The 122,360-nt window shown below is 44.2% G+C and overlaps 3 protein-coding genes and 1 non-coding gene across 7 annotated transcripts; 2 read left to right on the forward strand and 2 right to left on the reverse strand.

Annotated features, from left to right (window-relative positions):
• Nucleotides 1-658: 658 nt before the first annotated feature.
• Nucleotides 659-42,328, forward strand: LOC128351898 (lipase member M-like). 3 transcript variants are annotated; one of them, XM_053311914.1, is made up of 10 exons: nucleotides 659-689; nucleotides 4,260-4,371; nucleotides 6,826-6,943; nucleotides 11,648-11,846; nucleotides 15,303-15,412; nucleotides 17,896-18,032; nucleotides 22,227-22,373; nucleotides 28,712-28,783; nucleotides 38,161-38,232; nucleotides 41,461-42,328. In XM_053311914.1, the coding sequence occupies exons 2-10, from the start codon at nucleotides 4,267-4,269 to the stop codon at nucleotides 41,692-41,694; spliced, it is 1,194 nt and encodes a 397-aa protein (XP_053167889.1). In that variant the 5' UTR covers nucleotides 659-689; nucleotides 4,260-4,266; the 3' UTR covers nucleotides 41,695-42,328. The 3 variants fall into 3 exon arrangements, with proteins under 3 accessions (XP_053167889.1, XP_053167890.1, XP_053167891.1); XM_053311915.1 differs by lacking the exon at nucleotides 38,161-38,232; XM_053311916.1 differs by lacking the exons at nucleotides 659-689; nucleotides 4,260-4,371; nucleotides 6,826-6,943 and adding an exon at nucleotides 11,108-11,167.
• On the reverse strand, nucleotides 24,451-24,561 carry LOC128352666 (U6 spliceosomal RNA). The gene has a single exon (XR_008320564.1). It is a non-coding gene; the product is annotated as a U6 spliceosomal RNA (small nuclear RNA).
• Nucleotides 42,329-50,735: 8,407 nt separating the features above from the next.
• On the forward strand, nucleotides 50,736-121,394 carry LOC128350741 (lipase member N-like). 2 transcript variants are annotated; one of them, XM_053309374.1, is made up of 11 exons: nucleotides 50,736-50,776; nucleotides 54,638-54,757; nucleotides 83,359-83,482; nucleotides 88,260-88,377; nucleotides 98,882-99,080; nucleotides 104,834-104,943; nucleotides 106,301-106,440; nucleotides 107,109-107,249; nucleotides 115,684-115,755; nucleotides 119,459-119,530; nucleotides 120,646-121,394. In XM_053309374.1, the coding sequence occupies exons 3-11, from the start codon at nucleotides 83,363-83,365 to the stop codon at nucleotides 120,877-120,879; spliced, it is 1,206 nt and encodes a 401-aa protein (XP_053165349.1). In that variant the 5' UTR covers nucleotides 50,736-50,776; nucleotides 54,638-54,757; nucleotides 83,359-83,362; the 3' UTR covers nucleotides 120,880-121,394. The 2 variants fall into 2 exon arrangements, with proteins under 2 accessions (XP_053165349.1, XP_053165350.1); XM_053309375.1 differs by lacking the exon at nucleotides 115,684-115,755.
• Nucleotides 58,637-69,870, reverse strand: LOC128350575 (uncharacterized). The gene is made up of 3 exons (XM_053308975.1): nucleotides 67,051-69,870; nucleotides 59,209-59,259; nucleotides 58,637-59,095 (listed from the first exon to the last, which is right to left on the reverse strand). Exons 1-3 carry the CDS (start codon nucleotides 69,862-69,864, stop codon nucleotides 58,637-58,639), a joined length of 3,324 nt encoding a protein of 1,107 aa, XP_053164950.1. The 5' UTR covers nucleotides 69,865-69,870.
• Nucleotides 121,395-122,360: the final 966 nt, after the last annotated feature.

Raw genomic sequence — 122,360 nt, forward strand, 5'->3', positions numbered from 1 at the left:
CAAGTAGGAGCCACAAAATGGAGGACACACTATTCAATGAATACAGACCCGATAGAGCCCTATGGCACATCCGAACTGGTTCGAAACGATCCGAACTGGTTAGGACCGAACCGGTTCGGATTGTGTTCTAATTCGAACCGGTTCGGATTCGGAAGAGCCCAGTCTGGTTCAAATTCGAACCGCTGAACCGGGCTGGTTCGAATTCGAACCGGTTCGCACAACCCTAACTGGAGGTACTATGCAGGGGGTGGGTAGGGCCAGTTACTCTCCCCCTGCTAAATAAAGAGAATCACCACATTAAAAGGTGCCTATTTGCCAAGCTAGCAGGGGTCCATCCGGTGGGACAAGGTCTTTGTATCTGCAAATTCTTTTCCCTTGCAAAGAAACTTGAACTTTACTCTAAAGATAAAACACTTTTTGAGAGCACAAGGAGTCATCACTCAGGATCTATATCTCTATGACGTACTTTCAGTATTACTAAGTTGAAGTGGTAGCTGGAAAAATAAGGAGATAGGAACAGATGTTCATTGCCAAATCAGGTAATGATTACAAGGCAAGGGTAATATGACTGGTGCTGCATATTTGTCTCGTTTATCTTCTGCTGCAGATATAAATGTTCATGACCCTTAAAAGTTTCCATCCTCCGAGCATTTGAACTTCTCACTGAAGCAAGCAAACTCCAGCACCAGGTTGGTGTTATATTAAATTAGACTTATACTGAGGGGTGTGCAGAGAAGTGCGCAGGGAAATGCTACAGAATGTTTGGACAGTTATTCTTTTGTTACATTGAAAACAATTGCCAATCTTTTGGGGAGCATTTTAGAGGTGAAAGAATTGCTGCTAGCCATAAGAAAAAAAAAATACAGCTTGTCTTACTTTTTCTTTATTGTTTTTTAAGGTGATGGCAAAAAAAATGAGAAGGGGATTCTTATTAACAGAATTTAGAGAGCTATTTAGGTTATTGTGAATTCTTGGCATAACAGTTGGGAAACTATGTTAAGGAGTTAGTTATATTTTAAATAATAATCCATTACAAAGCTTCAGATTAGACACTGTGGCTCGGAATGCATCCCATAGGTTCATAGGAAAGAGCCATGTAGGGATGGACATCTGCATTAACTGCTTTGAGAAAAAAGTGGTCACAAACTCCTTTAATATTAAACTGGGTTTGTCCTAAGATTGTGTTGTACACACAATCCAGATCTGCATACAGATCCACAGATCCATTTCCCCTCTTCTTTCTGGGGTACAAATGCACCTTATATGTACAGACGGTCTGGCATTTATTTATTTATTTATTTATTTATTTATTTATTTATTAACATGTATATCCTGCTTTTCCTCCAAGGAGCCCAGAACATTGTACATGGTTATGTTTATCCTTACAACAATCCTGTGAGGTAGGTTAGGCTGAGAGATAAGTGGCTGGCCCATAGCCACCCAGTGAGCTTCATGGCTGAATGGGAATTTGAACTCGGGTCTTCCCGGTCCTAGTCCACCACTCTAACCACTACACCATGCTGAGTCTTGTGCTCTGTTTTCATATACAAAAGTCCATGCTCAGATCTGAGAACACCAGAAACATAAGAATGCTGCACCAATATATTTTTGTCCTGATAATGCTTGTAGGACATGCAAGTATTTAAAATGTTGCTTCATAATTCCATTCCTTTTTGTTATTAAAATTTGGGGTTTTTTTTAAAAGTCCCTGACTCATTAAGATTGCATTTGTTTTTCAACTAATTTCAGATGTTTTTCATAGTCCCACTCATTTTCATTTCCCTTCTATTGCATCTGTTTCCACTGAGTTTGCATGCGATTTCCAAATGCTCTACTACCCATACCAGGGAAACAACGTGGCAGATTTCAGACAGAGGAGGGAATGTAGTTTTATAGACAATTTAAAAAGCCATATAGCTACTGTATAAAAAAAAATTGAGCTAGAACGGGCACGGCAGAAGAGTGACTAGGAGAGCAGCTTTCACACAAAGCTTCAGGAACCACACTTCACACAGTGTAGGGGAGAGCAGGTAGGCAGGCACTGGCAGCAGACTTGCACGGAGTGAGTAAGTGAGCTGACTTTGTTTCCAGGCTTTAGCACAACAGTTTGGCATGGCAGAGAAGGAGCAGGCAGGTGGGGAAATTTGGAGATGTAGCACCCAAGTTTTACCTGCTGGTGGAGAGGCCAGGTAGGCAGAATTAGGCACCAGGCTTTGGCAGCAGAGCTCAGTTCAATGGAAGAGTGCACAGAAGGACAGACTTGAGTGTCAGAGTTTGGGATGGCAGATGTTCCCATAGCAAACAGCTCTGGGGAGAGAGAAAGCAACAAAGTATTGAACTTGACAACTTCTGAATACCCCTGAGAGGCACACTTTGAAAGAAGTTAGGCAAAGTGGCATGGGCGTAGGGTCCATTGGACAAGAGGAAACAAATGTCCCCTGGTCCAGAGGGTCATGGGTCCCACAAGGCTTGGGGTGTGGCCCTCCGCCACCTCCCTTTTCTCACCAGGCACTGATGCCCTGCATCTGGGGTGTGCACGCTCTTTCTGAGTGTGATGGGAAGAGAAGAAGCACATTGGGGCTGGGCTTCCTTTCTCCTCCCTCCCCCTGTGCTTCGCTTCCTCATCCCAGGCAGAGGTCTGCTCCTCACCGCCCTCGATGCTCATGGCTACCGCAGCCATGCTGCCCAGCCCTGATCCACTGCCGCCCCCTCCGGCAGAGAACAGTGACCCCCAGCAGCCCCACACTCAGCCTTTCTCCATGCCCTTAAGCTAGCGCTGCTGCTGGAGCTTCTGGCCACCATCCTACTCTTCACAGAAGGTGAGCCAGCGGAGGGGAAGGTTTGGGGGGTAGGTGCCCTCCCCTTGCACCTGACATCAGATGCAGGGGTGTGTGGCTTAGGTGCACACACGCAAAGTGCACACAATAGAAGCCCCATAGCTTCTATTGTCCCCCAGCCGCTGGGAACCTCACTACACCCTTGCAAAGTGGCAAAACAATTAGCAAGCAACCTGGGGAGACAGAAAGAGTTTCTAAAGGGTGTTGAAGCTGGCATTTTTCTGAACAGCAGAGAGGTGGGTGGGTGGGGAGGGAGGGAGGGAGGCAAAACAAGCTTTAGGAGACATTAACTTGGGCAGGATGCCCCTTTGAAACTGGAAGTATGAGGTGGCATTCCATCTGCCTCAAAGGACAGTTTATGGTATTCCAAAAGTGGGTGGTGGGCAGGAGAGGCACTCCAGGACCATGACCCGTCCCCGCCCACAGGTCTGGCCACATCCAGCCATGTGCCTTGAGTTCAGTAACTCAGTGGTTAAACTCTGCAAGGTCTGCTATGAAGAGTTCGATGGGATGAGCCAGAAAGCACATCACCATGTTCTCCACTCCACACAATCCACCCTACAACTTATGGCTATTGTACCTATCGACCACTGTCCCAACAGCTTGTGCCCATTTGGCCTGCCCTCTGGAGCTCCAGAAGGGGCATGGTCCATGTGGAGGTGAAGCTGCTATTGAGAGTGGTAAGCTCTCCTTCCTCCACTCCCCATGTGACCCTTTTCTTCTGCACCCTACTGGCCCCTTCCACTAGCCCAGGGGTTCTCAACGGTGGGTCCCCAGATGTTGTTGGACTTCAATTCCCATAATCCCCAACCAAAGGCCACTGGGGCTAGGAATTATGGGAGTTGGAGTCCAATAACATCTGGGGTCCCAATGCTGAGAACCCCTGCACTAGCCCACTTTCCAGTGCATGAGAGAATTGGTGTAGATTTCCATGCTTCTCCTCAGGCTTGGGTTAGGGATGTGAAAACCAGCTTGACCACGAGCCAGTTTGACATCGAACTTGGCCAGCTTGAGGCCAGCGAACTCCCCCTCGGGCTGAACCAGACTTGGTTCAGTGCAAATTTGAACCGAATCTGCCCCCCCCCCCAGGCCAGTTCAGGGGTTCCAAAACACACACACACACACACACACACTCACTGCCTCGGGGGGGGGCACTGCTGCAGCCGCAGGGGGTGTCTCCGGAAGTTCTCACTCCACCCACCGGCTCCCCCCAGTCTCCAATTGGCCCAGTTCAGGCAGTTTTCTGGCCATTTTCAGCTGTTTTCAACCCATTCTGGGCCTCTTCATGCTTCTGTTGTATATTTTAAGTGGAAGCCGCCACAATGATTCTGTTCCATACTGGCTTATGAAATCAAGCAAATTGCATTTCATTATATTGCTTATAACACTACTATTAACAGATCTACGTACTATATTACCCAGGAACAGGATGTGGCCATTTGTTATTGTGATATGTCTGTTCCACGGATTTGCCTATTCCAAAGAACAAATAAGAACAAAAAGAGCTACGGATCCAGAAGCGTTTATGAGTATTGTAAGTTGCCTACTGGTATTTGTTTAGTATTAATGAGATGCATGCCATTATTTCCATTAGTGGGATGGAGACATGACTCCACATTTTCTCCCACATCTTCCCAGTGGCATATAGCTAAAGATGGAATATGATATGATGTCACTAGACTCTGTGTTTTCCTGTTCCCTTTAAGCAATAACAGCTGGAAAGAGTGGAGAGAAAATACATTTGGGGGAGAACAAAAATATGCCAGAATAAAACACTGCTTAACCATTGGAGGAGAAGAAAACCATTGGGGTGGAAGGAAAACAGTTGGGGGGAGAAGGCAATTCAGTTGGAGGGAGGTGAAAAGATATAAGAAACTAAGATTGTTTAAAGTTAAAAAACAAGATAGTTTAAAATTATGTATTTAAATGGAAAAGCTAGCTATGTGCCAGGATCTCTGCAGCATGCTGGGAAATGTAGCCCTCTATAAGCCCAAAGGTTGTATACATAGATGTCTACAGTGGAGGTGGGGTAAATAGGACACTTGCTCCGACAGGAACTCTGAATGTAGGGAAATATTTAGCTCCCCCGTCGCTAGCCTGCATGGAACCTAGAATGAGATCTCTGAGACCATCCAAACAAAGAGAATAGTAGTAGATTTCCCAGCTGAAAATTGAGTTCTCAGACCTATAATCTATTATCTGGAGAAGTGCCTGGGCCAGCAGCAGCTGTGTGAGAATGCTGCTTGTCCCATGTGCTCTGCCTCTGCTCTGTTTGGCACCACTAAATCCCACAAGATCTGGACACCCATTGAAAGAAATAAGGTTGCATAACTCTCTTCTGCAGTGAATTTTCAGTTTCTGCCTTGGGACACAGCAGTCCAGTTCCTGGCTCACGTAGACACCCAGGTCCTAGTCAAGTGTCCCCATTCCTCCTCTTCCCACCCTTGCCTTAGGCCCCACCAAAGGCCTTCCCTACAGGCTGTTCTGGCTCTTGGCCTTCCTCCATCCCCAAGCAGAGCTGAGAAGAAGAGAAGCACAACAATCTGCAGCCACACATTTGACCTCTACTTTAGTTCCCTGCACAGACAGCAGGTAAGTAGTCCTGGGACTCAGAGTAGAAAAGGAGCAGTGTGGTGGTGATGGCTATACTCATGAGCCCAAAATTCATTGTAAATGGGTGGGAAATTATTGTTTTTTTAGGGTTTAAAAATTATTATTTGTTTATATGTTAGTATTGTCAAAAGCTGCCCTGCCATTTGCTCCACTAACTTTAGAAGCCACCAGTCACCACAGACAGCACACCTGGAAACCCACAACTGAGTGTAACAAAAAGTGAAATCTGAACAGTTTACACAGATTGGCAAAAAAACTGCAATGCCTTCATGTCAGTTGTTGAGTTGTAAATGCTTAGATCCACTTTGCAGTGCAACAGTAAGCAGCGGTAAATATAATATACTTTTTTTTTTTTAAAGCAAGCACTAACATGAAGCAAGCAAAACTGAAGATGAGAGATAGGGTGGGTTACATGTAACGGAAGCAAGGAAGTACAAAAGAGTTGCCAATTTCCACTGGGCATGCTCCTACTCCTGCAGCCATTTCCATGTCATTCGAACGCAGAAATGTTAGGTAGAGAATATCGATAACCCACCTCAGCCCAACATTCTCAAGCCAACTTCAAATGCTGGTTGAGAATGGCAGACGACTGCCAGGCTGAGGTCAATTACCAACTGTCTCCACCTTATATTTCCAGCTTCTGACAATGTTGAAATAGCGGCAGGAGTAGGAATGTGCACCCAGCAGGAACTGATGGCTCTTCAGTCCTTATTTATTATGTGTAAACCTGCCCTTATTAAGTTTGGTGGAGGGAGTTCGGTAGAATTAGGGAGGGAACTCCTTGGGTGCTATGGGGAGGATCTGCACCCCTGATGCTGAGTGTGAGGATATCATGTTATGTGAGTGTGGTGATGTCATATAGCCCTGCTAACTGAGCATAGAGGCACCTTTTGAAGTGGTGCCTTTCTTATACTTAGTAAAGGGAGAGCAAGTGTTCCTATTAACTTGAGAACTGCATTCCTCCAGTGACTGTTGCTGGTGTTTCCCTCGTGTGGGTGCTTAGATCGTGAGACTTTTGTGGACAAGGAATCACTTTTTTATTTTTCTATGTAAAACATTTTGAGAACTTTTTTTTGTTGAAAAGTGGAATAAAAATAATAATAATGCCATACCTTTTCTTTAATTACATATTTTTGAATTTGGTGAATTCAGAAGAGCTGAAGAGCTGTCTTGCAGTGGTGGTCATGTATGGTTACATGTAGCTTGACTCTTAACCCCAACTTTCCATCAGTCTTCTAAAACTTTGTGCTTTATGTTCTTCTAAACACTATTTTCTTGCAGACACATTAAACATCACTCTGAAATCCAGATGAGATTATGTTGCAGTATAAATCCATCAAGGACACAATTTTATTTTCTTTCTTTTTTAATGTAGAATGAACTCATTACCTACCATGGCTATTCCAGTGAGGAGTACAAAGTGCTGACAGAAGATGGCTATATTCTTAGCATTAACCGAATCCAGCTTCGCACTAAGGATCAGGGGAACTCAGGTATGACTTTGTGGTGTAAAGTTGGAAGAAGACACGATGTAATATAAACGTAGTAGTATATATTACATGATGTAATATAAAAAGTCAGCCCGAAGAACATTTTCCAAACTAGCTTTCAGAACTGATCTGATTCCACTTATAGTTCTTTATTAAACTGCATTATCAAATGTTCGATTGATTGTAATTCCAAGGTTCGCCTGGAGGTATCCAAAGGCTTTTCTTGTTGTTTTTGTAACTCCAATTGAGCTTTTTCCTAGATCTCTTTATTGTCCTCCTCCCATCCATTATGTGGGGTGGGGGGAAACATACCAGGTGGCTTCAAATCATCCAGGAAGGCTCTAATTGGTGGAAGATAGGCAAAGTGGCATGGCTTCTCTTTCTCTCTCCATATTGAAAGCTTGTGTCCTGCACAGCTCCCTCTACAGATCACTCCTCTCTGCTTGGCTGCTCTGTATGATTTTCCACCTCCTCCTCCTCCTGGGAAGGGGAAAAGCAGCCAGACACCATCCCTGCCTGAGCAGGCCCCATTACAAGCCTGGGGACCAGTGCCAATGGTGCCAATGAATGTTGGTTCAGCCCATACTTCTTGTTGCACTCTGTCCACTCAGGTTTTCATGTTTGTTCTCTGAACTTGTTACTGATCTCAGCTGTACATAAAATAACATGAGCTGAGTTGGCTTGTGCAAGAAATAAAGTTGTACACAAGCAAAAGAGTTCCTAATTTCACCCAACCTCCCTCCAATTTTTGTGGTTTGTCAAAGCTTACCTTTTGCACTACTAATGCTAGAAGAGGAATTTTAAAGTTCAGAATTGCCTGCTGAACAACTATGTCAGTTTTTTTAATGGATCCATGGGAAAATGGCTAAGGTATAGGGAGCAGAATATGAAAAGCACACATGAAACCACAGCACCATGGTTGGGTGTCTCCCCCTCCCCCACCATACTTACAATTCAAGATTTACTAACTAATAGTAAAGCCCACAGACACTCAGTTTCTTTGGGGAAAGACTCTTTCAACAGTCTATCTTATGTACCAGGGCCTTTCAAGGGTCTGTCAGAATCTAGCCTCTCGCCCTTGCTTGTTATGGGTGAGGCTTACTTGCCCCGCTTCTTTAGAGGCAATGGGGCTGGTTTTTTTGGCTGCCAGGTATTGAGGGGCAGGCGCCAGAGTGCAGCAGTCTGAGTTAAGAGAAGCGACTTCTCCCTCCTGCCTTAGGACTTAGTGTGGGCTTTGCTGGTCACCCTTTGGGGGGCTGGGTAGGAATTTTTTTGCTCCATTCAAATTGACCTGGTAATGGGGTCCTTTTTGCCTATCCCATACTAAGCTCTCTAGTTAGGTTGTGTGTCCGTGTGTGTGTGTCCATATCCATGTGTCCGTGTGTGCCTGTGTCCATGTATGTGTCCACTCCATCAGCTTTGTAATGCCTGCACCAACATGAACCAAATTGGGTGCAGTTGTCATGAGTGGCATAGTTCATGATGATGTCATCCACCCCTGTTCAAGATAGCAGATGTGTAAACATTTGAGGTGCAAGTGGGCTAACTTGTGAACCACCTAACCAATTTGAACCAAATTTGTTACAGCTGTAGGGACACATAGGAACATCACAATGGCATAGTTTGCGGTCATGTCATCCACCCCAGTTCAAGATTGTGGGCTTGTGAACATTTAAGGCTGAAGGCTAACTTGTGAAGATGGTATTTATCAATTAAGTAATTATCAGTTAGTGAAAGGAAAGTAGGCAGATTCATTCTCACCAGAACAACTTGTTTATCAATGAAATGTTGGCAGGTATATGATTGCAATTAATGGGAGTGTATATGGTACTGCTCAATTCTCTTCAGTTTCTTTAGCTTTTATGGATGGCACTGTTCCCTTTTTTAAGTGTAAATGGTGTTGTTCAGTTATGTTCTTCAATTTCTGTGGCTTTTATGGCACTGTTCCCTTTTAAAAACATTTATATGGTGTTCAGTTCTGGTCCTCAAGTTCTGTGGCTCTTATGGATGGCACTGTTTCCTCCTCCCCCCACTTCATGTAAATGATGTTGGTACCCAGGTTCTGTGGCTTTTGTGGATGGCACTGACTGTTCCCAACTAAGCCCGGCTTTGCCCATCACCTGCTCTGGCTAGCACCTACCCCAGTACCAAGAGCCACCAGCTGCCCCGTCCTCATGTGTTCATTGCTAGCTCTTCAACTGCCTTCTGCTTTGACTGGGGAAGGTTAATGAAGCATGCGTCCATGGAAAAAGGTGGTCGCAGGTTGCCTATGGCTCTGTTAATTAGCCACACACCCTGAGGAGGAAGAGAAAGCAGAGAGTGACATCCTGGTAGGCTTCCACCAGAATTTGATTTGTTGAAGTCTATAAGTTCAGTTGTGAAGGCAGGCTTGGAGTCCAGTAAACATGTTGTGAATCCTTCTTGTGTGTTATGTCTGTTCTCCTTTGACTTCAAAATGCAGGTTCTTAATTGGCCAGTTCAGATGATATTTTAAAGATGTGATTAAATTCCTCTATATGTGTATAAATAATAATCCGAATTGAAAAACATGCATTCTCTACCCAGGACTTAAATAGTAGATATAATGTAGGATTTAAAATGTGCATTAGTCACTATCATATGATTAGATGATTGTCTGGATTGCTAAGTGGTGTCCCTCCCACCTCACATAGAGTTCAAATTATAAAAACAACAAACCTCAGGATAAGATCATGCACTCTGTCCACATTGGTCTGTTAGTCTGAATTTGTGTTCCAAGTGGATATTTAAAAAAAACACAACACCACAGATATACTAATCACAAGTTTAAGTGTATTATTTGAACTGGCCCAATGAAACCTTCACTTGAAATAGATGATGAAACACTGATACAATCAAATCTTAATATAATTATAACTTTCGCCTGGTTAGTGCTAGAGGATAACCTTCTTGGTGGACTGGAGTAGCTGAGCTGTAAAAAATCACATAAAAATCCAAAATCCATTATATTTTCAAAATGCATTTTTTTCATATTAAAATGTGCTTTTTCCACATATAAAATGGAAGGGCACAATCCAGCTCTTAATCTGCAGTCCTACACATACTAACCTGAGAGCAAATCCCATTAAACTAACAGGACTTGGTTCTGTGTACACATACTTATAATTGTACTGTTAAGTTCCATTGATTAATGCGAGAGTTAAGAACATGCTTAAATACCCCCTGTTAAAATCAACAGAACTTACATATTATTACCTGAATTTCTGGGAAGCTGACATTTTATTTCAGTCCTTCATGGAATAATGACTAGCAACCCATGCCAAATAAGACATTTCCAGTCCTCATCAAGAGAATGCTCTAAACATTAGCCAGGTTTCACAACTTGATATTTCAGGTTTTAAAATGCTATGTATTGGGACTGAAACTCACATTCTGTGACACAGTTTGAATACTGTAGCTGACAAAAAGGGGTTTACTTGCTTTAAAATATTGCATATATTTTGAAGTCCAGATTCAGAATTTGAATCACCTTGGTTCAGACTGGATTACACACAACACTGCTTACATCCTAATATGACCATGGGCTGGTAGGGATGACACAATCATTTCCCACGCAGTTGGAAAGTGGATGCTCTGAAAGCACACTCTTCATGATGTCCACTGTGGATAGACTTCCCAGCATGTTCCTTTATCACATGGGGTGGGGGCTGGGGTCAGTTAGAGAGAGATAATAGTTGGTAGTTAGTACTGAACTTGACCGGGACTTCTCAAAGGACAAGAAAGTTGGGGGATTAGGTAGAGGCAGGAGTAAATCTGCTCCCTGTTCAAGAAAGATCCGAGAGCTCTCAGGTGGAAGACAGGTTGGAAACAAGGTGACGAAGCAAGGCACCCTAATCCCAAATGGAGAAAAGACACAAGGAAGGAATCCTAACTGTTTGTATCATCTTAAAAACATTAGCACTGCTGTAAGATATGTCATAATGTTCTGTATAAACCTTGAAACCACTTATTTACAATCAGTACCTGAAACCATACACTTTAAGAACTTGTGCAACAATTGAATAAACTTAAGTTAAATAAAACCAGTTATTTTAACATTAACAGGGTGGAAGATCATTTTATTTCCTCTCCCATATCACCAGAAGTGATGCACCATGCTACAAAACAGCAGATAAGAAGGAGAAGTGTTATTTTGGTCTCAGCTCTTTCCAAAACAGACCTGAGTGATGGCAGCAAAGATACCTAGAGGTAGGGCTATAGGCCACCTAAGAGGCAAGATACCTCTAAATAGCAGTTGCAGGGGAGCAACAGCAGGAGAGAGGGCATGCCCTCAACTCTTGCCTGTGGGCTACCCAGAGGCATCTGGTGGACCACTCTGTGAAACAGGATACTGGACTAGATAGGCCTTGTGCCTTCCAGCAGGGATGTTCTCATGTTCTTATGTTCTAGGGTGGTCTTCACAGGATTGTTCATTTGAATTATCCCTCTACATGCATTCCAGTTACTTGACTGAGCTAGTATTTAGAAAGCATGTGGAGGGATCCTTTGTATGAACAACCTCCACACACTAAATGAGCATGCCAGGAGGGTGTTGTGACCTCCACAGAGGAGTTCAGGATGAGGGCAGTCTAAGCCCATCCTCTTTTTGATTGAACGAGAGGAAGAGTATCATTGGAAGCAGCCTCACCTGAATGTAATAACTTTTTTAAAAAAATGTTCTTTTTTCAGATTTGAAACCTGTGGTGTTTCTCCAGCATGGTCTTCTGGGGGATGGAAGCAACTGGATCACTAACTTGGCCCACAACAGTTTGGGCTTCATCCTTGCAGATGCTGGCTATGATGTTTGGATTGGAAACAGCAGAGGAAACATCTGGTCCAGAAGTCATCAAAATCTATCTGTAAACCAAGAAGAGTTTTGGGCTTTCAGGTCTATTAACTTAACATTTCAGTCTTAAAATTTACAAAAGCTTTACAGGATATGAAGCATTACAGTATGATTTGGTTGCAACTCTAAACATCTTTAAACTTATCTGATTGTCTAGAGGAGATCAAGCACCAGAATATGTGGTTTTTTAAAAGTACATCCTTTATCTCATTGGCTTCAGTTCAGAATAGGCTGAAAGCAATATTGCATTATGCTTCTTGATTTCTTTCACATTGTTTTAAATATGCACATTGACATAAGATAGCAGTGGTGATGTTGCCAAAAATTGTAATTATCCAGGTCAGATAGTATGGTAATTTGAAACACTTGTACATGTACCTGCATTTTGAAATGGGTGTCATTCTTTCAATAGGTTATCTATGGCTCGGATTACAATCTGAGCCAGAGAAGTATTTGCTTCCGCTCCAGCTCCTTCATTTAGCAATTGCTGTGAAGATTTCTGAGGTGGTAACAAGCTCCTCTCTATATATCGGGATGCTGCTATAGCTGCATCCCATATACCAATTCCATATCAATGACATCAGGTGTTCTTGGAAAACTACATTGTCCAGGGTTTCTGGCAGGGATGTGCAAATTTATTCATGGCTGAATCAATTAGACTCAAATCTGGTTGATTTGACTGATTTGACCTCAAATCGAATCACCTTTGAGGGCATTGACCAGATCTGAGGTAAAATCAAATCACCCTAGAAGATTTGAGCTCAAATCTATTTGGCGATTTGAGCCTCCATTTTGTTCTGTGTGTAATTTTTGTAATTATTTTGTAATTATTTCTGCCCTAGGGAATAGTGGGGATTCAAAATGGCCCATAAGACTTCTTTATAGTGAACCACACTGTTCCCTATGAAGAAATCATTCCAACCCAATAATCTACAACACATTAAAATTCCTAAATATCCACCCCTTTGCCCAATTCATTTGGGGGTTGGGTGGTAGTTGGCAACCATGGGGCCCTACCACCCAACCTGTTTTGGTGTCGCTAGCCACTACCTATGGGGAATTATGGACCACTTTGAATCCCAATTATTCCCTATGGAAGAAATAATGATATTTAAACACACACACACACACACACACACACACACACACACACACCCCAGGAATCTAACACTAACATTGCCAAAGACAGGGAAAACTAAAAAAAATCCTTTAAATATTATTATTATTATTATTATTATTATTATTATTATTATTATTATTAATCATATTGATATACTGCCTGGTATATGTATCTCTAGGCAGTCACCTGATTGCCCTACTGCCTTGTGGTATTTGAATCAAATCGAATCAGAATCAAGGCCAGCAGCTTCAAGCTCAAGTCGAATCAGGCTGATTTGATTCAAACTCAGATTGATCACAAACTTTGATACTTGTACATCCCTAGTCCCTGGTGCCTGCCATCCCTGCCATATACTGCAGCATCAGAAGGCAGTTTGTAGTAACTGATTTGGATGCTGCTATATTCCCAATAATGTCATGGGGATGGGGCCATAGCTTAGTGGTAGATCATATGCTTTGCATGCAGAAGGTCCCAGATTCAATCCCTGTCATCTCCAGGTAGGGCTGGGAAAGACTCCTGCCTGAAACCTTAGAGAGCCATTGCCAGTCAGTTAAGTAACACTGAGCTAGATGGACCAGGGGTCTGAGTCAGTATAAGGCAGTTTCCTATGTTTCTGTGTCATTCAAAGTCCAGCAGGGAACAAACAGCATCCATAACTGGGCTCTAAATTAACCAAGCTCCTTGCTGGGTTTTTTTTTAATGGTTCAGTTTACTGAGCTCAGTTCTAAATCCAAAATGAGTAGCTGGCTATCATCACATGAATGTCACATCCTTTAGTGGAATATCAGAGCTTCCTTAACTTTTAATGATGGTTCTACCAACAGATTTGCTTCTTAATTGTATTTTGTTGAGTGATTATTAATTCACATGCACATAGGCATTTATTGATCATGTCCAGGTTGCTAGAGAAGCATACACAGGACCTCCCAAGTTATCCTCACAACAGTTCTGCAAGGTAACTCAGGATGAGATAGGACAATTTACTCAAGACTAGGAGCTTCTTTGGTAATGAATGATGAAGTTGCCTGAAACCCATGCCATTTTAATTAGAGTGGCTAGAACAAAGCCACTAATTAAAAACATGGGCCACCCTTCCCACATTCTGTTTGTCAATAGTGTCAATGACATCTCTCTTGCGGTCGCTGCATTGGCTACCTATTTGCTTCCGGGTCCAATTCAGAGTGCTGGTTCTCACCTTTAAAACCCCTCAGGGCTTAGCACCTGTTTACCTTCAGAACCACCTCTCCCAGCCAGTCCTGTCCCATCCTGTGAGATCTTCTCAGGTTGTCCTTCTTTTGGTCCCTGGTCTTAGAGAGGTTCATAGTACTAGGGCCGTGGAAGGGCTTTATCTGTTGCTGCCCCTCTACTCTGGAACTCTCTTCGCCCCCAGATTCGGTCTGCCTCCTCCCTTTCAGCCTTTAAAAACTTTATTGAAGATATTTCATTTCTGTCAGGCATTTGCCCTTTAGTTTTGTTTTGTTTTGTTCAGTTCAAATCTTGGATGCTGTCCTTGCTTTGTACACTGCCCTGAGTCTGTGGATTGGGTGGAATATGAAATCTTTTAATTAATTAATAAAAATAAATGAAGTGATCAGCTGTAAGTAAAAGGGCAAAGGGACATCTTCCAGAATAAGTTAGAAGAAGTTGATGTAGCTTGCTGAGGATAGGTGGCCAGCCTAACCCAGTACAAGCTTGCCTGATCCATTCAGCCTGCTGAACACCAAAGCACCACATAAGCCATGTTCAGACTTTATGTTGTATGTGCATAGAGGTGTCTGGACTGTATATGTGAATGACTGTATGTGAGTACTTTTGTTGAATGACTCTACATTTATTGTAAAAGTGGACTTGGTACAATCCCCCAGGTACAGATAGCAAGTGTACTAATGTAGTTCTTTTGAACATAATTTGTGAAAAACTGTACATAACATACAGATCTGATTTGTGTATAGTGTACACAGATTGTATGTAAGTCGAACATAATGTAGAAATAGGGCTATAGTCTCAATACCAACCCAAGTTCACCTTACACCATGGCATTGTTCAGTCTAATTTCACTCTATCCCAACTTTATGGCTCACTTCCTGGCCCCATCAGCAAGCACTCCACAGCAAATAGATTCACATGTTCTATTGCTTCATATTTGCATGTTCTTCTTGCCATTTAACTTGGCAAGAAGAACAAACAAATGAATAAGAAAATAATTCATCGTCACCAATAACACCGCCCTAATAGTTGAATTAGGGCCAGTCTATATTTATGTATGTTCAAACACCATATAAGGGTTTGCTTTTATTAGCTGACACCAGTGTGTATGATTTGATGCCTCACATTAACGTCACATGCCAATTCAATGTGGTGGTTCCTTCCCTTTACAGTTTTGATGAGATGGCCAGATACGATCTTCCAGCTATGTTGAACTTCATTCTGCAGAAAACTGAACAACAACAATTATACTATATTGGCTACTCTCAGGGTGCTGCAATCGGTATGTTTAGCAATAAGTACTCATATGTGATATCCTTTTATAAAATATAGCAGTGTGAATTAAGAAACTCTCTTATAGTGGAAGGTTCAAAATTTAAATCTGGGCTTTTAAAATTATTATACCAAGAATAAATGCCAAACTCATTTCAGGTGTAGTGGGGTGAGTCTTGCCTGAAGGGTTTGATAGATTTCGCTCAGGGATTAACAGGGTCAGAAAGAAGGCATGAACAAAATTTGGTAAAATGAAAATCAATCAATTCTTGGTCAACACCACAGATTTTTTTCCTGTGTTCCATTCAACATGCTAAGAAAATTGTCTTCCCTGGTCAGACTGTAGACATGCTACAGGCACATGGTACAGAGAAAATAGAAATGCACAGCCATTTATTGGAAAACATTGAGCTCATAGAGGGTTTATGTGGGGAACTTAACCTGTCAAATATATGGGGACTAAGGGGCTTTTTTCAAGAAAGATAGAAGTGCAGAATATTGTGTAGCATGCTGACATCTTCATATAATCTCAGGAAATAAGAGATGATAAAGAAGTGGAAAGGGACTACATATGCAAGATGACAAAGGAAAACTGATACTGAGTGACAAGGAGAATGGTGGCACTTATATATACCCTGGGAGAGATGTGCTTTCTTTATAAACCACATACTGGATATCTGTTTAAAATTGTATATCTCACCTTTCTTCAGTTGAATTCTAGGTGGCTTAAAACATCATACAATAAAACATACAATGAAAAATTGTAAAAATTATAAAAATAGACTAAGGCTAAACCTAAACATTGTCAGAGAGATCACATTTACCACCAACATCCATCATGAGAGGTGAGAGAAGTCTTGACAGAAGAATCAAGTTTTGCAAGCAACAACAACAAAAAAGTGTTAATATATGGTGTGAGTTAGAACTCCCAAGGGAGATAATTCCACAGAGAGGACCACCACAGAGAAGGCTTCTTCTGTGGGGCCACCAAACACATCTTAGAAAGTGGCACATACAGAAGGGCCTCCCTGCAAGTTCTTATGGGATTGATAGATTCATGTGGGAGAAGTTCTCTTAGACTCAAGCCATTTAAGGCTTTAAAGTCAACATCAGGCCCTTGAATTGTGCCTTGAAAATTACACTGGCAGCCAGTGAAGCTGCAACAGAATAGGTGTGATATGGTCTGATGGCCTTTCCCCCGTCACGACCCTTGCAGCTGCATTCTGGACAGGTAGAAAATCTTGAATGCTTGTCACATAGAACATTCCATAAAACATGTTACTGTAATCCATTTGAGATATAATGAGGGTATGGATATCCAGGGCCAGGTCTGACAACCAAAGAAAGATAATGAAAACAGATTCAACCCCAAAGCTGGGCCAGGGACTAGATCCAATAAGAGATGTGGAGAATTTTCTCCAGTGGACATTGTCTCTGAATATTAATGGTTTCAGGGTGCTCCCAAGCAAAACTTTTATCGGAGTTCCACAGGTTGAATTATCTCCAAATGTCTGAGTTCCTTTGAAGGTGAAATTTCAGAGATGTTTATCAGATAGTTTTGCTACATCACTCAAGTCCTATTCAGACATCATGCTGTATGTGCATTCAAGTGTCTGTACACATGTACATGGTTTTGTGTGAATTACTGTACATGCGTTCATTTTAAAAGTGAACCTGGGCCCCAGCTCCTCAAATGCAGGGTATAGATAGGAAATGTACCACTATACAGCCCCATTTACACATCATGTGCAATGCACATAATGATTGTATGCAGATCCAGGTATTCATGTTACATACAATGCACATACAATGCACTTACAATGTACATACAATGTACACAGGAGCGTAGCAAGGTTGGAGTGAGCCCAGAGACAAGATTTTAAAATGCCCCCGCCCCCCACTGTTCTAGTAGCTCCAGGTCTTAACACTCACATCAATTTCGGAGGATGAATACATCTGAAGGAAGCCCGGGTGGGTGTGCGGCTGGGGGAGTCAGTCATGTGACTTGCCTCTGGGGGCCCCCCCAAGGCAGTGGGCCCCCAGACAACTGTCTCCCCTTGCCCTATTATAGTTACGCCCCTGAATGTACATACAGTAATATGATTCCTACCTGTTCCATGAATTAGAGGATCAGTACCCTGGTTCATTTGTAATATGAATCATGTATAATCATTCACTCAGAAACATGTATATGTGTACAGACACCTGTATGCATGTTGTCTGAATAGGGCTTACATTGTGCAAAGACTACAAATAATATTTGTGAATAGAGATTTTCATTATATGTAAATAGACCTTCATTTGTAATGTATTGATGCAATGTGCATATAATGTAATGTTGTATGAAAATGTTGTAATGTATGTGGCCAGCTTGCAATGCTGCTGCTATGCAAGTTGAAAGCTGCAGAAAAACAAAACTTCTGATTTATTTAATTTAATTTGTTGTTGTTGTTGTTGTTGTTGAAGTCAACTTTTCCTTTTTAATTTTCCTAGCATTCATTGCATTTTCGACAATGCCAGAGTTGGCTAGAAAGATCAAAATGTATTTTGCCTTGGCTCCTGTTACTAGAATCAAATATGCCAGCAGCCCTGCTGTAAAACTTATGCGCCTCCCAGAAAGATTGCTCAGGGTATGTTTTGCTTCTTCTTAATAATACCCAGTCATCCAAATGAGTAATAAACTAAGCTTGCTAAACCAGTGGTGTATCGGGGGGAAACGGCGCCCAGGGCAAGCTCTGGCCCTGAAATTGTGTCCCCCCATCCCCCCGGCCCCCACATACCTGTGAGGGCACGGTGGCACCCCCCAGGCAGCAGATCGCTGGCCTGCGCAGTTGGGAAGTGACGCCGGGCCAGAAGGCAGGCTCAGCGTCGCTCTGCCTGCACTCCTCGGCGGGCGATCCGCCGCCACTCGGGCCACGATACAGCCCATCGCCGCCAGCCACCAGCCACCGCTGCACTCAGTGGGCAACCCGCCGCCGCCACCCGCCACCGCCAAATCGCCACCGCCCGCCCGCCGACACACTCGGCGGGCAATCCAGGGGGGGTGGGGGGGAAGCCACTTTTTGGCACCCCCCCGCATGACCCAATGGGGTGGTGCCCAGGGCACGTGCCCTGCCTGCCCCCCCTATCATTACGCCCCTGTGCTAAACCCTCTAAGTTTCACTAGGGTTTTGTAGGCCTTGTTGAGTGTGTCAAGTCATATGTATGTAGCCAGGGTGGCTGAATGAAAAAATAAATATGTGAAATGCTTCAAAAGGCAACACCAATGAAAAAGAAGAGAAAGGAGAGATTGGGGACAGTTAGGAAGCCAAGGAGAAGATAGAGAGAGATGAAGGGGCAGAGAAGAGAAAGAAAGGCAGGAAAAGAAAAGAACGGAAGACAGAAAGGAAGGAGAAAGGTGAGGCTGGGGACAGTTAGGAGACCAAATAGGGGAAGGAGAGAGGAAGAGATGAAAATGAAAGAGAAAGAAATAACAATAAAAGGAAGAAAGGAAGGAAAAAACAAAAACAAAAAGAAGAGAAAGAGTGGACTTTTCTTTCTCTGGCTGTTCTAAAACAAGGCATCTGATATCCAGCTGTAATTTTTCAGAGTGGCTTCTGATAGAACTATAGAACATGGAATTCAAATTTCCGTAAATGTAGTCTTCATTTCTTAATTGTTTTCCATTCATTAGTTTTATTCCTCTTTCTCATTATTGTTCTATATTTCTTCTTGCCCTAATATAACTCAACTAGTAGATGCACTTATTTATTTCACTTCTTATTCTTTGAGTCCAAATTGTTCTTAAATGAATTCTATTCCAGGAATCTGTCACACATATTCTATTCTGAGGGCAATTTAAATTAAATTCAGTGTCAGATAAATTGTAAGGCCATTCTAAATAAGCAGGTCCTAGAAAAATATTCCCCTCACACACAGGAAGAACAGACCTAGGACTCCTACTTAGGTTTATTCCCCTGCAAAGTGCTACATGCAGTTTTAATATTTACATTTACAAAGGTAGTCACAGCATTGGAAGATGATTTTCTTTCTCTCATACCCAAACATATATTACAAAACTATGTTTGTAGTCAATTCAGATTCACACCCTTTGAGGCTCTAGGCAGGAAGAGGGTTGAGGCAATAACAAACTGAATGTCTGCCTAAGGGAAAGTACCTTCACCTGTCCTACCCCACCCTTCCCTATGAAGCTCAATTAAATCAGATTTCAAAATTTCAGAAAGTATAACCTATTTACAATAATCACGGAAGGTGCCTTCATCAAATTTTGGTGGATTCCCTACTGTGTCACATGTTCTCCTGTATCCTTGAGGGTCAGAAGACCTGTGGGTGATTATCTAGGGGTACAGCTAGTGGGGGAGAAGACCCCTTCTTCGAGTCCCTTGCAGTTGTTTAGATTCACAACCCTATTTAGATGCTATGCAGAGGAGGACTGACGAATAAAATCTATCTGTCTATTCAATATTTATTTATTGAACTAAGATGGAAACACTCTGAGGAAGAATATTTGTTGAAGGATAATCTGTAAGGATGTGCAAAATGTTTCAAAGTTGAAAAGTTTTGAATCGAATTTAGGCCATTCCAAGTGTTTCGAGCTCAAAACAAAACACTCTTTAAATAAGGGCCTGTTTCGAGCTCGGAACAAAACAACAACCCCATTTTTGAGTCAAAAACGTTTCAATATTTCAAGCGCCTGTTGAGAGGCCTGTTTTTCTCTTGCTGATTTGTTTTCTAGCACTAGCTTCTGTTTGGCTTGTGATCTCATACAAATCAAGTTTTGTCATGGGCAATTGTACCCCCATTGGCGGGGGGAGGGGGAAGGAGGGGAGACCCCAAAGGAGGAAGTTGAGCTGTGCTTGCTGCTAAGAGTGCTGATATGACAGCTGTTGCTGTGCTATGAAGTAAGGAGTCATAATTGTGTGTGAGAAAGCAATTTGTGCCAATGATGTAATTGCAGTGCAGGCACAGTGGCTGGCAGTGGATTCTCGGCCAGTTATTTATTGATTGATTGATTGATTGGCCATTTGGGCTGTGCTTGAAATGTGTGTTCTGTGTTTGGAGGTAGGGGTGTGCATGATGTTGGAGCTAGGACCCTGGCATCATCGTCTCTCAGCTGCAATGTCTCATAATGACCACAGGTGTGTGTGGTTAGGGTCATGGATAAAAGTGTTGAACTCCTCCCCTCTTTGTTCTTCCAGTGTTAGTCTCCAGCCTTAGTTTGTTTAGAATCTCAGCCTTAACCTCAACTTTCCTATCCCTTTGTAACTTCTAAATAAATCTTTGTGGAGAACTGTCTCCAGACCTCTTGCTTGGCTGAATTTTCACCAAACTAGTTTTGCTCTGCTAGTTGGGGACTGAGCTGCCATTCTTCCCCTACACATGAATCGTTTGACATCAAACCGGTTTGCATAAAACCAGGCTGGTTCAGCTCCATCATAACCTGAACTGGGGCCGGTTCGGTCCACAATCGAATTGAACCAAGCCTGGTTCGAGCAGGGGAGCAATGAAGAAAGGTAGTCTAAGGTGCTTACCGGCCCAACCCAGCTTCTGGCACTGCTGCCTGCCACCCCCCACCCCCCACCCCCAGTGCAGCCCAAGTGCTGGATCCCTCTTTAAGCAGGCCACCTGCACCATAGCGGCACAGTTCGAGATCCTATGGGGGCTTGTGGGGAAAGTTAAACATTTGTTAAAAATCACCCACTTGCCCGTTTCTTTTGTGGGTTGTGTGGTAGGTAACAACCATCATGACCTACCACCCAACCCACTTTGGTATCCGTAGGAGCTAACCTTGGGGATCAATGAGGTGTTTTGCATTTCCCCATTGCTTCTTATGAAACACTCAAAAGGTTTTGAGGTTTGTTCGGTGAAAAGAACCAGTTTGACTGCTGTTTCAGCTAAACATTTTGGCCATTGCATTTTGCTTTGAACTTGAAACAAAATGCAAAATCCCTTTTGTGTACTTCCCTACTAATCTGAATAGAAAAGGAAAGGGATGTGTTGGATATGATTCAAAATTATTCTGTAATATTTTAATCTATTTAAATTTTTGAATGGAACTTAAAAATATATGTTAATCTAATATAATTTATTTGTCATAGTATATTAAGGGCAATTTGATTGGGGGAGGTATACCTTAAATTTTACATTTATATGGAGCTGTAATACAAAAGCTGACACATGCATGAAATAATCACGTAGAGTGAGTTCAGAAGACACTTATTTTATACAAAGGATCACGTAACAGATGATGGGAAAGACCCTTGCCCGTGTCCTTGAAGAGCCCATGTCAGTCAGAGTAGACAATATTGGATCAGACTGACCAATGCTCTGACTCAGTATATGGCAGCTTCACATGTTCACACTTCATGTGAACAAATAGCTGCCAGGGATGGGGGTGGAGGGACTGTGACAGCACACCCATCCTGACATGCCTGAAGGATATTCTGATGTACTCTCAGGACAGCCAAGTGAGCGGGGTGTTCATCTGAATCGCCCCTCTACCCAGACTCCAAATACCCGTTTAAATGTGTAGAGGGATGATGCAAACACCACCTTCACACAATTAAGAGATGTCCCAAGAGTATGTGAGGATGTCCTCCTTATGTAGTGGCAGGCATGTTTTCCATGAGACCCCATCTTTATAATGTGCACACCCAGCATCTCATCTGAACCTGCTCAATGTGTTGTTTGGCTCTCATTGAGATCACAGAGAAGGTGCAGTTAGTCAGATGCATCTGCAGGGGGAAAGCACACATGGCAGAAGACATCAGGTAAACAAAGCAAGGTCAAATTACTTCAGATAACAAATCTCTTTGCATTTTCAGGCTTTGCTTGGCAAAAAAGAATTCCTCTCCCAAAACCGATTAGTCAAAAATATTATTGCTCGCTTCTGTAGCCAGTGGCCCTTTACTAGTATTTGTGGAAATATCTTCTTCTTTCTTGGTGGATATAATGTAAAAAATATGAATATGGTAAGTATGATCAGATATATTGGTAACTGGAAGCTCCGATGTTAGATTCTATTTCTGTGTTAATTTTACTTTTATTTTTTCATATAATGGCATCTGGATAGGGCAAGTACAAAAATATCCTATGATCCGTGTATGTGTGTGCGCGCGCGCACGCACACGCACACACATACATCAAGTATCTCATTCAGCAGAAGTCAGTGTCCATTTGCAATCTAGAAACAAAATTAAAAACATAAAACTCTTTGAAAGAGGCTGAGATGAGGATAGGGAGGATGGAATAAATTTAAAATGGCTTACAAACATACTTACCAGTGTCTAAATGAAAGTGTAGATCCTCTGAAAATCCTCCTACATGCCTCCTCTCCCTCTCTTTGCCTCTACCAGCTAAGGTGGGACAAGGCAGTGTCCAGGAGTGCTTCTAACCCCCTTTCCTGACAGAAGGCAACTGGAGAAAAACATATTTTTGAAGAGCAAAATTCAGAAGTTCAGTTATCATTTCAAGTAATTCAGAATACAATACCAACCCATATTTCAGCTTGTCTGTCAGAATAATTTCTGAAAAATAACTCCCTCTGGTGTTCAGTTGTTTCTATAGGTTAACAACCAAGGTTTAGTGTCCTGGGAACAAATAGAAAATAATTAAATGAATCAACATAGGTCAGTGTTCTTCATTGTAAGACCCCCTGACTATTTGTTTATTGAGCCTGTGTGAAGCTTCAGCCAAAGCTGAATACGCTTCACAGGTCCAACAGGCAACATGACCTTTCTCATCATGTGGTGCTACACTTTGCCCAGTGCTGGGGGGCTTCTTTAAGGGAAACAAAGCCCCCTGTGCCATCTTGGAGGGCATGAACAAAGTGCTGTGAAGTGCAGCCCTTGCCAGTGCTTTCCTCCTAGAGTTCCATCTCTCTTAAAGGACCCCCAGCACTGAGAAAAGTGCAGTGCTGTGCTGAGGACAGTAGGGATGTGCACAAAACCAGTTCGTCCGGTTCGGATCCGAACCGGGTCCGAACCAGGAGGGGGTGGTTCGGTTTTGGTTTTGTCTGAACCACCCCCTGGTTCGGTTTGGATCCGAACTAGTTCGGATCTGAACCGAACTGATTCAGATCTCAAAAAGTAGCTAGGATGGTAGCTGGCACCCAGGGGCACCTATCACCCAAACCCCAAAGCAATCGGACACTCATACGATTTTTTATGAATTTTGGGAAAATATTTTTATTTTTTCTCATATGATATAATGGGACTCGAACCAGCCCATTATTCCTTATTGTGGAGCACCCATGGGTGCCAACAACCACCCAAACCCTGAAGCAATCAGACACCCCTATGATATTTTATGAATATTTGAAATATTTTTAATTATTTTTCTCATAGACTATAATGGGACCCGAACCAGTCCATATCCCCTATTGTGGAGCACCTAGGGGCACAAAAGCGGGGTGGGTGGTATACAGGCAGGGGTGCCTACCACCCAAAAAATCCCAAGGCAATTGGGCACTCCTCTGATTATTGGTGAATTGTTAAAGTATTTTTGAATTCCTCATAGAGAATAATGAGGATTGCAGCAAATGTATAGCTTCACGTCAGGGGGAAAGGGGTGTCATAGAGTGGAGTGTGGTGGGTGGTAGTTCCTAGGGTGGTCAAGGAAGCTACCTGAATTATTTGAAAGGAATTGGGGGAAAGGGTGATTTTTGGTTAATTGTTGAAGTTTACGCGTCTTTAAGGTTTTTCCTCATAATAAGTTATAATGGAGCTTTCAGCAGCCCCATAAGTGCACTTGGGGGGTGCTGGGGTGCAGAGCGAGTGGTGGTGTAGTGCACATAGGGTGCCAACCACCCCCATGGGTTTCTAACCCATGGGGTACAGGGTTCTCTTATTTCTGAGGTATTGAGTGTGGATTCTATGATAGCAAATGAGATTTTCAATGAGACACCATGAATCCACTCTAACTTCCAAACAAATCTATGTAATCAAGACACAACCATGACAATAGACAAAACAATAAAAGCTTGAAAATCAGATGTATCCAAACAACCGTAAGAAAGAAGATCAGACCATAATAGTAAGGTCTAGGATAAAGAATATGAAACACTTCAAAAATTTGCATGTCATCTTTGCACAGGGGCCATGTTAAACTTCTCCATATCTCTTTATCTTCTTTGTATCCCTCCAGTTTTAGTCCTGAAAATATTGTTCTCCACATCACACATCAGATGTACATTTCAATATGTCCAAACTGAAAAGATAAATGCAAATAATTGTCCAAGTCTGAAAAGATTTTTCAACTCTCAAAGAAAAATAAGTTATTTAAGAAAATAAGTAAATAAGAAAAATAGTAATTTTCAGAAGTAATATTGGTAAGGTATCCAATTACAATAAAGTCAGTTTACTGGGAATTTATAACAGTCTAATCCCCTCGTGTGGCAAAAAATTGAAATTACGACTTGCAAAAAGTTCCATCTATGTTCAAAGTAAAGGAGAGGGGGAAGACTAAACACAGCAAAAACAAGATCCAGTGAGATAATTAAATCCTGCACCCAGAAAATGTCCAAACTCTTTACGATGAGATCCTTCTGATTTAGTACAAAGAACTTATCTCCATGAGTAATAGTATTGTAGTATCCCCAGTATTGGTGTGGATTACTGCATGCAAAGTATCTCCATAGTGTTCAACAGTGGAGAATCACACTGCAATGCGGGGGGGGGGATTTTCACCAATCTGTCCTTCCCTCGGAAGTGAGATTTAATAGGGATGTGCAAAACGATTCAGGTACAAAATGATTTGTACCTGAATCTGGCAAATTCGGGTGAGTTGTAGACAAAACAAATCACCACTGTCCTCAATTACCCAGATTCGGGTACAAAACAAATCACCCCAGATCCAGATATGAAAAATTTGGAGTTTCAGACCTCCACTTTGTGGTCAAAGTGGCTAGGGTGGTAGTGCCTGATGGTTGGAAGCTACCACCCAAATTTCAAAGAAATTGGGCAAAGAGGTGATTTTTAAAGAACTTTTGAACTTTTGAAGAACTGTAAGCTTTTTCCTATAAGGAATAATGGGGATTTCAGCAGCCCCATAACTCCACTTGGGGCGTACCAGGGTGGCCCAGATTGAGTGGTGGTGTGGTGCACTTTGGGTGGCAACCACCCCCAAACCCACAAGCCCATGGCGTACTGGGTTTTGTTGTTTCTGAGGTGTTCTGAGAGTAGATTCCCTGGTAGCAAATGAGAGTGGATTCAATGTTGGTCATCCCCCTTATTTCCTATGATAAAAATCTTAAAGATGTGTAAACTTCAAAAATCATTTAAACATCATCCCTTTGCCCAATTTCTTTGAAATCTGGGTGGTAGCTTCCTTGCACCCATTGGACACTACCACCCACCACAACCCACTCTGTGCCACCTTGGTGCCCCCCATGTGGAGCTATAAGTTTTCTGCAATCCTCATTATTCCCTATGGGGAAAAGGTTAAAGATGCGGCAACTTCAAAAATTCTTTAAAAATCACCCCTTTGCCCAATTTCTTGAAATTTGGGTGGTAGCTTCTATCCATTGAGCACTACCACCCACCCCACTCTTTTGGCCCCAGGATCTTTTTAAAAAATCTGAATCAATTCTGATTTGGATTCAGGAAATTCGGGTACAAATAGAATCTGGGGTTATTGGGGGGGGTGGTCAGATTCAGACCCAAAACAAATCAGGGGTGTTTTGATTTGGGTACAAATTGAAATGAAAAAATCGATTCATGCACACCCCTAATATTTAACATGCAGAAATATGCCCCTGAGGCTCATGAAGCCCTCTGGAACATTTTTTTCTTCATGTTACATCGTACTTTTAAGGGAGTAGAGAATGGGGGGGGGGGAAACTGCCTCCCTCATGCATAGTACAGTGCCAGATTACTAAACACTGCAGAGGCACTTTGCATGCAATGCCTCCACAGCTGCCCATTGTTGAGTGCTGTCCATTGTCTACATGCCCAGGTCATTCATCCTCAATACTCTCTTCTTCATATACAAAATAATTGGCATCAGTTAGGGATATACAGTACCTGCACATGCACATGTACGCGTGCGCACGCGCGCACACACACACACACACACATACAGAGAGAGAAACCAAAAGAGCAGAAGAAAACCAATCAGATTTATCAGAAGCGAAGTGTCTAGCCAAAACATTCTAAAAACTCATTCCATATTTTCTTTTCCATATGTTTGTAAAATGTTTTTCTTCTATATTTATTATTTATTTGTTTGATTTCTATACCGCCCTTCCAAAAAATGGCTCAGAGCAGTTTACACAGAGAAATAATAAATAAATAAGATGGATCCCTGTCCCCAAAGGGCTCACAATCTAAAAAGAAACATAAGATAGACACCAGCAACAGTCACTGGAGGTACTATGCTGGGGGTGGATAGGGCCAGTTACTCTCTCCCTGCTAAATAAAGAGAATCACCATGTTGAAAGGTGCCTCTTTGCCAAGTTAGCAGGGGTTAAGCAATCCACTCTTTAAAAGCCCACTTTGCCATTTCTCCCCATCCAGTTTTGACTGTCTGGAGTGCTGGTCTTTGAGCATTCAGTCTTATAATACCAGGCATTTGGCATAATGGTAGCATGATCTTCCTTAGTCAATGAAAAATATTGTATTAGTATTTTAGATTTGTATCTTTATTTTTAAGAGTCCACATTTTGGAAGTACCACCTGTCTGAAGATTGAGAAAGACTTTGTTAATCTTTTGGGTAAAACGTCAAGACTACTTGCTCCATTTGGATTTCAGGAGTCTGGAATGTGCTTAAAATTTACAAAACAATGGGCTGGATTACTGATTGTACTTCATTGACTGAGGAAGATTTCAAAACTTGATTTTAGCACCACAAGTTTCACATTGTTTAATGTATTATATTATCTCAGCTTTGTGTTGCTTGTATTACTATCTAAAGTATTGCCAATTGTATCATGTTTGTGTATACTCCTATTCCATTGATAATATAGCTTGTTTCAGTATCAGTTAGAAACTTATTGATTGTCTGTTCAGGACTGTATCTTCCCTTGAAAATTCTCAGATGCTTCCGGAATGAGGTCCTGAAATACACTTTGATGCCAATCCTAAGTAAAATGAATGTACTTTAACCACTTCTGGTCACTTTCCACAGGCCCATAATGTGAAAGTAACACAAGGATCCATATTCATCAGATATGACCTGATGAAAAAATTGTCCAGCAAACAAGTACAATTCAATCCAATACAAGGGTGTGGGATACACTCTTGTGTCATATCTGGCTGTATTTCTGGAGGGCCTTCCTAAAAATTGAACAACAGGTTCCCTTTCATTCTTCTTATAAGAAATCTTTGGTTTTGCCTTTAGCAATAGCAGTGGCATTTCAAATTGCCCCTTTTCTTCCTGGCAACAGACCCGCAATGGCCCAGGTAAAGAACCAATGCCATGGTGTTGGACCCTTTCCTCAGTGCAATACTGGGGGGAAATGACTGCCCCCTATAGTTACAGGGCACTGTCTTTTCTTCCATGTAGCAGAGAAAGGATGCAATGTCATGAGAAGGCAGTCTGGGCCACTTGCAAGGAAGAAAAGTAGTAATTTGAAATGCTGTGGCCATCAGCAAAACTGAAGAATTCCTAGAAAAAAGAGAAGGTGCTTGTTGTTCAGTTACTGGGCAAGCCTACACCCCAAATTATGCATTGAGCTGATCTAACGTATCAAGTCAATTTGATGCGGCCAACCCTCAAAGAATCATTAACCCAGTGCACAGGATCAGGATCTGAATGGATCCGATACTAATTATTTTTCTATGCACATCTCTATTATTTAGATATCTCTCTCAGTGCCTGATAAAGACTCAACTGCCCAGTCAGATTCTTAGCTTCACCGATACCTTCTGAAATTTAAATTCAGTGTTTCCCCTTCCCTTAAGTAACAAAACAGAGGAACTATAGTCTTAGGTGATATGCTAAGCATTTTCCAAATAAACACAAAAAAGGAAAGTGGGGCAGGGCTAGACTGAAACAGAGCAGCCTCAAATGTGATATTATGTTGCAAATGAGTGTGTTCTCAATTTTTATCATCATGGGGGTTGTCTTTTGATTGTACTTTCTGGAAAGATAGCAAAACAAACAAACAAACAAAAACCAAAAAAAAGAAAGAAAGAAAGAAAGAAGAAGAACTAGCTGTCCTAAAGCAAAAAATATGTGTTTTTCCCCTACGATAATTCCTCTTTATCTGTGTAACTCTTTTGAATACTTACTATAATGTTAGTCCTTTTATTTTTGTTGAGAATCATCCTTTCTTATGAGGAAACTGAGTCTGTTCTTTCTTTCTTTCAGAGCCGAGTAAATGTGTATGCTGCTCGGACACCAGCTGGAACATCTGCTCAAAATATACTGCATTGGAGCCAGGTATATGTGCCCATGGTTATATTATTATTAATTGGTAAAGGGTTACAATTTGGAACAGTGCTCTACAAGTGCAGAGCATAGTGGAAGCAAACAGACTCCTACAGAAAGCAGCATAACCACTTCAAATTCCCCCAAAGCTACTGCATAACAATTTTTTTGTTTGTTTTAGTCAGCGCCCACTAAAAAAAAAATCCTCCAGTGCATTGCCTTCTTTGACATGGTATCTGTCTTTTACACCTCTGGGCTTCGTGCATGCATGGAAATCACATCGGGAACTTCCCAAGTTTCTTCTCTTGTTTCAGCAAGAACCCTGCCCCCATCCCTTATGCGGCTGCACCTTTCTTTACCCTTTCAGTCATTCATTGTCTGAGCTTCAGTCAACTTCATTGGGCACTTTTCTGAGCTTTCCTTAAAATTAAAAGAAGATTGCTTTCCTAACTGTATTCTATTTTTATTCTTTGGGTAGTCTTCACTTTGTGTTTTGCATTATTTGTTACTTTGGTTCTCCCTGCCATTTCACCCCTTCCCACTTCTTCCCGTCAGTAGACATACCACCAAAAGTTCTTTCACTACGAGCTTACCAGCTTCTGTCCATAGTTTTTTCCAAAGGTGATGGGGAGTCACCAGACTATGTGCCTACCTGGCCTCACTCCCCAGATCCAGAAGAAACTTTTTTTTAATGCAAATGATCACCTCAAGCCTAAAGACTGAGAATTGACTAATGCCACCCTGTTGCCCGAAACCTGACAGACCATACTTGGTTTCAAGGCCCCATGCCTTAAGATTGAAAGGTACAGCATCCTCAGAATCAAAGACAATGTTATGACTATCTCTATGACTGCTGTCATCAATCCAGAGACTAAAGGATATTAGCATTCTTTGCGCAATCTTACTATTCAGACTATACGAGGATGACCTGTACCAAGATGTGGACAGGACAGGCACAGTCATGCTCAGTATCAAACAGTTGATTGGTGCAGTGAAGACAATTGGCCCCATACGGATGCCTACAGGGATTCCTACGTCTGCCAGTCTGATAAGAACCAAGAGGAGGGTTTATGAGATATAGACTACAAAGCTTACAGAGGATCCCATAGATGCCCTTTTTGAGGTCTCCTACCTATATTGGCTTTTGCTGTTTTGCTTTGCATCGGTAGCACAAACATTGGTCCCCAGATCACCGCCATGGGCACGACATAAAAAATACATCCTCTAACCCAAGGTTACCATCTCTTTGATCTAGGAATCTAGGAAGCTGCCTTCTGCCGAATAAGACGATTAGTCCATCTAGCTCAGTATTGTCTACACAGATTGGTAGCAACTTCTCCAAGTTTGCAGGCAGGAGTCTATCTCAGCTCTGTCTTAGAGACACCACAGAGGGAACTTGGAACCTTCTGCATGCAAGCATGCAAGTGCTCTTCCCAGAGCAGCTCCAGCCCCAGAGCAGGCCCATCCCCTGAGAGATGGGGTTTGAAGTGCTCGCACATGTATTCAAATAGTCATTCAAATAGTCATTCAAATGTGGACTAGGGCAGACCCTGCTTAGCAAAGGGGACAATTCATGCTTGCTGCCACAAGGCCAGCTCTCCTCCTATCTAGGGACTCTATTTCACAGCCACGGCTGCCTCAACAACCAGCAACAGCCCTGGTGTCAACTCCATCTGCACCCTTGGATGCACCTTTAGAAGTACTGTCCCCTGTGCAAACAGACACCGGGAAGCCTCATGAGGAACACCAAGAGGAAGAACAATCAGGCTCAGATCAGGATGTGGAGGACTCGGATGAGGATGGTCCATTCCCAACACTCAAGAGTTAGCTTCCTGTGGGTGATCCCTGAACAATCTTTCCTTCAAAGTGCACACCCTCTTTGGTGATAAGATAGACAAAACTCTTCAAAAGGTGCAGAAGTTGAAGAGCTTTCAGCCATCCACTTCTCACTCTATGAAGCAGAAAAGATGGACTCACAACCAGTCATCTAGAGCTTCATCACAGCAAAACTATTCCGACCATTCCTTTTGTAACACACATTACTTCTCCAACAGGAATCAGCCCTACAAAACAAACAAGGCAGTTCCTTAGAAGCAGAGAACCTCCACCTATTCTAAAAAGCAGTTACTCCAACTGTACCTGACATACACATGTCTGGCCTCGAATCTGTCTTCTTGGAGATGCATTACATATGACCACTAGGTTTTGACCATAGTCTGCATTAGGGATGTGCACAAAACCGGTTCGCCCGGTTCGGTTCAAATTCAAACTGGGTTTGAACCAGGAGGGGGTGGTTCGGTTTTGGTTTTGTTCGAATCACCCCCTGGTTCGGTTCGAATTTGAACCGGTTCGGACACCCAAAAATTGGTCAGATGGTAGCTGGCACCCAGGGGTACCTGTCACGCAAACCCCAAAGCAATTGGACACATTCTGTTCTCCAATAGAGATAGAATGGCGGGAATGGAGATAATGTGAAAGTGTGTTTATACAATGTAGTGGTTTAGTTCTCTTCAGTCCAGAATAGGCTGGAGCCCACCATCATGCTTCAGGATGGTAAACTAAGAGGAATGGAAAAAACAAGCACCACTGTGCGAGCCTCTAGAACTCTTTCCATAGCATTTTCTTGTAGAAGAGTACCTATTTCCTCCTGTACCAGCCTGGTAAGAAAAGTGGTGACAATCCAGGAGAAAGCTGACCTTTCTGTAAATCCTAGGGCATAACCTATGCAGACTAGGGATGTGCGAACTGGGATTGAGATTTTCAATGAGACACCATGAATCCACTCACTCTCATTTGCTATCATAGAATCCACACTCAGAACACCTCAGAAACAACAGAACCCTGTACGCCAACCCATGGGGGTGGTTGGCACCCTATGTACCATACACCACCACTCACTCTGGGCTACCCCAGAACCCCCCAAGTGCACTTATGGGGCTGCTGAAAGCTCCATTATAACTTATTATGAGGAAAAACCTTAAAGACGCATAAACTTCAACAATTCACCAAAAATCAGCCCTCTGCCCAAATCCTTTGAAAAAATTCAGGTTGCTTCCTTGCCCCTTCCTGGCACTACCACCAACCCCACACTGCTCTAGGCCACCCCTTTGCCCCCGACGTGAAGCTATACATTTGCTGACACCTCCATGCTTCTTTATGGAGAAAAACCTTAAAGACGCGTAAACTTCAACAATCACTTAAAAATAATCCCTTTGCCCAATTCCTTTCAAATAATTCTGATAGCTTCCTTGCCCACCCTAGGAACTACCACCCACCACACTCCACTCTACGGCAGCCCTTTCCCCCCGACGTGAAGCTATACATTTGCTGCAATCCTAATTATTCTCTATGAAGAATTCAAAAATATTTTAACAATTCACCAATAATCAGAGGAGTGTCCAATTGCCTTGGGGTTTTGTGGGTGGTAGGCACCCCTGTCTGTCTACCACCCACCCCGCTTTTGTGCCCCTAGGTGCTCCACAATAGGGGATATGGACTGGTTCGGGTCCCATTATACTCTATGAGAGAAATAATTACAAATATTTCAAATATTCATTAAAAATTGTAGGACTGTCATATTGCTTCAGGGTTTGGGTGGTTGTTGGCACCCATGGGTGCTCCACAATAAGGTATAATGGGCTGGTTGTAGTCCCATTATACCCTATGAGAAAAAATAAATATTTTCCCAAAATTCATAAAAAATCGTACGAGTGTCCAATTGCTTTGGGGTTTGGGTGACAGGTACCCCTGGGTGCCAGCTACCATCCTACCAATTTTTGGGTGTCCAAACCAGTTCAAACCTGTTTGAACTGGTTCGAATCGAACCACCCCCTGGTTCGGTTCGAATATGAACCTACAGCTCGAACCTGATGGCTGGTTCGGTTCGAATTCGAACCTCCGAACTACCCTGGTTCCTATTCGAACTGGTTCGAATTTGAATCGGTTCACACATCCCTAGTCTGCATAGGTTATGCCCTAGGATTTACAGAAAGGTCAGCTTTCTCCTGGATGGTCACCACTTTTCTTACCAGGCTACTACAGGAGGAAATAGGTACTCTTCTACAAGAAGAGGCTATGGAGAGAGTTCCAGAGGCTCGCACAGTGGTGTTTGTTTTTTAATTCCTCTTAGTTTACCATCCTGAAGCATGATGGTGGGCTCCAGCCTATTCTGGACTGAAGAGAACTAAACCGCTACATTGTATAAACACACTTTCACATTATCTCCATTCCCGCCATTCTATCTCTACTGGAGTACAGAATGTGGCTGACTTCACTCGATCTGAAGGATGCCTATTATCACATCTCCATATTCCCCAACATCAAAAATATCTGCATTGCCTGGTAGGAGCAGATAGAGCACTTCCCCTTGGGCTAGCCTCTGCCCCCAGGGTATTCAACAAGTGTATGGTGCCTGTCACAGCACATCTTCAGCAATGCAGTATCAAGATAGTCCTGTATCTAGATAATTGGCTCATATTGGCAGAAACATTAGAAGACACATCTGTGGCTGTTCAAAAGACTATTCGGCTCTTGGAGCAGTTGGGTCTACAGGTCAATAAATCTTAATTAACTCCTACAAGATGGAGCCAATTTATAGAGTTTGATTGAATGTACAGCAAAGTCTTCCTACCAGCAGCGTGTATCCAAGCACTGATTACCCTAGCCAAGAGGATAGCTTCAGGAGAATCTCATTCAGCAAGAAACATTCAGAACCTCCTGGGTTACATGGCCGCAACTACATGTGTTCGCCCCATGTACGCAGAACATATATAGAACAAGAAGGAAAATCCTTGTTTTGTTTTTATTTCATATAAAAACCTCTTAGAATCAACAGCAAGTGACCATACTGAGATACAAACATCTCTGTGTGGTTACTTGGTGTTTCCCCCCTACTTTTAAAATGCAAAATCAAATAGTTGGTTTCAACACAATCAAATTACCCATTCCTACCTCTTATGAATTACAAGCTTCATAAAATGGATCTATCAAAGGTGGATAATACATAAAAGGGGTCTATCAAGGGTGAATAATGCAACCTAATGAAGTTTTAGGTGAATGAAACTGGAAAGCAATGTTGATCCTCCCACTTAAATTATTCTTTATAGCTTATCCTTCCCCATTCCTTTAAAGGAAAGGAACATCACAAAACAGATTATACATAATTGCATTGAGATAATAATTTAGATTATATTTGTTCTGAATATTTTGGCCTACAATGCTTGAAGGCCAGATGATATAATTGGCAGCACACCTGGTTTGGGAACTTATGTTTCCATTGGATTTCTAATAAATAGAAGGGAAGGAAGAAATTCAGAGGGTGAGGGATAGGTGGGACAGGGAGGAGTGCTTAACCCTTTCCCCATCTACCACTTCTTCCCTCCCGCCCTCCCTCCCACCCACCCTCACCTCAGCTGGAATTACCAGATTTGTTTGCAATCGCTGTGGGGAGGAGAGTGTACAGTAGAAGCAGCCAAAAGGAAAATGGTTACACCATACTCTTCCTCCATCATTACTCTCCTGCAGATTGTACCCTACCTCCAAATTTTATAGATGTGAGATGGAGTTTTGGAATTGCCAGCTCTGGGCATCAACTAAAAATCTGGTTTGCTCCAAAGTCAGGGATGAACTGAATTCTCATAGCATTTTATGACTAAACTTGATTATCATACTTACTGCTTTCTCTTTCTGATTGTGGTGGATATTCTCCAGAAGTCTCACAGTCTGTTATATAATCTGACCTGCCCCAATTGTGATGGAGGACAGGTTTAACAATGATTTGATAATCAAGGAATGTTTATCATCAACAAAGTGGGAACTGTGGGGAAATTAAAGTTCTCATATGGACTGTGTCCTAAGCTGCCCAGCTCACAGCTCAGGGTCCTTTCCTTATAGAAGAATGATATTCATTATGATATGCAGACTGGCATATAGATAGGCTTCAGATGGAACAGATAATCTTGATCAATTTATCCTGAGGACCACCTTGGAGAATCAAGAGCAGTTATTTCTTACAGACTTGTATGCCCCATGATATTACAAAACCACATAAATCAGCTTTCAGGTATTAACATAACTAGAGATGTGTGAAGCAATTCGGGTACAAAATGATTTGTACCTGAATCTGGCCAATTTGGGTGATTTGTAGACAAAACAAATCATCCCTGTCCTCAATTGCCCAGATTCGGGTACAAAACAAATCACCCCAGATTCGGACCCAAAACATTTGGTGATTCAGACCTCCATTTTGTGGCCAAAGTGGGTTGGGTGGAAGTGCCCGATAGGTGGAAGCTACTACCGAGATTTCAAAGAAATTGGGGAAAGGGGTGATTTTTAAAGAACTTTTGAAGTTGATGCATCATTAAGCTTTTTCCCATAGGGAATAATGGGGATTTCAGCAAGCTTATAGCTCCACATGGGGAGCACCAGGATGGCCCAGAGTGGGTTGTGGTGGGTGATAGTGCCCAATGGGTTCAAGGAAGCTACCACCCAGATTTTTTAAAAAAATAAAAATTGGCAAAGAGCTGATTTTTAAATGATTTTTGAAGTTTACGCGTCTTTAAGCTTTTCCCATAGGGAATAATAGGGATTTCAGAAACCCCATAACTCCACTTGGGGGGCACCAGGGTGGCCCAGAGCAAGTGGTGGTGTAGTGAACATAGGGTGCCAACCACCCCAAAACCCACAAGCGCATGGGGCACTGGGTTTTTTTTGTTTTTGAGGTGTTCTAAGAGTAGATTCGGTAGCAAATGAGAGTGGAAAGGAAAACATCGATTCATGTACATCCCTAAACATAATATGTGTGTCCCATATTACCTAAAACTTGGCAAAAGTCAGTTTCCAATCCAGATTAGTTTGGTGAGCACCATACAAAAGTAACTGAACTCCTCAGAGCAGAATACAGCTTATTTACTAATGTATAGAGCATGCTCTGACAGCATTCAGATGCCTAAAGGTTAAACCTAATTTATTATCTTTAATCTAATGCAAACATTGTTTAGCAGGCTCTTTCTTGCAGAGTTTAGGAAACACCTTAGTTAATTAACAACACCAGAACTGGCTAAGCAGTTCGTACCTTTACTTGAGAACTTTACTTGAGGGGCAGATTACCACAGAGGCAATAAAGGCCTATGGCGGCAAATCTTGTGGGAGTGACAGAGTTTGGGGTCGGAGAAAGTTAAATCTTTTTTTAAAAAAAACCTTTCAGAACTACTGCTGGGCGGTGGCAGCAAGTGCTCCTAGCAGACGGCGGCGGAGACCTCCTCACACTGCCAGAGACTCTCCATTGCAAGGTGCTCCCCCTCCCCCTTCTGCTCCAAGGTGGCAGACGCAGGAAGGGAGGGGAGTGAGGGTGGGAGGCGGCTGCAGCTGCCCCTTTGGGCTTCGCCCCAGCCCAGCTTCATTCTACTGAAGGGAGCAGTCGGGCTCAGTCCTGCCTGAGCACCCCCGCCATGTTCTAGTGAGAGTGCCTTGTCCCACCTGCAGAGACAGAGAGCTGAGCTCTGCCACCCCACCCAGTTCCTCAGCCCTTCTGAGAATCTGCCTGCCAAGCTACTTTTGCCTCCTCCCTAGCTGAGCCTTCTATCCACGCACATTCCGTGTGTGTGTGTGTGTGTGTGTGTGTGTGTGTGTGTGTGTGTGTGTAGTGGGGCCTCTGAGAGGAATAATTACAAATAATCAATGAGAGAAAGAGAGAGGGAGGGAGAAGAGAACTGTGTCTCATCAAAGCACAATAATAATCCTGATACAGGCAGGAAGGTATGAGTGGGTATGAGGGAGAGAGAGCTGAACTCCAGAGAGTGTATGTGAGAGAGAGCATTGGATGATCCCCATAAAAGCCATCAGAATGCACTTTATTGCAAATAGGGATGGAATAAGGCTGTGAACCATCAAGGCTGAATCGCAGAGAGGACCTCCCCCCCCCCCCACACACACACTCTCTGGAGGTGATACTGCAAATACAATTGCTTCTTCTCCAGCAATGCCATTCTATGCCTTAGACCTATTTGCGCATAGATCATGATTCCCTGTTTCGTTCTTCAGTGGATATAGGCAAATTTCATGCTCCATCATCTCAAAACCTCCCCAATGATAAAGAAAACACTGGAGATTTTATTTAACCTTCTCCTGCCCAATCAAGTGTGGTCTGAGTGCATAAGGGACAAATGCCACTTTCAAGTTAGCTGGTTTGTGTGTGGGGAGGGGAAGACTCTCAGAGAATGAAGAGGGGGAGAAGGATCTCTCTTGGGGTCAGATCAGCTCTCATCAGTGGATTTGAAAACACACATGTGCATGCACACACACCACCACCACCACCACTGAGGGGCTTGAAAGGGCTGGAGACTCAAGCCAGGAGAAGCCTGGATCAGCAGAAGAGAAGGGATAGAGGGGATAATGGGGCGGGGAGGGGGGGCAGCCAGGAGAACATGTTGGGTTCTTTAAATGGAACTTTGGTAGAGAGGAGTGGTGGATGCCAAAACCTGGCACAAAACAGCAACCTTCCAGCAGGTTTCATCCAAGAGGAAAGGCTCCATGCCATCTGTGACTGGGTGAGGCTTGAAGCTGCTGCCGTGACACTGCATGCCCAGACTCACTCTGGCTTCCCTTGCTCAGTCCAGTGGCTGCAGGCATGGCGGTGGAGGGGAGAGGGACTTGATCTCTCTACTCTATTTGGAGCATGCAAGCACTTGGCTGAGCCCAGAGACTCTTTTGCTTCCCCTCCAACCTTACATAGGGCCCCATACTGGTGCCGCCGCAGCCCTGCAAGAGAAGGGGGGGGGTCCCCAGAGCACTTGTGGCTGAAAAGAAAGAAGGAAGGCACATTTAGAGAAGGAGAGAGAGATGGGGCAGGAATGAATCTGGTTTGTAGGGAAGATGAGTGCAGCAGTGCCAGAATGAGGTTAGGTTCAGCCACACAGAGATCTTTAGCCTGTGTGAGCAGGCAGTGCCCCAACTTTGGGAGGTGGGTGTCCACTAGGAGCTCTCTCGCCACTGTCCTTGCTCTGCCACTGTTTGAAATATATATATATATATATATATATATATATATATATATATATATATATATATATATAAAACTCACGCCTGCCCCAGCGGTAAATCTTGGCTGCCTATGGGCAGCAAAAAGCTTAATCCACCACTGGAGAGAACCCTTCTACACATAAACAACTACTGTCGTATTTACTTTGAACAAGTTCCAGCTTCATTCATGAAATAATGTTTTCTTCAAGCAAGCTGTTTCTGTTCCAAATAATAACCGAGGTGAAGCTTTTAATAGTTGACATAAATATGCAGCAACTTTACCTGAGATTCTGTTCTCACCCCAACTCCATTTAATGGAAGTAAGTGTTTTTCCTCAGTCTACCAATATAATATTTAATCTTTTCCATTAGGTTTACCATTGTAGATTGTTCAAAGGTTATGACTGGGGTGATGAGGCCAAAAATAAGGAGAAGCACAATCAGGTAGGACGATGTACATTTATTGAAAATATAATCTTTCCAAAAGAAAAGCAAGGAAAAGAAGGTGGAGAGAAAGATATTTATATGTATGGAATTGCCAACTAGATGTAGAGAACAGCCTCTTTCCACTGAGGGCCAGATGAGAGTTTACATTCTTGGTGAATGGATCCAAGTTCTGAATTTTCTGTTTTGAATCCTGAAATTAGAAGCAAAGTCCTTCCCATTGACTGTCCCTACAGGCAGTGAAGGCTGGAGATCTTTGAAGACTCACTTGACCTTGCCATTTCTCTTCTCCTGGTGAGGAAAGAGTCTCTATCACGGTCACATAGTTACTTGCAGCAGTTCTTTGCCAGCAGGATGAAGCCAGGAATGATTAACTTTCTCACTTGCTATCTCTGGCGCAGTGTGAAATGAAATAATACATAAAGTTTGCTCTCGGCTGACATGATACAGAAATTAATAATCAAAAGGTTTGGCTTTGGAATACCACTCAGGAAAGGAAGTTTTGACATCATTATATATCTCTAAGTGAAAACATCAGTTTCGTTGCTTCTACTCTCAAAGAAACAAGTAAATAATTAAGTACCACTAGGGAAAGATTAAAAACATAAAAGCAAAATGATGCCTCAGAGTAAATGATGTATTATAGTAGCTAAGGCTGGGTAAAGGGAGCCTTTTTAGGAGAATTGAAAGTGATATAACAGAGCCATAATTTTTCCCCTTTCCACACATACATACTATTGTCTCTGTTCTAACAGGGTTTGCAGATTTTCAGATCACTGCAAAAACCTGCAACACCTTTGACCAGTGGTAATAAGGATCAAAAAAGGGACGTACACATCACAGATAATGATGCCTGAGTCCTAGGGTTTGCAGAAACCCCTGTGAATGTTCCCTTTTCTTATAGGAACTAATTTGGCTTCCCTTGAAAATTCTCAGATATCTCTTGTTGGGGGGAACCCAGAAATTCATTGTGAATTCTCCTTTGAAATTTCACTGCTTACTCTAACATATATCACCTCCAGCACTTTCAAAACAAGTTCTCACCTTCTCTAACTTAAGGCTCTGATTCTGGGCACACTGACACCCAAGTAATTCTGGGGGACTTTATGCACAGAATCAGGCTATATGGGCAGGGCAACTCTAGAACAACCAGTTTGGGGGAGCAAAGGGGTGGCAAAGAATGTTATCAGGGGAGCAAGATGTTTGCTATACATAAATACTTATAGAGGTGAGGTAATTAATATTTTTAGTTTAGCTTATTAATGAAGTTTGATTTTCCACCTTATTAATAAAATGGAATTCTTCTTAGAAAATTACATCTTTTTTGGATTAGATCAAACCTTCCAGTCTGCTTTCCAGGCTAGATTTCTCTTCCTGGCCATGTGGCAGAGAAGACTGGCTGAGAGATAGGCCAGTGTCAGGCCAGCTGAAACCTGCAGGGGAGATGACCCTGAGCACCCAGCAAAGGAAGCGAAGGGGTTGACATGGCTCTTGGGAGGCTGGAAGGGTCTTCTACCTACCTGGCGGCACTGGCTTCTGCTGCTTGTTTTGAGGTAGAGAAGGGAGTGAATGAGGCATCTTTAAATAATGGACCCCTTGTGCACACATAGAAGGACAGAAAGAGAGCTCTACATGTCCACTGGGCAATACCTGGCATGACTTCACACATCACAGTGGCAGGTAAGTCATTGGGAACCACAGGTTCCCAGCAAGCCAGTGCTCCTAGTATGAACCAAAGGTTCTGCACATTTTGTGCTGTGTGAACCCGCCAATATCGGGTTGAGGAGCAGCATGTCACTCTGCCACCAAACTGCAAATCCTGGTTACAGCTGCTGGGTTGACAAAAGGAAATGCTGCTCATCAACCTGAAATTGTCAGGTTCATATGACATGAAATGTGCAGACGTTCTACAGTTTCAGACATCAGGTATATTTCAATCATCATTTCAGTTTGAATCTGCGTAATAGCAGTTTGATCAGCTTGCATGATGAGGGCAGAATGGCATAACCAGTTGTTAATGGCATAACTGGACTGTGCAGCTCCAGCAGCAAACAGGCCAAACTTCAGCTGTCATATGGGGTTGGTGCCCAAAGTTATATTGTTGCCCAAAAGGCAGCTCCAGAGGCTGCAAATAAGAGTGGAAAATTGGTGCCCCCAGAAGGATGTCCTTATCTTAATCCTTTCCTCTTGTGCTATTGTATTGCTGAAAACACTGCCAGCTGGGGTTGTTTTTGGCCTTGCAAGGGAAATGATATGCATACCCATGCCTTTACTCTTGCAAAGGAAAAAGCATCTGGAAGGTTTTATACCAGCAAACAAATAACAGTTGGGGACAAAGGAATGGCTGCCATGTGTAGTTCAGTCTTAAGACAGTCAAAATGCATTCACCACTGAATACTGCTGCCAGTGGCAGGGTGGGGTTAAGTGCAGAAAACTGGGTGTGCCATTGGACACCAGCAGCCAGCAGGGTGTTTGGGTGTGTTTTTTTAAACATATGTAATTATTGTACATAACATCCCAGATTATTTGGGGAGGTAAGTTGTGGTGCAAGGTCCCAGGGTGGAAGTGAACTGTACTGGGAGCCCGACCCAGATGTAGAAATTGGTATTACAAGTTTTGCCATTCGAGATTTAGCAACATACAGTTGCTCAGAGCTTGAGAACTGAGAAGGTGAACATGGAGCTGGAAGAGGTTTTGTGGTATATAAAAGCCTGATTCCTACATTATCTTCAGTCTATGTACATACAGTTCTGTCCACATCTACACTATTCAAATATTATGTTCAATGCACAGTAATATACTTTCAATTTGTCCCCTGACTCTGAGGGAGCCTCTATCCAAATTCAGTTTTAAAATGAATGCATTTACAGGCATTCAGACAAAAACATGTATATATATACACCTATATGCACATACAAAATGATGTCTGAGTTGGGCTTCTAAATATGGCTAAAGAGTTATTTTGTGCAACATAGAAGCATAGGCATTATTGGTGGGAAACAAGAGAAAATAAATATCATGCTGCAGAGATCACAAATGGGACAAATTAGTGAAGTTTGGTTTTCTAATAAAAATGTGAGTGCATTGATTCAGAAGAGCAGGTAAGAGATAATCATAATGCAAAAGAAGAAATGTGAGTTAAGTATACATCTATTTACTTAATGAATTTTTAAGAGGGGCAATGACTGAACATTATCATTTCTTTCTATGTTATACGTGCCTTTCTAGTATATCCCTCCTGTCTATAAAGTGGAAGATATGACTGTACCAACTGCCGTATGGAATGGAGGACAAGACCTGCTTTCAGACCCAAAAGATGTTGCTATATTACTCTCCCAAATTAAAAATCTTGTTTACAGCCGTTCAATTCCAGAATGGGCCCATCTGGATTTCATCTGGGGCCTGGATGCACCTCAACGCATGTATAATGAAATAATTGATCTGATGAAACAAAATGCATAAATCAGTGCAAAATCATGGCAATGATTTAACAACAGTTTCATGATTTTATTCACCAGCTGCAGTTTCTTGAATTGTTCTTCTTTTAAAAACTGGCCAGTTTATCCAAATAAATTTAGCAACCCTTTTACGAGAAAGCGGCCTTTGGTCATATGCTACAGACTGACGTAATTGACCCAAATCAATTCTCTTGTTATCACAAGGATGATTTACAAACTGTCATCAACCCAGGCAGAATTACAAGTTACACTCAATATGGAGCTCGATATGGAGCAATGTTTGGTACAGGGACTCTATGTAGGGAGACCTATAAGAAATCATCATTAAAAAGGGGAGGGGGATTAAAATGACTGAGATGCAGCAGTTTAAAGAATCTCCCTTGAAAGTGCAGTTTTCACATTTCACAACCATAATTTGCACTCCCATAACATACCTCCATTTTTGTTTCAATTTCGATTCTTTCAAAAATATAAGGGAATTGCATGAGTGTTACTCTTCCTAGTTTGATTGAAAGTCTGTTTTATATTAATAATATAACATTTATATTAATATATTAAAAGGATATTATCATCCCCATTTTAATCAATTATAAGTTGTGCATTGATTCTGTTTGAAAGACAGCTTTCCTTTGTTACATTTCTCAACTGTTTACATTTTATATTTTCTGGACAAAATTGAACCAGAATATTTTTTACAATTTGCTCAGAGTCTATCTGTGTGTTGTCTATACAAATGGAAAAAAATGAGTACAAATCATGAAAAATAAACAATTCTAGAGGTCTAGAAATATAAATGGAGTGTTTACATTGACAGAAGTGGTTTCCTTGACCCAAAATAGCCCTTTTGAACCACCAAATAGGGATGTGCACAAAACCGTTTCGCCCAGTTCGGTTCAAATTCGAACTGGGTTCGAACCTGGAGGGGCTGGTTTGGTTTTGGTTTTGTTTGAACGACCCCCTGGTTTGGTTCGAATTCAAACCATTTTCAAACCGGTTCAAACTGGTTTGAACCAGTTCAAACCTCAAAAAGTAGGTAGGATGAAAGGTAACCTTGGGTGCCACCTACCACCCAAACCTCAAATCGATTGGAACTCCCTATGATTTTAAGTTAACTACTGCTACTACCACTAGTGCTACACCAACATTGCCAGTAACACACACCATAGCCTGAGCATAGCACACAGCCAACAGCTGCTGCCAGCCAGTGCCTACAAGCAAGCCAAGCCAACAAGAGCCAAGTAGATGGCGCACGCCAACCCGTGACGATGCAACTGCAAGGGGAGGTCACAATTACAGGCAGGAGGAGGCGAGGCAATTCTAGCACAGATTTGAAAGTTGAAATCAAGAACTACCACCAGACTAATGTGCCTGTCTCCATAGTGCAGTGAGTGCAGCTGACTGAGCTGAGTTATGTGTGAGGAAGGATGATAGTTAGTTGGAGCAGACTCAGAGCATTGAGCATTGGCAATGGCATTGGCAAGCAACACAACACTCACCTGCTGGTTCAGTAGTACTACACTACAGTTCTCTCTCAACTAATAGTTGTCTTGTCCACACTAGTAGTGTCTTCATTTCTTCATGTGTGCAGTGAGTGCATGCCTTTTGCCTTACTTGGGGAAAGAAACGGTTCTCTGGTCCAACACATATTTGCTCTAAGACACAGAGAGGCCCAAGGCAGGTGGTGGCACCAGTGTGAGTGCATGCGTGTTTGTGTTTGCCAGGTGTGTGTCTGCTGCTAGCTAGGAGGGGGGAGGGGGAGGGAGGGAGGGAGGGAAGGGGGAGGAAGGGGGAGGGGGAGGGGAGGATGTACCAGATGGGATTGAAGGGGGAGCAGGTATGCTGCCACATGTATGCACACACGTGATGTGTGTGCTTCGGTGGGAGACCAGATTCTCATCACCCTGCCAGACCAGGGGGCAGGGGAAGGAGGTGAGGTGGGTGTGGAAGGGAGGATGGAGGGTTATGAAGAGGAAGGAGGGAGTATGAGGGGAGGGATGGAGGGAGGGATGGAGGGATGAGCGGGGGAAGGTAGGGTTGGGGGAGGGGAAAAACGTGTAGACACACAGCACAGACAGAGAAGACAGCACACTACAGCAAGCATCCACACACAGAGACAGTGCTAACATCCATCCACACAGACAGACAGACACAACAGAAAGAAACAGCCTGCACCACAGTCCACACACACACACCTTTCTGTAAGCAGCAGCACAAGCGCAGAGACACAGACCCAATTCCCTCCCCTCTCCCCAAATAACCCAGACAATCAAGCAATAATCATCAATCAATATGTTGTGTTGACAGCCAGTTCATTTCTATTATGATGGTTTGGGGTTTTTTGCCATCAGAGTCAACATCAACAGTGACCATAATCAACAACATAAGATAAGAATTCATTCAGGAAGGAAGTGGAACCATTAAAAAGACATTAAACTCATTTTGCATGTAAACCAACCCCCCCCCCACATGATTTCTTAGGTAACATTTTTTAGAAAATCAATCCATTCTGCAGTCATATATTATTTCCTTTGTTACCAGTATGATTTGTAATATTTTTTGAGGGTTGATTTTAACATGACATTTTTAAAAAATTTTATTTACATATTTATTTACATATTTACAGAACGTATACCCACCGCTGCCACTGAAAGTCTAGTACTATTAGGGCTGTGCTACTTTAGGTATGTGTGCCGTGCCCACGCCAGGTCCCCAAATGCTGACAGGTGGAGATAAGGGGCTTATGGTCAACATTAGGTTTCTTTTTAGGTGGGCGTGGTATAAACGTTTGGCCAGTCGCAGCACTACTACTAGTTGAACTTGTGGTGTGTGGGCACTTCACGCTGAGACTTGGCTGGGCCAGGAAAGCAGCGTGTATCCCACTGAAACTGGTCCAGAGGTCAGTCGTGAAATGCACACTGGTGCCAGCTGGAGCCACACACAGCCCAGCTGACACAAGCTCCCTGCACCGGCGGTACAGGGAGGGGACCATGATCTGGCTGAACGTGGTCCTTGAGGGGATGATGTAGTCGGGCACAAGGTACTGGAGTATCCGGTGGAAGCCGGAGTTCTTGACCACCTGAAACGGCTGGTAATCGGTGGAAATCATCTCCCCTATGAGGCGGGTGAGGTGATGATGATCCACATGAACCGTACGCTTGCTGCCCGACACCTGTGTCCACTGCTGGACTGGCAGTGTGTCCTGCTTTTTGGCTGGCGCAGGCACACTGCCCTTGTCCACCCTATTGGCAGGTGCACAAGGCACACTAGCGCTGCCAGCCTGGCCAAGGAGACCTGGGTGGTGACGCTCCATGTGCCTCCAAATGGGTGTCGTACCCAGGTGCTTCGCATCCTTGCCATGGCTGACCTGCAACCTGCAGTGGACACAGTGAACATGGTATGGGGCATTTTCAGGGATCTCAAAATGCTCCCAGACACCGCTGCCCTTGGCCTCCTGCGCCCTGGGCGATGTCTTAGGCCTCTTTTTGCTGGGTGGCTGCAGTCCTGTGGGTGGGCGGCCACCGCTGCTTGCCCACTGCTGCCACCCAACCTGCCACTTCCTCCTTCCGTGCGAGAGGAAGGGCCAAGCTCCACTGGCAGAAGAGAGGCAGGCCTCTCCTCCACCACCTCAGCATACCCTTCCTCGGAGTGGTGGGCTTCATGAGGGGGAGACCCACTGAGCGGCAAAACTATAGGGGGAAGGGCCCCAAGAGGGAGGGAGAACCTGGCTGCATGGTTGCCAGCCGTAAGATCCTCACCGTCCTCTGCCTGCTCTCCCGCACCAGCAGTCTCCTCCACCACCACTGGCGGTGCCCCAGCAGCTGAGGGACCCACCACAGCCCTAGTGTCTCTGCCTCTGCCTCTGCGATTGCCGGCAGCAGGCTGGGGGAAATCGAGCCTACAGACAAACCCCTCAGCTGGGGCAAAGTATTGTGCAATGGGGAGGACCAGGGTATCCTCAGGCTCCCCGCGTCCTCTCCCTCCTCTCTGCACCACAGCTGCCTCAGGCACAGCCTGCACCTGGCCTCTCCCACCTCTGCCTGCCATCCTTCTGCGAGGCCTGCCCGCAACACGGCGCTCATGTTGGCCACATAGTACAGTTTTTCTAAAGGTGGGAGACTGTACGAGGAAGGCCGGAAAGGGGCAAAAAAATAATTTGGAAAGGGGGGGGCAAAAAAGCCAATTAATTGTGAGGCGGCGGGAGGGAAATTTGATGGAAAAAAGCAAATTGGGGGAAGGGAAGACTTTTTGCTGGGGGGGGGGAGCCAATTGAGGTGAGTGGGAGGGGAATCTTTGGAACTTGGGGTCAGGTGGGAAGCGAATTGGGGATGGGGATGGATGTTTAAATTTGGGGAAAAGGTGGACCCCTGGGTGGGTGGGTGGCACGGGCAGTTACTAGGTGGCGTAGTTGTGGGGGGGGGCAAGTCTTTTTAGTATGGGGAAAATGGAAGATAGGGGGAGGGCACAGCACCTACTGGGGAGGGACACAGTCAAAGCTTGGGGTGGAACCTGAAAATCAAATGAAACCCTTCTTTAGTGAACGGTGTGTGGATTGGGTTGGGGGGGGATTTTAAGTAATACTGCAGCTGCAGTACCATACCAAGCAACCTTGCCTATTTTAAAATAGCACTTTAACAAAACCCACCCACTCCACCCAAAGCAAGCAAGCAAAACACAAAAACATCATATATCATAACAACAATGACGGGGGGGGGGACCTGTTAAAACAAGAAACAACCTGCAAGAAAAGCAACAACAACAATTGCTTAAGCAACACAACAGTACATCTCATAGTGTCCCTCCCCACACCCAAATGCATTTAAAAAAACAGGTGTCCCTATTTAAAACTGCCAACTAGGGAAAGGGGACAACAAAAGGTGCACACACATGCGCACGATGCACACTCACCCCTCTTCTTCTGGTCATTCTCCTGCCGCACACTGCTGGTCACAGACACGCCAACCAGCCACCCCTGGGCTGGGACACAGACAGGGCGGCCACCACGGGGCACAGGCAGCCAGGGTGGATCAGGGACATTTGGAGGGGCAGAAATGAGGAGCCAACACTATTTGTGTGTGACTCAACTCACCCCAAGCAGAGACAAATAAAATAAAATACTTTGAAAAAAACCAAAAACCGATGGCAGGGACCAGGTGAGGTCGGTGGTACTGTGTGGCTGCAGTTGTGGGAAGAAGGGATGAATGAAAGAAGGAGAGAGAGAGAGAAGCAGAGAAAGAGAGAGAGCAAAGTTGGAAAGAGTGAAGAAGTGGAGACTCAGAGAGAGAGAAAATAAGAAAAATGGAGAGAAAGGAGAGAGAGAGATGGAAAAAGAGAGAGAGACAGAGAAGAGCAGCACGGAGGGGTGGTGGTGTGATGTAGCAGGGAGGGGGGATTCAGGGGTTCAGCAGCAGCAGCAGGCCCAAGAGCCAAAAGCAGGGGGGGGGGGTGTTGGGGGTATTAGTGTCAAGGGGAGGGGAGTGTGTTGGGAGGGAGGCAATTGGCAGCAGGCCCAAGAGAACAGAGGGGGGTGTTGGGGGTATTAGTGTCAAGGGGAGGGGAGTGTGTTGGGAGGGAGGCAGGGACAGCAGAAGTGGGGTGGGGTGGGGATCAGGACCCAAGGGGCATGAGAAACAAGCGGGCAGGAAACAACACAAGACAACAAACAACCAGATGAAACCAAGAAAATAATGAGTGCAAACTACTAGCAAGAGAAAAACAAGTGGTGTTCAAGGATCAAAGGGGGGATGGCAGCAACAGAACAAAACACACCAAGAACTCTTGCAAACCAAAAATTGAAAAAAGTTTAAAGCACAGCAGCAAGCAACCCAAAATCCTAAACAAAACCAGGCTCGGGCAGGCAGCAGCAACAGAGGGTGGGTGGAGGTTGCATGGGGGTGGGGAATCTGGAGGGGAGGGGGGAGGGTGGGAGCAGAAGTGGGGTGGGGTGGGGATCAGGAGGACCCAAGGGGCACACAAATCAATAATTAAATCACACAGCAATAAATATACAGTATAAATTAACAGCAGCAACAACAACAAGAAGCAATAATCAGGAATCAAATCAATCCAAACAATATATAATCAAGTCAATGAAATAAAACCTGTGCACAGGCAGCAGAAGAAAAACAGAGAGCAGAGAGGGGCAGATGTGTGGCACACAGGAGGAGGAGGGTGAGGATGGGTCATACAGGGCAGCGAGACCAGGCCGGGCTGCAGGGCCTAGGCCCCGAGCCAGGGACTGGACTAGCCTGGGAGGGATAGGTTGGATATTGGATAGGAGATGGGATGGCAGCAGGAACAGGGAGAGACTAGAGGCAAAAGTCAAAAACAACAATAATTTTTTAAAAAGCTGAACAACAAGGAACAAAAACAAAGCACAGATAAAAGTAAATGAAACTAATGCAAATGGATGGAGGTGGGGTGGGGGGGGACCAAATGATAAAGGACGAGGAATGAAAGAATAAATGGATGAGGGGAAAAGGAGGACAACAGAACAACAAGAATATGGGGAAAGAACAAAGTATAGTAAGTAGTAACAGAGACAGACACAGGGCAGAGAGTGGATGGACAAAAGAAAGACAAGACAAGAGCAGCAGGAGGTAGGAGGACACACAGTCAAGGGACTCACAAGCAGACACCAGCAGCAAAGCAAGGTCCAGAGATGATAATCCCATAACTGCAGCCAAAGAGAATTTTCCAGGCAAGAGGCTTGGCTTAAATAGGTTTGAAACTCCCTCCTTTGGGAGCCCCCACCTTTGCACTCCCTCCCCCCCCCCGGCCATTAGGGTACCAGCTCTCAAACAGTGGCACAGCCAACAACCTACCAGAGCGCAAGACTCATTCTGGCCAATCAAAGGATCAATAGCCCAGCCAATGCAATGCCTGAAAAACAGCCTCACAAAATGGAGGCCAGGAGCAAAAGTTGAAAAAAGGGAGCCACAAAATGGAGGACACACAATTCAATCAATACAGACCCTATAGAGCCCTGTGGCAAATCCGAACCGGTTCGAACTGGTTCAAACCAGTTTGAATCGAACCGGTTTGGATTCGGTTTGGATTCGAACCGGTTCGGATTGAGAAGAGCCCGGTCTGGTTCGAATTCGAACCGTCAAACCGGGCTGGTTCAAATTCTAACTGGTTCGCACATCCCTACCACCAAAAAAATCTTCCCCTGTAAAGGTAACATTACTGCCAATGCTGCCCTCTTGTATTCTTCACCTAGCAGATTTTCATTAGTTTTTGGGGAGGGTCATCCTGCCATTCTAAGATTCGCTACCCTTCTAAGAAATCAAAAGGCTTTTGTCACCATAAAATGCTCATGTAATCTTATTACTTTGCCTCTACTAAATATGCACATTGTGGAAAGGGAGAGGAGATGCACACATACAAGGAACAGTCCTCACTTTTCCCTTCATGTTTTGGTATGCTGCCTACTTGCACCCCTTGTGCACACATCTGTATGTCAACTAGGGAATACTTTGGGTGACTTCACACATCATGGTGGCAAGTAAGTCAGTGGGAACCACTGGTTCCCAGCAAGCAAGCACTCCTAGTATGAACTGGAGGTTCTGCACATTTTGTGCTGTTTGAACCCATTGTGAAGACATTTTGTGCTGTGTGAATCCACATCTTGTCCTGTGTGAACCCTGTGTGAAGGGTTGATGAGCAGCACTTCACTCTTCCACCAAGCTTTAAATCCTGGTTACAAATGTTGGGTTGACAGAAGGAAGTGCTGCTCATCAACCTGAAATTGACAGGTTCATATGACATGGAATGTGCAGGACTTGTGCAGTTTCAGATATTGGGTACATTTCAATCATCATTTCAGGAATAAACACATCTCATGCAAATTATCTGTGCTTAGCATTTAAGGATATTGGCTGACATGATGAGGAAAATGTAGGGATATGCATGAATCAAAATTTGAAATTCAATTAGAATTCAAATTGAATTGGTTTGAACCCCGGCCAGTTCAATTAGAATGTGAATTGATTCTATTTGAATTTGAATCTATTCGACCCTGATTTGGTGTCTTTCTAAACCAATCAGGGTGCCTGAATGCTTAAAAAGGCACAAAAATTGATTTAGATTCTAATCCGTCTGATTCAATTTGTATTCAAATCTGGCCAATTTGAATTGGAATTGAATTACCCTTTTTAGGAGTGATTCAGTTCAAATGGATCATATCACCTAGATTCTAGTCTAATGAATTCAAATTGATTCAGACATCCCTAGGAAAATTACACAAAGTAGTTGCACTGAAAGTTAAGATTTAGACAATGCCTAACTTGTCTTTTTTGAATGTCAATGTTGCAATATTAGAAGGCTCTTGCAGTTTTTTAGAGAAATCAAATAACAAAATGAAATCATTGCAGATCTGATCTAATGCTGTCTTTCTAGACCTTAATAGTAGGATAAGCCCTGAAAACAACTTTGTGACATGAACTCAGTGGAGTTTGCAGCTAAATATGCTACATGTTTATGCACCCCTCTCTCCTACTCACCAGCTACTTGGTTTCACACTTTTGAAGTCAGAATAATTTTTGTAGGCTGCTGTCACTTCAGCAAGATACATCTTGACTCACAGGGGTTGGTAGGTGAATTCCAAGCCAAACGTCAAGCTTGCTCTTGCTCAAACAGTACCATCACCTGCTGCAATGCACAAATTGTTTATGCATGCACAGCTATTTAGATTGGTTGTGAATGTTCCAGGTTACTGTGGCCTGGTGATGGGCCAATAAGCTTCTCAAAGATACAAAAAACCCCCAACAAAAATTGGCTCCACACACAACTCACATCTGGCCACTTGGCTTGAGCAAAGCATTGGGCAATGTACCCCAAGGTCATAATAGACAAGACTGCAAAGGGCCATCCCCAACCTCTCATTATTTCAAGAGAAGGCAAACAGCCAGCAAGTAGACCTACTTCAAAAGGCATGAGGAAAAGAATACTCCATTTCACAAGAGAGAGAGATGGAAAGCACTTTCCACCACAACTCAGATAAGAAAGCAACATTTCCCAACCCACAGTGCATAGCACACTGAAGGATGAAGGTGTCTGCTGCTGCTGTGGATGACCACTCTCATATGGTAAGCTTCCTAGGGCAAGTTACAATGTGGGGCTTTGTTAGGTGATGGTGGGCAACAGCAGTGGATATATTCCTCCTTTTCCACCACCACTATGGGACTGGTGTTGAAGGAGGAGCATTAGTCTGCAGCCCAGATAGGGTTCCTTTTTTTTACTTTAAAAAAAAATTCATTAGAACAAAATTTACAGTGCAGAACAAAATTGATCCAAACACTAACAGCAAAACAGTGAGCCAGTGTGGTATAGTGGTTAGAGTGCTGGACTAGGACCAGGGAGACCCGAGTTCAAATCCCCATTCAGCCATGATACTAGCTGGGTGACTCTGGGCCAGTCACTTCTCTCTCAGCCTATCCTACTTCACAGGGTTATTGTGAAAGAGAAAGCAAATCCCGATTCATCAATACATCCATATATATTTATATCCGTATATATATGGTCGGATATATTGTCAACCATTTGAAGGAGTGCTGGCTCTCTCCAATGGCAGATTAAGGCAGAGGAGGCATCTCCTTACGGCAGCAAAATTTGAGGAGCAGCAACTTTTGGTGTTCCTCCAATTTCGCCATGCCTCTCTGGGGGCAGGGAGGGCATGAGGTACAGCAGGGGGGGCATGAGGGGAAATACCCCCTCTTGCCTCTAAATATTGTTGCTGCTGGGGAGGATGAGGCGCGGTGGGGGGGTGAGGCTGACTGCAGGAGGGGGTGAGGAGGGAAGTGTGCCCCCTTTTAAACCGTTTAAAGCACCAGGAGCAGCGGTGGCCTGTCTCCAGCCCTTCCAGTAACATCCCGCACACGGGGGGTGTGACTCTCTGCTCAGGCTCAGAAGCTGAGTGAGATCTCCCCTGTTTTTTCAGGAAGCGTTTGCTGCCTAACAGCGTTTATTTCCTTTTCTCTCCCTCGCTGGCAAAGGCAATCTTTAGAGGCAAAAGGGGGGAATTTCCCATCGTGCAACACCTCCCCACAGTGGCAAAGGCCAGTTATCCTATGGGCGGCAAAGAGATTAATCTGCCCCTGGCTCCCACCCCTCTCCAAAGTACTGCTTAGCATAGGAAAATCTAATTGGGCACAATTGGAGAGAGAACAGTGTACACTATTGGTGGGTGGGGACCCAGTGCTTTTCAAGAGGCCTGGTACAGGGTAGGGATGTGCATGGAACCAGGCGGGGGTGGCTCGAAGGGGTGGGGGGTAGAACTCATTTCTACCCCGGGTGCACACTTGCACACGTCAAACAGGCTCGTGTGTGATCATGGCCTGCGTGCGTCTCCCAGTACTTACGGCTACTTACGGCCAGAGAGGGGAAGGGGTGGCAGGGAGGTACACTGCCGCCCCAAGGGATTTTACAGAACTCCAGCACCGGCAAGGGGAAAAGCAGAGGGGGGGTAGGTGCACCCTCCCCCGCCCTTAAAGTCCTACCACCCACCCTCGCCGAATGTTTGAACTGATCAGTGTTCGAACCTGTTCAGAGGCCTCTAAAAGAGCCTCCGAACAGGTTTGTGCACATCCCTAGTACAGGGTTGGTTTGTCCCCGACTACTGCTACCTGCAGGAAGGCAGCAGTGGGTCCATATTACCAAGGGTTTACATAGAAAGCTGCCATATATTGAATCAGACCATTGGCCCGTCTAGCTCAGTATTGTCTACACAGACTGACAGCAGCTCCTCCAAGGATTCAGACAGGAGTCACTCTCAGTCCTATCTTGGAGATCCCAGAGAGGAAACTTGGAACCTTAGATGCTCTTCCCAGAGTAGCCCCATCCCCTAAGGCGAATAGCTTACAATTCTTTCACATGTCTTCCATTCAAATACAAACCAGGGTGAACCCTACTTAGCAAAGGGGACAATTCATGCTTGCTACCACAGGACCAGCTCTCCTCCCATATCTATCTCTGTGAACATAAGTCAAAAGCTACTTATATCATTTATTTTTTTAAAGGCGTGTTCTTCTGTAACAAATTGGATTCTGACTTGCATGAACTATTTGGGCAATGACAACTTCTAGACATGTTTGTCTAGTGGTTGTAGAACAGGATTGGCTAGAACAGCTGGTAATAATAGTGGAAATATTTTACGGGAAGGTTTTTGCAGGGAAAGCTACAAGTACTTCTTGTAAAGTTTGGCTAGAGGGTGTCAGTAAACCAAACAAATTTATAGTTTGTAAGAACTATATATTTCAGTTCGTGAGATCAGAAGATACTGGGCAGTTCCTTCCACATGGCCGCATCAAAGGCCCGGTTTGTTTGGCTGGCCACTTGGGTGGACAAAAGTGAAATAATCATGCTTAAATATGAAGCACTTGGAGAAAGGTTGGAGGAAAAACTATGGTAGATTTGAAGACCATCAAACAGAAACTTGGCAGCCTGCTGTGACCAATTTGGGTTACATTTTGTGGATAAAATTGCTCATATCCGTTCTGACCTGGATGCTAAGATTTTTGCAGCATCAGAACTGAATGTTGCCAATGCACCGTCTGTTTTTATTGTATTCAGGGATGTATCTATAATTGAGCAGATGGGTTCAAAGAACCCAGGGCCCATAATTCTTGAGGGCCCCCAAACCCCTCCCCTCCAAGGGTCCATTGGGAAGAGGGGCAAACATGGCCCCCCTTCCCCTAGTTACAGCCCTGATTTTATTGGGTAGTTTTCAGACTGTTTTGCCTGAGGAAGTGGACAGGCTGTTTGGAAGGCTGAAGCCTACCATGTGCATTCTAGATCCTTGCCCTTCATGGTAGGTGAAGGCTTCTAGGGAGAGACTGGGTCCATAGGTGGTGGGGTTGGTCACCCTCATCTAAGGAGGCAGTTATTAGGCCCCTCCTAAAAAAGCCTTCATTGAACCCAGATGACTTAAATAACTTCCAACCAATATCAAACCTCCCCTTCTTGGGCAAGGTGTTGGAGAGCATTGTGGCATTGCAGCTCCAGGCAGTCCTGGGTAAATCTGATTATTTAAATCCTTTCCAGTCTGGCTTCCAACTCTGATATGAGATGGAAACTGCCTTGGTCACACTTACGCTAGGAGATAGGCAGAGAGAGTGTGCCTCTGTTTTTCTTCCTGGACCTCTCAGCGGCTTTTGATACCATCAACCATGGTATCCTTCTGGGCCATCTCTCTGGGTTTGGACTTGGTTACACGGTTATACAGTGGCTCCATTCCGACCTATAGGGTCATACTCAGAAGATGGTGCTGGGGTATTCCAGCACCACCCATTGGCCTGTGGTCTATGGGGTGCCACAGAGATCTATTCTGTCCCCCATGCTGTTTAACATCTACATGAAACCTCCGGGAGAGGTCATCCCTAGGTGTGGGCTGCGGTGCCATCAGTATGCTGATGACACCCAGCTCTACCTATCTTTTAAGAAAGGCAGACACCAGGGAGGTAGTGGATGCTCTGAACTAGTGGAGGGAGGACTGGGCCCTTCCTTTCTCAATTCACTATTTGTTTTCCCACACCACCTCTGACTGAGGCAATGGTTTATCACCACCACCATGAATGGTTGATAGAAGGCAGGTGACACACAGTAGTCCAAAGAGTGCTTCCACAGCACTCTGTTATATACTGCTCAGGATTATATTTTACATTAGAGCTGCAGGCCAGTTCAAAAACTGCTTCTGAATGTTTCCTCAGTTTCTATTGGGCAAAAGAAAGACATGTCTCAAACTTTTATAGAGAATTTTCTACAATTAATTCTCCAATTCTTTGGATCCTAGACAATGCATCTGGCATGATTACTTGTGTGTCAAAGCATCTGGTATAATTACCTGCGTAATTATAATTCTGCATGGAGTGCTTATTATTGGTCCAGCATTTCCTAACACCGTTGATTTGCAAATGGTCCCTATGATTTCATTTAATTACTTGTCTCAAAAGAGCCTGAAGAACAACACTGAGGCTTTGATTGACATTAACATTTGAAGAGTGATTTCCCCTCCTTTGGCAGTCCTTGACCCAAATCTAGCATCAACAACTAAGGTAGCAGCCATAAATAAGGTAAGTAGGAACCTTGCTTTGGGCAAATTTGTTTTTGGACTTAAATTTGTTTCCTTCTTTAACAATGTTAATTGAAGAGAGTATGGAGAAATACTGGGGAAGTGAGGGCACTGTATTCAATAAGCATGTTTTATTTTTATTTTTTTAATCAAGATTTTATTACTATACAGAGAATACAAAAGGCAAGAGAAAAAATTGAATCAGAGAGATAGAAGACATTGCTAAGCTTCTATATACTGTAGTAAAATACAATTGAAAAAATACAGATTTACTGTCTATACCATAAGAATTGATCATGTAATAACAATCAGATTTAGGACTGGTTTATGTATTCTTTCAGATACCAAACCGAGTTTCAACCAACAGACATTAAATCAATAAGCATGTTTTAATAGCAAAAATATATTTAAATGTCAGGGCAGTGTAGCAGTAACTTTTTAAAAAAATGTATGTGAGTACCCATAAGAACTTTGAAATGCATATGGGCATATAGTAAAAAATAAAATAAAAAATTAACCCTTCGATTTAAGATACAGTTCAGGTGCTTATAATTTTCCATTATGCTCTAAAAAGCATGGAAATTGGGCACCTTAAGTTCAGCACCAGATACACTTGATGAATATCCCTGCTAAATGAGCAGAGAGACACTTTTCAAGTGGTGATGCTCTTATATTTAACAGGGGGAGAGCAACTGGCCGTATCCACCCCCAGCACAGCATCCCTTCAGTGGCTGTTGCTGGTGTCTCTCTTACATTTCTTTGTAGATTGCGAGCCCTTTGGGGACAAGGGACCATCTTATTTATTTTTATTTTTCTGTGTAAACTGCTTTGGGAACTTTGGTTGAAGAGCTGTATATACACATTTAGTAGTAGTAGTAGTAGTAGTAGTAGTAGTATCCCCCAGATGCAAGATTACAAGGCACAGTGCTTCCTTACAGTGCCACCTACTATAGTAAATCTCCAAGCATAAATTCAATAGCTCTACAATCCATTCACAATCACTTGCTACAAATGAACTTGAAGGATTTCTGCCTTAAGCATTTTGACATAGTCCACGGCAACCAATGAATAGACTTCTAAGAGAATGTACCTTCAATACCATGAAGCAAATCTGTTTTCTCATAGCATCCAGCAATAGGGATGTGCATAGAACTGGATTGGCTGGTTCGGTTTGAGTCCGACGCCGGACCAAACACATACACCCAGTCTGAGGGTTCGTTGAGCCATTTTCAACAGAAAATTCTTTTTCCGGTTAGCATACTGATGGGGGGGGGGTGCAATTTCTTTGCACAATTTCTTTGAAATTTGGGTGGTAGCTTCCACCCATTGGGCACTACCTTTAACCACATAATCGAGTTCTGAATCTCTGAATTTTTTGGATCCGAATCCAGGCGATTGATTAGTTTTGTGCCCAAATCTGGGCAATTGAGCACAGGGGTGATTTGTTCTGTCTACATATTGCCTGAATCAGCTAGTTTTGAGTACAAATCCTTTTGTACCCAAATCAATTATTATTATTTCTTGTTTACATAGTCAGACAGGTGTTATTGACTGGTTTGTTTTATCCAGACATCGAGTCCTTCCCAAGGACCTGGGATGACTGAATTTTATTGTCAATGTTGTTGCTGTTATTATAGATATCGTCGCAGAATATAGACTGTTCCCAGTAAAGTTGCTTTTTGTAATTGGCTGATGGTGATTTCTGTGGCCCCTATGGTGTTGAGGTGCTCTTCAAGTTGTTTTCGAATTGCACCTAGGGTGCCAATTACCACTGGGATTATTTTGGTCTTTTTCTGCCACAGCCTTTCAATTTCAATTTGTAGATCTTTGCATTTTGTTATTTTTTCTATTTCTTTTTCTTTTATTGTATCCAGACCCCCAAGGAGATGCGGAGACATTGTTATGGTGGTAACGGTCAGATTCTTTATTGAGGTTTAGGCTACAGATGTATTGGCTGGGATTGGATAGTCCCTTAGCAGTGCGGTGCCTAGCGGGCAGGCCATGCCGTGGCCGCCCCCACCTAGAAGACCGTGGCGATAGCACCTTGTTTCCAGGCCGCACCTCTGTTCTGTAGTGGAGGGGCCGTTCTTTGCCAACCTAAGGTCAGGTTTTTTAACTATCGGAACGACACCCCACCGATGCTGCACAGCCATACGGAGAGGATGTCGCCTGCAGAGAGGTAGGTGTCAAGCAGTATCCCTGATCTGCCAAGCCTCAAGGGATCAGCTCCACCTCCTTGATTTACCGTACCTAAGGTGCCACACCCATTTAATTAGCTGCTGTCAACCGCACTGTACCTGCCATAGTGGCAGTTAGCTTAGCTTAACGCCCTGCACCCCCACAGCCCCAGAATCACTGTGGCCAATCCCAGCCTCAAGTCATCTATAAAAAGCCTCATGACTGTGGCCAACAAGTGGACCCCATCACCCCGAAAGAGTGCTGGCTGCGAGAACACTATGTCATCGTGGGGAATGCATCCGCCCCCCTTGGCTGCTAAGAAGCGAGCCATAGCCGCATTGACTCCCCTTCTAGCCCTGTCCACCTTGTTTGGTTTGAGTGCTCCCCTCCAAACTCTGCGCTGTGTGATGTCTGACCAAATAATGACCACCCCTGGGCACCAGGACAATACCACCCCGAGGTCCTGCTCAGTCTGTCGTGCAAGGGAAATACCTGACTGGCTAACCAAATCGTTCCCCCCGTAATGCAAGAGCACGATATCCGGGGCCGGATTTTCCTCCAAGAACTCCCGCAGCATCAGCAGCAGCTGTGCGCTTCGCATCCCCCTCCTCCCGAGCCATTGGATGCTGGCCCATCACTCGAGGCCGAGTTGTGTTCCTGAATCTGTGCTTTGAGCCCACTTGAGGGCCCAGAAAATAAAGGAGTGGCCCAAGACAAGGACCCTGGCCCACCTCGCTGAAGGCCTTGTCCCTACGCAGGATAGAGAACAAACATGAGATAGGAGCCAGAGGGGGAGGGGGAATGTGGCCCCTACTGCCAACCACACACATATTTGCGGTAGACCACCGACCGCCAGTGGCCCACCCTCTGTATTGCAGCTCCTGAGTAACCAAGGCCCGCAGCAGCTGATGCTGTGCCAATCATAAAGGAGTGTGAAGACAAGCGACATGTGGAAACACCAGCCACATGAAAGGCTTTCCTCATCACCGACCAAAACTGGTACTGTGACAGGTGGCTGCCATTGGCGTGCATAAAGAGGCACCCCTCAGCCTCGCCCCAGACCGTCATGAAGGCTCTCAGCGCCCTCACCAGACAGGGGAGGTGATTGTCAGTCCTGTGCAGCGTGACCAGTTGCCCCTTACCCCACTGGTCTGTTTTTGAGAAGCGGAGGCGCAGCGATACCTCCATTGTGCCGATGGCTAGTTCCCTCCTCTGCACGACCCTTCCCGCCGTGCCTCTCACCCACTTGGGGAACAGTTATCCCACCCTAAAGGTCCCAAAGAAGGTCACCAGTGCTGCCGCCCGGAACAAGCCTCCTCGTAGGGGGAAAAGCATACTTTGCCCAGGCGCTGCACGGCACGCTGCAGCGCGTCAGGCGTAATGGGCAGGCGCTGGTCCGGCTTTGGTGGTGACTCCCTGGTCCAGCCCTCCAGCGTGTGCCAGACTCTGAAGTCACCCGAGTGGTCAGACAGCCCCCTGGCCTTTGCATAGAAGACCAGTGCTGCCAGGTGCCCAGCCATGGTGCTCACTGCGAGCCCACCCACTCGGAGGTGCACCAAATATTGCTTCAGGTGCTCAGGAGGAGCTGGCCAGTCCTGGCTAAGCCCTGCCTGTGACCTGAATTGCTGGAAGGCCCCTACCCTCCTGCCATAGGCTACTTGCGTTCTGGGTGCTATCGAAGCCTCAACTGCCCTAAGCGCCTCTACCTGCCAAGGGTCCATAGCCAGCCAGGCATCTTCTTGGGCCTTGGGAAAGCGTCAGGAGCCAGTTGCCAGAAGCGCTGCATCTGAAAATGAGACAGAGCATCTGTGAGGTCGTTTTGCGCTCCCGGCACATGCTGCGCTGTGAACAGTATGTTGTTGCGCACTAATGCCAGTACTAGGCCCATAACCCTCAGGGACTTGGAGGTCTGTCTGTTGACGACCTGCACTGTTGCAAAGTTGTTGCACCAAAAGCGCACGGCTGAGTTGCGGAATTGATCAGCCCAAATGTGTACAGCCACCACTATGGGGAAAAGCTCAAGGAAAGTAAGGTCCCTCGTGATTCCTCGCTCCGCCCAATCTTGTGGCCAGTGCTCTGCACACCACCTGTCCCGTAAATATAGGCTGAAGCCGAGGCCCCCAGCTGCATCCGACTGCACCTGGAAGTCCGCTTCCAAGAGCTGTGAAGCACGCCAGAATGAAACCCCATTGAAGGCCTCAAGGAAGCTCAACCAGAGCCTCATGTCCTCTCTCATAGCTGTAGTCACCCTGATCCGGAAGTGCGGCAGCCTACATCCAGCCGCAGCATCACAGAGACGCCGCAAGAATGGGTGGCCAGGCGCAACTACCCGGCAGGCAAAATTGAGATGCCCGATCAAGGATTGGAGCTGGTGTAGCGTCACCTTTTTGGCCTGCGCACAGGCCAGCAAGCGTGGGGATGGGTGGCTCCTTGAAGAGTCCTAGGACGCGGCCCAAGGCCACCTCCTTGTTAATCTCCCACGCCACCACCTCCTCCCTCCCACTCACTGATTTCAGGTTGTTAGATAAGCTAAATTCGCATGGGAGCTGGCACGCAATCCTAAAACCTTCCATGAAGCCAGCTTCCAAATACTGTGCATGTTCCCTGTTCGGGTAGTCGCACAGCAGTCTCTGCAGCACTGCTATCTTGATTGGGGTGGGGCCCCTTTCCAGTGCCACCCCCTTGTGCAGCTAATGGCCCCTTGCCACCGCCTGCGCGGTGGCTTCCGCCACCTCCCCTAAAGGCCCTCGTCCGCTGGCAGTTAAGCCCGGGGTGCTGGCCCCCACAGAAACCGCACTCATGCCTAAATTTGCATGGGGACCTGGCACACTTCCCGCTCCTGTTATACTCCCAGCACACCAGGGGACTTTGAACCCCCTGCGCGCCCGCGGGTGAAGCCACTGACGCCGCTAGGGTCTTGGAAATTAAACGGCCGCTCTCCATGCGCTTGCCTGTAAGGGGCCCAGACGGCATCATAATTCTGAGCCAAAGCTTAGAATGCTGCTTCTCCCATGAAATCCCTGGATAGTTAGCGGCGTGTTCGCGGAACGCTTGGTCGTAGGCCTCCCATAAATTGCCTGCAAAGTCCATGAAAGCCCTGTGAATGGTGTCAAAGTACTTAATGAGGGCAGGACCCCTTTCGGGGTACTTCTCGGTGATCACTCCCATGTATTTAGTGAACCCGGACACCCAGTTGTTCCAGTTACGCTCAATGGGCTTCCTTTTGGCCCTCTCCTTATCCCTAACCTGCTCGCCCTCCTTGCCTACGGGCTCGGGCTCTTTGAATAGGAGTTGGAATATGTCTATGTACTCCCCCCTCCAAATGCGCTCCTTTACATGTGGGAGCAAGTGGTCGTCAAGGGGAACCGGACCGCCGTCGAGGCCACCCCTGCTGCTGGTGGAGGGTGCTGGTGGAGAAGTGGTATAAGCCCCGGCCTGCCCCGCTCCCCCTTGCCAGACCTGTTTGCATGTCGCATGTGGTGAAGCCCAATTCATGGGGCCTGGGAACCAACCGAAGGGCCATCTTGGAGGACTCCAGGGCAAGCCCCCAGGCCAGACCCCTTTAGGACACTCACCACCCTGGCCATCCTGGAATTCAGAGGCACCTCCTGCCGCAGATGGTGCTGCTGTCCTAGTGTCACCACTGCGCCCTTCAGTGCCCCCGCTGCCATTTGCGGCCAACACCGATGCCGTGGCCATTTCGAGCGCTGCTAAATGATCGGTAAAGCCCTGCATTAGCTTGGTTCGCTTTGCTGCCCTTGTCATCCTATGTGAGGGAGCGGGCAGGGGCGCTCCCCTCCTTTTGGCAGCACCACCCCTGATGGGCCCCCATTCTCCTCCTGCAGCACCTCCCTTCCACCTGCTATTGCCTCCAGCCACGTGATGAGGGCCCTAATGGCCCCCAATTCCAAATCACGCTCATCCTCCGAGAAGGAGTCTGGCTGGACTGGGTGTCTCCTGGGTGTCGCTATGGGTCATTTCCCTTTGCTGGCTGGCACCTTCTTGGGGCCCATGGTGCTAACCCCACCTTATGTAGAAGGTGCGGGGGTGGGGTTTAAAGGGGTCGAGATGGTGCTCAGTGTGCGGAGTGGGGTGTGTGGGCCCTATGCCAAGAGTGGAGCCAAGAGGGGGGACCCTTACCCGCTATAACCCGCCCCCAGGACGAAAGACGCTTGTGAAGGGGAGGAACCCCAGCCTCAGCCCACCACCCCGGAGGCCTTATCCCCGGCCTGGACCACCCCGTAGACTGAAACCACCAAACCTGAGCCGGGTACAACCCGGCTTGCTGCTCGGCCTCTGCGGAGAGTGATCCTCCTGGTGATCCACTGGGCAGGGAAGTGGTGGACTCAGCAAGGGTGTGTGCAGGCCTTGTAGCCCAGCCTTCCGAGGGCCCGATCCACCTGAGCTGGGCAGCCCCACAGCCCACAGGCAGCAGAAGGGTGGCACTACAGCCCCCAGGCAGTGAGGAAGCAGAGTAGGGGGGGCAGCGGGCGGGCACCTAGCCCCGGCGCCCTGCCAAGGACCGGCAGCCCTAACTGGGCCAAAAATGCACGGCCCCCAAGCATGGAAGTCGTAGCTGTGGTGGACAGGTGCAGCCCAACTCTCCGCCGGCCCTGCGCAGCCCCGAAGAGGGGGTGGAAGAGAAGGTGCCACGCCGCCAGCCGCGCCAGCCAAGACCAGGGCCATGCGACCAAGACAATGGCACCCGCCGACCCCTCAAGGCAGGGGGCCTCCAGCCCGCGACTTGCCTTGCCCCCCGCCGGGCAGCTCCTCCATGCAAGCCACGTGCTCGTGGCAACACCGGAGCCCCTGACCAGCACGTCCGTCCTCGCTGCTGTTGCGAGTCGGACTGAACCAGCGCAAGCACGCTGCCGGCTTCTGGCCTCTGACTCCGCCCCCAGAAGTGGCTTGGGCCCATTGGAGGCTGACCCCAGTCCCCGCATGCTCCTTTCCCAAGGTGGGGGCTGGGACAAAATAGCCGCTCTGCGGGAAGGGCGGCGAGCGGCTTCGTTCTGCTATCCCCTGGCATTGCTATGTCGATTATTTTAACTGGTTTTTCTTTTTTCTCGACTACAGTGATATCTAGTGTATTGTGTGGCAGATGTTTGTCTGTTTGTAGTCAGAAGTCCCATAATATTTTGGCATCTTCATTTTCGACAACTTTTTCAATATTATTATTATTACTAGTGTTTTTAAGCCCGTTAAAATAACGGGCGCTAGTAGGGTTGTGTAGATATGTTTGTTTGATCTGTATTTCCTCCACAGAAAGGGATGTGGTCTTTTCTCTGTTCTTGGTTTTGTTTTTTTTGTTTTTTAGTAATTCTTTCTAAGTGTTAATTTTCATATTTCGTTTATTTTTCCGATATGTATTTCATTCACTTTCTACATAGTTAGCAGGCATGCTCTTGAGAATACTGTGTTGGAGAATACTATTGTCTAAGTTTTTATATTAGTATCAATGTTCAATCTCACATACATTATATTTGTAGATGATATTTTTTTAATTTGGTTTTGTTTTTTATTGCTATAGAATTTCTGTATACACCACATTTCTTGTGAATATTCTTTATGAGTTTGCTAATAGTTTGCCTGGGTCTGGGCCCTCTAGGACCTTGACCACAACGTCTGTAAAACTCCTGACTCTTGATATTGCCACATATAAGTGTCTGTGGCTGAATTCTGTCTCTGACATAGGCTAATTTAATTGGCAATTGTCATGGCATAGGCTAATTTAATTGGTAATTGTCACCTTCGCAAGGTAAATGGTACAGCAGTGTAGGATGGTGCCAAATCAATACTGGGGATGAAGAGCATGTCTCCCTCTGCTGATCCTGTTATCACTTGAGCAATGATGAGGGTTTTTTTCAGGTTCTTTACGATGAGGCGGGTGCCATTGCATAATCCTTTCTTGGTGTTGAGATTTATAAGGAGCATAATTATTGCTCGCAGTTTCAGGGTGAGATAATGCTTAGGCATTCCTGTTGGTGTTAGCTCAGTGAGTAACTCAACTGGATAGTTTTTTGTATCCTCTTCACTGGAGTCATCAGTTGTGTCTGCGCTGAGATATGTAACTTCTTCTCCTTCAAAACTGTTGAGTACTTGGTAAGTTATGGCGTCAACATCGGAGTTATTTGGGCGAAAGATAGATCTATTTGCTATTTGGGGCACATTGGCAACAGGAATGCTGTCTACAGAAATATATTTGACGATATCGCCTGTGCATATAATTTTGGATGGGATCTAAATGATGTCTTCTGGAAGACCATCAATGCGCGGTGTCTAACCATTGCCAACTTTGAGTAGCCAGTTGCTGATTTCTGTGGCGATTGATTGGACAGTGTTTCGAAGGTTGAGGACTTGGAATGTGGGCCATTGCTTATTATACTTTATGCAGGCTTCTGCAATTTGTGTATGTTTACCGTGAGGCACCACCAGAGGTGTTTGGTGGAAGTCTTCACCAAGCAGGAAAACTTTTCCTTCCAAGGGTTTGTTGTTATTCATTATTGCTTTCATTAGTTTGTCGAATACTGAAAGCGCTAAAGTGGCGGTCATTGTAGACTTGTCCCAAATGAGTTTCTTTGTTGTTCTCCAGTTTTCTGCATCTGCAGGATTGAGGCGCATATTTGATATGGAGTTCTCAAGCATAGGCACTGGTAATTTGAATTGGGAGTGGTATGTTTTGGGTCCCTTTAGTAGATTGGCTGTGATTCCTGTGGTGTCTACAGGGAGTGTGGTTTGACCTTGTCCACGAACTGTACTGAGTAGGGTCTTGTATTGGTAGGTTTTCCCACTGCCTCCTGGCCCGTCCAAGAAGAAACGGTGGCAAAGGGTTTCATTCTGGCTTGCTGTCAATATTTGCTCCATGGCTGGTTTTGTGTGTGTGTGTGTGTGTGTTGCTCTTTGTTGTGGCTTATTGCCATTTCTTCAGATGTTTGTCTTTCATAGGCCTGGTCATAGGCATTTGTTAGTAGTTCTTTATTTTGCATCGTGTATGGCAATCCAAAATCTTTTCCCTTTTTACCATGGAGTGTCAGAATGATGGATATTTCTTGAAGTGAAAGGTTACTGAGCATTGTGGTGCATATGTGTGTGGACAGAATCCTCAATGAGGTACTGTTTATATTTTTGGAAAAGTTCATTCATATTTTGTAGGGATGCGAATACGCAGATATATGCAAACAGCTCTTTGAATTGTCTGGGCATGCTGTATTGGACAGCATCTTCCAGCATGCTCTCCCACACTTGCTCATCGTTAATGAGTCCTCTCATTCTGGCATCCTCTTGTAAAGTGGGAAAGACATTTACATTTACACTCCTGAGTTTGTTAAAGGATTCTGCACCTGGTACATACAGCAATAGGAGGTGTAGACAGTAGCGCTCTGGGTCCGATGGCAAATTTACAGAATACATTCGTCCGTTCACTTTGTCTGCACCACGTTGTCATAATTTCCAAGTGCAATTTGCAGAGTCAAAGACATAGTGAAAAGGAATGTCTGAGTATAATATGTTTCTGGATTTCTCTTCTTGTTGATTTAATTTGAACCAAGCTGTCAAATGAGTATCGCGACTTGAAGCTCTCTCAGTTGCAGTGCCATTGTCATTGGGGTTTCAAATTACTGTTTTTTCGTCTAGGAGATGAAATGCTAGCCTGTGGACTGTATGGGATTGATATTGCATTTTAAACCCATTCTGGCGCCATGCTGCTTCTGGTGTGCTGACATACCTTGAATCCATAAAGGTTTTTATTTCATCTTGTTTCAAAGTGCCTTGTTCCTGGATCTCTACTTTTGCACAATCGTGGCCCTTGTACACATATTTGAATAGGTATTTGATACTCTTCACTGAAGTGCAGACTTCAACGTTAATGTGGCAGTTGTGCCTCAGGGCTAGATATGGATTATATGGTACAACCCAGTTGTTATCAGTTGTTCAGCCATTTTCCCTTGTGCTTTGGCCAGTGTTTTGTCTTCTGTATTTGGGGTTGCCATTGTAATTGGCAATAGTTTGTTGCTGGTATTGTTTTGCGACCACCTTTTTGCATTTCTCATTTGGCATACATGGTGAATTCCGATTGTGTGTTCTGCATGGTCCATGAATCATATGTTTTGTTATGATTGCATATAGTTGAGGAGTTTTCTGTATGTCTTGGATTTCTGCAGATACAATATTGTCTCTCACTTCTTCGGTTTTTGGTTTACTGTCATCTTTAAGAATGAGTAGTATGTGTGCATGTGGTAAACCTCTCTTTTGGAAATCTATGACATACACAATGGCGTTGGGTGGGCCAACAATATGTTTTTTAACAGATGTCATTAATTAGTGCTTTTACTTTTAAGTGAAAGCCTCTAGCCACTAAATCTGGTCGTGCAGCAACAGTTCGGCCATGTTGCAGGTTATCCACAATTTCTTTCCACTTGGGGTTGCAAGTCATGGTAATAAAGAGATCAGGTTTACCATACTTTCTCACAATCGCCATTGCGTCTTGATAGTTGTGCAGCATGTTTCTGGGGCTACCTGCAAATGTTGAAGGCAAAATATAGGTCTTTTCAAGAATCAGGCCTGCTCCATTGGTTTCATCATGTAAATGGTCCATTATTCCTGAGTATTTTTCTACTTGCCATTTTGGTTTTTTTTGGTGGACATAATTGAGTCTGTTGGCCTCTGTTTTGACATATGCGTCTAGTATATATTGCTGTGTAAGGCGTCCAGCATTTAAGAAAGCGTTTTAGTTGTCTGTTATGGAAAGGCGGTAGCCATAATATTGCATCTGGCTTACCCTCACTCTTGGTGCTTGTGACTGTTTTGTTAAGTCTAATAAGGCTTGTGGTCTGAGTTGTAAAGGTATGTCCATTCCCCAGCTTTGTGCCCCATAGGGGAATAGCAAGGGGTACACCATTGGCTCTAGATTGGGATCAAGGACACTAACTCTCTGTGTTCTTATGTGGTCTGGATTGTTTGCACTTGGTTTGCAGTGTTTTTGAAGATTTCTTTCAAGTGGTGGTTTTTTGTCATTGTTTAGAAAAACAAATGTTACCACAGTATGTTTTGGTGCATGATACTACCTTGAGGCATTTTTGTGATCTTGCATTATTGTCATGGACACTTCCTTAATAACATTGCCTGTTCTGGCGGCATCCTCGTGATACTCTTTTTAAATCTGGTGCAACATTATGTAGGCTTCTGCAAATGGATTGTTCTCTGCCATAAGTTTGCTTAGTGTTTGCATAAGTTGAGGTTTTATTTTTGTGTTGGCTGAATTTTGCTTTCTTCCCTTTCCTGCACTCTATTATTTTCTCTCCCTTCTCCCTTGTTCCTCTGTTTTTTTTTTACTCAATTTTTCTTTGTTTTCCCCCTCTCAACCCTCATACTATTTCTTCATCTCTTTTCCCTTATTTTGTGTTTGTGTTTGTCTTTTTGCCCCCTGTCTGTTTCACTCTTTCTCTGTCACTTTGTCTTTGTTTTCCTCTCCTTTTTTATTCCCCTCTCCCCTCTCGCTTGTTCTTGTGTCTCTCCTTCCCTCCCTTTTTGTTGGTGCTGTTGTTCTTCTTCTTATTCCTTCTCCCTTATTTAGTTCGTAAACAATTATGAGGCTATTTTTTGTTTAAGTATTATGTTTTATTTATTGTTTTCTTGGTTTATCCCCTCCCCACTTATAGTATTTCTTTATACACCACATTTTTGGTGAATATTTGCTCTGAGTCTGGTATTAGTCTTCCTTGTTCTGGGCCTTCCAGTACCCTGACTACGACGTCTTTAAAACTTCTCACTCTGGATAACGCTACATATAATTGTCCGTGGCTGAATACTGGGTCAGGCAAATAGATTCCGACCTTTTCCAGGGTTTGTCCTTGTGATTTGTTTATTTTCATAGCGAAAGCCAATTTGACTGGGTATTGTCGTCTTCTTAAGGTGAATGGCAAGTCAGTGCAAGAGGGTGCTAAATCAATTCTTGGAATGAAGACCATGTCTCCCTGTGCTGAGCCTGTAATTACTTGTGCTATGATGATGTTCTTTTCAAGGTTTTCCACAATGAGGCGGGTGCCATTGCATAATCCTTTTTTTGTGTTAAAAAAAGGAGGATTATCCTTTTCTGAGGAGCATTATTATCGCGCCTACTTTCAGGGTGAGTTTATGTTTTGGCATTCCAGTTGGTGTTTGGTCATTTAGGAATTCTGTTGGGTAGTTTTTGGAATCTTCTTCGCTGGTGTCATCTATTGAGTCTGAACTGAGATAAGTCATTTCCTGGCCCTCCAAAATGTTGAGCACCTGGTCATTGATGGTGTCAACATCACTGTTCTTTGGGCAAAGGATGGATCTGTTAGCTATCTCAGGGATGTTCTGTACTTGAATATTATCTCCAAAAATTTCTCTCACGATATTTTCTCTGCACATTATACTTTCTGGGATCTCAATGATGTCTTCTGGCAATCCCTCAATGCATGGTGTATCTCCATTGCCCACCTTGATTAGCCACTCGCTGAATTCTGGGTCATTGGATCTGATATTGTTTTTTAGTTTGAGGATTGTGAATGTGGGCCACAGAGTATTGAATTTTATGCAGGCCTCAACGATATGTGTCTGACTTCTGTGTGGCAACACTGGAAGTGTTTGTCGGAAATCTCCTCCCAGTAGAAATACTTTTCCTCCCATGGGCTTGTTGTTCTCCATGATTTCCTTCAATAGCTTGTCTACTGTTGTTAGTGCTTGAGTGGGTGCCATTGTTGACTCATCCCAAATGATTATTTTTGCTGTTTTTAGGTTTTTAGCATCTTGAGAATTGAGGCGCATGTTAGACACGGAGTTTTCAAGTATGGGTACTGGCAATTTGAATTGGGAGTGATATGTTCTGCCTCCTTGTAGCAGGTTAGCTGCTATGCCTGTGGAGGCTACAGGGAGTGCAACTTCACCTTGGCCACGCACTGTGCTGAGTATGGTTTTGTATAAGTATGTTTTTCCACTGCCTCCTGGCCCGTCCAAGAAAAAGCAGCGGTGGTCTAGCTCATCATTTTGGCTTGCTGCTAAAATTTGTTCTATGGCGGCTTTTTGGTCATCGTTGAAGGTTCTGGACATCTCTTCTGCTGTTTGTCTTTCATAGGCTTGGTTGTATGTATCTGTAAGGTGCTCTGTGTTCTGTATGGTGTATGTCAAGCCGTAGTCTGTGCATTTCTTTCCATGGAGTGTTAAAATATTGGCAATTTCTTGGAGGGCGAGGTCACGGCATACTGTGCACTCGGTATTTTGTTGTAAATGTTTATGGACATAATCCTCAATGAGGTATTGTTCATATTTTGTAAATAGCTCCTGCATGTTTTGGAGGGATGCAAAGACACAGATGTAGGCAAAGAGTTCTCTGATTTGTTTGGGCATGTTGTAGTGTGCTGCATATTCTAGTGTACTTTCCCACACTTGTTCATCATTTATGAGTCCTTTTGTTTTTGCTGCTGCTTGGTAAGTTGGGTATTCAATTCCATCTACGGTTCTGAGGTTTTCGTAGGATGTTGCTCCTGGCACATGTAACAGTAGGAGGCGTAGGCAGTAATGCTCTGGGTCTGATGGCAAATTCACAGAATACATTCTGCCGATCATTTTGTCTGAACCACGCTGCCGTATTTTCCACGTGCTGTTTGCGGTGTCAAAGACATAATATAATGGGATGTCTGCGTATAATATGTTTCTTGCTTTTTCGTCTTGTTGGTTTAGTTTGAACCATGCTGTCAATTGTGTTTCACGATGCATTGCTCTGTCGGTTGCTGTGCCAATGTCTTCGGGGTTGAATATTACTGACTGCTCGTTTGGGAGATGTACTGCTAGTCTGTGTACTGTATGGGACTGGTAATGCATCTCAAAGCCATTTAGGCGCCATGCTGCTTCTGGTGCACTGACATACCTTGAATCCATATAGGTTTTGATTTCATCGTGGTTCAAAGTGTCTTGTTCTTGGATCACCACTTTTGCGCAATCATGGCCCTTGTAAACATATTTGAAAAGGTATTTTACACTCTTCACTGATGCACAGACTTCGACGTTGATGTGGCAGTTATATCTTAGGGCTAGGAATGGATTGTACGGTACAACCCACCTGTTATCTATCGGTTTTCCTTTTTGCTTATTGCTTTTGCCAGTGTTTCTTCTTCTGTATTTGGGGTATCCGTTTCTGTTTGCAATAGTCTGTTCTTGGTATTCTTTTGGAAATTCTTTGGTGCATTTTTCATTAGACATACATGGTGAATGCTTATTTTGAATTCCACATGGTCCATGGATCATATGTTTTGTTATGATTGCATGAAGTTGTGGTGTTGTTTCAATGTCTGGGATCTCTGCAGATACTATGCTGTCTATGGATGCTTCGGTTTTTGGTTTATATTTTTCTGTTAGGATCAGCAGTATGTGTGCATGTGGCAAACCTCTTTTTTGGAACTCTATGACATACACAATGGCTGTGGGTGGGCCAAATATATGTTTCTTGCAGATGTCATCAATTAGTGATCTTAGTTTTAAGTGGAAGACTCGTGCCACTAAATCTGGCCTTGCTGCAGCAGTTTGGCCATGTTCCAGGTTTTCCACGATTTCTTCCCACTTGGGGTTGCATGTCATTGTGATGAAGAGATCCGGTTTTCCATATTTTCTGACAATTGCCATTGCATCCTGATAGTTTTGGAGCATGTTTCTGGGGCTACCAGCAAATGAGGATGGCAATATAAATGTCTTTCCGGGAATTAGGCCTGTTGCATTGGCTGCTTCATTTAAGTGGTCCATCAATCCTGAGTATTTTTCCACTCTCAATTTTGGCTGATTTTGCCACACAAAATTGAGTCTGTTAGCTTCTGTTTTTACATATGCATCTACCATGTATTGCTGTGTTAGGCGTCCAGCATGTAGGAAGGCGTTGAAGTCGTCTCTGATGGATAGACGGTAGCCATAGTACTGCATCTGAGTGACTCGAATTCTTGGTGTACGTGGCTGCTTTGTTAAATCTTTCAAAGCTTGTGGCCTAAGTTGTAAAGGTATGTCTATTCCCCAGCTTTGTTCTCCATAGGGGAATAGCAATGGGTACACCATGGGCTCTAGATTGGGATCTAGGACACTAATCCTTTGTGTTATTTTTTGGTCTGCATTGCCTGCATCTGGTTTGCAATGTATTAGTAGATCTCTTTCCAGTGGTGGTTCACCGTCGTTATTTTGGAAAATAAATGCTACCTCATTGTGCTGTGGTGCATTATAACGTCTTGGGTCATTGTCACGGTCTTGGACTATTGTTAAGTAGGGGTGTGCAATTCGGATTTTCGGGTGATTCGGCTCAGACCCGAGCCGAATCACCCCCGTTCTGTTTTGTGCCTGAATCTGGGTCACCCGAATCACCCTTGATTCGGTTCGGATTCGGATTTAATCCGAATCCGAATCCGAATCGATTCGGGGGGGTAAAAAGGGGCCCAGGGGCAAAATTTTGGGGTGGGGTGGTAGTGCCCAATGGGTAGAGTCTACCACCCCAATTTCGGGGGGATTGGGCAAAGTCCTGATTTTTTGTGAATTTTTAAAGTTTTAGTGACTTTGGGGCAGTTCGGGGGCATAGCATGGGATTTGGGCAAAAGGAGTAGGGTGGGGTGGTAGTGCCTAATGGGTGCAGGCTACCACCCCAATTTCAGGGGGATTGGGCAAAGGGCTGATTTTTGGTAAATTTCTGAAAATTTCATGTCTTTGGGGCAGATTGGGGCATATTGGGGCAGAAAGTGGGGGCTGGGGCAGAATAGTGGGGTGGGGTGGTAGTGCCTAATGGGTGCAGGCTACCACCCCAATTTCAGGGGGTTTGGACAACGGGGTGATTTTTTGAGAATTTTTGAAGTTTTGGTGACTTTGGGGCAGTTTGGGGGCAGAAAGTGGATCTGCCCCAAAATAGTGGGGTGGGATGGTACTGCCTCATGGGTGGAGGCTACCACACCAATTTCAGGGGGATTGGGCAGAGGGCTGATTTTTTGAGAATTTTTGAAGTTTGGGTGTCTTTGGGGCAGATTGGGGGCAGAAAGTGGATCTGCCCCAAAGGAGTGGGGTGGGCTGGTAGATAGTGCCTGATGGCTGGAGGCTACCACCCATCCCCAATTTAAGAGTGATTGGGCAGAGGGGTGAATTATGGTGAATTTATTTGTATGAGGTTTGTCTTCATAAGGTGAAGTGTGCTAAATTGATTACTTCCTCATATTATTCATAGTAAAGGAAAGTGTGAAAAAGTGAAAGTGGGGTCATGAGAGTTGTTTAATTGAAAAAAATCTCATTTGCTATGATAGAATGAGAATTCACACCTCAGAAAAAACTTCTGAGGTGTGAATTCTCATTCTATCATAGCAAATGAGATTTTTTTCAATTAAACAACTCTCATGACCCCACTTTCACTTTTTCACACTTTCCTTTACTATGAATAATATGAGGAAGTAATCAATTTAGCACACTTCACCTTATGAAGACAAACCTCATACAAATAAATTCACCATAATTCACCCCTCTGCCCAATCACTCTTAAATTGGGGATGGGTGGTAGCCTCCAGCCATCAGGCACTATCTACCAGCCCACCCCACTCCTTTGGGGCAGATCCACTTTCTGCCCCCAATCTGCCCCAAAGACACCCAAACTTCAAAAATTCTCAAAAAATCAGCCCTCTGCCCAATCCCCCTGAAATTGGTGTGGTAGCCTCCACCCATGAGGCCCTACCACCCCACCCCACTATTTTGGGGCAGATCCACTTTCTGCCCCCAAACTGCCCCAAAGTCACCAAAACTTCAAAAATTCTCAAAAAATCACCCCTTTGTCCAAACCCCCTGAAATTGGGGTGGTAGCCTGCAACCATTAGGCACTACCACCCCACCCCACTATTCTGCCCCAGCCCCCACTTTCTGCCCCAATATGCCCCAATCTGCCCCAAAGACATGAAATTTTCAGAAATTTACCAAAAATCAGCCCTTTGCCCAATCCCCCTGAAATTGGGGTGGTAGCCTGCACCCATTAGGCACTACCACCCCACCCCACTCCTTTTGCCCAAATCCCATGCTATGCCCCCGAACTGCCCCAAAGTCACTAAAACTTTAAAAATTCACCAAAAATCAACCATGAACCGAATCACCCGAATTTTTTGTGCCCGAAATTCGGGTGATTCGGCTCGTGCCCGAAAAAATTCGGGGGGCTTCGGGGGTGATTCGGTTCGGCCCCGAATCACCCGAAATTTTTCATTTCGGGCACAGATCGTTCTGTGCCCGAAATTTTTTGCACATCCCTATTGTTAAGGTCACTTCCTTTATTGCATCGCCTATCTGGTTTGCATCCTCTTGGCACTCTGTCTCTACTTGGTGTAGCATTTTGCAAGCTTCAGCAAAGGGATTGTTCTCTGCCATAAGTGTACTTAGTGTTTGCATTAGTTGTGGCTTTATTTTTGTATTTGATTTATTTTCTAATCTTCTTTCTGTGGCCTCAGTGGGGTCTAAGATGTATAACTGGGCAAATTGTCTGTCTTGGCCCTGCTGTGGGTGCAGTGTGCCTGTTCTGTGGCATATTGAGCCGTGTATCCAGAAGCAGTACGGCCCATGGCCAGGTGGTGGTACAATGTTTGCTCCCATGGAGGCAAATGCGAGAGTGCTATTGATTGATCGCACATTCTCTTTGAAGTTAGTGCTGTATTGATGTTGTCCTGTCATAAGTTGCTGGATGAGCGGGTTTGTTTTAATGGGGGGCAGATTAACCTTTCCCTTTGAGCAGCAATGTGTAAATTTTTGATCTGCGGGTCTTTCTCCCTCAAAATGTTTTGCATTACAGAATTCACATCTTTGATCTAATTTGCCACATGTGTGCGGTTTTATGTTGTTCTCTCTAATATTTGCTATGTCTTGTAGGATGGCTGCTGTGTCTATTGGTTTTTGTGTTTCTTGGGTTTCAAATCTTTTCTTATTGGTCAGTTGGTGTCGTTGTTCCTGTCTTCTGGCTCTCTGTTTTTCTGCGTTTTGTCTTTGTTGAAATTGTCTTTCTTCTGGAGTCTGGCTTGTTTTTTTATTTTTCAATCTTTGTGTTCTTTTGTGATGCTCATTTTTCTTTTGTTCATCTGTTCTATCTGCTCGTCTTTGTTTCTCTCTTGCAGCCCTTTTTTGTTTCCTCTGTTCCTGCTTTGCTTTAGTTTCTCCCTGGATATCCTGTTCCTCTGTGCTTTGTTGTATTTGTTTTATGTGTTTGTCTTTCTGGCTATCTTTCTGTTTTCTGATAGCCGTGTTTTTCTGTCTGCACTGTTTAATGTGATCTATTGCTTGTGCTAGGTCATGGCTTTGCTTCTTGTAATTTTTCTGGTTGATGTTTTTCCTCTGTTCTGATTTTCCGACTGTCTGTGGTTCAATATTGTATTCCATAATATGTGTGGTGTCATATGGAATTGAAGTTGTATGCAATGTTGCCCTTTGTTTTTGGTTATGGACTCTTTGTTCAAGGGCCACGTGCTGTTGATCTATATGTTGTTTATCCATAGTCTGCTTTCTCATTCTTGCCCTTTCTTTTTCGGCATGTTGTTTACGTTGTCTGTGTTGCTCCTCGGGGGTCTGGGTTGCTCTTCTTTCTGGGTTGCGCCTTTGTGCTTTTTTGAGTTTATCAAATTCCTTCTGCTCCTCTGTTCTATTTGTTTGTCTTTGTTTTTCTCTTGCATTTTTTCTTTGGTTCAGCTGTGCTTGGTGTGCTATTGTCTCTTCCCTGATATCTTGACCCTCTTTTATTTGCTGATTTTTACTTTTTGGGTTGATTTTTTTGTTCTGCTGCTGTTTTTGGGTGGCCATCTTTGTCTGTTTGGAAATCTATGTATGTTCTTCTTTCTGTCTTTATTGTTTTTTGGTTTGTTTATGTGCAGTCTTGGCGGTGATGTAGTTTTTGGCCTTAAGTGCTGATGTTTTTAATGTTTTAGATTAATACTTGTGGTATCTTATGGCCTGGCGTGCAAGGCTGGTATATTATTTTTTGGCAAGATATTCTTCGTTTCCTTCTAGTTCTCAATATGTATGAATGGCCTGGGATTGAGTCCCCTCATGGGCATTCAACAATATTTCTGGGTATTTTTTAAACTTCAACAACTGTCCTCCTTTAAGCTTCTCCTTAGCTTCGTTTGTTGTTGTTTCTTTCCTTCACTGCTCAAGTTATTTCTCCTCACCTCTGTGAGCCTCTGAGGAAGCAGATATTGTTTGCCTCTGTGTGGTATTGGCAGTGATGTTGTATTTGGCCTTAAGTGCTGTAGTGTTTTCTGTTTGTAAGTAGTAGTTATGGTGTGTTATGGCCTGGGCTGCAAGGCAGGTTGATTTATGTTTGGCAAGTGTTTCTTTTTTTCCCCTAGTCAATATATGAATGGCCTGGGATTTTGTCCCCTAACGGGCATTCAGCAATATCTCTCTATATATGAATGGCCTGGGATTTTGTTTGGCAAGCTTTGTTTTTTTCTTCTGCTCCTTCTGTAGGAATGGCCTAGGATTTTGTCGCCTCATGGGCACTGAACAATATCTAAATAGACGTATGAAGGCCTGGGGTTTTGTGCCCTCATGGGCATTCAACAATATTTATGGGTTTTTTGGAATATTGTTTAATAACTTCCCTTCTTTTAATTTCTCCTCTGAGACAGCAGATATCGTCTGCTCCTCTGCGGTTTTAGCAATGACCCTTGGTCTGCTTCTCTTCAAAGCACCACCGTTATTTATGGTGCCTTTTTCCCCGCCTTTGACTGCTGGGGGAGGGGAGCAGCATTGTTGGAGTTTGCTATTGGCTGGCCGGGGAGAGGGGGAGGGAAAGGTGGCTGTGGACGATCATTTGACAGTTGGGGGGGGGAGAACATGGCCATTGTTTGAAACTTTATTTGATTTGAGGTGGGATGTATGCTTGTGTGTTACTCCGAGTGAACCTGTGAAGGGGCATTTGACACGTGTGTGGGGGTGGGACGTTGGACATGGCCGGTGCTTGATACCTTATGTGATTTGAGGGTGTGTGTGTGTGTGTGTGTGTGTGTGCTTGTGTGGTACTCCGGGCCAGATCGGCCCATGGTAACGGTGCTGTTGCCGCTGGCTCCGCTGCCCTCCCGGCTGCCCATCCTCTGAAGTTTGGAATCTTGTTGGTGGGCCAAATTAGCCCACGAAGCCGCCAGCGCTGCCTCCCCGCCCGCCCTCCCATGAGGAGAGTCCTTCGCCCCGGCCGTGTCCCTCGGGCGAAGGACTGGTCAATTTCAGCCTGAAACTCCTTAAATTTAGAGGAACAGAGGAACTCGCAAGCAGAGCTCCTCTGTCTTGCAGAGCCTCTGGCCATACTGTCAGTTTGGACGCAAAGGACACCTATTGCGTCCTTTACGGCCATAGTGTCAGTTCGGGCAGAGCCATTCCAAAGAGAGGAGCTGTGCTTGCAAGCTCCTCAGTTTCTCTGCATTTGACAGGTTTTGCGGCCGACGGACATGGTTGGGGTAAGGAGGGCTCGGCATTTGGGAGGGAGGGAGGGCGGGCGGGCGGGCGGCCAACGACAGTGTTGGGGGGAAATGGCCGCTCGTGGGGCCATATAAGGACCACCCAGGATTGGTCCGTAATGGCCGTGGGTGGGTCTGGGGCAGTGATGGAGGGTGGGTGGGCGGGCAGACAGGGATTCGGCCGTAATGGCCGCGGTGGCAGGAGGTAGAGTGTTTGGTGGCTAGGGCAGTGATGGTGGGCGGGCAGGCAGACAGCGATCCGGACGCATGTCGGGCCGGGGATAGGGGTGAAATGGCCGCCGGTGGGCCTGGAACGTTGTTGGCGGGCGGGCGGGCGGGCGACGGCCGGAGGTCGAGTGTTTAGTGGCTTAGAAACTCTGGCGTTGGGGGTCCGGACTCCCCTGGGCTGTTCTGGGCCTGCGCAAAGCGCAGGCCCAGAACAGCCCAGGGAGGCAGGGACGCAGATCCCCAACGTTCCAAGGCCACGGCCACTCACTTAGCCTTTTATTATATAGGACTATTAATTATTATTATTATTATTATTATTATTATTATTATTATTAATTTGATTTGTATACCGCCCTTCCAAAATGGCTCAGGGCGGTTCACACATCTCTAGTCATAACATCATCAACAAAGCTTTCCTCAAATGTCACACTGTTACAATAGTCACTCTATCTGTGTTTGAGTCTAGAAATCTGTATCCTTTGTAGCATCCATTGTAGCCAAGTAGAATTTCTTCCACTTCCTTGTTTTGCAGCTTGGTACATTTGTCTTTTGGTATGTATATGTACACTCTGCACCCAAATAATTTAATGTGTCCTTCACTGGGTTTTTATTCATACCACAGTTCATATGGGGTATTCTTCACTGTTGTGGAGAAGTATCGGTTTTGCAAATACGTAGCTTTGATTGCTGATTCTCCCCAGTATCTTTCAGGTAGACCTGAATCTGTCAGCATGCATCTAATCACTTCTGTTAGGATCCTATTTTTGCATTCTGCCACTGTTTGGGCATGTACAGGACAGTTTTGTGATGCTCCACTCCACAAGCTCTTAAGAAGTCCTCATTTTTCTTTCCTGTGAACTCACCTCCATTGTTAGACCAAAGTATAAGTGGCTTGCCCTCAAATCTGTTATGCCATAAATACATAGTCTTATAGCTTTTCTAACACTTCATCCTTGTGCTTTATGTGATAGGTGTCTGAATATCTTGAGAAGTCTATAAAGGTCACTATGTATCTGTTGCCTCCAGGTGTTGGTACTTGCATCGGCCCACATATATCAATGTGTATGAGATCAAGTGGTTTTGAAGCTCTGGTTTGGATCGCTTTGGGAAGTGTTGCTTTTGTAGCCTTAGCTCTGATACAGAAGCCACAATTCATAGTCACTGGACCGGGTGACATCACAAGGTCTTTTGTCAGGCGCTGTTTCACCAGTTCCTTTACACTTTCAGGGTGCCTATGGCTGAGACGCCAGTGCCATAGGTGAATGCAGTTGTCATGTTGCTTATGTGTGGTGAGCTTCATCTGCTCCGTCACTGTGCTTAAGCAATACAGGTGTTCATCTGCAATTGTTCTGGCCAAGGTTTTTGTCCCCACTTGGATTGTGCACTCATTACTCTGGAACTTAATGGTAAGTCCTTTGGTTGCCATCCGCTTAACCAATAAAAGGCCAAATTCCAAGTCAGGAACATATAGCACATCTTTTACTGGAATAGCAAGGATGTCCCCATCTGTCTTGGTGCAGTTTAGAAATCCTTGTCCAATTCTCTCTGCAGTTATACTGCTCCCATCTGCAAGATAAACCTTTTCTTTTTTACTTAAGTCCGATTCTGTGGAAAAGTTTATATTGCTGGTCATGTGACTAGTTGCACCAGAGTCAATGCACCAGCCCTGAGATGAGTTACGCTGTGCTGTTTTGAAGTATCTGCTCCATTGTTCTTTATCACTAGTTGTAGTCTTTGCTTTAGCTTAAGTGCTTGTGGAGACTTTGTAGTTTCACTTGTTCTGCCTTCCATGTGGAGCAGTCTTTCTTTAAATGCCCCTCTTTCTTACAGCGGGAACAAGCTCTTGTTTCCTTCTTCTGCACCTTGTCACCTGCACTTTTCAGTGCAGCTTCTCCATCCTGACTGATACTGTCCTCCATTCAGTGATGTATTCAGGGTGGGGCAGCCAGGGCATGTGCTCAGGGCACCACTTGGGGGGCACAACTTGCCTGCCCCACTCCACAAATTAGAGGCAAGCACCCCCCCCCGCTGTTCCAGCATCTCTTTTCTGGCTCCGGCAGTGGCAGCCAGACCTTCTGGCACCCCCAACTTGACTCGCCCCCCTCTCGTGCAGGCACATAGGCTCACATTCGATCCCTAGGTGGCATGGCAGGTGGGCGCTCGCATTGGCTGGTGGAGAGCGCCCAGAGCTGATTGAGCCACCTGCCACCACCCGCTGGTTCAGCACATGCCTGCAGGCTGCAGCACATGGAGTGGAGCTGAGGAGGCAGTCAGCAGCCTGGCGTTCGCATTCATTCCAAAAGCAAGTCTATGGTGTCCTCCCAGCTTCCGCACAGTATTTCAAAAAGGGGTCTTTGGCTTCCTTGAGACCTTCACTAAAAGAGTTAGAATGAATTCGGAATCCGAGAGAGGCATTTGGAGAGGTGATCCGGAGTGGACTCTTCCTGCACAGCTCCCTCCCTTTCTGCAAAAGACTCCCCCACCCATCTATGCAGCATGAGTTGTCTCCTAGAAGAAGATCTGGTGGTGGTGAGTGCAAATGGCATGTGGGGTGAAGGTGGAGGGGTGGGGAATGCAAAGGTGGGAAGGGAGCCCCTCAGTCTGGCAATGTGAAGGTTTCTTTGCAAATAAAAAAACATTGTAATGCAAAGCCGGGCAACATGCCAGGGAGGGAGAATATGGATAGGAGAGATCATGGCAGAAAGTCTGCACACAGAAATATACCATTTCACGGTGACAGCAGCCTATAGCACTTTTCAAAGTTCCCATTTCCAATAGATAAGTTGGCTTGAGTCAGATCTTTGTCTGCTGCGTTTTTAATGAAGCAATCACCTTTTACCCTCCCATATTTTGCCCCCTCTTCCTGAGCGGGCTTTTGGTAAAATCTCTTTATACACAGAGTCAGGACGGTGAATGCACTTGGAAACATCCCATCCCCACCCCCCACTCAGTGGTGGAATGTTCCTGGAGAAACATTTTCTCCTGCTTTAAGCAAGATTTGTGCCTCTTTAAAGTGAAGGGGGAGGGGTAATGCTTCAGTTTTTGCTCCGTCGCTAGGGATGTGCACAAAACCGGTTCGTCTGGTTTGGTTCGGATCCGAACCGGGTCCGAACCAGGAGGGGGTGGTTCGGTTTTGGTTTTGTCCGAACCACCCCCTGGTTTGGTTCGGATCCGAACCGAACAGGTTCAGATCTCAAAAAGTAGCTAGGATGGTAGCTGGCACCCAGGGGTACCTGTCACCCAAACCCCAAAGCAATCGGACACTCGTACGATTTTTAATGAATTTTTGAAAATTATTTTTATTTTTTTCTCATAGGATATAATGGGAATCGAACCAGGCCATTATTCCTTATTGTGGAGCACCCATCGTTGCCAACAACTATGCAAACCCTGAAGCAATCAGACACCCCTATGATTTTTAAGAATATTTGAAATATTTTTAATTCTTTTTCTCATAGACTATAATGGGACCCGAACCAGTCCATATCCCCTATTGTGGAGCACCTAGGGGCACAAAAGCGGGGTGGGTGGTAGACAGGTAGGGGTGCCTACCACCCAAAAAATCCCAAGGCAATTTGACACTCCTCTGATTATTGGTGAATTGTTAAAGTATTTTTGAATTCCTCATAGAGAATAATGAGGATTGCAGCAAATGTATAGCTTCACGTCAGGGGGAAAGGGGTGTCGTAGAGTGGAGTGTGGTGGGTGGTAGTTCCTAGGGTGGGCAAGGAAGCTACCTGAATTATTTGAAAGGAATTGGGGGAAAGGGTGATTTTTGGTTAATTGTTGAACTTTACGCGTCTTTAAGGTTTTTCCTCATAATAAGTTATAATGGAGCTTTCAGCAGCCCCATAAGTGCACTTGGGGGGTGCTGGGGTGGCCCAGAGCGAGTGGTGGTGTAGTGCACATAGGGTGCCAACCACCCCCATGGGTTTCTAACCCATGGGGTACAGGGTTCTGTTGTTTCTGAGGTATTGAGTGTGGATTCTATGATAGCATATTAGAGTGGATTCATGGTGTCTCATTGAAAATCTCATTTGCAATGGGGGAGGAGTCATCTACAGCTCTTTGTGATCAGTTTGCCTGTCACTTTGCAGATAAAGTCGCTCACATCCGTTCCGATTTGGACTCCAGAGTTTTGGCAGTTCCGGCAGACGTGCCTCTGGTACCATCTGATCCCGTTGTGTTGGATTCTTTTCAGTTGGTGCGGCCTGAGGATGTGGACAAGATCCTGGGCAGTGTGCGGGCAACTTTGTGCGCTCTTGACCCTTGCCCTTCATGGCTAATAAAAGCTCCCAGGGAGGGGACAGGCAGATGGTTGGAGGTGATCATTAATGCTTCATTAAGGGAGGGCAGGATGCCATCGTGCCTCAAAGAGGCAGTGGTAAGACCACTATTAAAGAAGCCCTCCCTTGATCCCTCCAACCTGGACAACTATAGGCCTGTGTCTAACCTTCCCTTTTTGGGCAAGGTGATAGAGCGTGTGGTGGTGTCCCGGCTGCAGAGGGTCTTGGATGATACGGATTATCTGGACCCTTTTCAATCTGGCTTCCGCCCCGGGTATGGGACTGAGACTGCCTTGGTCACTCTAGTGGATGACCTACGTCGGGAACTAGATGGGGGGAGTGCGTCCCTGTTGGTTCTGCTGGACCTCTCGGCGGCGTTCGATACCATCGACCATGGTATCCTTCTGGACCGCCTCTCGAGTATGGGGATTGGAGGCACTGCATTGTGGTGGTTCTGGTCCTTTCTTGAGGGGAGGGCCCAGAAGGTGGTACTGTGGGACTACTGCTCGGTCCTGTGGCCGTTGGCCTGTGGGGTCCCGCAGGGATCGGTCTTGTCCCCCATGCTGTTTAACATCTACATGAAGCCACTGGGAGAGGTCTTCCGGGGACTTGGACTGAGTTGTCAGCAATATGCGGATGACACCCAGCTCTATCTCTCCTTGTTATCTGATCCTAGGGAGGCGGTGGATGTCCTGAATCGGGGGCTGGAGGCCGTGATGGGCTGGATGTGGGCTAATAAACTGAAATTGAATCTGGATAAGACGGAGGTACTGTTGGTCAGTAGGAGAGCCAATCGGGATGAGGAGATCTTACCTGTTCTGGATGGGGTTGCACTCCCCTGCAACCCCATCCAGTACGCAGCTTGGGGGTACTACTGGACCCGACTCTGCTTTTGGAAGCTCAGGTGGAGGCGGTGGCCAGGGGTGCCTTTGCACGGCTTCGGCTAGTGTGCCAGCTGCGTCCCTTTCTCTAGAAGGCAGATCTGGCCACGGTTACCCATGCCTTAGTCACGTCGCGTCTGGATTACTGTAACACGCTCTACGTGGGGCTGCCCTTGAAGAATATCCGGAAACTGCAGCTAGTGCAAAACGCGGCAGCGAGGGTGTTATCCGGAGCTGCCCGTTGGGAGCACATCACCCGCATTCTGAAAGAGTTGCACTGGCTGCCGGTTCGTTTCCGCGTCCAATTCAAGGTGCTGGTTTTGACCTTTAAAGCCCTTAACGGTTTGGGCCCGGGGTATTTGAGGGACCGCCTGCTCCCAAGGGTTGGTGCCCACTTGACGAGGACATCTGAGGGGGCCCTGCTCCGGGTGCCGACAATGAGAGAGGCCCGGCTGTCGTGCACTCGGGACAGGGCCTTCTCTGTTGCTGCTCCCAGACTCTGGAATGCTCTCCCAGTGGCCATTCACTCTTCGGACTCCATCATGGTTTTTAGAAAGCTTGTTAAAACTTGGCTTTTTACCCAGGCTTTTACATAATCGTTTTATTGCTGCTTCTGTGTGTTTTTACTTGTATTGTTTTTATGCCTCTTTTTTATATGTTTTAATATTTTTTAGCTTGATGTTTTTATTGTCTGTTTTTAACTTTTGTAAACCGCCTTGGGGTTGTCTTTTAACGAAAGGCGGTATAGAAATGCAACAATAAATAAATAAATAAATAAATAAATAAATAAATAAATAAATAAATTGAATTAATAATGATAATAATAATAGTTTTCATGAAGAGCCAATGAGCTGAAATTATCAAATTAGGAGCCTTCCTGATGAGAGCAAAACCATGCCTCTACACAGCCAATTAAGGAGGGCATGCAAAAAAAAAATAAAAATAAAAAATCCCGCATCAATCACAGAAAGGGCAATTGGCATGGCCTAGGAAGAGTCTAAACCAAGGCTGTTTGTGTGCGCGCGCTCACAATCCCACCCACACTGGGACTGAATGAATCGCAACCCTATTTATACTACCTTTCCCAACTCTCACACTGTCCTGCAAGAGGCGGGCTACCCTCTGTATTAACCCTTCTCCTTGCTAACCCATGGGGTATTAAATTTTGTTGTTTCTGAGGTGTTCTGGGTATAGATTCTCTGGTAGCAGATGAGAGTGGATTCATGGTTTGTCATTGAAAATCTCATCTACTCACTCAGTCTCAAAGGCTTCTCCAAACGCTGGGTCTCTGTAGCCCGCTTCTGAGGGTCTGGTCAGTCTTTCTTCAGTCTTCCTCTTCTTCAGATGGGGAAAAAGGCAAGCCTCTCTGGAAAATCTGGGGTGGTGGCAGCTGCTGGCTGGGCACAGGTGGTGTGGCTAGCTGCTTGCACAGGCAGGCAGCAGAGATGATTCTCTCAGCAGCAGGAAGAAGTTTTTAAAAAATCAGAAACAACTAAAAAAAATAAAAAAAATCTTTCCTACCAATTCTCTCTTTCTCAAAAAAAAAAAATGCAGGAGAGAATGGCACAGGCAGCAGGCTGATAGCAAGGCAGAAATTTTTTCAAAAAATTTTTAAAAGAAATTTTCCTCCTTTTTTCTCAAAAAAAAGGCTGCAAATGCAGGAGAAAAGGCAGGCTTCCAGTGAGTCTGAGCAATGGCTGCAATGCTAAACAATAACGTCACAGCAGCAATGCTGAGCAAAATAGGGGCAGCAAGGCTAAGCAAGCACTCTTCTCCCACACGAGGCAGCAGAAAGGAAGAAATAGCAATAGCAATAGCAATAGCACTTACATTTATATACCGCTCTATAGCCAAAGCTCTCTAAGCGGTTTACAATGATTTAGCATATTGCCCCCAACATTCTGGGTACTCATTTTACCGACCTCGGAAGGATGGAAGGCTGAGTCAACCTTGAGCCCCTGGTCAGGATTGAACTTGTAACCTTCTGGTTACAGGGCGGCAGTTTTACCACTGCGTCACCAGAAATGGCACCTGCAGCCCCAATAAATACCCTGGTGCAAAACCCCTCCAAAAAATCCCCCCACCCTTGCCCCTTCCTCCACCTCCCTGGCCAATGTGGGGTTAATTTGGCTCCTGCAGAGCCAAATTTGGGCATCCTCTGCAGATAGGACCTTTGCAATTGAAGTCAATGGAAGGCTGAAAGGCGGGAAATTCAAACTGACATCAGAACTCAAAATGGAGGAGAAAGAAGAAGCACTTTCAGCAATTGCAACATGGAGGGCCGAAACTACAAATCTTTCGGAGCCAAAACAGGGGCGATTCGTTTCGGCTCCCAAACATCCTGATTTGGCCATCAGGTGTTTCATTTTGGCTACAAAACACCCGAAACTTTTCGCACATCCCTCTGAAGAACATTTCATTCTGATGGTCATTATTGGTTGGTGAAAGCTCAGCATCTGTTCATCGCTGCTGACAGATCGCTAAAGGCCTATCATGGTTGATTCAGCTTTTTGTAAAGCCCAAATTATGATGGTCCACAACATTCTTATTTATAAATAACTGTTTGTTTGTTTTTTACAGGTTGATGATGTGGAGTTTTCTAATAGTAGTGTGTTTTTCTCAAGGAATTTTTGGCTTGCAAAAATTAAGAACTTCAGAACCTTTGACTGAACATACAGTGGATCCTGAGTGCTTTATGAATGCTGTAAGTTTTGATCTCTGTATTTTTAGTAGCTGATACCATAAATGTAAGGTAGATGAAAAAGAAGAATCACTCTAGGGATGGTTCAGATGATGTCACTTCCACATGTAAGTTTCTGAAAATCTTTTATTCCATGGAGGCACTCATGTAGAACTGGTAAAATATAAATACTTCTTCCTAATCACACATGTACTCCAGGACCAGGCAGTAGTGGCACTGGCCAGCCACTATACTTTGCATATAAATAGGCAACACACATAGTATAGAACATAGCTTTTGCATGAAATAAAACAGAACAATATCATAAAAATGAAATATATTAAAAAACCAAATGCTAACATTTCACTCAATTAGCCTCCAATTTATTATTATTATTATTATTATTATTATTATTATTATTATTATTATTATTATTATTTCTTGTTTACACAGTCAGACAGGTGTTATTGACTGGTTTGTTTTATCCAGACATCGAGTCCTTCCCAAGGACCTGGGATGGCTGAATTTTATCATCAATACTGTTGGTTATTATAGATATCGTCGCAAAATATAGGCTGATCCCAGTATCCGAGGCCTGTTTTGTTTAGTATTTGTGAAAGTGGGGTCATGGCGATTACAAACAATAGAGGGGATAGTGAGTCCCCTTGGAAAATGCCTCTTCTAATGCTAACCTGTCCAAGTGTCTCTCCACTGATTGTTAACTGTGTACTCCACATGCTCATTGCTTTTAAAAAAAATAAATATCTGAATGTTTTTGCTGACACCAGTTGTTTCTAAACATTTTAGTATCCATGTGTGAGGCAATGAATCGAAGGCTTTCTTGTAGTCAGTCCATGCAACACTTAGATTGGTTTTTCTTCTCTTGCAGTTTTCTAAAATCATTTTGTCAATCAGCAGCTGGTCTTTTGTGCCTCTGGTGTTCAGGCAATTTCCTTTCTGTTCAACTGGAAGCTGTTTGTTAGTTAATAAGTGTTGCATCACTTCATCTACTATTATTCCAGTTAATAATTTGAACATGGTTGGCAGACAGGTTATCGGTCTATAATTACTTGGAACTGCACCTTTTGCTGGGTCTTTCATAATGAGATGAGTTTTCCCAGTTGTTAGCCATTGTTCACCTCCTTGCAAAATGTGATTGAACTGTTTTGATAGTTGTTTATGAAGGCTTGTTAGGTGTTTAAGCCAAAAGCCATGCAGTTCATCGTCGCCTGGAGCAGTCCAATTTTTAATTTCCTTTGCTCTTTCACTTATTAATTCTGGTGTTATTATTAGATCTTGCATTTGTTGGTTACATATTTTGACCTCTTTCATCCAGCCTGCTTTTTTATTATAATCTATTGGATTGTCCCATAATTTCCCCCAGAATTGCACTGTTTCTTCTTTATTTGGTGTTTCTACGTTTCTTGCAGTTTCTCCTTCTATGCTTTGGTAGAAATGTCTCTGATTCGACTGGAATTGGAGATTCTGCCTGTGTTGTGTAATTCTGGCTTCATATCTGCTAATCTTCTTTGACACTGCTGTTATTTGCTGCTTTATTATTTCCAGGACTTCTCTAATTTTCCTTGAATCTAGGTGGTATTTTTGGATCAGATACTGTTTGGTGTTTTCATTCTTCAGCTTCTTGTCTTTCATATCTTTCAATTTACTAGCATCTGACCTAAGCCTGGAGATTTTATTTTCTAATCTAACCTTCCATTTAGGTGATGTACTGCTTTCTTTTTTGACAGGTCCACTGATTTTATATCCGAGCTCTTGTGTTGTTATTGTTGCTGCACTGTACATTAGTTGGTTTGTTTCTTGCAAAATCTTGGTTGTTATTTCTGCAAGAGCAGCATTGACATCTTTTAATGCCTGAGCAAGTTGTTTTTTGGCAACTGTTTTTAGAGCTGGAAGTCGAACCCTGGTGGTTGTTTGGTTCATGTGCTCAGTTATTTGTTGCTTTAGTTCTTGTTGCTTTTCTGTTAAATGGCATTTGGGTTTTTGAGGTGAAGGCAAAGGGGCGGTTGCCTGGTTTTGATTTTGAAACAGTTCAGTAACAGTGGGATCCTCGATTTCCAACACCTCCTCCACCTGCACCTGAGCAACTTCTTCAATTGGTGGTAATTCTTCTTCCATATCTTGAGCCTGTGTTGCTCTTTGCAGTTCTTCCAGCTCCACTCCTGTGAATACTTATTATGTATCTTCTCTGGTCTGCTAGCCTTTGTTCTGTTATTTCTGTATCTGGATGCTTCTCTTTCCAAATTTGGTACATTCTTTTTAAATAACCTCTTCTAGTTGGACTAGACTTGTAATAGCAGATCATTATTTCCTTGTTGGCACTTTTCGTATATTTTTTTCCGGTTAAGCAACGTTTCTTCCAGTAACCTTGCAGTCTCTAGCCCTGGTTGCTCAACTGAAGATCCTGAGTCCTGTTGCCCACTTGCCACTATTATTATTATTATTATTATTATTATTATTATTATTATTATTATTACATTTATATCCCACTCTTCCTCCAAGGAGCCCAGAGTGGTTTACTACATACTTGAGTTTCTCTTTCACAACAACCCTGTGAAATAGGTTAGGCTGAGAGAGAAGTGACTGGCCCAGGGTCACCCAGCTAGTTTCATGGCTGAATGGGGATTTGAACTCAGGTTTCCCTGGTCCTAGTCCAGCACTCTAACCACTACACCACGCTGGCTCTCCATTTAATCAAATCATTTAATCAAATGTGAATGGAAACTTTTGCAGCCTTTGAGAAATCTCAACAAAAGGGAAGACTTTCAAGACAGGGCATTCCAGAGTGGTAACGACCCTTCTTGTTTGTGTCACTGACTTGTTCTTCATATGTATAATTGGCATCTTATTTTCATTGGCTCACAAAGAAAGTTTGCACAAAGAAAGTAACCCCTGTTTCAGAAAGTAACACCTTAATTCTTGCACAATCAGAAGATGTTGAAATGTTGTAGAACCTGTTACCTTGTGCAATGCAATCTTGTACATATCCCAGATATTTTTTACTGGTGAGTGTGCACTGTGCACAGCTCTTTAAACTTCTTCAACACTTACAACTTCTCTCATTGCACTGGTGCAACACTATTTCTTAAGTTGCTTGTCACATTTCTATACTGCCTTTATCAGCTATCTCAAGGTGGTGTGAAAACTTAAATACCATTTAAAACAACTTTTAAAATTATTAAAACGGGGATTTTTTCTAATTAAAAAAAGAACTGAAGGCCTGGTTTTAAAAATGTGACTTTAAGGCCCTCTTGAAGGCCAACAATGATATCAGCCCACATATCTCAGCAGGAGTGTTTCCCAAAGCCCAGAGATGTCTATAAAGAAGGCCTGATCTCAAGTCACCACCAAACAGGTTGGTGCAACTTGGGGCAGACCTCCCCAAATGACCTCAACAAATGGTGGAGATCATATAGAAAAAGTGCTGGGCCTAAGCAATTTAGAGTGATAGGTAATAACCAGCACCTTGTATTTCACCTGGAAACATATTGGTAGCCAGTGTAATGACCTTAAGACAGGAGTAATATGGTCTTTCCAGATGGCCCTGGAAATCAACCTGGCTACCAAATTTTGTTCTAACTGCCGTTTCCGGACTACACACAAAAGCAGTTCTATGTAGAGTCTATTGCAGTAGGATACCACCATGTGCATCACTGTTTTAAGGTCATCCATTTCCAGAAATGGGTGGAGTACTATCAGCCAAAGCTGATAAAAAGCTTCTCTGGCTGTTGCTTCTGTATGGGAAACTGGAGAGGGACTTTGAACCAAAGGCACTCCCAAACTCAGAAGTTCCAAACACCTCCATCTTATTTGAATTCAGCTTCAGTTTGTTTTCTCTTATTCAACTCATTACTACCTGTTGGCAGGCATTTACTGCTCTCTTAGTTTGGGTGTAGTACTCAGCAGGTATTGGGCAGGCAAAGATATACAAAATATTCACCTTTCACAAAGAGAAGAAATTGCTCCTTTCTAGTTCAGGTATGTCAGCCACATAAATACAAGCTGCCTATATTACCCAGTTATTGAACATTAAAGCACCAACCTTTCTTTGAACTAGAATGCTGTTGTTTTTTAAAGTCCCAAGAGGACACATCTGATCTGTCTTAGGTTTTATTGTATTCTAGTGGTCATTGCCTACCAATTGAGGACAAACAACTATATATCAGAATTGTGGTAACTGATGGAATCTAAGTCAGATGCCACCAAAAATGGCACACGGTCTCTTTAGTCTTGGGCCTCCTTAACTAATTCTGCCTGCGAATAGATGCCTTGTTTAGGTACAGAGAGAACCCTTTCTCATGAGCAGTGAGAAAGAGCAAGAGGGTTATTGGGGAGGGATCCCTAAAGAGCTTGCCTCTCTGCAGATGATTGAAGGTGTCCTCATCGATAGGCAGATTGGCTGCCCAGATTACTATCAAATGCTGCTGGTAGCTCGGAGGGCCAAGGTTCTGGGATGCATCGCCCCACATCACCCTACCCTCTAGAGCTCAAATAATGGGGACCCCCCTCCCCTCCCTGAAGCTGCCGGAGATCTCTGCAGTCTGCCAGCTCTGGCTGGCAGACAATCACAGAAACGGGGCTAGGAGAGGGTGGCCATGGAGGTGAGTTTGCCACTGAAGCACCACCGGGAACAGGCCCAATCCTGGCAGTACGCACATGCAGGCAAAACCAGGATGGGCTTCCTTAACCCGGTTTTGTCTGCGCATGTGAATAGTTTCAGTCTACTGATTATGGTTTGTATGTTTTTGGGGTTGGGTTTTTTTGTTGTTGTTTGTTTTTGCAGAGTGAGATTATCCGTTATCATGGATACCCAAGTGAAGAGCATCATGTTGAGACAGAAGATGGATATATCCTTACAGTCTTGAGAATACCTCATGGAAGAGATAATGGTGCAAACAAAGGTAGGACATTGCCTTGAGAAGGCTCTGTGCATCACAGTGGCAATCTCTTCCCAAGCTGTGATTTGCAGTATAGTAAGTATAGTATATACTTAGTATATGCCTATGCTAGGAACTGCATGGTCCTTGGTCTTTTCTTTCAGCATTCTGGAACTGAGAAATATTTCTTCTTAATTTTTACTGGATGAGATTCTGATTAACAGTGCAGGAATACAGGAATTTTAAAAAAATTGCTAGCAGACTCACTGCTGAAGCACAGAGGCTTGCAATTTTCACCAGTCCCCTCCCCCTACTGAAAGTGCTATGCACAATTGAAGTAGGTCCCTAAGGGTCAAGCAAGGGCCTCACAAACTCCTGCATTTCAGCAGTGGGGCCTCTAGCAGTTTCCATCTGGTGTTTTTTTCACCGCATACAAACAACATTACAGGATGTCAATAATCACTTAAATCAACTGAAAAAGCCACTTTGTTGAAAAAAGCTATGTTACCTTGGAGACAAATGGATGATTACATGGCCACCATTCTGATAGGTTCATGTGCTGCACTGGTCTGTAATGTCTTAATAGGGAGAAGGTAGGAGAGGAAATGACATAGTCATTGCCCACACTGACAAAGTCACCACACCAGCACTTTCACCCAGCTTCCTATGGTCTCCTTCTCTCTTCTTTTATAATCTGCCTTCTTTCATTATCTCAATTAGCATTTCACTTCTGGCTACCAGCAGCATATGTCAGGTAGATGTATGCATACAGAAGTTTGCAAATCCACCAGGATACAGCTTTCACATGCATGCAATGGCCCATGGGGGGCACTTTCCAAAATGGCCCCATTATGTTAATGTGAAAGTCCCACATAGGCTGTAGAGCCTAAATGCTATGTCCCTCTCTTCAACCTCCCGCAGTGACCTTGAATAATCCCCAAAATGTTTTTCTTTGAAATTTGGCTTACTAGATAGAATTTGAATACTTGATGTGTCCAAAATACTCAAAAAGTCATATTGCCTAAAGGACACATTGTAAGTGGAAATTGCAAGTTAAGATGCCCATTTTAACTTCTGCACTAGTGGATTTGCAAACCTCCATGTGCACATAACATCTACCTGCTGTATGGTAGTACTTCCACTTGTAGCTGAAAGTGAAATATTTTGACATTCTTTGATGCTAAGCCCTCACAATAGATGTAGAATAAGTGTAGCCAGCCAATCTTTCCCCTCTCTATTTGGCCATTTCAGAAAGAGGTTCAAAATAAATCTTTTTTTCTTGACTTACAGAATCTCACCAGGATCAAATGTGAGAACATTGGGCTAATCAAATGCTTTAAAATGAGCAACTGTTACAATTACAAGCTAGCCAACCATAGAAAGCATTAGGAAAATTCCTAGCTATTTGAACAGTTCAGGAAGAAAATATGGTACTTAGGGAGGTTGTAACTTCAACAACCTCCTTTGGAGAGGCTCTGAAGAAAATGTTGGATAGATATTTGTTGGGAAACTTTGAGGAAGAGGAAATCCTGTGTTAAGGCATCAGTGATAAGTAAGGCAGATGATACCCCACTACTAGTGGTTAGGCAACCCAGGCAAAAGAACAGAGAAAGCATTTCATTTTCTAGAGAAAGCTTTGATATTTTCAAATGCTCTGGGCAACACCACTCACCCATTTAGTTGTATACTACTATATAGGGAGAGAGAACTGCCTACATTCAGGTTGGAGAATGTGCCATACTGATGTTGGGAACAATGTAACATCTCTGTCTATATATAATTCTCTAAGGCATAACCATGGCTAATCCTGTGTGTGGCAGCTCTCACAAGAGTTTGCAAGGAGAAGCACCATGGTGATAGGGCAGCAGAGATTCCATATGCAGATAGGGAGGAGGAGCCTGTGAGAGCAGAAGCACCATGGTGATCGGGCAGTGGGGATTCCATATAGAGATAGGGAGGAGGAGCCTGTGGCACCGTGGTGATTGGGCAGTGGGGATTCTATATGCATATAGGGAGGAGGAGCTTGTGATGGTTAAGGTCAGTTGGAATGCAACTGTTACTCGTAGAAAGATGTTCTTGATTGTAGAGGAGAGGAATCTATATATATATAAAAGGTTAGTAACTATCAATCAATTTTTATTACAGCCATAGGCCATACAAAAAACATAAAAAAGCATTAAAACAAAATATTATACAAAGTAAACATAATAAAACAGAATAAAACAGTAAGCTCCTATAAATTAGACCTTAAACAAGATCTTAATCTAATGGCAACATAAAAGAATTTTGCCACCACTTTAGTGACCTCATTATTTTGGTCCTCGAGGCAGAAGTTCAAATACAAGGGGTTGGCTCTTCCTGGAAATTGCGCTAGCAAAGGGGATAGAAGTTCTTTCCTGGTATCACAGTAAAAAGAGCAATATAACAACACATGCAAAACCGTTTCAGGGAGGCCTGCACCAGAAGGGCATAAGCCAGAGTCTGGGAATCCCTTATCAAATCTTTTCTCCAAAAGGGCTGAGGGCAGCACATTCATACGGGCCCTAGTAAATGCCATCCTAAACTTTAAAAAGTGTAGGGATTGGGAAGCTAGATAACTAGCACCTCTATTCCCCAAAGGGGGTATGATCCCAAAAAATAAAGGAGAACAGGTCCTGTTTCCCCAAGAAACAAGATTCTGATGCTCAGTGTCATGGAGACATTGTAAGAGTATATGCTTTGCCTTCTCAATTCCCATAAGTAGAATTTCATAAAAGGTTAGTGGGCAGGGGTCTGCGAAGAGAGGGGTCGTGAGGGAGGAATGAGTCCCTTCAGGAGAAGGAGGATGCCGTTGTGTGAATTAGATGAGGAAACAAGATGAACAAGATCTGCTAACTCAGGGAGGGAGAGGGGGGGAGGGAGAGGGGGGAAGAAAGACAGAGGGGAAGAGCAAATGGAGGAGAGAGGAAGAGAGAAAAAGAAAAGAGGGGAGGAGAGAAAGAAGGAAGGGTTAGGGCTAGGGCTGGGTCCAAACCTGTAAGTGGCCTGAGGGGAACGAGCGGCCATGGCAGTGCCTATTAGCAGCAAGGAAGGGCCTCATTCAACCACTGCTGCTGTTTGGGGCTACCGAGGCCATTGGCGGACGGAGGCAGACAGTCAAGGGATGGACTCAGGCCTGTCAGCAGCCTGAGGGAAATGAGCGACCATGGCAGTGGCAGAAAGGAAGGGACTGGTCAACTACTGCTGCTCCTGCTCCTGTGGGGAGGAGCAGGAGTGGGGCTTAGGTGAGGGGGAAGAGGTCTCTGGTGATATGGAGCTGCAGCTTGGCCAATAGACACCAGCAACGCTGCAGCTGTGACCAAGAGGGGTGAGGAGGATGGAAGCAACCGGATGGAGGAGGAGGAGCAGGAATGCAGCTCAGGTGAGGGTGGAGAGATCTCTGAGGCAAGGGGGGCTGTGGGGGGGTGAGGGGAGCAATCAAGTACTAGCACGCAGATGCTCTGTGTGGGTTAAGCTAGTTTTATTTATTGCAGTCCTCTCTCTCCCTTACTCCAAGGAGTCCAGACTCTGACACAACTCTTCCCCTTCTCATTTTATCTTCACAGCAACCCTGTGAGATAGGCTAGGCTGACAGAAAGTGACTGTTTCAAGGTCACCCTGTAAGCTTCATGGCTGAGCAGGGACCTGAACCTCTGACTCTCCCAGTCCAACCAGAGGTGAAGCTATAATAGACACACTTTATGTGTGACATCACATGCCAGAGCACCAGAGGGCCGGAGCTCATTCCCAGCTGATACTTCATTGTTTGGTGCTTGATGTCACATGCAAGGGACTACGCATGCGCACACACGCACACACACAGAGCCACAAAACCAGCAGAACCTCCAGGGAGTGAGTGAACACAGGCCTCTGCTTCCCTAACTATGCTCCTGAGCATAGCACTACACAACACTGGCTTTCTCTGGTTTGGAGGAAGCAGTAAGCTTTCTTATCCACTTTCCTCTGCTGAAACCAATAACAAACTTACCTACAAATAAATAATCTACAATATGTTAGTGGTCTTGGCTGAGCAAAGTGAAGCTTTTGCTTGTCATATATTTGGAACATAGGAACCTGCCTTCTACTGAGTCAGACTACTGGTCCATCTAGTTCAATATTGTCAATGCTGATTGGCAGTGGCTCTCCAAGGTTTCAGGCAGGAGTCTTTCTCAGCCCTACCTGGAGATGCCAGGCATTAAACCTGGCACCTTCTGCATGCAAAGCATTTGCTCTACCACTGAGCTATGGTCCTATCCTCAGTTACAGCCCCATACTTGCCTGTTTGGCATTATGTTTCTTTGTAATACTGTGAGGCTATTCACACATGCATGCAAAACCAGGCTAAGGGGGCCCAGCCCAGTTTTGCACGTTTGTGTGAACCGCTGGGATCAGACTTTATCTCAGCAGCTACACAGAGGCACACCTGCCTAAGTAGCCTCCTTTTAAAATGAGGCTAAGGCAGCGAGCACTCCCTTAACCTCATTTATTTGATTGTATGTCAGCCGTGGCTACTTACAGCCACGGCTGGCACACTGGGGGGAGGGAGGGGGATCCGGCCATGCAGGGTACCACTGCACATGTGCGGCAGCCTCCAAAATGGCCAAAGACTCCAGAACTGGGTGATTTTTACAAAAAAGGAAGGCACATGGGGGGAAGGGGGACCTCCACTGACCCCCCACCACCACCTTGGAGAAGCCCCCCAGAGAGGGTAAGTTAAAATAAAATTTTTAAAGGCTCAATGAGCCTGCAAACTGGTGTGTGTGTGTGTTCTGTCCAGGGTTGAGCTGAACTGGGGGTGATTCAGCTCAATCCCGAACCTTCAAACCGAACTAGTTTTATATCAAACCAGTTTGATATCAATGGTTTGATATCAATACACTGTGGCGCAGTGTATTGCACAGAGTTTCACATGCATAACTGTTTGCTCCATAGGCAGAAGTCATGGTTGTGTGCTCGGTGCAAGGAGCTCCTGGCTCTCAGGGACCAAGTTCGTTCCCTTCAGACCAAGGTGGCAGATCTGGAGAAGCTCAAAGAGGCAGAGAGGCATGCAGATGAGACCTTCAGGGATGTGGTAGAGGCATCCCACTCTAAGGCTGATAGCTCCTCTGCTGTCAGGAACAATGAAGATCTTGGGGAAGGAGAACATCAGTTTGAGGAAGAGGGAAATGCTCCTTTAGAAGGGACCCCTTCCATGGATGATGAGCCCAGATCCTCTTGCACAGGGGGTACTCCTCTGGGGGGTGGGGGCCTCCTTGTAGTTGGTGATTCATTCATTAGAGGTATAGAGAGATGTGTCTGTGACTGCGTGTGGTCCACTCAGTGACTCACTTGCCTGGTGTAAAGGTTGCAGACATCATGCAGCATCTAGATAGACTGTTACGCAGCACTAGGGAGAAGCCAGCTGTCATGGTGCACCTCAGCATCAACAATGTAGGGCAATGTAGTTGGGAAGTCCTGGAAGCCAAGTTTAGGCTGATAGGGAGCATATTGAAGTCCAGGACCCCCAAGGTAGCATTCTCAGTAATGCTACCTGTTCCACGTGCAGGATCAGAGAGACAGGCAGAGCTGAGGGGTTTCAATCTGTAGATGAGACATCGGTGCCAGGAGGAGGGGTTTAGCTTTGTTGGCACTGGGATACATTTGGGGGCAAGCAAAGCCTGTACCAAAGGGACAGGCTGCACTTGAACCAAGATAGAACCAGACTGCTGGTGCTTAAAATCAAAAAGGTTGCAGAGCAGCTTTTAAAATGACACCTGCAGAACAGCCGACAGATGCTGGGCAGTACTCAGTTTGGCAAATGCCATACCTTAAAGTGGGAGGGTGTAAAAGATACAGATGAAACAGAAAGGGACAGAATAGAACCACATAAAGAGCAGACAGAAGGCTGTGCCAGCTGGTCAAAGAGATCAAAGAACCAAAAGAAAGATAGTATACACAAGGTAAGAGATTCAGCATCTAGGTGCTCATATGCCAATGCCAGAAGCCTCCAGGGCAAGATGGGTGAACTGGAGTGCTTGGTTGCTAACGGAGAAATTGATATATTGGGCATAACAGAAACATGGTGGAACTGTGGAACACTGTTATACCTGGATATAAACTCTATAGAAAGGATTGGGAGGGGTGACTTGGAGGTGGAGTAGCACTGTGTGTTAAAGAAGGGATAGAATCTAAGGTAGAAAACCTAGGTGGAATGGAGTCCTCCACAGAAACCCTGTGGGTAACAATACAAGTCTATACAAGTAATGGGGCTATTCTGATGATCGGCAAAAATCGGGCTAGGAGAGCCTAGCCCGATTTTTGCTGATCGTAAGAACCACTGGGCTCGGCTGCGAGCCCAGTGGTTCTTGAGCGGTTAACCCGCTCAAGTACCCCTCCCCTTAGCCTGGGTTTGTGGAGTGAGCGCTCTGCAAACCCGGGCTATTTGATCGTGGGTAGCTGCGGTGCAGCTTTGTGCTGCAGCTACTCATTAGGAGACCCCCAGAGGGGAGGCTAAAAGACCCCTCCTGGCTCTGGGGGTCTCACCAGCATACCCTGTGCGCTCGCACAGGGCATGCTGGAGCTTGTGGGGGCCCCCGCCGGCTCCATCACGAAGCCGGCAATTGTGTGGGCGGCTGATCCAGCCTCCCAGGGCTCCCTCCCCGATCATGAGCGGGGCGAGCAAGCTTAGCCCGCTCTCCCCACTCACTTGAAGAAACCAGGTCTCACTGATCGTGAGACCTGGCTCAGAATGTGCTACTGATGATGTGCTATCACCCTCCAAATCAAACGGCTGACAGTGACTGGGAGCTTCAGAAGGAAATCAGGGAGGCATCAAGGAGAGACAGGAGAGGTAATGATGGGTGACTTCAATTACCCACACATAGACTGGGTAAATTCACAGTCAAGTAATGACAAAGAGATCAAATTTCTAGATACACTTAATACTGTGCCCTAGAACAGTTGGTCATGGAACCAACCAGAGAGAAGGCAACCTTAGACATAATCATGAGTGGCACCCAGGACTTGGTGTGTGATGTCAGTGTCATGGACTCTTTAAGGAACAGTGACCATGGTGCATTCAAATTCACCATACTGCAGAGCAAGAATCACCAAGGAAGTCTAACATAGACACTTTGAATTTCAGAAGAGAAAACTTCTCTAAAATGAGGAGTTCGGTGAAAAGAAAACTGAAAGGGAAAATCAGGAGAGTCACTTCAGTATTCATGGAATTTTCTTAAAATCACAATACTAGAAGGCCAGTTAGAATGTATACCAAAAAGGAGGGAAGGTACCACCAAGTCCGGGAGTATGCCAGCATGGCTAACAGGCAAAGTCAAGGAAGATATAAAGGGGAAGAAGACTTCCCTCAGAAAATGGAAATCCTGCCCAAATGAAGAGAACAGAAAGTAACACAAACTCTGGAAAAAGAAATGCAATGTGACAATAAGGGAAGTGAAATGAGAGTTTGATGAACATTTAACTAAAAGCATCAAGGGGAATAACAAAAGCTTATTTAAATGCATCAGAAGCAGGAAACCTGCCAGGGAGGTGACTGGACGCTTAGACAATGAGGGAGTGAAAGGGATTATTAAGGAGGATATGGAGGTTGCAGGGAAGCTAAATGAGTTCTTTGCATCTGTCTTCATGGCAGAGGATACTGAGCATATACCTATTCCTGAACCAGGCTTCTCAGGGACAGAGGCTAAAGAACAGAGTGAAATAGAAGTGGCAAGAGATGATGTTCTAAACTGTCTGGAAAAATTAAAAACTAGCAAATCACCAGGACCAGACAACATCCATCCAAGAGTCTTTAAAGAATTAAATTAGAAATTGCAAACCTCCTTGCAAAATAATATAACATCCCTACAATCAGGCTCTGTACTGGAAGACTGGGAAGTAGCAAATGCAACACCGATTTTCAAAAAGGGATTCAGGGGCGATCTGAGAAATTACAAGACAGTTAGTTTAACATCTGTTCCAGAAAAATTGATGGAAGGCATTCTCAAGGATAAAATTGTAAAGCACATAGAAGAACAGGCCCAGCAGGGGGAGGATCAGCATGGCTTCTGCAAAGGTAAATCTTGCCTCACAAACCTTTTGGAGTTCTTTGTGAGTGTCAACAAGTGTGTGGATAAAGGTGATCTGGTTGACATATTATACCTGGACTTCCAAAAAGCTTTCAAAAAAGCAGTTTGAGGAAGCAGTTTACTCTCTTGAGGAAACTTAGCAGTCATGGGATAAGAAGACAAGTACATGTGTGGATTGGTAACTGGTTGAAGGAGAGGAAACAGAGTGTAGGGATAAATGGAGAGTTTTCACAATGGAGGGAAGTAAGAAGTGTTGTCCCCCAGGGATCTGTACTAGGACAGGTGATTTTTAATTTATTCATAAATAATCTGGACATTAGGGTAAGCAGTGAGGTGGCAAAATTTGCAGATGACATGAAACTATTTAGGGTAGTGAAATCCAAAACAGATTGTGAGGAGCTCCAGAAGGATCTCTCCAAACTGGGGGAGTGGGCAACAAAATGGCAAATGCAGTTCAATGTTGGCAAGTGTAAAGTGATGCATATTGGGGCAAACCCCCCCCCCCCCGCCCCACTTCGCATATACGCTGATGGGATTTGAGCTATTGGTAACTGACCAGGACAGGGATCATGGGGTCATGGTGGAGTCATTGAAAGTGTCGACTCAACGTGTGGCAGCTGTGAAAAATGTCGATTCCATGCTAGGGATCATTAGGAAGCGGATTAAAAATAAAAATGTTAATATTATAATACCCTTTATACAAAACTATGGTGTGGCCACACTTGGAGTACTGCATACAATTCTGTTCACCACACCTTAAAAAGTACATTGTAGAACTAGAAAAGGTGCAGAATAAGGCAACCAAGATGATCGGGGTCTAGAGCACCTTCCTTATGAGGCAAGGCTACAACTCCTGGAACTTTTTAGTTTAGAAAAAAGACGACTGACGGGAGACATGATAGAGGTCTATAAAATCATGCCTGGTGTGAAGAAAGTGGATAGAGAGAAATTATTCTCCTTCTCACATAACACTAGAACCAGGAGTTATCCCATGAAATTAATGGCCAAGAAATTTATGACCAACAAACGGAAGTACTTTTTCACACAATGCATTCTCTGTCACAAGATGTGATGACTTTAAGAGGGGTTTGGATAACTTCATGTAGGAGAGGTCTATCAATGGCTACTAGTCTGAGGGCTATAGGCCACCTCCAGCCTCAGAGGCAAGATGCCTCTGAATACCCGTTGGAGGGGAGTAACAGCAGGAGAGAGGGCATACCCCAACTCTTGCCTGTGGGCTTCCAGCAGCATCTGGTGGGCCGGTGTGTGAAACAGGATGCTGGACTAGATGGGCCTTGGGTCTGATCCAGCAGAGCCATTCTTATGTTCTTATATGTAAAGATTAGTAAGATTCTGTAAGATTAGTTTGGATCAGTTTCAATTTGTGATTCCTGAGAATGTGCACAAGATGCTTGGAGCAGTACAACATACTACTTGTTCTCTGGATCCTTGCCCAACGTGGATGATTTCATCTTGCAGGGAGATAGTTTGGGCTGGCCCAGTTCAGTGTTCCCTCTAACAAGGATTCCCAGATGTTGATGACTACAACTCCCAGAATCCCCAGCTGCAATGGTTTTGCTTGGGATTGTGGGAATTGGAGACAACAACATCTGGGAATCCCTGTTAGCAGGAACACTGGCCTAGTTGATATCATTCATAGCTCACTGAGGGAGGGAAGGATACTACCTTGTTAGAAGGAGGCAGTGGTTAGACCCCTTCTTAAGAAGTCTACTCTGGATCCCTTGGTGATGGATAAATTTAGGTGATAGATAATTACCAAACCACAACCCTTGTTGTGGTTTGCACAAGATCTATCTATCTGTGCCTGTCTGTCTTTCTATCTATCTGATTTATCAAATTTATACACCACCCCAAACTTTTGACTCTGGGTGGTTTACAGCGACATAAAACAGGTTAAAACAGAAAATAAAAACCTTAAAACAATTTAATGAAAGTTAATGAAAGTAATTCAAGTTGATAGAGAGGATGGTGGCTAACCAGCATCAAGCGGTCTTGGAGGAAACAGATTATCTAGACCCATTTCAAACTGGCTTTAGGTTGGGCTATAGGTTTGAGATGGCCTTGGTCAGCCTGATAGATGACCTTCATTAGGGAATGAACAGAGGGATTGTAACTGTTGGTTCTTTTGGATCTCTCAGGAGCTTTCAGTGCCATTGACCATGGTGTCCTTCTGGATTGCCTGAGGGATTTGAGAGTTAGGAGGCACTGCTTTGAAAGAACCAGTGCACATAAAGAATGCTTGTCTAACTAGCTTCCATTGACAGTTAATGAGAAACCAGATTGTCTGCTCTTCATTGAAGTCTAGAGCCCTCTACTACTTCCAGCTTCTGAATAGAACAGAAATGAGGAAATTGGATTAAATGGTAAGAGTATTACTTAGATTTTAACTGAGCAATGATGAAGGATGCCTTCCTGTTTTACAGGTCCACGGTCTGTTGTGTTTCTACAACATGCTTTTATTACAGATGCTTCCACCTGGATTTCTAACCTGCCCAACAATAGCTTTGGCTTCATCTTAGCTGATGCTGGTTTTGATGTTTGGTTGGGAAACAGCAGAGGGAACTCTTGGTCTTTAAATCACAAGACATTTAATACAAATGAGCAGAGGTTCTGGGAATTCAGGTAAGAAATTATGGAAATGCCTGGAGAAACTGATACTATTCACCTTTGTATCATATCTATGAAAATAATGTATGGGTCTAAAGGTTAAGTTTTGGAAGGGAGGTATATAAATCAAATAGATAGATAGAATAGAATAGAATAGAATTTAAAAAAAAAAAGTTGGATATGACTGAGGGAGCATGTGTTTATCCACATCATTGTCCTATTTGCATATTCATTGGAAGGTGCCTGCTTTTTACAAGAAATGTGCATAACTAAGAGGCACAAAATCCTGCCCCTTACCTTGCAATGCACCAATGTTTAAAGCACTAGTTTGCCAGCTCACTTTGAGTAGCTCACAGCTGAGTGTCATGGCCTAGCCCATCACAGCCCCCACTCACAATTGTCTCTCTACTGATGAGGTAGGGCTAGCAGCACTAGCCCCAGCTCATGGCACCTGAGAGGGCCATTGAGGTCTCCTGAGGAATCTCTCTTGGGGCCTGGGCTGCTTGAGGCAGCATCCTTGGAATCTGAGACCACTATAGAATTGGCCTCTTCCACACCATCACATACACCCCCATATCTGCATGCCAGAGCTGACAAAAACTCAGCAGGAGTAGACAGAGTAGAAGAGGAGTGGCAGATCTCAGAAGGCTGCCTCTTTAAGGCTTCCACTCTCCAGGCAGGCAGGCAGAGCCCAGCAGGGCTAGTCGGCAATACTTAAGGGCCCAGTCTGCCTCTGGCTGGTGTTTTATGTACTTAAAATATTTACACCCCACCCTTCCAATACACTACTGCTCAGGGAGGCTCACTTAATCAATAAAACAGATACACTACTGTGTATATATAAAAACAATATAAAATTAATAGAAATGAACTATAAACAAGTCTCAATTAAACCCAAATTTAAAACGACCTGCTAAAAAGTTACAACAGACCAGACATATTAAAATGCCTCTCTAAAGAGATGGGTCTTCAGCAGTTTCTTTAAAACCCTGAGGGAAGGAGTGTGGCAGCGCCGTTCCTGGAGGGCGTTCCGAAGCCAAGGGACCACAGCCGAAAAGGTCTTTTTGATGTTGAGTCAACTTGTTTCCTGGGATGTCACCAAAGCCCCGCAGACTGGCCTCAGCTTTGCCTTCACCTCAACTTTGTCTTTCCTTGCTTCCATGGGCAATCCGGACAGGACACTTGGCTGTTGGGAAACTGCAGTAAAAGAGTACAGGGAAATAGGCAGGGAAAGGGGGTGAGTTCAGATCCCCTAACCTTTTGTTGTGAAAATTATTCCCTCACCCCCTATTGCATATGTGAATGGGGCAGACACGGCTGATCCCCTCATATCTGTTTTTTTGGCTTTTCATTTCATTTGAAATTAAAAATTGCTCCAGAACAGCAGATCTTATTTATTTATTACTTCTCTATGTAAACCGCTTTGGAAACTTTGTTGAAAAGTGGTATATAAATATTTGTAGAAAAATAAAAGAAAAGATTGCCATATTTACATGCTACCATATGATCCAAGCTAGGCTAGTCTAGAACTAGAGATGAGAGCTGAGTTTCATAGATCCCATCCTTTAATCCTGCCTCTGCAGCATGGATTCAGTTCTTTAATTCCATCCCTAGAAAACGGCATGTGGACAGATTCCATTCACATTCTGCATGTGGAATATCCACATTCCTTTTTCAAATTCACTGAATGCATGCACACATAAAATGCTTAGTAAGGAGGAGGGGAGAGCATGGTAGCAGCAGCCAAGTATTTGTCAGCCACTCTGCCTTCACCACTCTCTTGTGGGTAAGGAGAGCTAGAAAACTGGCAGTCCCTCTCCCATAAAATCACTTCTGCAGCTGAGGCAGTGCCTTGGCATGTGCCAAGTAGTTGCTAAGGGCATACCTAACAACTCCATTTCAAACAAACACCACTGGAGTCCATACTTTTACAGCTGTCACAAGGTTTTGCCCAAAGCAAACTATGAAATAAACTTGGAGTTGCTTCCTCGGGTGAAGCCTCCAAGGAATTTCAAAACAAGTTCAAACAGTTTTGAGAAGACTAGCAAAACTTCAGATATGCAATTTTCTGATATGGAAACATTTCTGATATGGAAAGAGATATCAGAAAAGATGCTCAGCAAGCATGGAATAAAAAGGCACTGAAGGACATAGCAACATTTCATGTTCTTGCCTTCTCCCAACCTCTTGTTTAGCAGCTAGCTGTAGATGAGTGCTACATTTACTATGCTGATGCAATACAGAATCGTCTTGGTCATTTTTCCAATCCAAAGCATGCAGCCAACTAAGAAAGCACATTAATGTATGGTGTGAAGAACCCTTGTTGCATATATCATCTACCAACCTACCTTACCTACCTTCCTGCCTACCTACCAGTGTTCCCTCTAAGGTGTGCATGTGTGCACATGCTCACACATTTTTTGATGTCTGCTCAGTTAATTTTAGATCCCGCTCAGGATTAATCAGGTTTAATCAAGCTCCATTCTGAATATACATGTGCACACACTGCCTTGATACTGCCACCCAGAACAAAATTCATTCCACAGACAGATGAAAAAAAATAAGAGAGAACACTGCTGCCTACCTATCTAACTAGTGTGTCTACACATACACGCTCATGCCTTGAGCAAATAATTGGTATCCATTCCAAACAGATCTCAGCTATTTGCATCATGTTGATGATACTAAAAGAATAATCATTTTGCATCAGCTTGATTTGTATGATAACAAGCAAATCAAGAAACAAGAAGACTGGAAGCCAATCAGAAGGTAGTGCGAAAACCAGTCATCAAGGGAAAAACACGCCTCCAAAATAACGTTTGGAACCCTCAAAACATTCTGACTCAGAATGGGATTATTCTGTTTCAAGCTTGAAACAGGCTCTTCATTTGAAGGGAGTTCTGTTTTAGTATAAAATACTTGAAACAGCCCATTTCAAGTTGGAACATTTTGAGCTCAAAACATTCTGCACATCCCTTGTATATACAGTAGGCCCTCCCTTGATATACATCCCACATATCATAATGATGGCTGCTTTGATAGTATGCCATGATATAAAAGTGTGCATAAGCTATTACAAACTTTACTGTTATCACAGAGGTTTTTAAATAAGTGTCAAAAGAAAGTACAGATGAGAGTTCTGAACATGGTGGGGGGTGGGGGTGGGGATCTGATCTGTCACTTAGCCATTCACAGGAATCTGAAGAAAATAACAAAACCAAAAGTAGCTTATATGTTCCAGTGTTTGGGTTGTAACTGTATTCCCAGTTCCTAAAGGCCACATTTGATTGTAATGGGGAATCAGAGTTGAAGGATCCAGACCCAGAGGTTGCCAAACCTGTACATCCAAATGCGTAAAATCCTGGTCCCATCCAAAAAGTGACCTGAGGTTTCCCTTGTCAAATTCCAATTTGAAACCTCTGGTTGTAGTGAGTTTTTCTGCTTGTATCTGAGGTTTCCAGCCACTTGCTGTACATATGAATGTGGAACTGCAGGCTATGCTGGCTGAAACCGGAGCTGAGGGAGGAAGCTCCTCCCTCTCTCTGGCTATGATTAGCTGTCAGGGCTGTTCTGCATGCCAGAAGGAAGCTGGCACAACCACTGAATAGGCCTTGTTTCTTCAGAGATGAAGTTCAAAGAGTTTTATTTAACAGACTCAAGAATTAATGCATACAGCACCAGGAGCTTCTGATACCATCAACCATCTTATAGTTAGCACAATCTAACAGCAACAAGGAGCTTCTTCTTCCCAAGCACCTCCGGTGCTAAATGCCCCTCCAACAATAATTAATCTTACAGTCCCCACCATACTGTTAAACATATTTTGCTACACTTTAGAGCCTCTCTGGCCAGTGGTTGTGCTGCTATTATCTTACAGAAACTGGGAGACCAGAACCCAGAGTATTGGGTTCTTTTGGTTGGAATAAATTATTTTCCCACTGCTACCCAAGTGAGCTGCTGCAATTTAGTGGACTGATCCTATCCAGCATGGTCCACTTATCAGTTGAGGTAAGGCAGTTATCTCAAGTAATGGATTGCTGAAGACGATTGGGACCTTTGCCAACCTTGGCCACCTTGGCCTTGCCTCTACACCTGGCCTCACCACCATCGTGCTGCCCATCCACCTGCTGCTCCTGACCTCCTCTCCTCCCTTCCTGCCACCTCCCACTCTCCACCTGTTCAAAAGGCAAAGGGCCTTTGGAGCAGCAGGAAGTGATGGAAGGTGCTTCCATTTTGCCCTCTGCCAGGAGGCAGCAAAAAAGGAGAGGAGGAGGGCAACTGTAGTTGTAGTTGCCACCACCAATACCACTATGGTGCCACTGCTTCAAGCTAAGGAACCAGGGAGGAGGGGAGCTTTGTATTGGGAGTTCTCAGTCCAACCTTTTAAGCCTTTGGAACATGGGAGAGCATGAAGGGCTGCTGTCAGCAATGTCCCTCCTCTCCCCGGGCTCTTGCAAAGACTTGCAAGGGTCATATCCAGCCCTTGCAAACCTTTGCAAGGAGTTTGACGAGAGAAGGGGTACCACCAGCAGTTTCCTATAATGGCTCCACTGTAGGCAGCCCACCGGCCAGTCTCCTGTCCAGGACCCCCCCCTCCCTTTTGAACAGCTTGCAAGTGCCAGACTGGGAGCGATTGGGACCCAAGGCAATGAGAACAGGCAAGCAGACTCCTTTCTCAACATGTGCCCCCTTTAAACTGTGCAGGGGAAAGTTGGGCTGGCCCTTGGGAGAGCAGGACTGGGGCAAGATGATATTTGACACCCTGCCTCCAGTGTATCAATACCTTGGGCCACCCCTGTTCCTGGCTGCCCAGGAATTCAGCTGTCAACACGAAGGGCCTCTTTGGGACCAAGATATATGGCTGTGTGCAGAAGGGTACAAAAACCAAGGAGACCACCATATTACAGCTGTGCTCAAGTGCTAGTCAACCTGATAATCCCCTGCCTCCCATCCTAATGATTATCTGTTGGCCAGGAATGATTATCTGTTGGCCTGGATTAATTCTGGGACCATAGCCTGAATACTTCACATTTTAAGCAGTGACTCTTGGGAAGACAGATAAGAAATGTAGCTTGAGCCAAATTTCCATTCACTTATTTCCTTTTCTGCAAGAAAGGACGAAGGAAATCTGATGGTTGGCTCTAGTCTTGCTTTTGACAGACCTTTGGCCCTCTCCTTTTACAGAGAGGGAAGAAGGAAAAGAAAGGATATTAGCTCCCAAGATGCTTGGGCCTCCACATCTTTACCCCTTGTTACATCATAATTCAGTAGTCTGAATGAGGCTGTACAAGTCTGTGCCACTGGGGCAACTGGACTCTCTCTCAAGCAGAGACATGGAGTGCCATTCTCCTGCCACTGGGCTGCTGCAGTTCCAAAGCAAATTGGAAAAGAGGAGGCAGAGCTTCTGGAATCATCACCACCTGGATGGAGTTGCCAAAGTGGGAGTGGGAATGGAGGCAGGTGATATGAGGGCTTTCATGAGACAAAGCAATAGGCCAGGTTAACTTGATTACCCATCCTGAGGAGGAGGAGGAGGAGGAGGAGGAGGAGGAGGGTTGTAAGCCCCTTCTCTACACACTGAAGCATGAGGGTGAGGGCAGAGAGCACAGGCAGCCCACAGCATGAACCAGACAGTACCTCCTCTTGAGTAAAAGATCTCAGATTATTTCATCCCCTGCCAGTTCAAGTCTACCACATCATGTATATTCTTCTGCAGTTTGTGCTTTCAGTGTTCATATACATTGTTGTGTGTGTGTTTATTTCTATAGTCTTCATGAGATGGGATACTATGACATTCCAGCAGTGTTAAACTTTGTCTTGAATAAGACCGGGCAGGAACAGCTATATTATGTAGGACATTCTGAAGGCGCAACAATTGGTATGTTACAGAATGCTGTCTGTTTAACAAGAGTTTCACAATATGTTGTGAAAACATTATTTTGGGGTGGGGGCAATCAGAACTGAGAAGCCTTATGATCATGTTCTTCTTCCTTCCATGCACCCTAGTTTGCAATCCAGGCAAACACAAACCATAGTATGGCTGCTTGGATGAGCTATGAGCCAGGTTGGACAATATGTCTGCTGGCCTGTCTCACCTCCCCATTTTCACACTCTTCTGCTGATGCATAACTGTGAGGCAATTCCCGCATATGATTATGTGACAGCAGGTCAGCACAGCAAGTGGAGAGGAGATGTACTGTGAGCACACACATTCATCCCCCATATGATGCAGTTGGACTGATGGGTATCTCGTCCAAACCAATCCTATGGTTTGCCACTAACTTGGACCAGAAGTCCAGAACAGTGGTTTGCAAGGGGAGAGAAATAAATGCTGCAACCTCCCTCTTATTATTGTGATCACAATGTAGAATATTGATCCACAAGAGTCCCAGGCAATTCTGTTATTGTGCCTAAGTCATCAACAAAGATGACCAAATCTATGGGTCCCTTCGGCCATAATGTTTAACTACAGGTTCAACGGACCTGCAGTGTGCCTCTAGTCCCCCTCGGCACACTCCCAGATGATTATGATTTGCAGTCTGGGAGACTGCAAAGGGGGCGGAACTGGCTGTGCGGACTTCCTTCGACCCTGGAAGAAAAGCCGTGCCAGCCGATGGAAGTTAAGGGTCAGGAGGAGCGTCTTCCCTTAATTCCAGTTTGGGTGAGTTGCCCAATCTGGATGAAACATTGGAGCCTCCAGACCCTCAGTTTCATAAGTGTACCTTACTTACAACCAAGGATCAAATCAGAGATTTGGGGGAGGAATTGGAGCCACGGTTGGGTCCAGGAACCACAGTTCCGATAATTCGTACATCATGGAGGGCCAAACTGAGGTGGGTTTCCCTCAGATTTCCTGTGACATCTGAAGGTAGCCTATGTATCCTGCTTTACCTATGTCCCTTTATTGAAGTTGAATATTCTTTCCAGTTGCCCAGTGAAGGCACTGGAGTACACATCTCTCCCTCTTCTCTTAAAAAAGAAGAAGCAGCAGTAAACAGAGTTAAGCTATTCTTTCCCATCCCACGCCTACCATGCTGCTGCTACTACTGCTTTTCATTGTGTAGGAATGAGATATAATGTTACTGGCACTGCACCCCACTTAGAGGGACTATAGTGTTTGGGGTTCGGGGGGAATACATTTTTGTATCATCTGGCAAGGCTTTGCATATACCAACTTATTAAAGAAACTAGCAGTTGCTTATTTTGCTGACTAAAGATTTCTTTTATTTCTTCAGGGTTCATAGCCTTCTCTACTTGGCCAAAACTGGCAGACAGAATTAAAGTATTTTTTGCCTTGGGACCTATAACTACACTTACCTATACTTCAAACACTGTTATAAATTTTTTCTCAATTATTCCTAAAATATTGTTTCAAGTAAGTCTTTCTCACTGCCATTTATATAACCATCAATTTATGCATTGTCCAATCCTATACATATATACTACAGTTCTGGATTTGACATATAACTCTTTGAGGGCATAAATACAAAATTCAGTTGACACTTAATGCAGGCTAATCATTCCTGTGTTACCACATATGTTAAAAACACACCAAAAAACAGGCAAGCAATGAAGCCTGGCTAAATGAACCAGACCTGGCATGGAGTCTATTCTCTCTTGGGATATTTATACAACAGTAATCTTAATTCCTCTGTCAACTCACAATGGTTATTATAACATGTAATGTCATAGCTATGACATAACATGTTAAAATAGCCATTACAAATTGAGCAAGAAATTGTTGTGAAAGACATGCTGGCAATCTAGAACAGTTTAGAATAATCCCCAAAAAAGCTCCAGATTACTTAAACAGAACATTTAAGAAAAACAGAATAAAAGACATTTAGACTTTTTAACAAAATAGCCATACCAAAGTTATGGGCATAACTAAATGTGGGCTTAATTATAGAGGGAAGGCGGTAAGCAAAGCAACATTTCGCAATAACTTTCTAAAGATTAGATTAGAGGAGGACGTTTATGACAGGGCTGACTATTTGATTTGACTTAATGGTAACTAATTACAAATACCATAATTTTTTTCAGACCACACAGGACAACAAAGGAATATTTCATAACTTTGCATATGTGAAGAAGGCATTTGCTTCGTTCTGTACTTATCAACCAAAATTCTGTGCCAAACTTTTGTCTTTTGTGGCTGGATATAATATTCCCAATCTCAACATAGTAAGTGGGATATTATGATCTCTCTAACGCATTAAACCTATTAAGTGGGAATCTTGTTCTTATAAAACTCAAAGAATATCTGAGGTTGAGAATTTTCAGAATATCTGAAAAATGGCTACCACCCATCCCTGCTGCAAGGCTGTTACTACTACTACTACTACTTATATAATGCTTTCCCACAAACCTTCTCATTGCAATTTACATAGGAAAATGTAATAAGAAGATGGTTCACTGTCCCCAAAGGGCTCATGATCCAAAATGAAACACAACATAGGCACCAACAACCACTGGAAGGATGCTGTGCTGTACTACCACTTTTCATTGTCCAGGAATAGGATCTAATGCTTAGGATCCAAGCAGGACTATTCTGTTATGAGGGAAATCATTTTTGATCACTAGGAAGGCTTTGAATCTAACGACTTGTTAAATAAGCTAACGGTTGATTTCTTTGCTAGCTTAAGCTCTCTGTCTCTACCATATATGCAGTGAGTCTATTCACACAGTCACTGGAAAGTGGGTTAAGAAAGCTTAGCCCATTTTCCAGTGATCATGGGAACCACTGGGCTTGCAGGTGAGCCCAGTGCTGCCAAAGCGGCTAGCCCACCTAAAACACCCTCCCCTTAAGCGATGTTAACAGAGCAGGTGCTCTGTTAACCGTCTCTTCCTGCTCATGTGCCACCGCAGCATATGGCGACACATGAGTAGACCTCTGACCAGGAGACCGCAAGCAGCCTCCAGGTATTGGGGGTCCCCCACAAAGCCACACGTGCTTGCGTGGGGAATATCTGAGGTTGAGCCCAGGAAGAAAATTGGCCACCATCCATCCCTGCTTCAAGGCTGTTACTACTACTACTACTACTACTTATATAATGCTTTTCCAAAAACCTTCTCATAGCAATTTACATAGGAAAATGTCATAAGAGGATGGACTTGAACTTCCAGGGGGCGCACAGCCCCCAATCCCCACAGCCTCCACTGACTCCATGATGGAGATAGCAGTCATGTGGGCAGCCGATCCAGCCATCCAGGGCTACACGTTCGATTGTCTGCAGGGATCCGCCAGAAGCACTTCTTACGGATCACGAGAAGAGCTTCAGTAACTGCACTAGCTGTTTTACATCTAAGCAGCTTGTGAAGCTAACCTCTGCCTCCAGACAGGTTACAGACAGAGCAGGATTAACGTAGTAGCAAATGTAGCATTTGCTACGGGCCCTGCATTTCTGAGGGCCCCACATGCCCAGCTTGAACTGCCCCTTCTTCTTTCTGCTCTCTACTTAGTTGGTGCCGCTTCTCCATCCTCACTGCCTGCTGCTGACAAAAGTCTGTTGCCCTTGCAACAGAGATGCAAATGTTTCCCTTTTTGATGGAACTAAGGAAGGAAGGAAGGGGGGAGGGGTGGCGGCAGCAGATCAAACAGCCAAGAGCAGGGCGTTTGTCTGCCTGACAGTGGCGTGTAGCCGGGAGAACTGGGTGTTTAGCTAGATGCTAGATTCTATGACAGCAAATTAGAGTGGATTCGTGGTGTTTAATAGAAAATCTCATTAGCTATCATAGAATCCACACTCAGAATACCTCTGAAACAACAGAACCCTGTACCCCATTTGTTAGAAACCCATGGGGGTGGTTGGCACCCTATGTGCACTACACTACCACTCACTCTGGGCCACCCCAGCACCCCCCAAGTGCACTTATGGGGCTGCTGAAAGCTCCATGCATACCCTATGAGGAAAAACCTTAAAGACGCGTAAACTTTAACAATTCCCCAAAAATCAGCCCTCTGCCCAAATCCTTTGAAAAAAATTCAGGTAGCTTCCTTGACCCTACCTGGCACTACCACCAACCCCACACTTCTCTAGGCCACCCCTTTGCCCCCCACGTGAAGCTATACATTTGCTGACACCTCAATGCTTCTCTATGGGGAAAAACCTTAAAGACTCGTAAACTTCAACAATTCCCCCAAAATCAGCCCTCTGCCCAATCACTCTGAAATTGGGGAGGTAGCCTCCACCCATTAGGCACTACCACCCCACCCCACCCCACTCTTTTTGCCCAGATCCCATGCTATGCCCCTGAACTGCCCCAAAGACACTAAAACTTCAAAAATTCCCCAAAAATCAGCCCTTTGCCCAATTCCCCTGAAATTTGGGTGGTAGCCTCCACCCATTAGGTACTACCACCCCACCCCACTATTTTGCCCCTGGGACCCAAAATTCGAGCAGACGTCAAATCTCACCTTTTTGCATTGAAATCAATGGAGGCAAAAAGGCGGGAAATTCAAAGAGACGTCAGCCTGAATCACCTGAATTTTTCGGGCCCGAATCAGGGGTGATTCGGCTCGGGCCCGAAAAATATCGGGGGACATCGGGGGTGATTCGGTTCGGACCCGAATCACCCAAAATTGCTCGTTTCGGGCACAGATCGATCTGTGTCCGAAATTTTTTGCACATCCCTAAAAATGACCATCTTGACACCAATAGGCTGGAGAGGATTCCAGGCTGGAGTCGGTAAGGTTATTGTTTCCAAATCCTCAATTTGGGAAAGGTTGGAGCGAAATAAATAGGCATTACTTAAGTCAGTTGTTTTAGGGCGGGTTGGTTCTTATGAAAAAGCCAAGGAATGGGCTTTTTAAAAGAAAGTCAACTATTATAGCAAATGAAAATACTGAATTATTTTACTTTGCATAAATTAGTAAATAATTTCTGTTTTAATATTTATGTGCATTTTTAAAATTTAGGGCCCCTTTATAACATATGCTACAGGCCCCGCACTAGCTTAATCTGGCCCTGGTTACAGAGGATATATGTCAATTATAGTTAATGTACAACTTTACGATTTGCAATGCAAAGCCAAACTCAAATGAAATTGTCCAGAACAACAAAAAACGCAAACAAAAAAACCTCCTGTAATTCCCAAGTCCTATCAATTCAACTCTGTTGAGAAAATCTACCAGTGAAGTTTATTGGGGTTGAAAACCCCATTGCAGTGGCAGTGAACAATAATGAAGAAATGCTCCCAGCTCTAGGGGTGTGCAATTTGGATTTTTGGTGTTTCAGTTTGGACCTGAACCAAAACACCCCTGTTCTGTTCTGTGCCCGAATTTTGCCCACCCGAATCACCCCTGATTTGGTTTGGATTCGGATTAACCCGAATCCGAATCTGAATTGATTCAGATTAGAAAAAAGGGCCCTGGGGCCAAAATAGTGGGGTGGGGTGGTAGTTCCCAATGGGTGGATGCTATCACCCAAATTTCAGGGGGATTGGGCAAAGGGCTGATTTCTGGTGATTTTTTGAAGTTTTAGTGTCTTTGGGGCAGATTGGGGGCAGAACGTGGGATCTGGGCCAGAAGAGTGGGGTGGGGTGGTAGTGCCTAATGGGTGGAGGCTACCACCCCAATTGCAGAGTGATTGGGCAGAGGGCTGATTTTTGGTGAATTTCTGAAGTTTACGCATTTTTAAGGTTTTCCCCCATTAGGTAGAATGGAGGGTGTATCGCTTCACGTCAGGGGGGAAAGGGGTGGCCTAGAGTGGTATGGGGTTGGTGGTAGTGCCGGGTGGGGGCAAGGAAGCTACCTGAATTTTTTCAAAGGATTTGGGCAGAGGGCTGATTTTTGGTGAATTGTTGAAGTTCACATGTCTTTAAGGTTTAGATTCTATGATAGCAGATGAGAGTGGATTCATGATGTGTCATTGAAAATCTCATTTTCTATCACAGAATTCACACTCAGAACACCTCAGAAGCAACAAAACTCCAACAAATGAAATCACCAAAAAGCAGCCCTCTGCCTAAATCCTTTGAAAAAATTCAGGTAGCTTCCTTGCCCCTACCCCGCACCACCACCAACCCCACCCCACTCTAGGCCACCCCTTTCCCCCCGACGTGAAGTGATTATATCTAAAGGGGGGAAACCTTAAAAACACATAAACGTCAGAAATTCACCAAAAATCAGCCCTCTGACCAATCCCCCTGGAATTTGGGTGGTAGCCTCCACCCATTGGGCACTACCACCCTACCCCACTCTTCTGCCCCAGATCCCACTTTCTGCCCCCAATCTGCCCCATAGACACTAAAACTCTCAAAAAATCACCAAAAATCAGCCCTCTGCCCAATCACTCTGTAATTAGGGTGGTTGCCTCCACCCATTGGGCACTAACACCCCACTCCACTCTTTTGGCCCCAGGGCCTTTTCAATTAAAGTGAAAGGAAAGCAATTTCTGCATTGAAATCAATGGAGGCAAAAAGGCGGGAAATTCAAAGAGACGTCAAACTAAAAACGGAGGGGGAAGAAGAAGACAAGGCTGGCACTTTTCTAGGGCACAAAAAGGAGACCCAAAACACCTGAAAAATTCAGACCCGAAACAGGGGTGATTCGTTTCGGGTCCAAAATTTATTGGGACTCATTGGGGGTGAATCGGTTCGGCTCCGAATCACCCAAAATTGGTTGTTACGGGCACAGATCATTCTGTGCCCGAAACATTTTGCACATCCCTACCCGATGAGCTGTTTTCTGCTCTATTAAGTACTTCAAGCTGTTTCCCAAAAGAGAAAGGGAAGTGTGGATGCTCTTTATACTAAGCAGGGGGAGCACAACTGGCCCTAGTCAACCCCAGCACAGCATCTCTCCAGTGACTGTTACTGCTGTTTACCTTTTTGTTTGTTTTTGACTGTAGGCTGCTTTGGGGAAAAGGAACAATCTTCTGATTTCCCCCCCCCCCTATGTAAACTGCTTTAAGAACTTTTTTTTTTGTTGAGAAGTGGAATATAAATAATAGTGGCTCACATACTATGCAACATTCCATGGGCATTTTGCATGCTGTGGGAACTGCTTCATCTCCCAAATGCCAGCTGCCCTAAAGCACAGTTACACAAATCCTGAAATTGCACAAGGGAGTTGTTCAATCATTTCACATTGGAAATAATGGTCATGTGGTCATGCAACTTCCAAACACAATTTCAGCATTTGTGGAAATACACTCTAGTGCAACTTGCATTTGGAAGACTCAGCAGCCCTCGTAGAATCTTGCACGTTATATGAGCCAGTAGTAATTTTTTTTAAAAAAAACAACAACTGGAAATTCTTCACCTTTCCTTAACCCCAGTCCCCTCAAGCTGACTAGCTTTGAGCTGAGTTGGCTTCCAATGACTTAGTGGCAAATGGTGTTGGATAGAAGAATATACATAAATGGCAAACCTTCAAAATTTACCTCAGTGGTCATGCCTTTTCACTCTGAGATACATGTTATTGTTCTGGTACTTTCATAGGTCCTTAGATGCTTTTTCAGCTGCACAGAGATAGGGATGTGTGAGCCAGCTCAAAAGCAAGCCAGCTCAGCTCAAAGGCTCTCCCTTGAACCAGACTGGGGGGGAGCCAGTCTGGATGGTGTCAAGCCAAGCCCCTGCCTTATGATCCGGCTTGACGGGGATACTTGTAAAGGGGAATCCGGCAAGGATTCCCCTTTACAAGTAAAGATAAAATGCAAGGGAGGCAATGGAAAAGTCTTTCATTTGCTTTAAAAACCAAGCCATGGCTGGGGTAGCCGGGGATGGCATTGGCGTCAGGGGCTCCTTCCACCACCACCCCACCAGCCTCTCAAATGACACAGCAGCCCATTTCAGGCCTGGGATAGCAGCACCATGGCTTTGGTAGTGGGCACAATGGAGGCGGTGGGAACAGGGCTATCCCTAGAGCAGGGATTCACAGCGTTGGGTCCCCAGATGTTATTGGACTACAGCTCCCATAATCCCCAACCAAAGGCCACTGGGGCTGGGGATTATGGGAGTTGAGGTCCAATAGCATCTGGAGACCCAATGTTGAGAATCCCTGCCTTAGAGCATGGCAAGCATGGTGACTGCCCCAGGCCCCTCTCTGTTAACCCCCATTAGAATTAACTGGAAGTGGGGCCTGCACTGGCTGATTTGCACCTCGCCTCACACCCCGCCAGGGCTTTCTAAGAACAGACCTGGGTGGGAGCTCCTTTCATCACCCTGCCAGCCTCCCAAATGACCAGGCGGCCATGCTGTGGCCTGTTTCGGGCCTCTGTGCACTTGCACAGCTTGCCCAAATAACACAGGCAAAAGGACAGATAGAGATAGGAGATGTGTTGGGATGCGTGTTGTCTCTTTCTTTACATGACTGAAAAAACAGGAAGGTTTCCACAGACTGGGGTTTCTGTGGGTTTTTGCACTGGGTTGACACATTGGTATTTCTGCCAAGTGATATGATATCACTCCCCTGGCATGTGCTATCTCTGTTGGGAAACAACCGAGTTACCCAGTTCCTGGTGACACTGGGGACCCATGTATATGTGCACATACTTCTGCGTCCTTTATTGCTGAAGAACTGGTTTCAGGACCATGGTTTCAGGAGCAGCCACAGCAGAAAACCCAGGTTACGATTGTGGCAGAATTTGGACAACACAATGCCACCTTCAAACCTGAGGTTCCAGCAGCAAAACTCACTACAGACCAAAGGTTCAGATTGCAGTTTGAGGTCAGAAACCGCAGGTAGTTTGGGTGGTGAAACCACAGTTTTACGCATTCAGATGGCAAAACTAAACCTTTGGCATGGTTACTGCTGGTTTGGTGTTATTTCTGAAGGCAACCATAGTGTATTATTATGCAAAAAAGCGAGGAAAACACGGGAAACCCAGCGAAAAACAAAGGCTAATAAGCCAGAAACCATGTAGTAAATATATTAAGTTTATATACTATAGAACATATGAAACACATAGTCTGAGAGGTACAATATCACTGAGAGGATCAAACAATGGAAGAATCCACCACAATTTCCTGAATGGACATAGAAATATCCAACAATATTCAACAATGAACAATATGTATCAGGTATCCTCAATCAGGTATGCTTGTTTAAAGCTGTAGCTTCAGCTTTCCTTCTCCTCCTTGTTTAAATGTTTGGCTATTTTTTATATAGCATGGTCCTATGACATAAAATATGTTTACATGAAGATGGCTCAATGGAAAGGGTTAAATATAACACCACTCAAATGATTACATATGTTAGGTATCGTTGGAAAAAAGATTCCTCTAACATTTTAGGATCAATATGAGTCAGCTAATTAAGAGACAATGAGTTAAGTATACTATCACCTCTTTATTTTGAGTAATTACTCCTCTCTAGTCAATACAGTCAGCTAATTTAGAGGCAACGAGTTAAGTATACTATCACCCCTTCCCTTTGAGTAATCACTCTTCTCTTGATAATAGAGCTATAACACCTGTTGCCATTTACATGATATAAAAAGTCCCTGGTTTGCATCACAGGGATTACATAGAGTTGGCTATTCGGTAGGATCTTTTGAAATTCAAAAATCACCGTAGAGTGTAATGACACTATTGAAGAATACAAATGTAAGTAAATGTGTCTTTTTGATCTTTGTATTGCCCAGGCTGATGTATTTGGATAACATTTGTTGTATAGTAACAAAAAAACTCTTTTGAATATTTAGTTTCTTTTCTCCTGATGAAGCCCTGCCATAGCGGGAGGAAACAGGTCTACAACCTAGGACACCTGTTGGGATAACAAAGAGAAAACAAAGAGAAAACAGAGCAAGTAATACGAGCATATGTATTTTCATCCTGGACATTACCTTTGGCGTCATGCTTCTCATTGCCTTCTGACTCCTTAGACAGGACACCATTCATCTTGGGAATTAGATACATATTGTTCATTGTTGAATATTGTTGGATATTTCTATGTCCATTCAGGAAATTGTGGTGGATTCTTCCATTGTTTGATCCTCTCAGTGATATTGTACCTCTCAGACTATGTGTTTCATATGTTCTGTAGTATATGAACTTAATATATTTACTATAGTGTATTATTAGGCAGATCAAAAGTTAGTGGTGCACACCATTGGAAGCTTCAGGTTGCCCACCCCTGATATAAGAGGAAGCTGATACAGATGTCCAACAAGCCTTAATGCACGGGCACTTTCTAGACCATTGCAGGTGTGTGTGTGTGTGTGTAATATATAAATCAAAATCCCAACCCCAACGTGATTCAATAGATAAAACACTAAGAGTAGATATACTAAATATGGAAAAGAATAATGAAGTGATAATATAAAAAATCTAGTTATATCTTCATTGTTCTTTTTACTATTCAGTATGTTTATGTTTTATGTACAGGTTCCCTTTGTTTATTTTTATGTTTCTTTATTTTCATATGCAGTTCCCCAATGAAGAGCATATATCTCAGAACATGTTGGACTTCTGTAGTAGATAGATATCTTGGTGTACCAACTGATTACATCTTTTTTTTTGCTCTGCTTTTAGTGCTGCCTCCTTTTTTTCTTGTACTTTCTAGACCATGCCAGAATCACCACCAGATTCCCATAAGACCCTCTTGATCGATAACTATATAATAAAAGCTCTTTATTGAGAGACATCCATATTGATAATGGTTGCTTTATTTCAGAGCCGAATGGACGTATATGCTACCCATTCCCCCACTGGAACATCTCTCCAAAATATGTTCCATTGGCTCCAGGTATTTTTTTTCCTTTCAAATAATTTATTTGCTTACTTGTTTCTTAAATTTTTACATCCCACATTTCCACCCCATAATATTTATTTATTATTTATTTTATTGATTAATTTATTTATATACCATCCTTCTAAAAATGGTTCAGGGTGGTTTACATCCAACCCCCCCCCCCCCAAAAAAAATCAATTAACCATTAAAATGGAGCAGGAGCCCCTGGTGGCGCAGTGGTAAAACTGCCGCCCTGTAACCAGAAGGTTACAAGTTCGATCCTGACCAGGGGCTCAAGGTTGACAGCCTTCCATCCTTCCGAGGTCGGTAAAATGAGTACCCAGAATGTTGGGGGCAATATGCTAAATCATTGTAAACCACTTAGAGAGCTCCGGCTATAGAGCGGTATATAAATGTAAGTGCTAAAATAAAAACTATAAAACCAGCATAAAAATAATTAACATTTAAAACATTTAAACAGTTAAAAAACCTGGAGAACCAGGCTGAAGATTTACAACAATAAAAACAGTTTGCAGCAATTAAAAAACCCTGGAAGGCCAGGCCAAACAGATAGGTTTTAAGGGTTCTCCTGAAGGCCAGTAATGAGCTCAGATTATGGACTTCTGTTGGGAGTGCATTCCACAGGCCCGGAGCAGCTACAGAGAAGGCCTGCCTCTGAGTCACCACCAGACGTGCTGGTGGTAATTGGAGATGGACCTCCTCAGATGACCTTAACGTGCAGTGGGGATCATGCAGAAGAAGGCACTCTCTAAGATAACTCAGACCTAAGCCATTCAGGGCTTTAAAAGGTAATAATCAGCACTTTGCAGTTTGCCCAGAAACCTATTGGCAGCCAGTGTAACTGTTTCAAGACAGGCATAATATGTTCTCTCCGGGTTGCCTCAGAGACCAATCTGGCTGCCACATTCTGAACTAACTGAAGTTTCCGGACTACGTACAAAGGCAGCCCCATATAGAGCACATTGCAATAGTCGAGCCAGGAGGTTACCAGCTGATGCACCACTGTTTTGAGGTCATCCTCTTCAATGAATGGACGCAGCTGTCAAATCAGCCAAAGCCGATAGAAAGCACTCCTGGTCATGGCCTCCACCTGAGATACAAGGGTGAGGTCTGGATCCAGGAATACTCCGCACCTCCACACCTGCTCCTTCCAGGGGAGTGTAACCTCATCCAGCACAGGAATCTCTAACTCATCCCTCAGATTCTGAGCCCCTACAACTAGCACCTCCATCTTGCTTGGATTCAGCTTCAATTTGTTATCCCTCATCCACCTCATTACTGCCTGTAGGCAAAGCTTTAGAGAATGAGTGCCATTACCTGATGATATAGATTAAAAGGAGAAGTAGATTTGGGTGTCATTAGCATACTGATAACACCCAGCATCAAACCTCCTGGTGACCGCACCCAGCAGTTTCATGTAGATATTAAAAAACATTGGTGACAGAATGGAGCCCTGGGAGACTCTGTATAACAGCTCCTGTTTTGAGGAGCAGCTGTCACAAAACTCCACCATCTGGAATCTACCTGAGAGGTAGAAACGGGACCACTAACCCTATCTCCAACTCCCCCAGACGATCCAGAAGGATACCATGGTTGATGGTATCAAACGCCGCTGAGAGATCCAAAAGAACCAGCAGAGTCACACTCCCTCTGTCAATTACTCGGTAAAGGTCATCCATCAGGATGACCAAGGCTTTTTCAACCCCATAGCCAGCTCTAAAGCCTGTTTGAAATGGGTCTAGATTATCAGTCTCCTCCAAAACTGCCTGGAGCTTGTCGACCACCACCCTCTCAATCACTTTGCCCAACCAAGGGAGATTGGAGATTGGCCTGCAACTATCCATCGCTAAGGGGTCCAGGGAAGGCTTCTTGAGAAGCGGTCTAACCAAACCATTGTCTCCTTCAGACAAGGAAGCACCCTACCCTCCCTCAATAGGACTCTCAAGCTGGTTAACAACTATCATTAAAACTTAACCCAATAGAATAAGCATTGAAACAATAAAGGACTCAAAGCAAACACCAAAAAGCAGCAGCAATATTAATCTTTATTTTATCTTTATATTGTTATGTAATTTTGTTATATATTAATAAAAGCTCTGTATTATTAATATTATATTTGTATAAGAATGTATAAAAGCCAGAACCATTTTGAATGGCTTCAACCGATCAAATGCCCATCTAAAAAGCAGTGTTTTAACCTTGTTGCCTAAAGGGAGAAAAAGAGAAAGTCAGCTATATCTCTTGAGGTAGAGAATTCTACAGTCTGGTCACCACCTCTGAAAAGATCAAGACTGTGCGATTCTCTTCCTCTTTATTGTTGAATGTTTGGCATAAAGTAGACAGATGTGATATTCTGAAATTAAGCCACAGATAGCCTGTGTTGTTTATTACTGTGCAATTTATTATTGCAGCTAGTTGAATCTATTATCTAAATCAAACAATTCTGTATGGTGCATTTGCTCACAAAAATGAGTTCCTCTGCCCACAAAAAGTGGATGGACCCATTTATTGCCATGGATTGCCCAACATGCATACACAGGGTAATATGCTAGTGCTTCAGTTCCCTTCATTGAAATGAATAGGTGCGAAATGCACATGTAACAAATTTAGATGGATATCCCTGTGCATATCTAATTTTAAATTGTGCTATATGTATGTACCAATGTTCCCTCTAACAGGGATTCCCAGATGTTGTTGACTACAACTCCCATAATCCCCAAGCAAAAGCTATTGCAGCTGGGGATTCTGGGGGTTGTAGTCAACAACATCTGGAAGTCCCTGTTAGAGGGAACACTGGTATGTACGTATTATATCCCAATGGGTCAACCTGACTTCATGGTATATAATCCTGTAAACTACACCCATTTTAACTGCTTTAAGTTAGTGCTAGGTTGGCTGGTGTTTAATTTAGGATTGTAAAAGCTTTATTATTATAAGTTTATAAGAGTTAACATCCAATAGGGATCCCAATCCATTCACTCATGTGTGCAGCTGCACCTGCATGAGGGTATTCACATAGGGTTCAGTACAGGCCTTTAAGTTTCCTTCTGCTGGGTTTATGTGTGCACTGCAATGGACACAGCCATTATTTCTAATAGTTACATGAGCCTCCACATCTGCATCCAGTGGCTCCAATCACATTGCAGCATTCATGAGAAGGATTATGCCCCAATAATCCTGGCTTTCCATGCAGTTAAGGGTACCTACTATAACATATAACACTCCAAACACTCTAATGTGTTATGTAAATACAAAAAGTTTATTATTATTACTATCATCATCTTATCATTGTCTGACATCCTGACTAACAAAGTACATGCATTTTAAGCACATGTGCACACAGCAGGAGCCCTCGCACAATTCTTCCAGACCTCTAGTACATGCTTTGGAGCCCTAATACTCCAAAAGCACTGCCCACGCTCCGGAAACACTTTGTTAAAAGAGGAAACATATAACTGAGTCAGCTTTGTATCTTCCAAAAATATGAGTCCAAAAATACAGTCCTTGAGGGCTGTGGGGCTCTCAGGGGCATAATTTTGGGGAGACACAGATTGCTGCAGAAAGATGGGAAGGTCAGCTAAACTGCTAAACCACTCCTGCATTGTGGGTGCAGAGCACAATTCACTGTATGCAATGTTAGCTATTATTATTTTTATTCAGTTATATAACTCTCATTTTCTATATGGTTTAATTATAGCTACTTCATGTAAAACAGCTTCAAGCGTATGACTATGGTTTTCAGGAAAAGAATATGGAGAAGTACAATCAGGTAGGACAATCAATATGTATAATTTTATGCCCTGCTCCTGTCCCTTTGAAATCAAAAGAGTGTCTTGGTATTGTATATGAAATCCATTCTTGGTGCCTTTCCCCAAATCATTTAGATAGGGTAGGCATGTTTCCCCCAAAGAGCTAAGGACAACTTCTTCCCTGTGTTAAAGTCTGTGTTATTTTCTCAGACATTTGCTGGGTTGAAATAGCATTTGTATTGGTTAGTGCTTTTCTGTTGTTTTTAGTGGCTGACATGATGGACAAGGTTAACAGGGTGAAGAACTTTGGCGCCATCGCTGCTGAATACAGTTGGCACCTCTGACCCAACTGATGATTGCACAAGCTGCATCCCCATAGTTTTCCCCCCCTTCCATTCAGCACAATGGAATATATTATGTGTATACAGCAGTGGCAGTGTCAATATATTCTAGTCTCATTACTCTTGAGCATCATGTCAGCCACTAAATCTAGTTGACTTTTTAAAAGCCAGTGTGGTGTAGTGGCTAGAGTGCTGGACTAGGTCCAGGGAGACCTGAGTTCAAATCTCCATTCAGCCAGGATACTTGCTGGGTGACTCTGGGCCAGTCAAATCTCTCTCAGCCTAACCTACTTCACAGGGTTGTTCTGAGGAGAAACCTAAGTATGTAGTACACCGCTCTGAGCTCCATGGAGGAAGAGCGGGATATAAAATATATTTTTAAAATGCCATTTTAAACGGTGTTGTTATTTTGGGATTTATGCTGCTAAATGTCACTTTGATCACTTGGAAAAGTGATGACTTATGAATAAGTAAAGGGGTTTCCCCATAAAATAGTGGTACTGCTCACAAACTATTATATATTGATTGCAGAGCTGATTTGGTTCTATCCAACAGATCATGATGCTTGATATATTGTATATTTCCAAGCTTCCAGGGCAATAAGGAATTACAAGGTCATATTTCTTGTGCAAAGAGCTCTCCATTCATGAACAAATGAATATGGGGGGGGGAGGTTAATTGTTAATTCAACTCCAAATATTTCTTTCAGGAATAAAAGTCTCCTGTGAAATATACACATATCAATTTGAATATGCAGACCTAGAATTATGACACTTTCTTGTTTTAATCCTCAGACAATGCCTCCTATATACAAGCTAGAAGATATAAAAATACCTATTGCATTTTGGACTGGTGGAGAAGACTTATTTGCATCTTCAAAAGATGTAGCAATGCTGCGTTCTCAACTTCGTAATTTAATTTATGAAAAACATATTCCTGAATGGGCTCATCTAGACTTCATCTGGGGACTTGATGCGGCGGAGCGCATGTACCCAGAAATAATTGAAATTATGAAAAATTATTCATAATACCAGCCAGTGCAGCTTGATCTTGAGAAGTACATGTACACAGAAATCTTGGAGATTGTGAAGAATCTCTAACTACCCTCAATACTGCTATGAAGTTCTAATGCGACGGAGCACATATAAATCCTGTTAAGTGAGATGACAATCCTACTAAATGCAGCTTTGAAGTCTTGATGCAACTGAATAGGAGTACATGCTTGCTGATGGAGATGAAGATAAATGAATATATATATTCATATATATAATCCTACTCAGTGGTGCTTTGTTCAAGCAGCCAAGGGAAGGTGTATGTAGATACTACTGAGAGGATGAAATATCTCTTTAAGACCACTGAATTGTATTCAAAGGAAACCTCTTTCTGTCTTTTTGCTTAATACTTTGCAACATGGTTGCCCTTGTAACTTTGCTGGTACTCATGGGCTGGGAAAGATATTTATTTGAATGCTTTAATTCTATATAACTGTATTAGGGCCCTTGTTGTGCTGGTGATAGACCATAATAAACTTTGAATGAATCAATGAACTGTATTAGGGTAGTGTGTTATATTTCATATAGGCAGACCTAAAAACTGGTCTTGATGCACTCAGTCAATCAATCAAAATCTGGTGTCTGTGCTCTGCTGCCGCCTTCCTTTAAATTCCAGTTTTGTAGTCTCAGAATTGCTTCCTACATTTATGCTTTTCCTTGTTGATAAGAAACAAATCCAGTTACAGAGTCGTCCCTTATTTCTTTAACATATGAAGAAATAAATAGTCCTTCACACACAGTAAACAGTTTCCCAGGTTCTGTTTCCAATAAATAATGAGGGAAATGACATCTCCAGTATCATCAACTAGTGGCATCTGGATCTTGCAGAGCCTGATATCTCAGCTTTCTGTCTCCTCTGGCTTCCTTCCATCAAGAATAAATCCCTAAATAAATCTGATTGTGCCATATTTCTGTTGTCTCATCATTTTCAGACCAAAACTTTGTACAAATCGATATATAAAAAGCTGTTCCATATAGTCATGCTGATTCACCATATTAGTCCAAAAGTAACCATGGAGTGTTTAGCCAGGAACAGGTTCATGAACACCTCCCCAGTGACCATTTGCAGCAAATACTTGGGAGAAAATAGCTACTGAGGGGATGATTTTTGGAAAGAAAATAGTTCAAGGGGATGGGTTAGCCACTCCTTCTCCATGCACTGCAATCTCAATCAAAATCCCCTCCACCATGTTGTTTTTAGTGGAAAGAGGGGTGAAAAGAGAGCACTAAGTACACTTATTAAAAGCGTGTCTATTTAGCCCTGGAGGGCAATGCAGTGACTGGCTGTGCTGCCAGAATGACCTTCCTGCTGCCGCCCAGGCATGTCACAAACCCCCACTGTGGCACCCATGCTCTAAGTTGTCTTCTCTTGGACCATGGTATAAGTTGGCCTCTCTTGGATCAGCTACCTTTTTGGCTACCAGTTCTATTATTATTATTCAATGTATTTAAAAACA

The sequence above is a fragment of the Hemicordylus capensis genome, chromosome 3 (assembly GCF_027244095.1).
Source record: "Hemicordylus capensis ecotype Gifberg chromosome 3, rHemCap1.1.pri, whole genome shotgun sequence".
Classification (NCBI taxonomy): Eukaryota; Metazoa; Chordata; class Lepidosauria; order Squamata; family Cordylidae; genus Hemicordylus; species Hemicordylus capensis.

Excerpts from the sequence above, each read along its gene's own strand:
- LOC128350741 (XM_053309374.1), top strand. The coding sequence starts at position 83,363 with ATGATGTGGAGTTTTCTAATAGTAGTGTGTTTTTCTCAAGGAATTTTT. Across the intron at positions 83,483-88,259 it reads CTGAGTGCTTTATGAATGCT|AGTGAGATTATCCGTTATCA; the intron begins GTAAGTTTTGAT and ends TTGTTTTTGCAG. Across the intron at positions 104,944-106,300 it reads TTCTGAAGGCGCAACAATTG|GGTTCATAGCCTTCTCTACT; the intron begins GTATGTTACAGA and ends TTATTTCTTCAG.
- LOC128350575 (XM_053308975.1), bottom strand. The coding sequence starts at position 69,864 with ATGCAGTACTATGGCTACCGTCTATCCATCAGAGACGACTTCAACGCC. Across the intron at positions 59,260-67,050 it reads AACATAAACTCACCCTGAAA|TTGCGCCTGGCCACCCATTC; the intron begins GTAGGCGCGATA and ends CCTGCCGGGTAG. Across the intron at positions 59,096-59,208 it reads CTGTGATGCTGCGGCTGGAT|CTCTTGGAAGCGGACTTCCA; the intron begins GTAGGCTGCCGC and ends CGTGCTTCACAG.
- LOC128351898 (XM_053311914.1), top strand. The coding sequence starts at position 4,267 with ATGTGGCCATTTGTTATTGTGATATGTCTGTTCCACGGATTTGCCTAT. Across the intron at positions 18,033-22,226 it reads TCCCAGAAAGATTGCTCAGG|GCTTTGCTTGGCAAAAAAGA; the intron begins GTATGTTTTGCT and ends TTGCATTTTCAG. Across the intron at positions 38,233-41,460 it reads ATAAGGAGAAGCACAATCAG|TATATCCCTCCTGTCTATAA; the intron begins GTAGGACGATGT and ends GTGCCTTTCTAG.